The sequence below is a fragment of the Typha angustifolia genome, chromosome 8, assembly GCF_048772165.1.
Source record: "Typha angustifolia cultivar Huaian chromosome 8, ASM4877216v1, whole genome shotgun sequence".
NCBI lineage: Eukaryota > Viridiplantae > Streptophyta > Magnoliopsida > Poales > Typhaceae > Typha > Typha angustifolia.
Genome location: NC_133246.1, coordinates 4,267,411 through 4,383,411, shown reverse-complemented (window position 1 = coordinate 4,383,411; position 116,001 = coordinate 4,267,411). Strand labels below are relative to the sequence as shown.

At 36.2% G+C, this 116,001-nt stretch overlaps 19 protein-coding genes and 1 long non-coding RNA gene across 25 annotated transcripts; 11 read left to right on the top strand and 9 right to left on the bottom strand.

Annotated features, from left to right (window-relative positions):
• Positions 1-2,614: 2,614 nt before the first annotated feature.
• LOC140764489 (GDSL esterase/lipase At3g14820-like) lies at positions 2,615-5,714 on the top strand. The gene is made up of 5 exons (XM_073103073.1): positions 2,615-2,903; positions 4,483-4,613; positions 4,727-4,948; positions 5,088-5,340; positions 5,412-5,714. Exons 1-5 carry the CDS (start codon positions 2,615-2,617, stop codon positions 5,600-5,602), a joined length of 1,086 nt encoding a protein of 361 aa, XP_072959174.1. The 3' UTR covers positions 5,603-5,714.
• A 1,297-nt stretch (positions 5,715-7,011) lies between these two features.
• On the bottom strand, positions 7,012-14,835 carry LOC140764721 (synaptotagmin-2-like). The gene is made up of 12 exons (XM_073103446.1): positions 14,361-14,835; positions 11,203-11,301; positions 11,042-11,092; positions 10,827-10,950; positions 9,557-9,675; positions 9,360-9,461; positions 9,198-9,272; positions 8,872-8,948; positions 8,533-8,779; positions 8,088-8,438; positions 7,869-7,997; positions 7,012-7,510 (listed from the first exon to the last, which is right to left on the bottom strand). Exons 1-12 carry the CDS (start codon positions 14,469-14,471, stop codon positions 7,382-7,384), a joined length of 1,614 nt encoding a protein of 537 aa, XP_072959547.1. The 5' UTR covers positions 14,472-14,835; the 3' UTR covers positions 7,012-7,381.
• Positions 14,836-16,207: 1,372 nt separating this feature from the next.
• On the bottom strand, positions 16,208-20,352 carry LOC140765866 (receptor homology region, transmembrane domain- and RING domain-containing protein 1). The gene is made up of 5 exons (XM_073105157.1): positions 20,105-20,352; positions 19,787-20,020; positions 18,382-18,465; positions 18,070-18,285; positions 16,208-16,700 (listed from the first exon to the last, which is right to left on the bottom strand). The coding sequence occupies exons 1-5, from the start codon at positions 20,229-20,231 to the stop codon at positions 16,612-16,614; spliced, it is 750 nt and encodes a 249-aa protein (XP_072961258.1). The 5' UTR covers positions 20,232-20,352; the 3' UTR covers positions 16,208-16,611.
• Positions 20,353-21,805: 1,453 nt separating this feature from the next.
• Positions 21,806-24,659, bottom strand: LOC140765173 (probable amidase At4g34880). The gene is made up of 5 exons (XM_073104120.1): positions 24,024-24,659; positions 23,722-23,936; positions 23,044-23,283; positions 22,738-22,936; positions 21,806-22,315 (listed from the first exon to the last, which is right to left on the bottom strand). The coding sequence occupies exons 1-5, from the start codon at positions 24,549-24,551 to the stop codon at positions 21,953-21,955; spliced, it is 1,545 nt and encodes a 514-aa protein (XP_072960221.1). The 5' UTR covers positions 24,552-24,659; the 3' UTR covers positions 21,806-21,952.
• A 1,421-nt stretch (positions 24,660-26,080) lies between these two features.
• LOC140765299 (probable amidase At4g34880) lies at positions 26,081-28,337 on the bottom strand. The gene is made up of 5 exons (XM_073104303.1): positions 27,651-28,337; positions 27,351-27,565; positions 27,013-27,240; positions 26,706-26,904; positions 26,081-26,606 (listed from the first exon to the last, which is right to left on the bottom strand). The coding sequence occupies exons 1-5, from the start codon at positions 28,161-28,163 to the stop codon at positions 26,238-26,240; spliced, it is 1,524 nt and encodes a 507-aa protein (XP_072960404.1). The 5' UTR covers positions 28,164-28,337; the 3' UTR covers positions 26,081-26,237.
• Positions 28,338-29,169: 832 nt separating this feature from the next.
• LOC140764374 (putative E3 ubiquitin-protein ligase LIN-1) lies at positions 29,170-42,426 on the top strand. Of its 4 annotated transcripts, none has more exons than XM_073102918.1 (16): positions 29,173-30,288; positions 33,385-33,448; positions 34,193-34,621; positions 34,775-34,860; positions 34,947-36,227; positions 37,064-37,208; positions 37,302-37,553; positions 37,650-37,959; positions 38,041-38,165; positions 38,248-38,367; positions 38,706-38,837; positions 40,596-40,718; positions 40,780-40,890; positions 41,151-41,294; positions 41,775-42,026; positions 42,113-42,426. In XM_073102918.1, the coding sequence occupies exons 1-16, from the start codon at positions 29,333-29,335 to the stop codon at positions 42,128-42,130; spliced, it is 4,548 nt and encodes a 1,515-aa protein (XP_072959019.1). In that variant the 5' UTR covers positions 29,173-29,332; the 3' UTR covers positions 42,131-42,426. The 4 variants fall into 4 exon arrangements, with proteins under 4 accessions (XP_072959021.1, XP_072959020.1, XP_072959019.1 ...); XM_073102917.1 differs by having other exon boundaries at positions 37,302-37,568; XM_073102920.1 differs by lacking the exons at positions 40,780-40,890; positions 41,151-41,294; positions 41,775-42,026; positions 42,113-42,426 and having other exon boundaries at positions 29,170-30,288; positions 37,302-37,568; positions 38,706-38,796; positions 38,896-40,738.
• Positions 42,427-45,286: 2,860 nt separating this feature from the next.
• LOC140765583 (protein DETOXIFICATION 56-like) lies at positions 45,287-47,072 on the top strand. The gene has a single exon (XM_073104737.1). The coding sequence runs from the start codon at positions 45,453-45,455 to the stop codon at positions 46,980-46,982; it is 1,530 nt and encodes a 509-aa protein (XP_072960838.1). The 5' UTR covers positions 45,287-45,452; the 3' UTR covers positions 46,983-47,072.
• Positions 47,073-47,208: 136 nt separating this feature from the next.
• On the top strand, positions 47,209-50,096 carry LOC140765584 (thymidylate kinase-like). Its single transcript, XM_073104738.1, has 6 exons — positions 47,209-47,611; positions 48,117-48,443; positions 48,800-48,911; positions 49,005-49,064; positions 49,300-49,404; positions 49,740-50,096. Exons 1-6 carry the CDS (start codon positions 47,493-47,495, stop codon positions 49,875-49,877), a joined length of 861 nt encoding a protein of 286 aa, XP_072960839.1. The 5' UTR covers positions 47,209-47,492; the 3' UTR covers positions 49,878-50,096.
• A 1,599-nt stretch (positions 50,097-51,695) lies between these two features.
• On the bottom strand, positions 51,696-59,915 carry LOC140764783 (uncharacterized). Its single transcript, XM_073103532.1, has 10 exons — positions 59,563-59,915; positions 59,366-59,471; positions 59,149-59,209; positions 58,763-59,058; positions 58,146-58,285; positions 57,692-57,766; positions 56,535-56,625; positions 55,077-55,280; positions 53,203-53,247; positions 51,696-52,280 (listed from the first exon to the last, which is right to left on the bottom strand). Exons 1-10 carry the CDS (start codon positions 59,809-59,811, stop codon positions 52,195-52,197), a joined length of 1,353 nt encoding a protein of 450 aa, XP_072959633.1. The 5' UTR covers positions 59,812-59,915; the 3' UTR covers positions 51,696-52,194.
• Positions 59,916-60,087: 172 nt separating this feature from the next.
• On the bottom strand, positions 60,088-65,606 carry LOC140764784 (DNA repair protein RAD51 homolog 3). Of its 3 annotated transcripts, none has more exons than XM_073103533.1 (9): positions 65,435-65,606; positions 64,923-65,021; positions 64,133-64,255; positions 63,585-63,618; positions 63,433-63,503; positions 63,132-63,358; positions 62,429-62,560; positions 62,135-62,201; positions 60,088-60,546 (listed from the first exon to the last, which is right to left on the bottom strand). In XM_073103533.1, the coding sequence occupies exons 1-9, from the start codon at positions 65,544-65,546 to the stop codon at positions 60,368-60,370; spliced, it is 1,044 nt and encodes a 347-aa protein (XP_072959634.1). In that variant the 5' UTR covers positions 65,547-65,606; the 3' UTR covers positions 60,088-60,367. The 3 variants fall into 3 exon arrangements, with proteins under 3 accessions (XP_072959634.1, XP_072959635.1, XP_072959636.1); XM_073103534.1 differs by having other exon boundaries at positions 60,088-60,543; XM_073103535.1 differs by lacking the exon at positions 60,088-60,546 and adding an exon at positions 60,674-61,129.
• Positions 65,607-70,108: 4,502 nt separating this feature from the next.
• On the top strand, positions 70,109-73,882 carry LOC140766257 (uncharacterized). The gene is made up of 6 exons (XM_073105751.1): positions 70,109-70,572; positions 70,701-70,860; positions 71,038-71,220; positions 71,299-71,382; positions 73,054-73,135; positions 73,257-73,882. Exons 1-6 carry the CDS (start codon positions 70,319-70,321, stop codon positions 73,694-73,696), a joined length of 1,203 nt encoding a protein of 400 aa, XP_072961852.1. The 5' UTR covers positions 70,109-70,318; the 3' UTR covers positions 73,697-73,882.
• A 482-nt stretch (positions 73,883-74,364) lies between these two features.
• LOC140766256 (pyruvate dehydrogenase E1 component subunit alpha-3, chloroplastic-like) lies at positions 74,365-77,987 on the bottom strand. The gene is made up of 3 exons (XM_073105749.1): positions 77,563-77,987; positions 76,656-77,442; positions 74,365-74,945 (listed from the first exon to the last, which is right to left on the bottom strand). The coding sequence occupies exons 1-3, from the start codon at positions 77,800-77,802 to the stop codon at positions 74,668-74,670; spliced, it is 1,305 nt and encodes a 434-aa protein (XP_072961850.1). The 5' UTR covers positions 77,803-77,987; the 3' UTR covers positions 74,365-74,667.
• A 2,453-nt stretch (positions 77,988-80,440) lies between these two features.
• LOC140765777 (large ribosomal subunit protein uL2-like) lies at positions 80,441-82,105 on the top strand. The gene is made up of 2 exons (XM_073105004.1): positions 80,441-80,919; positions 81,654-82,105. The coding sequence occupies exons 1-2, from the start codon at positions 80,480-80,482 to the stop codon at positions 81,997-81,999; spliced, it is 786 nt and encodes a 261-aa protein (XP_072961105.1). The 5' UTR covers positions 80,441-80,479; the 3' UTR covers positions 82,000-82,105.
• Positions 82,106-82,316: 211 nt separating this feature from the next.
• Positions 82,317-86,572, bottom strand: LOC140765776 (uncharacterized). Its single transcript, XM_073105003.1, has 5 exons — positions 86,149-86,572; positions 85,907-86,009; positions 85,354-85,427; positions 84,466-85,242; positions 82,317-82,797 (listed from the first exon to the last, which is right to left on the bottom strand). The coding sequence occupies exons 1-5, from the start codon at positions 86,368-86,370 to the stop codon at positions 82,669-82,671; spliced, it is 1,305 nt and encodes a 434-aa protein (XP_072961104.1). The 5' UTR covers positions 86,371-86,572; the 3' UTR covers positions 82,317-82,668.
• Positions 86,573-87,855: 1,283 nt separating this feature from the next.
• Positions 87,856-91,125, top strand: LOC140765211 (uncharacterized). The gene is made up of 3 exons (XM_073104173.1): positions 87,856-88,058; positions 88,144-88,209; positions 90,768-91,125. The coding sequence occupies exons 1-3, from the start codon at positions 88,014-88,016 to the stop codon at positions 90,813-90,815; spliced, it is 159 nt and encodes a 52-aa protein (XP_072960274.1). The 5' UTR covers positions 87,856-88,013; the 3' UTR covers positions 90,816-91,125.
• An 801-nt stretch (positions 91,126-91,926) lies between these two features.
• Positions 91,927-96,464, top strand: LOC140765174 (uncharacterized). The gene is made up of 3 exons (XM_073104121.1): positions 91,927-92,154; positions 92,248-92,313; positions 96,162-96,464. Exons 1-3 carry the CDS (start codon positions 91,972-91,974, stop codon positions 96,207-96,209), a joined length of 297 nt encoding a protein of 98 aa, XP_072960222.1. The 5' UTR covers positions 91,927-91,971; the 3' UTR covers positions 96,210-96,464.
• A 744-nt stretch (positions 96,465-97,208) lies between these two features.
• LOC140764488 (uncharacterized) lies at positions 97,209-97,607 on the top strand. The gene has a single exon (XM_073103072.1). The coding sequence runs from the start codon at positions 97,209-97,211 to the stop codon at positions 97,605-97,607; it is 399 nt and encodes a 132-aa protein (XP_072959173.1).
• Positions 97,608-98,469: 862 nt separating this feature from the next.
• Positions 98,470-99,411, bottom strand: LOC140765175 (uncharacterized). Its single transcript, XR_012105148.1, has 2 exons — positions 99,163-99,411; positions 98,470-98,821 (listed from the first exon to the last, which is right to left on the bottom strand). It is a non-coding gene; the product is annotated as an uncharacterized lncRNA (long non-coding RNA).
• Positions 99,412-103,134: 3,723 nt separating this feature from the next.
• LOC140765221 (calcium-dependent protein kinase 18-like) lies at positions 103,135-110,201 on the top strand. Its single transcript, XM_073104194.1, has 12 exons — positions 103,135-103,656; positions 103,933-104,063; positions 105,122-105,163; positions 106,082-106,193; positions 106,272-106,350; positions 106,509-106,678; positions 107,432-107,558; positions 107,936-108,051; positions 108,142-108,249; positions 108,553-108,615; positions 109,377-109,550; positions 109,738-110,201. Exons 1-12 carry the CDS (start codon positions 103,360-103,362, stop codon positions 109,897-109,899), a joined length of 1,581 nt encoding a protein of 526 aa, XP_072960295.1. The 5' UTR covers positions 103,135-103,359; the 3' UTR covers positions 109,900-110,201.
• Positions 110,202-110,758: 557 nt separating this feature from the next.
• On the top strand, positions 110,759-112,917 carry LOC140765712 (WEB family protein At1g75720). Its single transcript, XM_073104919.1, has 2 exons — positions 110,759-111,057; positions 111,756-112,917. Exons 1-2 carry the CDS (start codon positions 110,917-110,919, stop codon positions 112,263-112,265), a joined length of 651 nt encoding a protein of 216 aa, XP_072961020.1. The 5' UTR covers positions 110,759-110,916; the 3' UTR covers positions 112,266-112,917.
• Positions 112,918-116,001: the final 3,084 nt, after the last annotated feature.

The window sequence follows — 116,001 nt, the reverse complement described above, 5'->3', positions numbered from 1 at the left end:
ATAAACCACTACATAATTCAACTGAGTAAACTAGCATAATAAGTAATAGACTTCGCACACAACAACAAATTTTTGGAGTGTACGATGTTAGTGCCACAATTAATTCGTGCACTTTTAATAATTTCAATCATAATAAAAAAAATTTATAAGAGGATATAAAATCTAAGTATAAAATAAATTGGTCTACTCTGAATCTCAACCTATAGAAAATAGACAAGAGAGTTAAGTAAAATGTAAAATTGCCTAGATTGGTCAATAAAAAAAGCCCAACCCAACCTAAGCTCGGCGTGAAACCGCCCGAAGGCTGAGTTATGTTCTAACCTATTCAAACCAAGCCCGGTCCAGCCCATGGTTAATGGGCCAGATCCAACGATGTATAACTAGTTTTGTCCCCACAATCCCACTTGAGCTATTATATCGAACCGACGAAATGAAGTTTTTACACTACTATTTGGATAATTGGATATTATACCCCATCTTCTTATTGCTCAAATTATTCAATTTAATCACTCAAATATGTTCAAAGCCATCCACTTGAGCAAGCTACTCCAGGTTGGGGGAAGCCAACCGATTAAATCAACCATAACCCGAGAAGATATGCTGGCTCTGAGACCTCCTCATTGTAAAGAGACCATTCAAAAGACTTCAAGTTATAACTTCTCAGGTTAAAGGGCCAATTGTGTGTCTCTAATGTGTGTATATAAATATATATATGTGAGAGAGAGAGAGAGAGAGAGAGAGAGAGAGAGAGAGAGAGGATTTTAATATACGAGAACATTTTTGTTACATAATTGCTACTAAATTCCCATTCTTTCTTGAAGTTTAAATTATAAAATATTTATCACAATCTTTTCCTGAAAATAAGATGATTTTATCTTGTATTATGATATGTAACATTAGATAGCTTTCCAGACATTTTGAGCAATTTATACAAAGTTAAAATAGTCTTTTCTTAATCTAAATTCAGTTTCTAAAATTATAATTAGGCTAACAAAATGATATTTCTCAAAAAGCTTAATGATTTTTGGTTGCAATTACGATATGTTGAAGAATATAATGACAATTATATTCTTTGACAAGTTCTTGTTGGCGATTATAAAAGAAGCTATTGCTTTCGTTTCCATTTACGAATGGAGTTTTCATTAAAAAGAAAGACTTGCATGGTATACCACAAAAAACCCATCCTGCTCTTGGTACGACTTGACATATCTCTAGTCAATTAATCTGACCAGATATATCTCAAGTCAATTAATCTGACCAGGATAGCAACTAAAGAAAGCATTCCTCAAGTCAAGAAACCCCTATGACCCGTTCTGCAAGTCAAATCAAAGACAAGCATTCATACCATACGAAACACGCTTAGGCTCCAATTCATCACATATACTGGCACATAGTTTCTTCCCAAATGATCCTTTGTTTCAATCCTTTGAAGCATTACAGTAGGAACTGGGAGAAAATAAAAGGAAAAAGAAAACGCCATTCTAATTCTAATTCTCGTGTTTGGTGTGTCCGCGTAGAAGACAGGCAAAACCACTACGACTTCTACGGCCAAAGTCTCCGGAGGAAACATAAACGGAATACTCGTTGAATCACTTAGCTATATAAATCCGCTTATGCAAAGCCAAGTTATATCATTCCTCCATTTTATCATCCAATATTAACAATCTAAGGAGTATAGATAGAAACTTTGAGGAGATGAGTACGTTGAAGAGAGTGGTGATGGTGGAAGTGATGCTTCTCCTCTTGTTCTTCTCTGGTTCATCTTCTAGGGCTATGGCGAGGCCATTAGAAGAGAGGAGTTGGATTCGTGACGTTGGAGATTTAGCCCTCGAGTCTCTTCCACAAGGAAATTCTCCACCATCGACGCACTCGGGTTGCACCAATGATCCCAACAACCAAAGTGGCACGTGCCCAAGTACTCCGAGTGGATGAAGAGATTAACTTGATTTGATTTAGATTATTATAGCAGAATTATACGCGTATGGGAAATTTGTAAGATTATTTTTTCAGTGTGTTCATGCATGGGATTATAGTTTTCAAATATCGGTTTGTTTCTCAAAAGAGAGAAATGAGTTTTAAATTTGATGTCTGTAGTAATTTTAGTGGCATAAGACAAATGTACAACAAAGAAGAAATTAAGCAATGTTCTATACGATAAGATTTGGATATCCACATCCTTGTTCGTTATATAGTTGAGAATACATACAAGCTAGGACATTAGAAGGTAACAAATTGTTCACGTCCAAGCAAACAAATTATAAATATAACAACTTAATGTGGCGATTATACAAGGTAGGAGTTAAGAAGCCTAATTGAAAAGATAAGGCACATAACGAAACTTTGTTATTTAGTTACTTTGACCAACAATATTCTGAACCCTTTTATAGCAAACGTCTCAAGGACAACCGCAATGACCCAACGAACATTTCACCATGAACCCGTAGATTTCCCATATCTAATATCGTAGATTTCATGGTAATAAACTTAGGTGTATATATGTCTAACAGTTTCACCCACATCATTATCGTTCAACATTCCTTCTTATAAATATGCAACCCCCTTGTAGAGAAAAACCTACCAGGCTACAACAAAGCCAAGAGAGAAATAGTTAGAAATGGCATCCATCTCATCCAAAACGAACAGTTCTCCTCTCGCAGCTCTTCTTCCCATCTTAGTCGTACTTTTGGTCGGTGGATCTTTCATGGCTCAGTCGCTGGCGGCGAACAGCTCCGGCCCAATCGTGCCGGCGGTGCTAGTCTTTGGTGACTCCATCGTCGACACCGGCAACAACAACGAAATAGAGACCATCGTCAAGAGCGACTTTCGGCCGTATGGGAAGGACTTCCCCGGTCATATCGCTACTGGGAGGTTCTCCAATGGAAAGATCGTCTCAGACTTCGTAGGTACGTACGTGACGTGCATGGTAGTACTATAACCTTATTACCTTTTAGTAAAAAATTCCAGTGCTTTATAAAATAATAGTAATACGTGTAATACCCTATTGTTACCGTAGTACCACGTTCCAACATGGCTCTAAAACTAGCTCCAAATTTAAAGCTAGAAATATTGGTGCTTCAAATTTGGAGCCCCACCATGAAAATAAATCCCGGCTCCATTTATCATTTCAATCTTTTAAAAATACCAAAATTATCCAATAATTATTATATTCAATAATTTTAATTCCATTTGTATCATTTATTAAATAATTTAGTTAGTTAAACTGAGTATATAATTAGTTTTACTAATTGGTTTTTAACAAAAATAATACCATTGGAAATGTCTACCTTTAAAATAAGTCTAATATTAAATTATTTTTGAGTTAATATAAATTTAAAATTTTATTATTATTTATAACAATGAGTCTAATATTAAATTACTTTTGAGTTAATTTAAATTTTAAATTTTTTATTATTTATAAAAATGAGTCTAATAAATTGTGTGTCCTAAAATATAATTACTCAAAATTATTCCCAATGTAAATATTAAAAATTAAAATACATTAGATAATTTGGTCAAAAAAGAGAAGGTGGCTATTAGTTAATGATATGTAATGCTTATTTCGATGTTTATTTTGTATAATATAATTTCGATGCGTTTAATTAAAAAATTAGTAATTTAAAATTATTTCTGAAACTATTGAATAGTAGACTTATTTTAAAGATCTCGATGAGAGTTTTCTAACCATATATTTTTATTAAAAAATAATAATACTAAGATGACCTATTAAGTAATTTAAAATAACTAATATAATAATATATATTATATTATATATATTTTTAATATATATGGAGATCCAATGCACCGAGCTCTTGCTCCATTTTTGGCTCCATATATGAAGCTACCGTTAAGATGCTTATACCAAAACTAATTAACTAGCCATTTTTATGAAATTATCATCAAACTATTGCTGAGATCTAAAGCAATTTGAATGGCTATATATACGTTGAGATAGGAATAATTTTTTTGAAGATTTAATACACAAAGTATATAATTTTGAGAGCAAAATCATTACATATTCGCTCATTACAAGCATTGATGAGTGTCATTCAAAAGTATTATAGTACCACCTTAAATAAGACTGAACATTTCTTTCTAGGTTCTTATTTGTTGAAATAAATTTAATCTAATATGATACATATATATATTTTTTTTCTTATGGTATTCCAATAAGATAGGTATTCTGTGCAAATTCTCCTTAAATAAATTATAATTTGTATGATAAATATATATATTACTTTTTCTGAGTCGGTAAGACTTCAGAAAAAGAAATTTAAAAAAAAAAAAGAACCTCAGTAGTTTCTTTTGTAGTGAAGGTAATAGCTATATGAACTATCTAAAATTATAATTTATTAGGTTTTCTACTTGTTTCTTTGTTTCCAATACAGAAATCTTCAATTAGTCTCGGATCAAAGTTATTTAGTTTGAATTTTAATAGAATTATCCTAAGTAGTTGCTCGGTTAATACATCAAGAAATCTTGCAGCTTCAAGCCTTGGTGTGAAGGAGCTATTGCCACCTTATCTTGGAACCAAGCTCCGACCTAATGACCTCCTCACCGGTGTTAGCTTCGCCTCTGCCGGTACCGGATTCGATCCCTGGACATCGTCAACTGCAGTAAGTGCTAGATTATTATTATTATCATCCTAATTCTCACATTAATTTCTACACTCTCTTTAGGTATCAATCAATTAGCTAATAGCTTATATACATATTTATATACATATTAGATGGTTATATCAATGGACAAGGAAGTAGAGATGTTCAAGGAGTACAAGGAGAAGATCAGAACCATAGCAGGCGAGAAGGCGGCGGCGAGAATTATCAACGAGAGCTTGTACATAGTCTGCGCCGGAAGCAACGATGTGAGTCAGTTCTTCTTCAGGCGACTAAACTTGAGTATAGCAGAATACAGTGAATCTTTGGTGCAACTTGCTTCAACCTTTCTTCAGGTGATCCATTTCTAGATCCCTTTATAATCGTTAAGAATCTTACAACTATCTAATATTTAGATAAAGATGTGATCAGATTCTTCTAACTTGATTCGAAGATGACATTCTATCTACATATCATTTATATTTTCCCCTTCAGGAATTAGCGAACCTTGGGGCGCAGAAAGTGGGCGTCTTCGGCGTTCCACCGGTCGGCTGCGTGCCGTTCCAAAGAACAGTGGGTGGATTCCGCCGAGATTGTTTTGATGATCGCGATGAACTCTCACAGACATACAACGCCAAGTTGATCAAGGAATTGGAAACACTCAACACCAAGCTTAATGGAACAAAATTAGTTTACATTGACATCTACTCCCCCCTACTTGACATAATGCTAAATCCCCAGAAATATGGTAAGAATCATCAAAAGGTTAAAACTATTTTGAGTCTTGTTTATTTAACTCGCTATTGGATTGTTTCTCAGGATTTAAGGAGTCAACAAAGGGTTGCTGCGGCACAGGATTGTTGGAAATTTCCATTTTTTGTAACAGATTTAGCCGGGTTTGTAGGAATACCTCAGAGTATGTATTCTGGGATAGCTATCACCCCACACAAAGAGCTTATCAAGTCATTGTGGATGAGCTTGTTGAGAAATACCTACCTTTCTTGACCTGAGAAAGGCATGATACACATTGTTGGTTCGTGACCTAACAGCTCGAGCAAACTTCTGTGCCGGCTATTTATCTAATATAGTATATAACCTAGTTTTGATTCGTAGCATATCTTATTATCTATTATCTGTCCACTGTGATGCCGTTTGTGAGGGTTATATTATTAGAATGAATAGAGATAGATGAAATGCTTTTAAGATGTAAGGCCTTATTCACTTGTGAAATGAAACCAATTCTAGAATATATATTTTAATTTTTAATGCCAAACAAAAGAGCAAATACTACTAGTATAAAATATTCTACTCTTTAATTAAATATTAGTATAAAGAGTAATAATTATTGACATAAAATTAATATTAAAATAATAACGAGTAGTAAATTTATATTCAAAATTTGTGACATTTTAAAGCTAATAACTAAGTTACCCTTGATTGGATATAGTATAATAGTAATTTAGAATTATTATTAATTAATTTTTTTAAAAGTTGTATGGAATAAAAGAAAATAGAATGATGAATTAGCATATCATAAGAAACTAAATTATTATTTATTTACTGCACCAAAATAAGAAAACTTATTATAGAAGAAGACTATTTCATTCCACAAGTAAACAAGGGCTTTAGGAGAGGACAATATAGATCTGTTGAAAATTGAATAAATGTGATATTTACTACCGTTTTTATTTTATTTTATTTATCAACTTTTAATTTTCTCAAAAGAAAAAAAGGTAATTAACTCTGTGGAATAATGTACTTTTTCCGGTACATGTAAAAAATGTAGGAAAATTCAATTAAATTATTTGTTTTTTATTTTATAATTGCTTCGGCTCTTAGACGAGTTGATAAATTAACATAGCATCAGAGAGAGAGGTCTTAAGGTCGAATAACAAATATATATATTATCATCTTAAAACTTTGTATATTAAGAAAATCAATTCTGGCTCCATTAAACAAACCAATTCCACAACATAGCTCTTTAGAAAGCAGTGAGCAAGTTCTAGTCGCTTTTAGGTTATGAACTTGTCTTATTTTGGTTAAACATATAAGAAAAGTATCATAGTGACACGCAGATGGAAGTACTATGATCTTAAAATGAGAGTATGTATACATATTGCTTAGCTTCTGTCAAAATGTAAGATATGAAATTGGCTTTGTTGTTCAAGGATAGTGATATTAATTGAGCAGCATTTGACACAAGCAGAGTAAAGTAATATATCGGTCGTGCTTGAAAGGGATCGATCTTTTGATAGCTGCATTGGCAGACGCATCCAACGATGCACCGAACCAAACCCCAATCCAGTAATGGTCCTGCAAAGAGATATTTGCCATTGACACTATAAAAGAGTAAGGCAAGAGCATGATACATTTGTTAACACTACCACCATTGTTCAAAATCACCAATACTAACACAGAATGGAACTTAAACTCGGCTGCTACATCTTTATCTAATAGCTAAATAGTTCAGTTTCTACAAGAAAATTACCTACAAGGCCACAACCATTAGTTTGAAGCTCTGACAAACATGAATCTGATAGAGATAGGGAGAGCATAATCTGATCTTGTTTAAACTTACAACACCAGTCAGGCAATTTTCACAACCATGTCATGATTCTCAGAGAGATGCAGTAAAGAATAGATGGTAATAAAGGGATATGCACAGAAATGCATCTTAAAATTATTTCTATTTTATATGATGCAGTACATGACAAACTGGAGAACGAAAAATTGTTTTCTTTTCTTTTCTTGCAGACGGAAGAAGATACTTGAGTTGCACAGGCGATGTCTTAAGAATTTCTCCACCACAACTCAATTTGAATCCGGCCATTTTTGGAGTCAATTAGATTATACTTCTCGTTGATCCTCTTGTTGCTTACAACATCTGCAAGGCCAATCTCCACATAACCAAGTGTTTCCTGCAGAAAGAATTTTTTAGGTGACATGTTGAAATCACTAAACAAGATAGTATGTTACTTATTAACTAAGAGATCTTACGAATGACTAATGTATATGAGTGAAACTACCGTGCAAATTGCACAAATGTTGTTCAGCAAGGTCACTGCTTCTTTGACAAGATACATTTGGCAAGCACAACAAATGTAAACCAAATTTCCAAATTAATGTCAACATTACAAGACAAGAGAAAAGATATATCCTATTGTCGGAAGAAGCTGCTGGCCTATTCAATATATAGAGGGGAGGGAGGAGGAAACTGAAACCATCTGTCAAAACAACAGGACACCACAATGTAAAAGAAATGAATAGTTTTAGTACCTTGGAGTGTATTCCAATACTTGGTGGCCTACTAAGGACTTCCACATGCAACTTATCATTTGTAGGTGGTTCCTCGCACATAAACTCAAACTCTTCATCCCAACGTGGATCACGATTTTTCTTTATGTGCTGAGTTAGTTAGAGTGAAGGCCAATTTCATTAAGTATATAAAATCAGGAGTTAATATCAGAAGTCAGGTATGTTTAATTACTAAAATACCTTGGTTTTCCTCTCCTCGCCTTTGAAAAGGATCCTAACATATGGATTTGTGTGATGCTTTCCCTCAACATCTTGAGCTTCATGAACAGTAACAGCAAGCAAACCACCACCTTCTGGTGTACCTTTAGGAGCCTTTTCAACTATATCTGAATCATCACTTACATCGTTCCCAGAATCTCCTTTAAAAGGCTTATATATCAATTGTACGACAACCTGTCCACGCGACTTCTCATTCCGAGCATCGTTAGAATCCATGTTTTTGAGCAAATCAATAGTTAAAGATTTTGGCTCGTCAGGAGTAAGGTCTTTTAATGGAATAACATTCATGCCCATCTGCTCATGTTTCCCAACCTGCACATGAAGAACATTAGTAAATTAATCATAGTGAAAATGTATGCGATCAAGTGTATATAAGAGTTAATCAGGGTGAGAAGGAAAACTATGCCTGTTCCCAGTCATAGACATGAAGCTCCAAAGCTTGAGATTCTGGATCTTTTACTGTAAAGGAAAATTCCTCACCCCATTCAGGATTGAGGTTGCTGTGCTTTATGGTCGTCTTCTTTGATGGAAGTCTATCATCAGTAAGCTTTAATTTCACATATGGATCTGATTTGCCCATAAAATCTTTCTTCTTCAGTTTAAGTGCACGAAGAACATTAACATGTAGTATTCCAACAGATTTCTTCATACCTCTAGAAGTTCAATGATCAATAAAAATATTAATTCTCCGACCCAAGGTGATGTTTCAAAAAACAAAACATAGAATATCATAATGTAGAATTACGCTGTAGGATCCATGAGTGGAACTTGTAGGACTTTAGGCCATAGGTACATATTTGCAACCTGAGTCTTGATAGTCTCCTGTAGAGGACTCCATATTGGTAAATATAAACGATAAAGATAGAGAACAGAAAGTGAAGAATATCTTAATTCTGATAAACTAGTAAGTTGGCCCATTGCAGATATAATGCAGTGGGATTATAGTTTTCATGGTCAGTGGAATTGTAGTTTTTGTGGTCAGTGAAATTATAGTTTTTGTCGCCATATGCATGGGACCAAAACATGAACAAGACGTAGTGAAGCAACAACAGTATATAAAAGGGGAAGTACCTGAACAAATCTGTAAAGACCAGGAATCGACATGACATCTGCTCCAAGAAGTTTTAGTCCAAAGTCAACATGTGGCTGCAGAGATGAACATTATCACTAATAGGCATGTCAGTGTGCCAAAATTTATTATAAAAAAAAAAAGGAGTTCCATTTCTTACATACCTTCTCCATGAGAGAAACAATGATTGTGGCAAAACAAGGAAAGCTATAAACCAGTGGCTTCAATGTAATGCGTGGTAGAGCAAAGACTTGCAAATCTACAACCTATAAATCATAAATGGAGACAAGTTTTAAATTTAAACCACAATTAAGAGGCTCTCTAGCTGTTGTGCTCCATATAGGAAACAACAACGACAAACCTGTGCTGTTGCTTTCAAGCCAAATGCCTTTACTACAACTGTGACATTAGGATTTCCAGCCCATTTTATTGATGGTTCCATGATAAGCTCTTTCTCCTCTGTTATGTAAACCTTCATTCCTGGAAAATGATCAAAAGTGTAAACTATGAGAGCATATTCTTAAGTAAAAGGGATGGAGTCTGAGAATAAAATCAGTCCTATGTTGTACAAGGTAGGATAAGGACAACAAAAGTTAGCATTATGGAAAATCAGAAATGTACCAAAAGGCTCAATCATGAATATTTGCATCAACAGTTGAAAGAAAACCAAAAAGATTATTTGTATATATAAGGAATCAGTGTAATATCCACGAGCTTGTTATTCGAAATTGCATACCGCAGCTCTATACAAAATTTTATCTTTCTTTAAGTTTTAGGATAGCCAACAAGCGATCCAATAAAACCTCCTTTATCCAATCTTGGGACCAGTTTTTGAAAGATATGACATTTAGCGCACACAAGCAGATTTCTAGGATATTAATTCCATAAATATGGACACTATAATATGTTCTGAGTAGTAAGACTTACAGTAAAGAAGTACCTTTAGAAAATAAGTGATCCATATTCAAAGAATTATGGACAGAGGACCTTTGGAGGAAGCAGCAAAACATATCTTCTCTTTTCGTTCTCTCCATAAATAAATGGATGCTTATGTTACGCAAATGGTGAAATATGCACTTTTCAGATGGTAAACATCTCAAAATTAAGTGAATAAGTATTACATGCCTTCTATAAGCAAGAACTCAATTGAGAATCTCATGAATCAGGTAGTTTCAGACCTCAAGATTTCTCTCTAGTTCATAAGAAGAATGAAGCTATTACCTAATCTGTAGGTTTCGATAACACATTAAGTCATGCCTAATCATCATAAGATGCATTAAAATGTTTTCTACAAGTTCCTTGAAATTAAAATTATATCTAACATTTATAACAGTCAAAAGCTGCATATGACTGTCCACATCATATGCATCCTATAAGATGTTGAGCAACAATAAAAGCAAATATATTCAGGTCTTATTTCAAAACAATAATTTCTGATTTACAGGATCATGACATCATACTTGAGGAGACTAAAGGCAAGCTTTCACATCTTTATGGGCAGAAGCAAGTAAAGAATTATGTCATCTGCATTAACTATGGGCAATAGATAGATCTTCAATATAGAAAGTGCAAACCTGCATATAACTGCAAGGAATAACCAAAGTTGGAACTGTAACCAAGAAAAAACTAACCTTGAAAAGTTGGCGGTAGAGAACCTAAGGTCAATGTTTCAAATTCCACTGATTCAATTTTGTATTTTGCAGTATTCTCAGCGATAATTGGTTTAGCAATTTCTTTTGCAGTTTTGCATATTGCCTGCAAAATGGGATATTGTTGCAAGTAGCAAATAATCACTTGAAGCTTTACATAACTGAGAACTTAATAAGAAAATAAATGTCATACAAACCTTATCAAGATAAGGCCACATGAGTTCGATAAACTTGTTTAGCCAATCAATCTTCAACACAAGAGAGAAAGAGAGTTAATAATTAATGTTGACTGTAAACTTGAATAGACTATAACAATAAGAAATTGCTTTAATTCTACAGAGTTACTGCATCTACGCACTCTATCAAAGTCTGGATTTTTCACCCAGTAAGGAATTTCAGGAAGCATGCGCTCCAAGGATTTCACATCTAGTTCGACAAGTGGCCTAACTTTGGGATCCTGATCAAATCATCAATAAAATAATAAGAATAGCTTGTAATCAATGTGGCAAGAAAGGCATCTAAATATTTAAGAACCTAATGTACAGAATTATTAAGTGGAAGAGATGACCCAACAAATGAAGCTTTCATATAGCTAATTTACATTGCAAATAGAAAACCAGAGACTTATAATTTCTCATAATAATTAGAATATTAATAAGGTTAATCTGTCCATTAGGGGTCAACTTTGGTGTAATCACGCAACCACACGAAGGGTACAGCTGGCCTCATGATTTCTTTTTCAGAAAATTTGTTTCATAAAAATTATCCTATGTGTAACCACAAGCAAAATATCCTTCAGAAATAGGAAAGATATAATTAGTGTAAGATGAATACCCAATAACTGTATTCTAGGTGCGCAAAATGTTTACTCGCTCAACTAACATGAAGTCTATGACCATGGCAATGCATAATCATTTCTCATTTAGGCTTCTCTCTGAAGATGTAAAATCATGCAATAATTTAAAAAGGATGTGCTTGGTGGGGACAAAGTTAATAATTCTTTATTCTAAATCATGAAAGTTCACATGTTGCCTTTGTAGGTCTGGGATTGGGACAAGTTCAAGAATGTTTGTTTTGGGAAAAGAAAGAAATAATTCATAGCCTAGGCAATCAGACAGATAGATTGAGAGCACCAACACAGATGCTACTGGAGTTCTTTACTTTTCCTTATACTGTTTCAAGATTGACTTTCTTGTCCTTGTATTCACATAATTGTGTATGTTTCCTGTTCTACAGGTAACACAACCACTGGATCAAGAAAGAATACCACATTGTCGACAAAGAGAGATGTTTGTCTCTTACTAAAATGTACTTATTTTTTTAGAACCCTTTCATTTTAGGAATAACTTTTTTACTTTAGAATACCACCATTTATCAAAATAACAGCTAAACATTATAATAGCATTATTCTAGAATATAAATACTATACATCAAAATTACATCTTATACCACACACTAATCAATTACTAAATACAAATCTCTAAGGGAGGGCTCTTTATTTGGGGCCCAAAGGCTCGAAATATAGAGTCAAGAGCCGGTACACTCAAATACATCAGGCTCTATATTTATTATTTAATTAATATAATATATAATTATATATTATATTTTAAATTACTTAATAAATCCTCTTAATGTTATTATTTTTTAGTAAAAAATATATGGTTAGAAAACTCTCATCGATATCTTTATAATAAGACTAATGTTTAGTAGTTTCAGAAATAATTTTAAATTACTATTTTTTTAATTAAACGTATCAAAATTATATTACACAAAATAAAAATAAAAAATTTAAAATAAATTAAACAATTTAATATTAGACTCATTTTAAAGATCTCAATAAGACTTTTCCAATAGTACTATATATTCTTAAAATTGATTAGCAAAATTAATTATATATTCAATTTAACTAATTAGATTATTTAATAAAAAATATAGACGAAATTTAAATTTTTGGATTGAGCTTTTGTAGGGCAAAAATGGAATTTTTAAAAGTTAAATAGTCTGGAGCTGAGCTCCAAATTTTTAGATGGGGCTCTAAATTTGGAGCTCCATTGTAGCTGGCTTCAAATTTAGAGCCCCATTTGAAGCCCGATTGGAGCTCCACCGGGCTCCAAATTTAGAGTTTTGAAGCTTGGTTGGAGATGCTCTAATTTACCTCTGGTATTTGTTTCATCAATATACATTATATCAAATCAAGAGTATTATCGTAATTGGATAAAAAAATAAAATATTTTTTCCATCTTATCTTTTACTTTATATCATATGAAAGGTAATTATTATATCCTTATTTTAGAATATTAGTGAACCTATTTCTATAATAAATTCCTCGTTTTGGTAATAACAAGTAAAAATTGTTATTCCTATTTCAACCTTATTCCATATGTGAATGAGGCTTTAAGAGTTAATTATATCCAGCTCCCCTAAACTATCACTGTTTTCTAATTATATTTCATGAACCTTTTTTTACCATATAAACTCCCCGATCCAAGAAAATTCTTAGCTCAGAGAGTCCATATAGTTTTTTTTTTTAATTGAGGAGTCTGTGTAGATATTTCTTCTAGTTCAAGAATTTTATGTAGATAATATAAAAATTTCGAGGATGTATGTGAAAAACGATGATAATACAGAAAAGCTAAGTGTCATCAACCCTTTTTTTAACTTAAGATCAGCATATTTTTACTTATGCTGGCTTTGCAAACCTAAATGCCTAGTATATATGGAAACAAATAATTTGCCCTAATAGTTGGATATTCTCCATTCTTTTCGGTCCATTCTGATTATATTAATTACTATTTTTGTTTACTCAATTACAGATACAGATTGAAGCTTTGTAGACAAACAGATGACATCTATTCTGCTCAAAAACAGATATATTTCCTTATTCATTATTACCTATTACTAAATGAGCAGTCAATTGGAATAATTTAACAAGTGCTTAAAGACTTCCTCAAAAGGGTATCAATGGTCCAGTCAGAATCAAGCAGATTTAAAGCATTCCTGAGGCCTTACCCGGTGACTGGATGTAAAAAGATAAAATAATGAACAACTCTAATTAAATGTTCACTAAAAGAATCAACGAAATTTTATGGCAAACAGAAGATATCTGGAATACCCAGGCCCTCAACAATTCAAGGATTGGAGAAAGCAATATCTATGCAATCTTAACCCATTTCCAGAGATACTCTTTCAATGTTTCGGAGACACTCCACAATGGCACATCCCTCTAAGTAGTAAAACTAATACTGATGCAATTTAATGAAATTTACCAACCAAAAGCCTTTTTATCTTCTAAATGCACAAAGAATAGTTCATGATGGTTAATTTTCTTACTAAAGTTCGTTTTTTTTTATCAGTTGATGTTGTTAATAGATGAGAACTCAGTCAATCTTTCACAGCTTGCAATAATACGATGCACCATTAGTCACACTATCCATCTACAGAGCAGAAATTAAAGAAATCGAATGAGAAAATTAACAAGGGTTTGAAACTTTCCAAGAAAAATTGAAGCAGTAGTACCTTAACATCAGTTGGCTGGTAATAGATGAAGAGATAATACCCAATAACAATCCCCGCCGTGACGCCAAACCCAAATCCAAAGAAACCCAACACAGAACTCAGAAAACCCATCTCTCTCTGCCCTCAATCCAAGAGACCCAACAAGAGAAGAAGAAACAAAACTGGAAGAAAAAAAAATCCCCCTTTCCCAAATTTATTTAGACAGAGGAGGCCCAAAAGAAGAATCAGTTGGAGAAAAGGAAAGCGGGCGCCCAAAAAGATCTAAGTTTCTATCAATGGCGTCGAAATCCGCAGCTTTCTCAAGATTGGATCTTGGGCTATTCCCGCGAAGGAAAGAAGCGTAATGATCAATAAAGATAGGCGGATGGGGTGGCGAGTGCCCATTGAGCTGGGCTTGTCGGCAACGCTCGCATTGGAGGTGGGGTTTGGTTGTTGGGGAATGGTGATAGCAACCCTCCCAATTTGCAAACGCTCACTGCTTGGGTTATTCAACTACTGCTATTAATTTATTCGCTCCCCGGATAACCACCGCTGCTTCTGGATTCAAATCAGCAGTAAATAGGAGGTGGTAATAAAGTAGCGAATAAGTTGTTGGGGGTCAAGAGAAAAAGGCCTGATCTTATCCGTTTGCGTTATCTATGCTTGGATTATATTAAATCTGTGGTCATAACTCACAAGGCGTTTCATTATCCCCCAAATAACCTAACGGTCGCACCACCAGAATAAGAGAAAACTTCGGATTAAATATCATGACGGTAAAATTTTGTTTCTAATGGTTGTATCATAACGTAACATAAAAGGTAATAAATAATTCATAGTTAGGTTTGCAACATAATGTAATTCACTTCTAGCGTTATCTTATTCTCTATCCACGTTTCACTTCACTCCTTTGGTTTATACACAGTGACAGAAATATGAGACAAAGAAAATTTAAATAAGTGATAGATAACGACATATTCTTGAATAAGGCTCCAGTATTGCCGACGTTAAATTGGAATAGCGCAACTATATAGTATCAAACTGTTTAGCAATTAAACGTCATAGAATTAGTCGACGCACCTAAAGTTTTCATGCATTTTTTTTACGATATAGCTATGATTAAGAAAATAATTAAGCTGATTGTGGAAGGAAAAAATCTTGGATCACCATCAAGTGCATATCTTTGGTTAATTGCAGCAAAAGCCAAGGCAGCGTATAAATAGAATAATTAGTAATCTTAGTTGGCCCCAGGAACATTAAATGGAATATAGTACGGTTTATATATCTACAAAGCAAGAATAGTGACATGAGACTGTGACTGGGTGACACATTATTGAAGTGCCTGCCCAAAATATATTATATTAAAGGATGCTTAGTTTGTGGTGATCCTGAGTGCTAAAGATTTTGAGAGCAACCTCCCTTATCGTTTTATTAGAGGTTTGCAAGCTGCCATTTTGGCTTAGCTGCTAGTCTTGCCGACATAACGCCAATGCATTGCATCTGTCCAATAATTTAATAGCACATGCATCTTAAAACAATGATCAACATTAAAACTCTCAGGTAGAGGGAAAGAAGGTTTTGAAAGATCTAACTTATCCTAGCAAAGAAATGGAATTGTGACAGGAAATAGCTAGAAAAAAGAAGCTACTTGTCACCTCTCTTATGCTTCTGCAGGGAATGAAGGAGGTGCGTGGGGTTATCTAGAATTCATTAATAAGATCAACAGGAACTTCATAGCGAAAGTGATACAATGAAGCAGGAAATGGAAAGAATGGTGGATGAAGAGGACTACATCAACAGAACTATACAAGAAAGGTATCTCATTGTCAAAATAAAAACATATTTAAGAACAACGGCAGACGTGCAGATGCGGTGCAACTTTTCAGATCTATATAATCAAATTAATATATTCTCTCCACATTCAATAGATGCTTCAATACGAGAAGCATAAAGGAAGCTATTTTCATGAGACAGACATCACATCACACGAGAATTCTTAATGCTGTGAAGAAGGTCAGGCAGCTTAACTGCTTCCTGAGAAGGGGATAATCAACTCCTTTCCATTTTATCCATGTCTTGCGTACTGTGCTTTGCTTCTGCAAGTGCCATGTCTTGAAAGGAATAAGATTGATAGGGAAGGAAGCAGCTCTGAGAAGCCATAGAAAAACCTTTCTGCATATGAGAGATGAGGAAAATCACATCTGGAGTGATCGCCAGTAGTTTATGTTTTCACCAAGCTTGATGAAAATTCTGGCATGCTTAGGAAGATAGCTTAGTCTCCTGAGTTTACTTCTTGCTTGCACACTGGGCAGAATGTGCCCCATTTTGTCAGCCATGAGTCAACACATATTGAATGAAATTCTGCAAAAGAAATTGTCATAGCAAAAAGAAATGGGAAAAAGACACTTTTTCCATTTAAAATTTAAAATATTAAATAAATAGGCTAGTTAAGCTAGCTGACCAATCAAATACAGAATCTATGGATTTCCAGTAATGCACAGAAGTCAAAAGAGACTTTATTCATCTTTTCGGAGGTATTTGTACATGAAGAAGATGCAAGTATCTCACTTGTCATCTGTGCTTTAGGCCTTTTAGCCCAAAGCTCGAAGTTTACTCTCTTTTCACATTTTCTTCTATTTGCATGAAATAGAAGAAACAGTGGCTGGGAATCCAGGACTCCAACCCAATAGATTGAAAAAAAAAACCTTCAATAGTATGGTTGCATCTAGGGGGTGTAACCAAATTGGGTTTTAAATGGATATGTAATTATAATATCCATATCTGATCTATTTCTTATCGGATTATTTTGGACTTGAATCAAATTCAAATTCAAGCGGATAACATAGTGGATTCAAATTCCTCACGAATAACTAGTATACTATGAAATAAAAAATATAACAATCTTATTCTAAAGCAACTTTCGGCATTCAATTATGATAGTTTAATAGTTAAAAATTAGAACATAATATTTTAATCATCTGACAAAAAATGATACAAGCTTAACATATTAAGCAAACATAATAATAGATCGAAAAATTATTTTTTGAGAGACTCAAGATTATTCATACTTTATAAAAGTTAGAGTAATCCAAGACTATTTATATATTTTAAAAATTGGACTACATAACCATTGTCTATGGCCTTAAAAAAAACTATATATCCATCGGAGCTCCGATTAATACTTAGTCAGGATCCGTTCCAAATGCAGATCTGATCGGATCCGAAACTATTCAAACCGAATCCGACCCATCTATTATATGGATCGAAAAATTGAGATTCAACTCCGAGTTAGTCGGATTAGGAGTGGATTCGATAAAGAATAATTTGGATCTGGTTACACTCTAGCTGCATCTACATATAGCTCCATGACTTTTGATAAGCCCTATATATCACTTCCTCTTTTTCCATTACGAGATATGACTCATGTGCAAGTGTCAGTAAACAATGTTTTAAAGCACCAGAATATTTATGCAAACTGCAAAAGTTTAAATTGCTAATCTCACAACTGCATACTTCACGATTTCTATTGAATAACCATATATGAGAATTCTTGAGCATTGTAAAATGACCAAGGACTTTAAAATTTTATTAGAAGGCTGCCAGGTTTAATTTAACGTACTAGGCCCTCACCATCTGTCTCAACAAAAATCCATCAGTTATTTAAGGCAAAGTTCACATTTAATGCATTCAGGAAACTTTTAAAAGTGATAACTCAAAGAGTGCATCTTACCATGTAGACAGGGCAGAACTCTAAGCATTTCCCCATCTTTGTAGTCTTCGAGACAGATAGCACAGGTCTCTGATATTCTCTTGCCAATTAAGCAGGCAGATTTGAAAGTGAAGCTAGGAAGTATTTCCACTGCATGTCTCTTCATACTAGGTGGCCGGTTGTGGATTCCATTCCGAAGAAGCCGACAATTTCGAGCAAATAGAAAAGTTGCAAGAACTGATATGATGACAACAAGAGAAACAAAAGAAATTACCAACACCGTCCCAGCAGTCTCATCAATTGAAGAGTCTATACAGCATTCCCCATCTTCACCTCGAGCAAACTTCTTCAAAGTCTCTCCTGCCATCTTTGAAACAAACACTGCATGTATGTTTATGCCCGCAGAGTTCCCAATCACTAAGAAAAGAAACAAATTTGGTAATGGTAAGGAAAGACGAAAACCAAAACCAGCTAAGCAGTCCTATGATATGAAAAAATATAGAAACTACAACCTTATGCAACAAAGATAGAAGAAATTATTTTTTATTGCACTACCAACTAAGAGAGCACCATCTCTCAACAGATGAGCAGTTTAGTTTAATCCCAAAAAATTCCACAACACACATATGCACATTTAACAAAGAATACTATCCAAGAACTTGCATAAAACAAAGGCAGATAAGTGATCACATAAACTTTAACATTAGTCAGTTGTCTTTGATGAAGTCTTACTACTTTAGCTCATGCAGAAGGAGAAGTAACATCGACTTTCCTTTAAATTCTAAACCTTACTATTTATATAGCAATATAAGATACTTTTATTGAATAAATGGAAGGATCATAAAATATCTTAGGATGACCTCAAGAAATGATCACCTCACAAACTGAAATAGAAAGATTATGCGCAAGGCTCATAATTTACTTTGGCCTCTGGATATTACTGAAAGAGGAAGATAATCTGAAATGTTCATAGTCAACAGTCAACAATATAACAAGATGAACAATTTAATTCAACTTTAGAAGTATGACAAGCAAAGAAGGGAAGATGAGCAGCTGAACAAGTGAGGAATAGAAGGGTGCAAAAGGTTGTTCCAAGACTTCAATGTATCAAGAAGTTTCCTGACATTGCACAAAATATCTGAATCATCCCATCATGACTCCTAGAATAATAATCTTACTCAGTTATTCTCTAAGTGGGCTTAGTGGGCTTAGTGGTCCAAAGTGACCTAGAAGAAGCATTGCATCAACATGCAGGCTGCAGCTACCTTTTCCACTCATCTTAAAGAATACTAGTACTTGCTACAAAGCATAAACATGGACACGGGTCACAGAGATCAAAGAAATCAAAGAATGCTTATTCCTAGTCTCATACGACAACAATGTCTTGCAATATACATCATTTTCTTTATTTATCTGGTTGTTCCTTGTTATAATCAGGTAAAAACACATGTATCGCCGCACATTCATCAACGAAAATAGTACACTTAACAAAATAGTACACTTAACGAAAATAGTACACTTAACACTAGCCCTTACTATGTCACAAGCTCCAATTTTGTTCTCTTTCAAAACCATAAAACCAAACCTAACTGGGGAGATGGAGAAGTAATCACCTCCAATCTCATTGATTCAAGGCTAGACTAAAAGAAGAATCAGAGCTATCATCATGAACATTTTCATTTAAAAAAAAATCAATTTTCCGTTAATTAAACGAAGCAAAATGAAATCCTCTACTCACTGGAGTACAAGCTGCTCTTCTCCTGATCATCATTAATAATCGTCGCATCGAATCCACCGTCCTGTGCAGCCCTAATCTTCTCCTCGAAGCTACAAACCCCCCTTGCGATCAGCACAAACCTTGCGCCGCCGCCTCCCCCGCCACGGCTCCCATTATTCCTCAGCGGAGAGCAAGCATCAACCGGATCGGCGACGTGCAGAGACCCGCAAATACCCGAAGCATCGATCGGAGCGGCTGGAATCAAACAGAAGATAAAGAAATTGATAGGAAAGAAACAATTTGAAATCGCAACAGAGTAGAAGCGAAATGGCGAATTACTGAATCGGGCGGGGGCGTCGAGGAAGGTGAAGGAGAAGGGCTTGGATTTGAGGTGGACGAGGGCGGTGGAAGAGGGGAAGAAGAGAGAGAGGAAGAGGACGGAAAGAGGAAGAGGGCGGTAGTTCATGTCGTTGGGAGATTTCTTCTTCTTATTCTTCCGTTGGGTTTCATCTCTCTTGGATTGGGTCGGCGACGGAGGCCGACACCTGGGATTTGTGGGGGAGGAAATGGGTCGGGTTTGGATCGGTTCGTGAACATAGATATGGATGATACGGTTGGGTTGATTTAAAGATTAATCAGACTCTCTTTGATATATGTATATATATATATATATATATATATATATAATATATATAATTTTATGTTATACATATTTTCACATATTTATGTGTTTTTTAGATTATGAGCGTACCTAATAAAAACAAAAATTCTAGAAAGTGTACACATAGAATATAAATTTAAGACGATAAAAATTAATTTGACCCGATAATTCGATATGATAATTTAATTTTTAAAATGTTTTGAATTTAGTTTAATCAAATTTCTAAACGAATAATTCTTAATTATTTAATGGGTTGTGTTTGTATTTATTATTTCATATGTTTAACTCAATTATAACCCGATCTATAAACTCATTTATAACATGATAATTTATTTATAACACGATAATTTATTTATAAGCCGACTAACATATTTATAACTAAAAAAATATGTTTATAACCTGCAAAAATTTGTTTATAATTTAAATAACTTATATAACTTTTAATAATTTGTATCACTGATAATCGATTTATAGTCCGTATATAACTCTTTTTAATAAATGAGTCATGTTTGCATTTGCAATATCATAATCAGATCCTATTGTGTGGGATGATCAGTTAATTAATTGGGATGGAAATATGTAATTAATGAGGTCTATGTGCGTGTATTAATTTATGATCCCCTTCCCCAAAACTACCAATTTTTTTAAATTTTAGTTCATTTACTTCTATTTTTTAATAGGATGAGAATTGCACTTCTCATCTTTACTGCAGGCTACAGCTAAATGTCATCATTAATTATCATAATTATCTATTTTCAACGAGTTAATTTTACTAAGCACTGTTGAATCAAAAGGCGATCTTAACATATACTTTGATACCTTTCTTCACTCGGCGTTTCATCAACCAAACACATGAAGCTGATAAATCTACTTCCCACTCTACTTTTGTTCTCTAAATCCTCCTATAAATAGGTGGACTTTTAGAAAACTATCATTTTATTTTCCTTTCTTGTGCTCTCCGTTTCTAAGAGTCAGCTTGGATAGCCCAATTCTCATAGTATTATGTGGGAATTTGATTTTTTCTTAAGAAAATTTAGACCATAGGAAAATTTTCTCTTGTGATAATTCTCACTGAATTTTTTTCCCACTCTCACTCCATTCTCATCTCTCCCTCTCCATATCCTATCACCACTCTCTTCTCTCCTCAAATTCCTCATTCCAAACACCACCACCACCACCTCCTCCTCCTCCTCCCACTGCAATCTCCTTTTTTCACCACCATAACCTCAACTACTACCATCACCAAAATTTCTTAAACTATTCAAACATGATAGAGTAAATCAATCCAAAGGGAAAAAAACATCACATAGTTACACTTTCAATTACTACGTGTTGAAATTTCTGAGTTTTTTTTCCCTAATTTACTCAAACAGACCCTCTGAGAGAAGGAAATAATTAAACTATTTTAACTTTAAAAATGAAGCGGTAACCGCCATTACTAGTCATTTTTACAGTGTGTAATATTGCCTAAAAAATTACATGAGAAATAAACAATATTAAAGTTCTTATTAATTGTCTTAGTATTATTACAGTGTTTTGAATAAGGGGGGTTCTCGCACTAATGTAGCTTGTTCGAAAGCATAAGAAATCTCAATCAATTTCGGTTCTGAGCCCTTTAAACCACCAAAGCAGATGACAAAGGGAACTCCATATTGGTCATACCCTGCTGGAACACTGATTCCTGGGTATCCACCAATTGCAAGAATACTGGTAGCAGTTGAATCAGGTATCACTATTATGGCATCCAATTTATTCTTGGTCATCAACCTCTCTATCCCTTCCATGGAGAGCTGAGCCATTCTGGAGATTGCACTTCTCTCAGCAACCCCAATCCCACTAGTGTTTTGAGCCATCAGGAAGATTGTTTGCCCAAATTCTTTCAGCTTTTCCTGCATTTGGACACTACTATTACCAAGACTTGATCAAATGCCAACAATCTGTGATCTTTTTGGATGTCACTGGAAAAAAAACTCTAACCTGTCTGCCTATTCCTCTGAAGTAGATATGCGCACACATACCCCTCAAAACAATTGGATTGTGCATGAAAAACCCTTAAAGATCCTTTAAAGTTTATTAATTTTGTAGTGCCAAAAGTATAAATATTTCTATGCTTTTCTGCATAGAGATATCAGATAAGGGCATCTTTATCTTTTTGTCTGTTAATTACTGAAGATTTTAACTTATACTTGCCAAAAAGTAACACCAAGTTTATCCATGCAAAAACTAAAGTTTTGAAAGTTATAAAACATACGGATTTTAGAAGACTGCACTCAAAAACTTGAAAACAAAAAGAAAAGGAAAACACTCATACCTTGATTTTGTGTTTCTTGTTGAAGGCTATTACATCAGCAAGAGACCTAACAGGAGAGGAGGGCAATTGTTCTAGGTAGATACCCAATGATAGCTTAAACTCAGCTAACAGTGCAACTAGTTCACCACTTTGCATTGCATCAAGGATGATACTCACATTGGCAATCTCGAGATTTTCAATCAAGACAGCACCCCTTTCCCTACCACATGTTTCACCAAAATGCAGGAAATTTTGATGCCATGACATTTGAATAAAAATGGCAATCTGATATTTGGTTGCTTATGCATGCTGAGTATAAACTAATACCTCATTGTGCTGAAATGCTTCTCAAAAACTTTATACTGCACAGACTTCCTCTGGTTTTCAAAGAATCCCTTCAGGATTCCTAGTCTCTTGCCCTTTAAGCCTTCTATGTTCAAGAATTGCTTGTAGCCTCCCTGAGGAATATATTTTGATGCTGCCAAAGTTGCTTCTGCATCTTGTGGGTCATACCCAACAATAGCATCCAAAACATGGACAGCATCAGAAACTGTTCGACAAATGGGACTGGATCACATACATGATACATGCTTCATCAGTAATCATCACCAAAGTAGCTCATCCGAAAATAAGTAAATTACAGTTTAATCTCCCTAGGTTTTAGCCCAATTTCAATTTACCTTTTGTGTTTCAAAATTAAGCACTTAACCCTTCTGTATTAAACACCAAGTTACAACAGTTAGTCAGCTATTAATGGGAGATATGAAAAGATTAACAACCGCACACAAATTCAATGTGATCTGAGGATGTGTAAAAATAGTTTAGTCACTTACTAACTTGTTTATGGCGAAAAATATTAGCGTCGATGAATCATACTGATTTCAGCTTAAATTGTTGAAAAGTTTAACATTTGCAATCTAGTGTACAACATAGAAATTAAGTGCTTAAGTTTGAAATACATCAAACTATTAGTGATCAAAATCAAGATACTAATTTTGAACTTACCCAATTGTGTCCTGCCTTGGAGAGACAGGGATGACCCCAGCACGGCAGGTGAGCCCCACCGTGGGTTTAATCCCCACCACGGAATTCGCGCCGGAGGGGCAGACGATAGACCCATCGGTCTCCGTCCCGACGGTCACCGCCGCCATGTTCGCCGCAGCGGCAATGGCGGAGCCGCTACTCGACCCACATGGGTCCGCCGACAACACGTAGGGGTTCTTTGCATCAATGGAAAATTAAAGGGCTTACGCATGGATCCAGTCAAATTATGCCAAAAGATTGGCTGTAAAGCGCAGAAAACCTACCCGTCCCTGCCCGCTTCGCCCGCACCATCCGTTGGGGATCGCGAAATCCCGGAAGTGGGCCCACTCGCTGAGGCTGGCCATGCCCAGCACCACTGCCCCCGCCCTCCGCAGCCTCCGGACCACGCCCGCGTCACGTGCGGCGGTCGAGCCGAGTAAGGCCAGCGAGCCGGCGGTCGTGTTGAGCTGGTCCCGGGTCGCGATGTTGTCCTTCACGAGAACCGGGATCCCATGGAGGAGCCCTCCTCTGAACTCGCCTCGCCCGCCACCGCTACGTCTCTCCGAGTCGGCCCGGCTCGCCCGGCCCAACGCGGCGGGATTCACCTCGATGACGGCGCGGAGCAAGGGGTTGAGGCTGTTGATCCGGTCCAAGTAGTACTGCACGAGTTGCTTGGAGGTGAGGGTGTTGTTCTTGAAGGCTTGGTGGATGTTCTCGATGGTTGCCTCCTTGAACTCGAATCCATAGATGGTAATGTTGGAAAGTAGGAGTAGGATTAGGATGGAGAAGGAGAAAGGAGGGAGAGGAGCCATGGTGTTCGAACGGCAAAGCTCGGGCTTGAGGTTGGACCGTTGGAGTGGCTGAATTTTGTCGCGGGCTCTTACCGTTTAGAAAAGCTGCTGCCCACGAGATCAGTTGCGAGTAACAATATTTCAGATATTACTTCTTTTTTATCCCTTGCCAGAGGTTTCTTCCCATATAATTAGCGGTGAAAACTGATGGGATATGGATATCATATTCCGATTTATATTTTGGGTTTGAATACTTATTTAGATACGGATATGGGAAGGATCAGAAAATGGATCAAATAATCTTTCGATAGAAAATCATATTTTAATCCGATGTGGATTAAATGTTAAATAAATTATAAAACTTATTATTTGTAGACAATTAAAATAAAATATTAAGAGTTTTAAAAAAAGTTTACATCTCAAATACATATAAATTTATTGAAATTAATCTCTAAAAATAATATAGAATATATTATTACTAATAATATTAATATTTACTATTTGAATAAGTAAACTAAAAACGGTAAGCTAATAAAAAAAGTATAAGGGTAAACACATATCCTATATTTGTATCTATATTCGAAAAATTATATTCGACTCGTATTTATATTTGAGTTTTTTTTATCTATATTTGAATTCGTATTTGGGTTTTTCTTAAAAATCTCATCCGTATTCGAATCCTATACGGGACCCAAAATATTTTATTTAAATTCGATCCGAATCAAATCGGATAGTGGGTTAAGTCATAGTTAATCTACCCAAAAATTTTTATTCCCTCCACTTTCTCTATTCGCCTTGTCTTATATGTCTTTGTTACTTGTCCAATTCCATGAATATCGAACGACCACTCTCCATCTTCAAACCCTTTTTATGTGCACCATCTCACCTCTCCCTCCCTCACCATCATCTTCTCTAACCTCTTATCCTTCATCTCTCTTGCCGCCTTAGCAAACGTCTCCTACTTCCAATGTCACCTTCTATCGCTACCGCCGACTATGGTCTCATGTTTGACCAAGATGGACATAAGATAGGTTGATTAGAAAATATATTTAAAAACACTTAATTCATAAATAAGTATGTTTATACGTGAACCAAACGTAACCTTAGCACTAAATTAGTTTAGTTGTTTATCCAAAAACTTGTTTAGGGTAACCTATTTAAACTCAATTTTCTCTATCTTATCCACTTCCACCCAATGTTTTATATTTACCAACAAAATTTATTTACAATTTTCCTTTAGAAAAATATCACCTTAATCAATTATAATTTAAATTCTAATTTCCCTCCCTCTCTCCTCTTATCCATTATGATGAGTAGTTTAATAATTTAATAAAATATCTCTGAAATTTAATACCTTTTCATGTCTCATTAAATATAACCATGACACCGCTAAACTGATTTACGAACAAACACTCTATTGTCCTAAACCGATTTAAGCTACCCTATTCAAGTTTAAAAATAATTAGCATAGCTAATCAGATTTAGAACGTATACTACATCCAAACACTGCTTATTGCTTAATATTGAAATAGATAATAAGCAAGTGTATATAGAAAAGAGAGAAACCCCAATATAATTAGAGTGATAGTCGCACATCACATGTGTATGATAACCTTAAAATCAAATTTGGGATTCAATTAACAAATTTTTCATACTACTCTCCTCCTGCTGCACTTAATTACTTCCAAACTCAAGCTTCTTCAGTCTTCAACTGTCTTTGTCTTTGAGATTGTGAGGAGGTTTCCGAACTAATGTAGCTTGCTCGAAGGCATAACCTATCTCAATTAGCTTTGGCTCCGAACCCTTTAAACCACCAAAGCAAATGCCAAAGGGAACTCCAGATTGGTCATATCCTGCTGGAATACTTATTCCTGGATATCCACCGATAGCAAGAATACTGCTAGCAGTCGAACCAGGCGTCACTATGGCATCCAGATTATTCCTGGCCATCACCTTCTCTATCCCATTCTTGGAGAGCTGGGCCATTTTGGAGATTGCTCTTCTCTCAGCAGGGCCTATCCCACTAGTATTCTGGGACATCAGGAAGATATCTTGGCCATATTCTTTAATCTTTTCCTGCATTAATTTTCTACAGTACGTCAATAAACGTTTGTAAAAAACAATTCCAATAATTATATATATACATCAATGTGGAAATTAATCTCTTTATCTTGCCTCGATTTGGTGATTGTTGTTGAAGGCTATTACATCTGCAAGAGTCCTGACAGGAGAGTAGGCCAATTGCTGCAAGTAGCTATTCAATGCTAGCTTGAACTCAGCTCCTAAGGCGACTTCTTCACCACTTTCAATTACTCCAAGGATGGTGCTCACATTGGCTATTTCAACACTGTCAATCAATATAGCTCCTCTTTGCCTTTCACATTGCAAGAAAACCACTGTATCATAACACTACTTTCTAGTGCGAGTTGTATGTGTACATGTAATCTACACAAGAGATATATATATATATATGTATGAGTACCTCATGACGTCGAAATGCTTCTGGTAAGCTATTTGTTGGGCAGATCCATTTGGGAAAGCAAAGAAGCCCTTCAGTATCCCTATTCTTTTTCCTTTTAGCCCGTCTGCTCTCAAGAATTGCTTGTACCCACCTCGAGGTATATACTTTGATGCCATTCTCGTCGCTTCTGCATCATATGGATCATAGCCGGCAATAGCTTCCAATACTTGGACGGCATCCGACATTGTTCTAGAAATTGGCCCGTTTTCAGAAGAATTTAAGTCACATCCCTATACTATTTTTATTTCCGACTACAAGCCAAAGCTGCTTTGTCAGATTTTAATTTTGTTTTTCCTTACCCAACTGAGTCTTGCCTAGGAGAGATAGGAATAACCCCAGCCCGGCTGGTCAGCCCCACCGTCGGCTTGATCCCGACGACCGAGTTCGCATCGGACGGGCAGATGATCGACCCATCGGTCTCCGTCCCGAGTGTCACCGCCGCCATGTTCGCCGCGGCCGCTATCGCCGATCCACTGCTTGACCCGCATGGATCCGCGGTCAGATTATACGGATTCTGCGCTAGATAACGAGTTGACTCAAAAGCTTGAGTTGTTAAATGAACGGATCAGTTTATAATAATAGATGTAATGCTCGCTCACCTTTCCCTGGCCGGAGCGCGCGCACCACCCACTGGGCGCGTTGAGGGATCGAAAGTAAGCCCACTCGCTAAGACTGGCCTTGCCGAGTACCACGGCGCCGGCCCGCCTCAGCCGGTAAACCACTCCGGCGTCGCGGCTGACGGCCGAGCCGAGCAGCGCGAACGAGCCGGCCGTGGTGTTGAGGCGGTCCCGGGTGGCGATGTTGTCCTTGAGGAGGATAGGTATGCCGTGGAGCCCGCCGCATGGGGCGCGGCCGAGTTGCCTCTCGCGGTCGGCTCGGTCGGCGAGCCGGAGAGCGTCGGGGTTGACCTCGATGACGGCGCGGAGGATGGGGTTTAAGGATTGGATTTGGGTCAAGTAGTAGGTTACGAGCTGTCTAGAAGTGAGGCTGCCGTTTGTGAAGGCTTTTTGGATTTCATTGATGGTGGCCTCCTCAAACTCGAAAGAATGGCAATTGATGATGGTAGTAGCAAGGAGAAGGATGCCGAATAGAGTGGAGAGGATTTGGAACATTGTTGAGAGAATTCCTTACCACTAATTCGATCGCATGAACTGGTTTGGTAGATAGAAGACGAATTTGTAGCTGAATTATATCTACTTTTGAGAAATTAGAAGCCGTGGGGAACAGATTACCACCGATTCCGAAGTCCTTAACCTTGCTCGGCTGCCACGGCTGCACGAAAAGTTTTCCTGTCAAATGGATTACATATTTACATCGCTCGGGAGCCAATTAGAAAATGCCACGTATATAAAACTTAAAAAGGACTATTGGTTGACCCTGGGTTTGATCCCCTCCGTGGAGTTAGAGGCCATGTTTAAATAGATTTATACTATAGCGTTATACGCATATTAAATTATTTAAGCTTGTTATGGTCCCTTTTTTTAAGGAGGATTAGCCTAAGTGTTAAATCTATATATGGAAGAAATTTAGCTTTTTAGTCAGTATATGGTTAGCTATTAACAATTTAACATACAGAGAGGTAGAGATAAAAATATTGGGTCATCTCTCTCCTTATAAATAAATGAAAGATTTTTATCTCTCTAATATGATGATACAATACAATTAAGATTTGTAGAGGAAAAAAGAGAGATGAAATTAACTCCCTAAAGTTTTTGTGAGGTGATAGAGAAGACTTTCTGTGTTCAAAGGTTAATTAATGATTGACCAAGATATGTCTTTTTTTATTACATATTTATTAGCTAGAACTCTTATTGAATCAAGATCTAAAGATTAAGAATTCTAAAGCATGTTGATGGGATTAATTTTTCCAACTAGTATATAAACAAGTGCAGTTTAGTTTGGGGGGTTGACCTTCTTGATGAACCTGCTGCTATTACTATTACTGAAGAAGAAAATAGTAAAAAGATTGCGAGCCCATTCATAAAGCTTGGTCCAGGTTTGAGCCTAATTTAGGCCCATGAATCATAGGGGGGTAAAGATGTAATTTTGGAAAGAAAACGTTCTCCTCTCCTTGTAAACCAAAATCCGAAAGTCGCAACTTACCGCTCCCTCTACTATCTCTACCGAACCGTCTCTTCGGACCCCTTCAACCGCCGGCCTCTTCACATTCTCAAACTCTCCCTCGCAAAACGCCAAAACCCAAACAAGAAAGCATATCAAGTGATGACCAATTCCATATTCTTCGTCCAGACTCTCCTACTTCCGTCCTCCCTCTCCTCCAATGGCTCCGACCAAGAGCAAACCTCCCATTCCAATGGAGCCCAACGACCTCTCCGCCTTCCTCATCTCCACCGTCGGAAGCTTCCTCCACGACCTCCTCCTTAGCCCCGACCTCCGTAAGCGGCACCGCGAGCAGTGCGCCGAGCGCCTCGCTGCGGCGGCGGCGGCGGCTGACGCCGACGTCGCCAACTCTGATGTCCGCTACTCCGAACAAGCCGTCCTCGCCAACCTCGATTGGGGTATCGACGCCGTCGAGGAAGCGATCTCGCCGGCGAGCCACCCCGAGGCGAGGCTAGCCCGCCTCGACCACGCCGAGCGGATGCTCCGGGTGCCCGCGCTCCTCGACCCCGCCGGATCCACCGCTGGCGTCCCCAACTCCTACCTCTCCGCCTGGGCCCACCTCCACCTCGCGTCGCTTGCCGCGCTACGCGGCGAGGACGATGACGCTGCGAGGAACGCTCTTAATGTGTTCGACGTTAATCCCTTCTTTGCTCGGGTCGACTTCGCGCCCGAGCTGTGGGAGACGCTCTTCTTGCCCCACATGGCGTCTACTTCCGGGTGGTACGCGGAGTCTCGGTATCGGATTGTTATGGCCGTTCCGGACGCGGCCGATCTTTCGATCACGGCGGAGCAGCTGTTAGACGAGTCGGTGGTGAGTTTGGTGACGCCGGAGCAGGTGGAGAAGTTGCAAGATTTGGAGAGGAGGTGTGGGGAGGCTTTGAATCACAGCACTAGATTGTTTGCTAAGTACTACAAGGAGGTGGTGGGCAATGAAACGGTGGCGCTCCCGCCGATCGCAGAGCCGCCAATGACGCCGCAGCATGAGCGGAGCCGCTCGATCCCCAACTACGTCAAGTTTGGTCCAATCTTGCCTACGAGTGCTGGGTTTCTGCCTGCTTGCAGGAACAATCAACATAAGGGCGGAGATACGCGTGTATCTGCACCTAGTGAAGAGAGGTGAGTTTGTCTTATTAATATGATGTCCTCTATTTCTTTGTTAGATTCTGTTTGTTTTTTAATTTCCAGAGCATGGATAAGAAAGTAAACTCTTCTGTGCATCAAATTCAACACGAAAAATTTCATCACTGAACTGCCTCATTGACAGCAGTGGGCTGTAATTATCTCCGACTGTAAAGGAGAATAAATATGAGAAGAAAAGAACAATTATCCTCTATTATTAGAATTAAAATATAAAATGAACTAGAGTAGTGAGTAAGCGAGATTTCTAAAAATAAGGAAGCATGGTTTCTAACTTTCTCTGAGAAAACTAATACCTCGTAAACAGAGTTAATAATTGAATTGAATGGATGTTCTAAAACTTGAGGAGAGATGCAGCACAGTTGAATTAAATCAACATGCAGCTTTTTTTCATGTACTAAGATTTGTTGATCTTCTCAAATTGAGGGATGTAGCTTTAAACCCAAGAAGCTCAATTTGTAGTGTGAAATTAATTTGAAAATGAAGTTGTAGAAGATGTTCAGAGTCAAGGATTATCTCTAAGATGCTTTTCTAGTGAAATAATTAAGTGGAAGATTAGACTCGGTAACTTTCTAGTAGAGCATCAATCACCTCGAGTATGATAATATAATGTGAATCTCAAAGGCATGTTCCCTGTTCTTGTGATCTTAAGGAGATGAGATCTATGTAATTATCCAACTTTGTCCAAATTAAATTACTTCCTAGATGCTACTTAAAGGGAGTCCCTCCAATCAGTGGGTTGTTTCTTGAGGAGATTCCTGGTATATTGGCAACTAAGGCTTTTTTTTACCCAAAATTGATCTTTCTGGACCAATTATTGTTAGATTTATTTCACTCAAGCTTATTATCAACTCAGGTTTTTAAGATTGCAAACGTTAGGCTTACATTGACTATAATCTTAACTGAAAGACAATTACACTGATCAAGGGAGTTGAAGGACAAGAATCAGAAGACGCGTGTCAGAACTAGTGAGCTACTTATAGAGAGGATGCTAATTACATTGAGTTTGCTGATGCCTCAATCATATGGTGAAGCGTGGATGCGAGAAGGTTAGAATGGTTAGTTGTGCCATGATACTTTCATCCTTTATCTTTTATGGTTTTGATCATTTCTAGCAAATGATCAATTGATTTAGATTTAATAGCTATTGTGGATGGCTGAAATGTGAAAGAAGTCATGGCATTATATGTTAAAAATGTTGACCTTTTAATGAGATTGCAACACTACTGCATAAACATATTGATCGAACTAGGATGATGAAGTCAATCTTTTGCGTTTGAAGTAAAGAAAGGGCATTGTATTTTGAAGAATTAGATCTCTATACCATCTACTACCTAATTAACGAACTATGAAACTATATCTCCTATAGTTGTAGGTTGTTTCTTCATCTAACACTTGGTAACCAGAAAGACCCAATTATTAAATATGTGTTATGAACCAGATCTGGAAAGATCTGGACTTAATAAAATTATGATATAGCCTCATGAGTTAGGGTTATAATGGCTTTAACTTTATATGAATCGGAGGTCGGAGTGGAAAGTTAAAATTAAAACAGTGGAAGAATGTCAGAATTGGACAAATTAGTAATTATCCGACTTTGTGGTAGTTGTCGGAGAATAGCAGATGGCCAAAGTTGGTAGTGGACTGCCATAGGATAGGATGACTCGTGGAGGTGATGATGACTATATGTTGGAGGTAAAATTATGTTTTTAAGTTAGATCTACTCCTAAGAAAATAAATAGCTATTATTATTTACTTCTACTCCTAGATTATCTTACTCTTTCTCCTAAAATAAACTCAAAGCTAAAATAAGATTTCAGTGCTTAACTCTTCGATATATAGAGATCGGGTATAATGAGTCCTACTAAGATTAGTCTTAAAAACTTATATCACTCAAATTATGATTTGCCTTAAATATTTACATGACTTAATTGAACTTGCCTTTAGGATTTACTTGACTTTAATTGGACTTGTCTTATGTGCTTATATAACTTAACTAGACTTATCTTAAGGGCTTACATTATAAACTAATTAAAAGATAAATAAATTCGATCTATCGAACCTAACATCCTCATAATGTGATCCGACCTGATCTAGTTTGCATCAATATGTGCTTACTGCTTATAGTTAGTTTGTGAAGGATATATTATAAAATTTGATATGGAAGAATACATATTTCTGGTCTTTTTGTTTCTTATTATTAGTTGCAATGTATATACAAATCTATTGTCCAGCTTAAGTTAATCAACCACCTAATGTTTACAAGCAACACATGTTTGGAAAATAAGTGGTAATTCAAGATATGTCTAATTTGGTTCAATGAATAGGAAACATCACATCAGATGCAGGTCGAAAAATTCCTACTTGGATTTTTGGGTGTTTAGGAGACACATTCACTACTTCTTTATTACGAGATTCACAGTGAAGGTTTTAGAGATGTGTAGATGGTACTAGGGGAAGTTCATGTACCTTTATACTACCTTGCCTTGTTTTATAATATATATAGTCAGCCAACTAAATGAGTTCATATTGTTCATTGGCATCATCTCTGGGCCTCTAACTTCTTCATCTTGTTTGGTAGATGGGATCATAATCATTAGTCTCTTCTTCTATATTCCTGCCATTCACGTCACAATATGGAATGGTATGGGATGAGACCCTTCAACCATATTTATTTTCAGCCTTGATCAACCAAGTGAAAGGCCAACAGTGTTAAGTAAACTTAGAAGGAAAAACAGGGGTAGTTTCCTAGGTATTAGGTATTAACCCTTAGTATTCAATAAGAGAAATACAAATAAATTATATCTCTTTATCAAATTTTCGGGACAGCAAATTTAGTATAGCTTATGTGTTTCTCCTAGTTTTGATATTTTTTTTTGCAAGTATAAATAATGTCTAAGCCTCTAAGGCTCTTATCTAAAAATAGTGAAGTTATGATTCTGTCTCACATTATTTTTCTTTATAGAATTTCTACTTGTTGTATGCAACTATACACTTTTCAACTTTAGTTTGACTAATAGTATTGTCTACTTAAACAAGTCTGACTTTCATATTTACTCGATCACATGTCAACAGATATATCAACGTAAACTTCACCGAGGAATCGGAAATACCAGCTCAGCCTCAGCATCTCATTCATGTAAAGTTTGCATTTCATTCTGAGCCTTTCATCTTATTACAAGCAATTCAATAGTTACACACAACATCTTGTGCCAGCCATGTTGTACTAAGTCAAGAAGAAGCAAACGTGAGCAATTGTACTGGGGGACACTAGATGTGTTAAACCTGTCAAGGTCAACCCTAACTTGATTTGCCAAGGCCTATAATGATATGACCTATTAGAAGTTAGAACCTAACAAGTTCTATAAAGCCATATTTTATAAAACATATAGTTGTATTTGCAACATGAACCAACATGGTTTGGTACTATATTAGTATATTTTGTATGTGTATTTAATGCACATACTAATAAGTGGTTTGTAATTCTATTGTAGTATGCATAAATGTAAAATCAACATAAATCTTCTAGATGTGCATATTACAGCATCTTATGTTCTATATGATAGCAGAATGTTATTTTTTATGACTATTAACATAAGCTACGATTGAAATAAGTCTTAATTAAACAGCTAAGAGTTGTGAAATTTTAGAGGGACTAGAAGAAGAATAACAGAGCTACATATTCATGAATCCTTCTGGTTTTTATTTCTTGTTGTTCTGCTGGATAGTGTAAAAGCAAGTAAGCATACGCTGTCTAGACAACAAGGTGGTACAGTCCACAGGGTTGACATGGTGCAGTAAATTGTCTTAATGCAATGTTCTTGCCTCTTTGAGTTGGCAGATATTTCAAGTTCATATATCTTTCTTTTTTTTCTGTTTTCAGGAGGTGTTGCCTGAAGGAAAGATTTTTGATACTGATTCTAACAGAAGTGATTTGGATCTAGATTCTGTAGCAGTCATTCTTAAGCGAGTAGCAGTTAACAACACCAGGTCAGAAGTAGTCAGTGAAAATGTCCAAAAGGTCCCTTTATCTACAGCGAAGAGTATCTCTACTTCTCTCAGGGATTATTCTTCTGTAGATTCACCAAGAACGCCGTCTCCTAATCTACCAGTTAAGAAATCATTTGTTGCATCTAAGAAGGAACATGAGCTACTCCTGCTATCCTCTAACAGGTTTGTAAATCGATCTCCAAAGATGTTCTCACCCAAGGGTTCTGGGGAGTCTCTTTCCCCAGTGTCTTTGTCTCTGAAACTGGCGAAAAAATCTGATGGCCTTGCCTGTGCCTATTCTGTTTCCTCTACATCTGCCCAGGTACCATGGTATCAATGGTTGATCTCAATATTGTTTATCCTTCAATCTCATGATGAATTTCTGCTGAGTTTATCTTTTTTCTTTTGAGAAGTTTGCATAATAAATTAAAGAAATGAACTTGAGAATTTTGCTTCTGTGCATTTGGACTCTCAGAAAATACAGAATAGGTGCAGATACAACTCTTGTAGTTTGCCAAATCAATCTCACGCAAGTAAACACAGCCAAGTGATAGATGCTAGGTAGCCATCCGACGTGCTTAAAAAAGTACTTAATTTTAAAAGATTTATCATGATTCTTATTAATGGATGATGTTTAAATATTGCAGTTATCATGTTGAAAGTGAAGATGAAGCTTGTGAAAGCAGCAATTCTGTTACTTCATCGGATAATTTGACACTTAGAGCAAAACCACCAAAGGACTTTGTCTGTCCTATCACAGGACAGCTCTTCAGCAATCCTGTTACCCTGGAGACAGGCCAAACATATGAGGGAAAAGCTATTCAAGAGTGGGTAAGGAGAGGAAATGCCACATGCCCAATTACTCGCCAACTTCTCTCATCAACAATCCTACCTAAAACTAACTATGTCTTAAAGAGACTTGTTACATCCTGGTTGGAAGAAAATTCTGATCCTGTCCAAGAGGTTTCTTACTCCGAGACAACAAGATCTACCAGTCCAGTCTTTTCGAAAGAACTTCATGTGGACTCTGCTTCCGTTCCAAAAATTGATCTTCCTCTCCCTCAAAAGAAACTTGATCATGGAAATGATGGGAGCAGAAGAAACATGAGGAAAGCAGTTTCTTCCCGTACAACTAATATGGTACCTCAAGCATCCAGTCAAATACTTCTAAATCAATTAAAGCCATATATTTCATGTCTTTGCACATCTGAGAATTTGCAAGAATGTGAGGAATCCTGCCTTTATATAACAAGGATATTGAAGGAATCGAAGTCTGACCATCAAATTCATGCTTACTTGTCCATGCCAACAGTTGTGAATGGTTTTGTTGAAATACTTTTAGCTTCAGCCAACAGAGATGCTCTTCGAGCATCCATAAATGTTCTTGTGGAGCTAGTTTCAGGTAATGAGGCTGTAGGTGAAACACTTCATAGTGCAGATTCAATTTTTGGTTGCCTATCAACTTTGCTTATTGATGGCTTGGCTGAGGCTGCCATTATCATTTATCTATTGAGGCCAACATACTCTGAGCTCTCCAATCACAATATTGTTCCATCTCTTGTTCAACTAATCATGAATGAAAATGAAAATATGGATACCTTCCGTTTGGGATTGGAGCCCAAGGATGCGGCAATAGAAATACTACTGCAGATCCTCTCTGATGGAGATGATGATTGCAGGTCAGTCAATGCTTTACGGATTATTTCAGAAAATGGTATTCTTGCTTTGCTCAAGTGCTTAGAAATATCAGAGAGGAAACTATCCGTCATATGTATTCTTTCGAGCTGCATGCGTGCTGATAAAAGCTGCAGAAATTTTATTGCAAATAGGATTGAGTTGGCTTCAGTACTTGAATTATTTCATTCTGGAAATGACAGTACAAGAGATAGATGCATTGATTTTATCTCGGAGCTAGTTTGCTCGAACAGGTCTGCTCTATAGCACTTTTAATTTGCCAATCTTTGTCTTCCATTTATCATTTCAGCTCATATTTTCCTGGTTTTCTCAGTTATATGCTTTAGAAACTGAATTCTTGTGATTTTAGTTTGATATCCTGGGATTGAAATAGAAGCACTGTGTTCACCTCATATATGTGTAGAACAATGACTATTCTAAATTGAACCTCATATTACTTGTTCTTGTGCTTTAGTAGATAAAAATTGCTATATTGGAAAGAAATATTATAGTTTCCATATATGAGCATGATTTATTTGATTCAATATCTTTCTCATTTCCTCAATGCAGCATATTTTACTCTCCTCCCTGTTATGCATTATCCAGTACATACAACAATGCAGCTCTGAATGTTGTTCCATATCCTATTCTTTCCTCTGTATCATTCAAAGAGGCATCTTAGTGTAGGCTCCTGTGATTGCAGGTTTTAGAGAGGGGACAAGATGGAAACCCTCTTACTGTATTAATATAGAGGCTTCTGTCACTCAAACCATTCCACAAGACTGCATGTTGTGAAGCCTTACTTTCAACTAAGGTTTCTAATATTTCATCCATCTATATTATGAGAGTACAAAGGGTAGTTGCTTGAATTATATTTATACTGTAAAACCATATTGCATCTCATTTATTGAATGTGATTATGTGTTATGCCGTCCTGTTTTTGACTTTTTTTCAAATTCCATAATATATACCCAAACTCTAGTAGTATGAAATTTAATGACTAATAGTTTTGTAAGGATTAATGATGTTCCTTTTACTCTACTTGACAATTGCTCAACATAGTATGTATTAATTCTTTGTTTTATTTCAGGAGAACATTTAGCAATCAGATTTTGCAGATCATTAAAGATGAGGGAGCATTTAGTACAATGCACACCTTTCTAGTCTACCTTCAGACAGCCCCAATAAAGCAGCAACTTAAAGTTGCCAGTATTCTTCTTCAGCTTGATTTACTGGTTTGTTCCAATACCTTAAAAAAGTGAATTTATTTTATTGACCCTAACAATGGTGCTAGACCATTTTGTAACTGCAACAATCATTTTTAACAGATTGAACCTCGAAAGATGAGCATTTACCGTGAAGAAGCTATTGATGCAATACTGGGAGGCTTAAAATGGAAAGATCTTCCTATTTGTCAGATAGCTCTAGAAACTTTGACTTTTCTCTCTGGAAGGATCACTGTCACAGGGAAATCTTTAACTGAAGCATGGTTACTCAGAATTGCAGGGATTACTAATCCCTATGATACATTAATGGAAGAAAACATGCAAAGAGTAGAAGATGTGGAAGAAGAAATGATGGTTTGCTTTCAGAATGTATTCCTTTTAACTGATATGTTCTGTTATCATAATATTTTGGATGGCATGACCTTGCCTCTGTGACTTATTTGAATGTAGGAAGGCGAAGAGAAAGCTACAAGCACTTGGGAGAGACGAGTAGCATTTGTTCTTTGTAATCATGACAATGGAGTAATTTTTAAGGCACTAGAAGAATGTTTCACGAGCAATTCTCTAGAAGTGGCAAAATCATGCCTTGTCACCTCTACTTGGCTAACTTACATGCTTACCATCCTTCCTGACACCGGTTTAATACCAATTGCCAGTAATTGCTTGCTTGATCAATTCGTTGATGTCCTCCAATCATCAAGGAACCATAACGAGAAAGTCCTTGCCACCTTAGCTTTAAAGACTTTCATTAGTGATCCAGGTGACACAAGATTTTATTAGCTGTTTGTAAACGTTTACTGTCCTCATCTATTCTCATCGACATTTGCTAACATGATTGCAGACTCACTCAAAGGAATTGAGGCATATGCCACACAGATTTTTAAGAAGTTGAGGAAGCTTAAGAGCTACTCACTAGCTGTTGAAGACATGTTGAAATTAATAGTAAATATATCATCTGTTGACACTGTGAGTAAACGGTAGAGTGGTATAGTGATATTAAAATTTCACACCACCAATATTACACTCAGTTAAGTCTTCTGTGTTCCAGGCTGAGTTTTTGTCTTGCACCGAATTATTAGAGATAGACTCTAGTGCTAATGGTCCCGTCCAGTCCTTGGTCCATTCAAAAGAACTGCTTTTTAGTGGCCACTCTGATGGAACTATTAAGGTATCTTCATATTTCAGACCTCTTTGTCCTCTCCTCATCTGTATGCATGTCGTTTTTGTGTCTGTAAGCCTGTTGGTTTGGAGAATTGTCTCCATTTAGCACAACCATTATTGCTCAATCCATGAAAATGCATCAAATGAATCTATTTTCCATGAATAATAACCCCTGTTGCTTTCTCTTGTTACTATAAGTATCTCCATGTCTATGTGTGAAGAAATTTGATGTCATGTTGGCAAATATTTGTTGTATTAGTTAATTAGTGTTTGTCCGCTGGAAGAGAAAGTAAAAGGAAGTTGTAAAATTAATAAACTAAATGATATTCATATTTTTCTTCCTAGGTGTGGAAAACTGAAAAGAGGGCTCTGAAATTGATTCAAGAAGTCCACAGGCACTCTAAGGCAATCATGTGCTTGTATATTCCAACAACAGGTGACAAGCTTTATAGTGGTTCACACGATAAAACAATTCGAGTAAGAGTTTCTTCATGCTTAATTTTAACATGGTTTTATTTTTGGGAAGTTCTTTCAGATATCACTGAGCACAAGTAAATTGACAGATGAATAATCTATCGAAAAGGAAAAAGCAAATCATGGATTGAGTTCTGCAACTTCCTTTTTTGGTTCAGTTCTTGTTGTACGGAAGAGGACAAAACTATAATTGTGTTTAGCAGAATAATTTATTTTCTCATTTCTTGCTGAGCTACATAAAGTGCATTTTATGTCCAAGTTCTGAAATTTGTCGTCTTCTCTTACCTTTACTATTCTATGGAGCCCAGGAAACAAGTTGGCCTTGCAAGCAGCATTTTGATGTCTTGTGGCCTTACTTCCTATTTTATATCTAGTTGTCACTTGATGATATAATCATTGTGGATTATAAAGAGATCTACTGTCCTAGTATTACCTTACATAAATGGATAGGGAAGATACTATGGATAGGGAAGATACTATCATTCTAAATAATTGTACTATCTTTGAGGAGTTTAATATTACCATATCTGCAATATTCTGATGAAGTGCGTACATAGGCATTGAGAATCCAATCCTACTAGCCAGAGAAAAGAAATGCTCATTTACTACTTGCTAGAACAGTAAATCTGTTTTCGCAGCATTACCGCCTTGCTAGATTTTGATCTGATTTTTGACTGTTGTGATCCTATTATCTCTGGACTATTTATGTCCAAAAATCTACTTAATGTGTCATACTTCAACATATAGACTAGGATTGATAATTTGATATATTGCTTTGGTTATAGTCATATACTCATTATTTCTATACTCAAACTTCCTAACAATCTGTAGATGTTGTTTCTTGTGTTCTATCTCTCTATTCTCTAGACATTTTTTCCTTCAGTCACACATCTTTCCATCTCAACACATCTTGGCTTGTCAGATTAAGGCGCTCATTAAAATTTCATAGCACCCGCTTTGTATTTTTGTTTAAGCTATGTGAGTCATTATTTTAGAAAATGATGGCTCTACTGATTAGGCACCTACCTTAGATAAATTGCACCTTTGCCTCCTTAGGTATTCCTAGGTGTCCCCACAGTATATTTTATTGTGTATATCTACGATATTTCTATCACCTTTTGAACAAGTGTTTAACTTCAACCTACAACTTCTTCAATGTGGTTTCTGTGCTATTAGAATCTATTCTCCAATATATTAAACTCTAAGGTTGTACAAGATATTTATGTCTCAATCCATTATGGATAATAGCTTTTGTCATAGGATTGCAATCAAAAGTCACTGTTCCTGCACAGTAGATCTAGAGCTTCCTGCTGAAAAGATTGTATAGCTATGTGGAAATTTCAACAAGAGGAATCTTGCAGTAACAATAAAAACTAAAAATATTAAATAGGTTGGATGATAGCGAAATTTTAACATCATAATAACTAATGCAACATTTCAAATTTCCAATTTCACCTTTGTTTGCTCTATGTGGATGCTTCATGCATGCTAAAGTATCAGAAGATTTTCTTTTTGCATTCTACCTGATCATTCATGCCCTATATTTCACAACTTACAAATCAAGTCCATGATGTTCAAGATGCCATTTGTCTGTCAGAGAGAATTTAACATCGGTCTGGAGAAAACAGAAAAATGGCAGCACTTCAAAATTCTGCAGCAAAATCAAAGTTGCAGTTACTCCCTAAATAGTGATGCCAATATCAAAGTTCTATCAAACCATATCTTCCAGTGATCTCTTCGATCTCATTATTTTTGCTGCAGGTTTGGACAATTGAACAAGAAGAGATTTGTACTTTTCAAGTTTATGACATGAAGGAGCCTGTCAATTGCTTAGCTACTAATACTCACCAGATATGTTATGCATCCCCAGGGAATGGAGTTAAGGTCAGAATTCTTGCTGTATATAGAATAAGTAAAGTAGCTAACCATAGTTTTAGTTTTGCAGGTGTATAAGTCAAGTGGAGTAATAAAACATGTGAATTTCAACAAGAATGTGAAATGCTTAGCCATGACAGAAAAGAGTATATATTGTGGGTGCACAGGATACAGCATCCAGGTTATATTATGGATGATTCTTCTTGTCTTGTGCAATTTATATAACACATTATTTTTGTGTCTCTGTTTCATATACTTGTGCGTAATACTACATTCATGACTAATCATGAGTTTTTATATTAAAAACATATTTAACATGTGAATTTGTAATCTACTAGTTTTCATTCTATATATTCATACAAGTAAGACAATTATTTTTCCAACCAACTTATCTATAAATTATTGTAGCTATACTGAAACAGCAGATAAATGTACCTACAGGAAGTTGACCTCTCTTCGTGCACATCAAATACATTATATTCTGGGACAAAGAAACTGTTAGGCAAGCAGACCATCCAAGCAATCTGCATACACAAGGGAATTCTCTTTGCCGGAGGGTCTTCTGTTGACGGAATTGCTGGCAAGGTGTGGTTGAGGTGTCATTATTGTCTGGTGGTATTCTATTGCTTAATACTTATGCTAATCTTGACTATTATCATGGATATGAAAACCCAGAAAGGGGCATTGCTGTATGGATCTTTATTTCACTTTTTGAGTGTGTATGGGATGTTTACGTGCATTCAGTCAAAACTTGCCGCTTTGAAGTGGAACATGTGAAATAGTTTTCTGCAATAAAGATTAATCAGCTTCATAATCCATCTACATTATGTCGTCCATCCCCATTTCAAAAGGAAAATATTGCAATTGAATAAAGTTGAAAGTATTATTTTCTTGTCGAGCTTGAAAGTTTCTGCCAAAATATTGGTCGGTAGAATTTCTCTTTCAGCATGTGAGGAACAAACTTTTTAGAGCAATGCTTAGCACTCTTGAAGTCTTAACATTTAGTTTGATAGATAGTTTTAGAAATTCATGTCATATACTTACTGTCAGTAATTCTCATTGTAGGCATTTTCATTATCGACAACAACAGCGACAGGATCATTCTCCACAGGTCTTGACATCCATAGCATTTCTGCAAATGATGATTTTGTGTTCACTGGAACCAAGTGCGGGGTCATTGAAGTGTGGTTAAGAGAGAGACTCACGAGAGTTGCCTCACTCAGAATTGGTGGCGGGGCTAGCACAAAAATCACCACATTGGCAGCTGATGCTGATGGAGAATTGCTCTTTGCAGGTTCTACAGATGGAAAGATCCAGGTTTAACTCCTTATAACCATGCTTCCTTTGAGATGGAAAATTTTATGTTAGTCTGCATAAAAAGTACAATTTGTCTTAATTTTCAGGTCTGGTCTCTGGATTGACCAAGCTTCTTGATTGTACTATGTGATATGGTGCCAAAATTCTGTGGAATTTCGGTTAAAACGAATCCAATTGTACGAAAGTAATATTAACACCTCTCAGGTACCAGCTTGTTTATTATTTTAACAATACATTGGAAGGAGTAATCGCTGCTCCTTCCAACCCTTCTTTTAGGGATGTACAGACAATAACTTATTATTTATTCGACTGTACTTCAGTGGTGGAAAATTTTGTATCCTTGCTTATGTACAGAAAGAACAACTACAAATGCAATGGAAGTCCTGTAACAGTACTAATACTGGTGATGTTTGCAGAATCTGCATACCATGTTACTGTTTGTGCTGCTAATTTGAGTTAGATAGAAAGTTATTTTCTTTTGGGATGCTGCTCTTATTTTCCAGTGTTAGCTAGCTCTTTGAGGTTTGCTTTCTTCACGATCTTCTGCTCTTGAACCAAGAAACACGACTTTATCCTTTCTATAATCCCAGATATGACCACCATAAGCACAGTCTCTCCTTTTTGTTAGATACTAATTTGGTTTGCTATCAGTAAAATCCGTATGGGTATTGGAATATTCACGTATACAAGTTGAATGATACTATAAGAATATATATATATCGTTTTTTTGAAAGCATATACCTTTTACGTCCAAAAGGTCGTGTCGAGTAACGGAGTATTCTGAGGCCGGAGTTATTTTTAAGAAAATGGAACTCGATGATTAACGATCGATTTCATTCTCTACTGGGCATCAATTTTTCGAGTAGCACGAATGGAGATACCAAGCTTAATTTCTTATCGATTAATAACTTATGGCATTCGATCGAGAAAGCATGTCCTCACTTTAATTGGCAACCACGTACATTACAGCCTTTATGTCACTCATGGCTAATAAACCTCCACTCCTTTCTCAAAGTGAATCATTGTCCACTAACCCCCAACAGTGGCATATATGGCGAGAAAACAGGAATACCATCTAAAATCTCTATATCTAAATTAAATTAAAGAGGCAGTACTACTATAGTTTTGTTGGAACCAATTGATGCCATGCAGTCCATCCTTTCTCACGCTCGACAAGTGGATCGAAATTGAGAAAGAAATGTTAGAATATAAATCATTATATTATATAACTGCATCTTTCTTTAGTTCTTCGGACTTAGGCATCTTGGTGATGTATTTAAATGAGGACGCACATATTGATTGTTGCAACCTACATGATTGCAAGTTTACAAGAGTTAGGTACGAAGTTTTGGTTTTTAAAGAGATACTTTTGACGTGCATGAAATAATGGTCATCAATGATAGAAGACGTAGACTTCAACACTGAAGAAGATGTGTTTGTCCTCTTCTTGGTATATCTAAATGAAGGTGTAAAGGGGAAAAAAAAGAGAGAAAAAAAGAAAAGAGAAACGCTAGTGTACCATTGAAGCTTTATTTAGTATCTTCAAAATAAGGCTAGATATATAAAGCATCCCACTCATCCAGTTGGTTGAGTGCTTTTAGAAAAGAAATTTGATTCTCCAGTGCTTTTCTTGTATGATCGATACTTTAGAAAGCACATCCATCTTTTACTTGTTCCCTAATATATCTCAAAAAAAATTGCCATCCTTGATTAAGAAAATCACTACAAAACAATCTCGAAAAGTAATAGTAATTAACTTACAAAACTAGGATAAATAAAGCACCCTATATATGTACCCAATTGCTTTGGTTTATTTTCTTGTATGATTGATACTTTGTGTAGATTATCACAAGCAAGTTTAATCGTATACGTATCCAAAGAAAAAAAGCCAACTTTGATTAGACAAAAGTTTGCTTCAGTTAATTATCTTTACGCTTGCCAATATGCCCTCTATTTGATTCTATTTACTTTGGCCATCTGCATGATCCCTATAACCTCTTGATGTGATTATTTTATAGTAATTGTCTATCTATTAGTGCTATATTAAAGAGAGATGGAAAGGACAAGGACAGAGAGATAAGATAGATATGGTTCATCACTCAAAAGCTAGAAGAAGATCAAGTGGAAGCCAGATCCTTATAAATCGACAAAGATAAAAGTAGTAGTTGGTGGACAAGCAGGAAAGGAGCATTTTGCTCAACAAATGGCCCACCCTCTTATCTTCTATTGATCACTAATTTACTACTCATTCATTCAGAGGGAAACGTTTGTTTATTTATGATTATGTGAATCCCTGCTAGAGAAGCCAACTCCCCAAAGTTTAATAATTTGATGTTGAGAGAAATTAATGTGAAACCACTTGATTAATATAAGTCTTTCTTTAAAAGAGATTTTTTTTTTTAATTTTGGATAAGCTCGTACTAGATGATTGAATAATTTGAGGCCACTCGCTTTAATAATAATACCTTAATTGTCGCTAAATTATTTTAACTCTTTCAAAATTACTATTATAATTAGTTTTTGACTAAGTATTTAATTAAAGATTTCTAAGAAATAGTTGTTAAGTTTGACAAATATATTCAAAATGCCCTTTTTTTTATTAAAATTTAAAGCACAAAATATTTATTACTAATTTTTTTCTTCTTACCAAAGAAAATAAAAAGATTTCCTTTCTCCTTTCCTTGTGCTATATATCAATATTATTATACAGCTTTAGAACTATTTAAGCAATTTATACAAGAATGAAATGATATTTTATCTATTTAAGTTCACTTTTAACTATGATTAGTTGTTTGATAATTTGAGCGGCAATTATAGTAATTTGAAGAGTATAACGGTAATTATGATATTTTAAAAATTTTCATGTTAGTGTAAAATATTCTTATGCTTTTTACTCATGCCTTCCACATTAAGGGTTTTGAGAGTATCTCGTCGACGAAGGTATGAAGTGACAACTCAGCTTGAACATCAAGGGGTCGTCCTCTTTGGGTTGGTGGAGCTCCTCCTCTTGCCAGTCCTTCATATTTCCTTAGGGATCATCCTTGATCGGCTTCTCCATAAACATAATGACAGTGGGCTGTTTTACATATTTGTAATTTAGTATGAAGTGTTCTTTTTAATAGAGTTTAATATTTATTAATATTTAAACCTAAAAATTTTGTAATAAGAAAAAAAAAACGAGGAAATAATAATAATAATAATAATAATAATAATAATAATTATTATTATTATTATTATTATTATTATTATTATTATTTTGGCTCTATCTTGCATGAGCCGTTACAAGAACTCTCCTTCCTTTCTGTTACATCCAAAATACAAAAAGCTCACGCAATTATCATGCACACAAGGAGTCGTGTCAACTCGACATATAGCTACGCAAGAAATCAAAGCTAATCCTTTTACCCATCACACACAAACCTAGACATGAAAAGCCCCACCTCTCAACTGAGAAAAGAAGAAGAAGAAGTATCCTCCTCAATCGCACCTCCAAATATTCCTCAAAAATCTCCTCCCCCTGACCACCTCATTCCGAGATGGGCCACCTCCGCCATGGAAGCCATCTCCTCCGAGCTCCGGTCGCAGCGCGGCATTGCCCTTCCCCTGGCAGCGATGAACCTGACATGGTTCGCCAAGACCGCCACGACCACCGCCTTCCTCGGTCGGCTCGGGGAGCTCGAGCTCGCCGGCGGAACGCTCGGGTTCACCTTCGCCAATGTTACCGGCTTCTCCGTCCTAACCGGCCTTTGCGGCGCCATGGAGCCGATTTGCGGCCAAGCCTTCGGTGCCAAGAACTACAAGCTCATGCACAAGACTCTCTTCATGGCCACCATCTTACTACTACTAGCTTCTCTTCCCATTTCCTTCCTATGGCTCAATGTAGATAAGATACTACTTCACTTTGGGCAACAAAGAGACATAGCCAACCTCGCAAAGAGGTACATAAGATATCTCATCCCTGACCTAGTAGTGATCTCATTCTTGTGCCCACTCAAGTCTTATTTGAGCTCACAGGGAGTAACACTTCCAACACTCTTCAGCTCAGCTGTAGCCTTAGCTCTCCATATTCCAATAAACATCTTGCTCTCAAGGAAAAAAGGATTAGTGGGCGTCTCCATGGCCATCTGGCTAACTGACCTTGTTGTGATGATCATGCTAGCAGCTTACGTCTTCATCACTGAGACGAGGAAAAAAGTTACTAGTACTAGTGCCTCCTCGCGGTGGTGGGAGCTGCAAAAGGTGGCGGACTGGGTCCGGTTTCTCCGGCTCTCGGCGCCGTGCTGCCTGACCACATGCCTAGAGTGGTGGTGCTACGAGATACTAGTCCTGCTCACCGGCCGCCTTCCCGACGCGAAGCGGATGGTGGCGGTGATCGCCGTAGTCCTAAACTTCGACTACCTCTTATACTCCGGGATGTTATCTCTGGCCACATGCGCGTCGACCCGTGTATCGAACGAGCTCGGCGCTGGCCACGCCGGCCTGGCTCGGAGGTCGGCCTTCGTGTCGGTCGGGACGAGCTCAATTGCGGGCGTTATTGGTGGGTTGGCGATGGTGGGTGCGAGAAGCCATTGGGGTTTCTTGTTCAGCCACGATCGGGAGGTTGTGGAAGGAGTGAAGAAGATGATGCTGCTGATGGCGTTGATTGAGGTGGTGAACTTTCCATTGGCGGTGTGCGGGGGGATAGTAAGGGGGACGGCAAGGCCCTGGCTGGGGATGTACGCGAGTCTTGGGGGGTTCTACTTGGTGGCGTTGCCGGTGGCGGTGGCGTTGGCGTTTAAGGTTGGGCTTGGGCTTGGTGGGCTCTTGCTGGGTTTCCTTGTGGGCGCGGTTACGAGTGTGGCGGTCCTGATGGTTCTTGTAGCTCGGATGGATTGGGATGCGGAGGCAGACAAGGCGCGGAGGTTGGCCGGCGTCGACGCGAAGGGCGGCGGCTCCGAAATCGAAGAAGTTTTGTAGGCTCTCACGGATTGTGACTGGGAAGTGGAAAGTAGTATTATCCTCTCAACTTGGTCTTGCAGCAATTTGCCCCGGGGCACTTTTAACCAAGTTACGGCTTGATAGGTTTTCCATCTAAATTAACGGCTAGCTGCATTTTTATTTAAAATTAATTTGTCCATTTAAATAAAAATTAGTTCACCTTTGTTATCTAAGCTTTCTCTTTGAATAATTAATTTAACAGAAATCAAGAGTCCAAACTAGGGGGTCAAGTACATTTAACCTCTGTTTTTTTTATATAAAGAAAAAGTTGATAAAAAGTGTAGTTGATTCCATTATTTTCAGCTGCTATTAGAGTAGAGGCATCGAGCTGCATGCCCCCTCGAAGAGATGCATTGTCGACAGACAGTTGTATAGTACCAACGTAATATTTTCCTATATATATATATAGAGAGAGAGAGGGGGGGCCTTCGTCCACAATTGTATAGTACCCACTAAATTTTAAGTAGACCCACTCAATTGGCGCGGCGTATGTTGAAAGCAAATCGCATTAGTTTCGCGCCGCCCCATCGTTCACCTCCTCAAAGCAGCATTTCCTCAAACAGGTTTCGCGCATCTCACTTTGACAGGTGTCCTCCGGCAACCCATTGGTGCGTCTCTCTCTCTCTCTCTCTCTCTCTCTCCCCTTTCGCTCGCTTAATTTTTTTCCGCGTTTGGATCAAATTTTCCCCTTCTTTTCGAATCACAATGTCATTTTGAGTTTCAATAACTAATCTTCAAATCACGCCAGCGCCCTAGCTTTCATAAGACACCTTACTTCCTTTTCTCTTTAGGGTTATTAGGTGTATCCATAGACCATGGTTCAATTAGGTCAATTAGATCTTGCTTTGATTTGGGTTTAATTACTGTTGCGTAATTAACTTCGTAGTAGCAAATAATCTAGATGCAATCGTGATCGCGCATTCAGGTTTTATTTGTAATTTTTATTCTTTATCATTATCCAGAAGTAAAAGGTTATGATTTCCAGTGAAGTTATATTGGGGAAATGAACGATAACAGTACTATCCGAGATATTCTTTATTTCAAATAAATATGGTGGATAGAGCGTCAATCAAAATCTAATCAAATTTGTACCTGAATTTTTTTTCGGGGTAGGAACATCATCGGAACTGTGAAATCCCTAAAGTTATTGCGATTTACACGAAAGAGCTTTTCCGGACAAACTGCAATGGCTTATGCTAATCGTGGTTTTTCAAGAGGTGCGCTGATTGTATTGGAAGGACTAGATCGAAGTGGGAAATCTTCTCAATGCAGCAGACTAGTCTCGTTACTGGAGGCTGACGGACTAGCTGTTGAAGCATGGCGATTTCCAGATAGACAGACTCACATTGGTGGAATGATATCGTCCTATCTAGCTAACAATTCGCAACTGGATGATCGTGCGGTTCATTTGCTTTTTAGTGCAAATCGCTGGGAGAAAAGGTTTCTTTCTTCTTTTTCTGTATCATTTGGTACATTATCCTTAATGAGATTACAGTTATTTTGAGTTTTCTTGTCTAATAATTTCAATTTAATTCAAGTATCTATATCCTGGAATTTTGGTAACTCAACTAGTAAGCATGTGAAATGTAGGTGCTATCTCATAATAATTATGATAGGATATCCAGCAAATTTCCCTATTGCAGCTCTTATATGGACTGCCTATAATCTGTTTAAGCATGGAAGGAGTATAGCTGCTCACAACAGGACAATCATATTTTGAGTTGAAGCTGATTGTTGGACATAGTATGGCAAACAATTTGGGCATAATATTTAGCAATGTGCTGCATTTTCTATAGGTCATTAATGGAAAGTAAGTTAAGAAGTGGTGCCACACTTGTGGTTGACCGTTATTCATACTCAGGAGTGGCTTTCTCAACTGCCAAAGGACTTGACATCGAATGGTGTAAGGTATTGTTATTAGTAAGTAGGTTTCTGACTTTCTGTAAAATGAATTTGTATATTACCTTGTCCAGCACAGTAATATGATTATTTTTCATGTAGACTTCGGAAACAGGCTTGATAGCTCCGGATCTTGTAATTTACCTTGATATACCACCAGAGGTTTGTTCCGCATTCAACAGTATCTTCTTAGCATTTTGGTATATGACCAGAAAATTCGGTATCCTCTTGTATATGAGATGTATCAATATTCTAAATGAGCTTCTTAACTTATGATTAATTTTACAACTATTTTCTTGGATTTTGGATGTCACTCCGATACCAAGCCTGTGTTCTTCTTGTGCCTCATTCTTTCGTACTTCTGTAGAAAAATCTCTTACACGTAAGACCTCTTCAGGAAGCAGCAAAGAGAGGAGGCTACGGTACTGAGAGATATGAGCAGCTTGAGTTTCAAAGAAATGTGGCCGAACAATATAGGAAGCTTTGTGATGCCAGTTGGAAGGTATTATTGTCCATTCTATTTTACTCTTATCCTAATCCATTCCTTGGATTGTATTTTTCTTTGTTAGAGCTATAATTTGTTTTTGTATTTACATGCTTAGTATCTGAGTCTAGTTAGGACACTTTCCTCTGTATAACATCGACGTGGTCACCGATCTCTCGTAAATGATTGATGCTTGTCGAAAGTCAAATCTGTTGTCGGTTATCATGGAAGTAATATTCAACTTTTACTAATTCAAACTTCTTACTGAACAGTCTTAAGCGTGTTCTTTTACTTTGATAATCTATTTTCTACCTTTCTCAGTTACTAACTTTAGCTGACAAAATCTAACATAGGTTGTTGATGCCACACTAGCAGTGGAGGATTTGGAGAAAGTAATAAGGAGTTTAGCACTGGAGTCTATCACAGCATGTCAAAATCTTCCTATCTCCAATCTTTGGCCAAGAACTAGCATCAACCTTGCAGGAAAATAGAGTATTTAAATTCTTTCAGAGAGATCAAAATTTTACTTGTTTAAATATACACTCATTTTGTTCAAATGACAATGTTCCGTTGTCGTAGATGTGCTACTTATCTTTTGCTAGGACTATTTGCTAGGACTATTTTATCACTTGTGAAGTTGTAGAACAAAGTTTTCATTTCTCATGTATTCTTTTGTCTTGAGCAAAAATGGCTGATTATAATTAGTTGCACCCCAAACATTTGTATTCAGTAGAACTGCGGCAACAGAATTTATGCATCACAATCGTTCTCACTTATCTAGATCATGCATCTACTGATTAACTGAAAACTATTCATTCTTGTAATAGAGACTAGAGTTGCTGCCCCTTTAGATGCTACAGGTAGAGGTATGTCATTCACATTCCCTTGTGCTGTTCATGGTTCTCTCCCATGGCTACATATGCATTTTGCATTTGTATTCCTTTTAGCTGTTAAAGTGAATTACTAGATCAGTTGATGAAATAGCTCCTGTTCTACTGCCTATTTACCTGGTTTATCCCCCATCTTCCTAAGCATACATAACCCTAGATTTTTTTTGTAATAAAATTATACATAATGTAATAATTGTCTAAAACTAGATTAGAATAATTCTGTGTGATTATCTCCAAAATGGTCAGATTAGATGAGACACTTGTCATTCTGTTAAGTATCTTTCTCATAACGTGAGGCTGCTATGACTTGTCAGCAGTTTCCAAACAACGATCTATTTTTTCTCTATATGCTTCGTATTTCTAGTGTTCTCTGTAGATTAAATCTTTTTTCTTGAAGGAGACTAAATCCTTTGATAGATCTCAACAAGCATAGATACAGTATTTGCCAGAATTTGATGGTCATATCCACGGTCGACGCTCCTCTCCCAAAGGTTGCTCTTCCAAGTTGGTCTCGCCAACAACCGTTTGGCGATCATTGAGAGATGTCACCCAACTTTTGAAGAGGTTTTTTATTTGTTGTTGTTGTTGTATTGATCAGGTAGGCAAGTTAAACATTTAAAATTCGATAATAAAACTGTTAAGTCTTATAGATTTTTATTTATTTATATATAAATTACTTTTTGATTCAATGATTTCTAAATATAAATGGCTAAATCAGAACACTACTTATACGAAACTTTCTTAAAATTAGCAATTTTCTCAGGCCTTGCTCACTTTTAGAAGTATTTTAACTTCTAAGACTGAAAAAAAAGCTAATACAGTATAAATTATTTTATTATCTAATTGAATACTAATGAGTAATAATTATATTTGATGTGACTGAGATTGATATTAAAATAATAAAGAATACTAAATTTATATTAGGAATTGGTGACATTTTTAATTTAATAACTAAAATACTCTTGATTATCAAGATGTAAAATAACAGTAGTCATTAAGTATTGTCTAATCTAAAAATAAAATATTAACTTTGAGTTATCATTCCATTGATTTTAAAAGTTGTAAGAAATAAGAGAAAAGAAAAAGATGAATTGATACACCAGAATATGCTAAATTATTGTTTAATTACGACGTTAAAATAAACAAACTTATTTCAGAAGAAAGTCTTTTCTATTTCACAAGTAAATGAAGATTTAGTAAATTCTTAAATTTTCATATATAATTCCAATCAACAATTTATATTTAAAAATCGTCATGCTAGTCTGACGCGTAAATAATAGTTTGAGGTATAGTTTGGTCAAAAGTTTGAACCCAAATAATTAAGACCACGAAACTGCAGCACAATGAGATCAGCACCGACATGCAAAATTTCTACAGAAGTAAAATTCTAGCTGATAAAAGAAAAGATGATTAGAAAAGGAGAGAAAATAACTCAATAAACATACAGTAATATAAGATTACCAGATCCATAAACAACAATGAGAAAACCATCAAGCTGCTTCTTCAAAAGGATAAATGTCATCATTTAAGCAGTTCTTCTTTATCTGGTGCATTAACACGTGAAGAACTATCAACCTAAAGAAACCACTCTTATACTTTTCGCAGGCATTGCATTGTAAATAGCACCTCTCCTAGACATAAATTTTAGTACACAAAATTCTGCACAACTCTTTCTAGCATAAAACACATTGTAAAATTGTCTAGACACGACTTGGAATATATATCAATTTCAATTTTCAGAAAGAGTTCAAAGATTCTGATGCTTCCTTTTCATACCAATGTAACAGCTCGGAGTCTGGTCAAAACTGGGAAGTATTAATGGGATGAAATCAAGACAATGCATTTGAACCATTGGGATATCAATCTTCCACAGCAAAACTAGTAAAGTCCTCCCTATAACTCAGCTACGATGCATTACTTATGAAGGATGGACTTCCGGAGCTAACCATAGTTTCACCTTTTTGTCCACACCAGAAGTGGCAAGAACAGTAGCAAGTACACCACCTGTGAAATTTGGAACAGCAGCAATTAATAGAAACCAGCATGTCAGTAAATAGTCAAAAATAGCCATAGATGTTGAAAGATGTAGTTAATGAGGACTCTCTGGAGGCAAATATCAGAAAACAAAAGACCACCTTCTCAAAAGTATTTGTGCAAAGTGAAATTTTTATCAGACCTAGGTTCATTCATTTCTAGGAAATCTGGTAGTGTAACAAAACTCAACACTGAATAACTTGGCTTGAAACTTCAGTTCATTCGCAATGAAATCAGACACTGTACCCATTGCACAGAAAAGGAGAAAAAAAGAGAAAGGAAGAAAAAAAAAACTCAACTTTAAACAACTCTGGAAAATGTAAATCATAGGTTAAAAGGTGGCGGCAAGTAGCCATGTAGCATATGCATTATGTGGTTCAAATGTGGTTGGACTACATATGGGTCCCATATGTGTACCGCATATACAGGTACTGACATATGTGGACTGCTCGCGTGTTGTATATGCATGTACTGACTAGACATAGCGTTCAATAGCTCTAAGTGGTATTAATGGTGATCTTCAACTAATGATATTTTTTGCAAATATTTACTTGCTGGTTTACTTGAGTAATCATATCATTATCATATAATTAAGTTCATGGCTATGATCTGTTGAAGATAATTCTTCATACATTATGTAGTTTTTTTACCTTTATATTAGTTTAGTATTGTTGAAACCATCCATTATGTACTTAGACTATATAAGTAATATTTTAATAATCTATTGTTAGACCTAATGCATACTGTGAACACTTTTCACATCATCAATGTAAACTAAGTGGACTCATTCATCATCATTCAAGAATTTAATGATCCCATCTGTAATGCAAGAAAGATCAGAAAGCATCAGAGCTGAGAATTTATGCTAATTACTGGCGTAGTTAATCCATACCATTAAGAATAGACTGAGGACCCCAAGCAATGCCTGTGATGTCACCTGGAAACATTACGATTTATGAATGATTAAGCAGTCAGGTGCATAAAGTAATAGATTAAAGAGCATCTAGTCATTCATATATTGACACACTTTAGACAAATAACTGTTTGGCAAGCTCTGTTAGCAAAATGCAAATTAAAATTACAATACCACATTAGGTACAGGATACTCTGAAGGAAAAAAATGATAATCAGCAGGTAAATAAGTGATATGGTCCTGAGTAATCCAATTAAAATGAAGAATAGGATTCTTCAGACGTTGGTTGAGTAAATAAAACTAGTAAGCATTTGATGTGTACCTACTCTTGCATAATATAAATAAAGCCCTGGCAAACCTAACTACTTGAAGCAATTGAAGATCCCTCTTAAATGAATCAAAGAGAGTCTATTTGAGATGCATCAAGAAAGAAGTCTATGAAATAGCAAGATGACATCAGATAATAATTTCAAAAAGAAAAATAGAAACTAAACTATGAATCAGAGTTAAACAATAAACTACAGTAATTCCTTAAGCATTTACAGATCCTACTTCAATTCTGGTCAGTAATTTTTTAAACAGAGGACAGGAGAACAGTGTCAAGAAAATAACAAAGTATGAACACATAGAGACCAGCAATATTGCTCAAGTAATGAAAAGAATAGAAAAAAATGGAAATTGTTCACCCATCTAAAAGTTCAGTTTGATGACAGAACAAGTGGCAGTATTAATTAAATAATTTTGTGGTCCAAGTAGGGCTGTAATCAGGTAGAAATAACAGGGTACTCATACAGTCTACCCAACTAGATGATCCATATCTGATCCATCCAACAGAAAGATCTTTTTGATTCACGTCAGGTCAAACTTGAATCGGATGTTACACCAATTATAAATGCTGTAAACCCACCTAATAAAACATGATACTAATTTTGAACCACAAAACTTCTGATATGCAGTCTAGATTGTGATCATGTATATATATGTATATATATATATATATATATTGAAATCATGCATAAATAGAGACAATGTGTTCATGCAACCAATATTCCAATGTGATTCTTTTGTTTAAAAATCTCTCAAATTTTCGTATTTATTTTTGGTTATCTTACTTCACATTGTTTTGTCTGATTTTTTGGTTCTACATATGGGTATATATATAATGTGTATACAAATTTTTGGGTTATATATGGATCTTTTATGTATCTTTTTTCCTTTATATTTATTCAAAGCAAGGTTCTCTGTTAGATAAAGTGCTATTGTATTAGTTTTCCTTACTGCTTCCAAGTTCTAACCACATCAGCTTCATTCTCCTTTCTCTTAAGAGACCTTCTACTTAAATTAAATTACTACTTTATACTGGCACATTATGTGGTCTTCTTTGAATATGTCCAAACTCAAAATTATCACAATGGATTCTCAAATGACTTTAATGATTTGATAGGACTAGATGAAAGATATCTAATTTACATCACATAATGCCAGTAAATCTAACAGATCAAGCAAGAATCCAGTTAAATTCACGTTAAGCCCCAAACAATGCAAATGTTGCTACAAGATAAAAGATATCTAATTTACATTACACCCCAGAAAATTTAACAAGAAATTGATTATCAATAAAAGATTTCTTCTTTCCTATTAATATAATTTACATTACATGCTGGGAAATCTAAGAAGAAATTAGTCATCAGCAAAAGGCTATTTTTTTCCTTTTTGCATAAGCACTTTGATCACTAGTAGCAAGCAAAAGCAGGAAAATCAACCTAATACTAATATGTTTCTTAACCAATGTGTAGATAAGCTTCAAGAAAAGTAAATAATAGATCCTCGTAAGGTGAATAGACACCACAAACCTTCATGTGCCTTGTCAACTGTATCTAAAACTCTCCCAGTTTCTGCGCATAGCCATTGCAATGTTGAACCATTGGTGGTCGCCAGAATTTCCCCATTTGGTGAGATGCTCATATGATCGTAATGACAAACAGAACCTTTTGAATCATGAAGAGGAATTGCAAATACTTTCAATGTCTTTGGATCCTCATCGAGATGATACCGAACTAAAGAGTAGGTAACAATTATTAGATTAAGAAAAATCAATGATATCATAGCATCACACAAACAAGAAAAGATAAGTTCTGATGTTCTAAGCGGGTACTAAGGTACATATACTCAGGTCCATGGAAAGTCAGCAGAGTGAACTACCAAATTTTGTCTCAAACAAGAAATAGAAAAAAGAATGAAGGATCAATATAAAGCAGCAAATTTTTGGTGCAGAAATACCAATACAAGAGTCGATTATGATTTATAAGCCCTGATGAACGAAAGAATCCCTAGGATAAGTCCTGCCTCAGCATTGTGTTTTCATTCAGGTGCTAAATATGCAGCATTAAGCCTGATATTGAAGTGAATTATACTACGCAACTAGCAATAAAGTTGATTAACATTTTCATGTAGCAATTAATGTATAATATGTTGCACAACCCTTGAATATGTAATTATGTATTGAGACATAAATGAGAAAACAATCATCGGAAAAAAAGAATTAGTAACAGTTCTTATACACAAAATTTAGGAGGTTAATCAGAAGCATAATTCAATTTTTCTTGTGAAAATTTAAATATAGTTTAGCTGATAATACAAGAGTCAAGAATTTCATCCATAACTATGTAAAATGGAAACAAGTAACGCATATCTCGAAAATCTGGAAAGTTAAGAGCAAACAGAAATAGGAATGATATCTCTAAATCATTGGAGAAAAAAAGTCAGATGAACTCCAACATGTAGTTGTCAGTCCAAACTGCGGACCATATAATAGCATGAAACTGATCATTATGTTCGCTGTTAAATCTCAACATTCATCAATGAATAAAATCCTTTGAATCTCTTGGATAGATCAATTAAATTGCAAAACATAAAGATGGTTGTATGTTACATGATCCATTTAGCCATCCAGGAAAAAGTACCATAAATCCTTGCGATAGTCAAAATTTTAATACCATAAGAAAATTTAATACATGAAAACTGTATGCAACTTCTGTCTCCTGACATTTATAAATGCACAGCAGCTGACACACATTAGAAAAGAACATAGCTGGAATAATTATGCATGTTTCACAGTTACTCAAAACAATGAAAATATTACTCTGAAACTGTAGATCACTAACAAGACAAGAAACATAACCTTGTGATACAACTGGTTAAGGTTGTTGCAATAGAGGCATGGAAATTTCATTTTCTAAAGAAGCCATCCTTAGATATGACCAATACAATGTAAACAAATACAAAGTACAGGGTTATATTATTGAATATACCATTGATGTTCCATATACGAATGGAACCATCTTTTGATGCAGTAATGATCTGCTCTGAATTTGGAGCAAAACACAAGCTAGTGACAGCACTCTGAACAACAATGCAGAATGTCAAATAAATCCAAGGAAAGAAGATGTACATATATATTAACAAATTCTCGTTATTTCCAACTCACACATGCACATAGTAAGACATATATAAATTAGATGTGATGAGCAATACAAAGAAATGCAAATGTAAAAAGTCATTCTCCTTGGGAACTAAACTATTAGAGGACTGGAATATGAATAAGTTGAGAACTGATGAAAGAAAGGCAATGGAAGGCATACCACACTTAAAACTCAAAATGATAACAAGGAGTCAACAACCAATAGGTTTTAGTCCAAATAAGTGGGAATAGCAACTAATTGGTCAATCTACATATGAAAAAACAAATAGACAGATATCTATTACTAAGCGATATATGTGTACAAATATTCTTCAAAATCTGACACGTGCAAGTTACTGCTATTAAAATTTTGGAAAAGTTTTTAATATCTATTTGAGCCATTGGTTGTCTCAGAATTCTAAATAACCAATCCCAGGGTGGAGAGGAAATATTCAACTTTTTCGCCTCACGATGAGATCAGTTTTCATGCAATGGCAACAAAAGTGTTATATCTAGATAGTTCATTTGTGTGCTGTTAGATCCAGATTCAAGGCCACCAATGGAGAATAATAATTCTTCAACGAAAAATAAAATAATCCTTTGAAGAATAATTTAAACTTTTCATGCCAAACATTCACATGGCAATAACTAATCAAGGCAAATAATTTAAAGGATTAACAAATGAAGAAAAATGTGGAAAACAAAAACCAATAATAGCACTAAAATCACGATGATCAATTAAAATTAAGTCTTCAAAGCACTCAGAATTAGATATTAAAAATGCCATTTGCTCTCTGTGGTTTCCGAAGTTCTCTAATTAACCTGATAGGGAAGATCATAACTTGAATAAGGCTACAATATAGTCAATTTGGGGGGAACGGCTCACTCAATGAGATCCAAATGATTTTTTTTTTTTTGACAAAAGATCCAGTTATGTTTAAAAAATCCTTATCTACCCAAAAGCAACTCATAAATAACTGTGATTTCAGTTTATTTTAGTACTTTTACCTTATGCCCCTTCAGTTGCATAACTCTCTGAATCTCCTTCACTGAACCATCCTTGGAATAAATGACCTCCCATACCTAAATCATGGAGACAACAAAAGAATAAAGTAAATAATTATTGCACACAGCAGCTTGTTCCAGTGCAAACCTACACGGCAGAAGTGTTGCCAAGAATAGCTTTAGATTAATATAATTCATAATAAAAGGCTTATAGAAAAAATTTCAGACAGCCCTGTCAATTGAGCTCGTCGAAACTTCTTTTGGCATTTAGGAGGATGGTAGGCATAGAACATAAAGGATTCTCATGCCTATGGCACAGGACATCCTGCATGAGACACTAGAGATGATCCAAGGAATCAACTTAGAAAGGGCAACCTGCTTTTGAGCTCAGGGGGAAACGTCCCTTTGCTCATGTAATGATGCAGCAAAGAATTGTGTACTTAACAGACAAACCAACCTTAACATCTGCGGTAAAAGCAGCCGCAGCTAGGAAACGTCCATTTGGTGATATAGTAGCCATGTTGTTTTTCAACTGGTTGGTGTCAACCGTTCCCAAGTCTTTTCCACTTTTTCCATGCCAAATTTTAATATCAGTTCCTGTAATATAAGGTGATTAGTCACCACTAAACATTAGCATTAAAAAAATCCATTCAAAACTTTAAAATGAAAACCAGATGTCTGTCAAAAAGCGCTCAGGAACATATAGCATCCTATATGCTTTCTGCATCCAGAAAGTTATGAAATAGATACTGCACTAATTTGCAGGTTAAATAATAGTATTGATCTACAATCTGATCTGATTAGGCCAATGAAGCAAATCAAGAATCTTTTAATATATAGAATGGCTGTATTAATTTCAAAGGTCATGAAGTGATTCTTATATTAATATAATCTGATATCCAGACCAGTCCAACATTTTAATGTAGTAAGAACATCCTATCATAGTATCTTACTCTCCTTCAAAGTTTAAATTCTTATAACGGCACATTAATGATGCACTAGTACCAGCACATTACACTAAGACAAAAACATGCATAATATAAGAGCAACAGGAAGCATCTAAAACATCCAGACCTTCTGAACATGAAATAATGATCGTACTCCCATCGCCGCTCCCATACGTTGCACAAGCAGCGGCAAGGTTCAGCACAGACTTCTCATTGTGGATCTTCTGATGCTCCCACTTGATCTCCGGAACTGGAAGCTTGCCCTGTTGCTTGCCCTCCCCGGCAGGCTTGGTACCTACATCCCCATACATATACAGGGAGGAACCTAACAAATTCTGTGCAGCCACAACCACAGTTGACGCCCCTTCTGAGAAGGCAATGGCTGTTGGGTGTGCCCCGGCAGGCAAGTTAATCTTGAGCAGCCTGCACAGTTCTCACCATCCAAAACATTCAACTCATGGAGGCATCATCAGCACACAAAGCAAAAGAGTAATTAAAAAAAAAAATCCATACTTGAAGCTTTTACTGGAAGCATCATCGATCCTGTACACCCTTACAACTCCATCAGCACAAACTGCAATCAAGATTCTCAGTTACCACTTAGCATCCAAAGTAATTCTACGCTGCAACTAAATAAATAGCTTAATACACATTCAACCCCTAAACTACCTGAAACTAAACAACTTGTAACATCTGATTTAAAATGCAAATAGTAGGACGAAAAGCTCACCGGTGGCAAGATTCTGACCATCCGAAGAGAAGCAAATGGAGGTGACAGCGTCTCCGTGGCCTTTCAAGGTGTTAACGTCAAGAGGGTGGTGCTTCTTGTTCAGATCCTGAAATTTGCGATCAAAATAGGAATCTTGATCGAAGAAGAAAGGGTAGAGTGACGGAAATCTTCGAAGCGGGGAAGGAAATGAAGAAGACCTTGTCGGCGGCGTGGTGGTGGTGTTGAAATTTCTGATGAGGTCTCCTCGCCGCAGCAGAAGGCGGCTTGGAGGGTTTACCGATGTTGGAGGATTGCTGGGGAACAGGATGGACGATGGTGGAGACCTCGGCTCGCTTCCGGCGGAAGTAATCGGCGAAAAAGAGGAGGGCGACGACGGCACCGACGACGACGGAGAGGAAGGGAAGGGAGAGGGAGGAGAGCCATGGAGAGGAAGGAGAAGTCGACATCCTTGCTGATGGATTGTTGCAGAGAAGTGAGAAGGAAAAGAGCGCTCGCTTCTCTTTATTTACTAGGAATGAGGAGAAAGAAAGGCGATGACGACTTCTTCCTCAAACGATGGGTGTCTTCGCCGACTTCCATTTTCCGATCTGGAGGCACTCTCTTTAGAACTTTATTATTCAAGGCAATTATTATTCTTTTATTCTTGTTATTTTAATCAAACACAAAAACAAGGATTAGAATAATTATCACCCCTATACGTAAATAGCATTTCCACAGCACTCTCAACAACAACGCATGACAATATATTCTCTTAAGAAAAAAGGTAATGCAAAACGCAATAGAGAGAAGTACATAGAGAGAGAGATAAGGACATGTTCACAATTAAACCCACAGGGCAAAAATGTTCCACAGAACAAAGGAGAAGCAAAAGTTAAAAAAATATAACAATAACATTGTTTTTCCAACACCTCCCTTGCAACTCCTCCAAACTATATATATGTGGTAGTGGGAAAGAAGAGACATTCAAGACATGCAGATCTATTTCTCATCTGATTGGAGATTTTACATCATTCTGACTCGCTTGCAGTGTGAAGTAGCATTTCTTATACCTTTGCCGGTCACTGAGAAAGGCGCGGATGCTGATGGAAGAGATGGTGACTTATCGATATATGCATACCGGTCGTTACCGTTCCAGTACAAAATAACACGATTTGTGCATGAATGAGACCAGCTATCACCTGCTAAGAATGTATGAGTTCTTGTCAGCAATAATTGATGGAAGGTTGTTCCATTATAATGATTAGCATCTTTACATACAAAAGGATACGTGAATGCATGGGAGCAAACAGTAATGATTCGATAATGGAAGAATTTTAAAATCGATGTATACATAGAGAGGGTTCTCTTGATAAATGAAGATCCATTTGATATCATGGATTAGCTGTAGTGAAATGGAAATATAGACTTACCAAGATACTCAACTTTAAAATTTTGAACATACATTGAGGTATGAATAAAGTTAAATCCACCAGCTAGGTGGTCCAAGAAAAGACAGTAACATGTAATCACAGATGGCTGAAGAAAAAAGAAGATTTCTATTCTCAGTCAATTCTGAAGCCAACATCTACATTGCTCTCCCCTCACTTTCTCCAGTACAATTACAATTTTCTGAAGCTTTTCTTCTTCTGGCCTATTTTCCTACAGACCCTTTTACTCTTTTCTCAATTTTTGGGCTTGGAATCTCCCTTTACGCTGCATTAGCCTGGAACTTGACCTTGCCATTAAAGGTGAAGATCTTCCACTGGCTTGCTATTGATAAAAGTCCTAGCACAAAAAATATTCTTCATTGTAAGCGATTCAGAGAGTCTTCCAAATGTGCTATCATTGATGAGTCAGATGAATTGCGGATCATTTGTTTCTCAAATAAATTTATTTAAGAAGCATCATCAGCCCCAAAGAACACTGAATCTAGCCCCCTTTTATTTTTTTCTTGCCAGAAATTGGAGATACAAAGGGTTGTTAGGGGTTCTCTGGCCTTTCTACGGTGGAAGTCAAGGACAGAGTCTACTCTTCAATGAGTTACTCTCATGGAACTTGGCTTCTTAATGGAATTATCAGCAATCTAGAGGATCCAGGAGTTGCAGTTTTCCAGAAAGCGCCATACTGATTTGCTCTTTCCTTTAATCTATGTAATATTTTTTCGTCCTTTTAAATCTCCTTTTTTGTTTCTTTCTTTATACTTAATTTCATGAGCCCAATAAAATACTAACTGGAATTCTCTAAAAGTTTAACGGAAAGTAAGAGACAGGGGGACATATAAAAGTGTTGGTAGTTTAACAAAAAGTAATGGAGAGAGGAAGATATACCAGAGGAGCCAATAGGAGCGATAAACTATGTTTAAGAAAACCTAATAGAGAGGTGGAAATTAAAAAGAAAAGAAACCAAGAGCATTCTTTCTAATTCCACTGTCATCTTGGAGTTGGTCGAGTCCACTATAGACAATGGCACAATGCTACTTCTAGCTATTATCTTTGTGTCAAAATCTTGAAGCAGTATGCTTTCCACATATCAGTTTTCAAAACAAAAGCATGCAATATATCCTATGAATAGACAAAACAGGTAAAACCTTTGAGAGGAACCAACCGCACACTCCTATTGTGAAAGGTTGTTCTAGGAGCACAATACAGATTCAGGATTGTGAATAATGTTTACAATTATATAAAACAGGAAATAGAAACCCTAAGATTATTAGAATTTAGGAGTAGCAGAATAATGAATAAATGCTCAGAATGTTAGCGAAGAGAAATTAAAACCAAATGAATCATTCACCTAGAGCAAGAGTTAATTGAAATGAGCCTTCTGTAAACTTCGTAGTTACTTGATTCAACAAAACAACCTGCTCAAATGAGAAAAAAAATCAATCAATCTGAGTAGCATGATATATGAATATTATTCTCTATATATACTAGTTGAAGTAAAGTGACGTCATGAATGTTTAACAATTTCCTGCATGGCATCATTGAAATTAATAAAAGAAAAAGAAAAAAAAAAACCAGACTTTATCATTACTTATGGCACAAAAAGGAATTGAATTATATGCCAGAAGAAGATATAACTACTTACTGCCAAGTTATGTGTTTTGGCAAGTTTCATCAGCTTCAACGACATTCCACCAAGAACCCTAGTCCTAAGGGCTAAATCATCAAAATCTTGTCGAAAGTGAAAAGTGACACTATCAATTATAACTATCTTCACCTGTAAAATAATTGTAATGCAGTCAATGAAAAATAAAACTAGCAGTCAAAAAAGAGCTTAAGTAGATATATTATGCAGCTTTAGTATGAATTATGAATATGGCTAACTAGGAGTTATAACACACATAGTGTATGATAATCTCCTTGACAGATAACTTGTTGTAGACAAAGTGAGACCCAGCTCAAAAAGTTTGCCTTCCATAAATCCTGACTCGCCGCAATACAGGTGGGACAGGGTATGATATTGACAGTCAGAATTTAAACATTTCTTATGCAAATCAGTGGATAATTCATGAAAATGGCCTAATTACAAGGCAACACAAAGAATCACCAGCCGAAGACGATTATGATCTTATTAAGAATAATCTAGATACTTTTCTGTGCATCATGCCATATCATATTTTTCAGAGATAAAAGTTCGCATGATATAAAGAACATAAATCACTAGAAACATTCCACCTCAGCTATATCAAGTATTGCATAACAAAATAAGAGGCATATATACGTTGAAAACTGTTGGGGGAAGTTTTATTTGGGTAAAAAGAAACTTCTTCAAAGTAACTATGGCTTACATCTTTCTGCTCTGTGAGGAAGTTCTCCAAGTAGTTTATGACAGCAATTTGCTCAGTATAACTGCACACACGGAAGTAAAAGATGTTAGCTAGGAAACTATTAGGCTGCAATTTATCCTGGCAAGCTGAAAAGTCTCTATTGTGATCCGTGAAGCTATCAAGTATGTCACTGACACATCCTTCAGCAATTTGGTAAGCACGTTCTACCATGAAACTGCCTTCTGTATCTGCTAGAAAGAACCACAGTTAATTCTCCTAAACCTTGAAAAATTAGCATTACCATGAGCAGCTTTTAGACAACCTATGTAAACTGCTTTTCCACCATGACCACCATATGCAACCGGAATCTGGACATTGATAGCAAGCTGGATACTGCAAATGTTCAGTACAAGCTTGAGTTGCTCATTCAAAATCCACTTTACTTAACAACCCAAAACGAAGAGCTTGCCATACCCAAATTGTGTTTTACCAATTCCGGGGACACCACCTGGAAAACTATCAAGTCAATTGTAGCAAGTCAAATTAATGCATATAACTATGAGAACAAAATAAAAGCCAGAGAAGTAAGTGGCAAATGTAGTTCTGCCAACAGTCACTGCTCAACCCGCAGTTTATGGAAGAATCAAAACTGAGGATCATAGAGAGTGAATTTTTGGTGAAATTTCCTGCCAAGCACCCTATGTTCAGGGAATCAAGTCATATATAACCTATACAGTAAGAAGGTAAGGCTCACTTTTGCTGCACTTACTGAGTCCAAATATTGGTGATAACTATGCACTAGGACACCACATTATGTTAAGGATGGTGCCCCCTCACCTACCAACACCAATCAGTTTATCACAGACTAGCAACGACTAAGCACCAAATGAAATTTAAGGTATTGCCTGCTAGAGGACATGAAATCGCTCTAACATGTTATATCAGTAGATCCATGAAGATTTAGTATTATCATCACTTTTCACATATATAAATTGCAATTGGACAGTCATATGCATGCTTACCAACTTCAGTAACTTCTTTGCAATGTATTCCTCCACCTAGTATGGCGTCAAGGTCTTCACAACCTGTTGTTATATGTTTCTGCATTTGCTCCTCTGATAGCATGTCCCAAGCCGTTTGGGCTCCTACAAGTATTTTTAAATTAATCAGAGACTTTTTCTTACAAAGAAAATATTGTTAGAATGGTAAAAACTGTCATTCTCTAAAAACTTACATTTTTAGAGTAGTTAGTAAGTTATCACAATACAAGAGCAAATGTCCCAAATCCTACCAAGCTCATATATCATACAAAAGATAAAACCTCCACCCATTTAAGGCAGATTCACTTCTTAGTCTTATCAAAAAATCTCAAGTCCAGAAATGAGGACGAGTGTTTAGAATAAGAAGATATAACTACCATTCTCTAAAATCTTAAGCTTGAGTAATTGGTAAGTTATCAAATATAACAGTTATTAGAAGCCTCAAGTACTTAATGCACAGAAGTTCTTACATTTGCTAGCCATTTTCTGTGCCTTGGGTATTGTAAAAACTAAAAGCATAATCCCAAGGTGGATAGAGATAAATTTCTTTCACTCATTTTCACCTTGGATGAGTTATTTGAGTCACAAGATGCATTCTATGACTAAAAGAAGTTAAATCTACAAATATTTGAACGTAAATTTTGTAGTCTATCCCCATATATGTGCATATATATTATGCATATACTAAGAGAAGAGATAAAGAATTTTTCAGTGGATTTAGGTTTCAAAGCAGCTTGCAGCTTGAAAATATTAAGAGTCAAAGAATTAGTACCTTTAATAATTCCAGGATTTCCGGCCACATTATTAAATCTACTGGCATCTGACAAGATCTTCAGAATATCCAATGCTTCTTGAAAATCTATATTTAAATCTGTTCCCTAAAACAAATCAGCTGTTAGAGCAACTACTTTGTATACAAAGACTTCTTTACCGAGAGATAACAAGTTATAGATTTACAAAAACCAAGAAAATGAATCAAAATAGAGATAATTTAACAGCACATTCTCATTCTAGAGTCAATTCAATAATTTTATTTAGAGTTGTAAGAAGACAATCTGCAGGAAATTATTTAAAAAAATTGTAAGAGGATCACAAGTACTACCATTATCCCCCTCGAAGTACATTTGTGTACCTTTAGTTTCATCTTATAGCTTTCTGTTATTGATCGTTAACCTTTACATGTTAGAACACATCAATCTAGCAAATTATACTACTTAATTCATAGCCGCTAATTATAATACAGAATCTAATAAAAAATATAAGAAACCCACGAAAGGATTGTACCTCGGGAGAGATGCGAAGGGGAGATAGAGGAGAGAGAGGAGATGGTGGTGTAACCCGCAGCGAGGAGCTTCGCCCGCTGAGACGGCGGAATGGGAAGATTGGCGATCTCCATTTCCCTCTTTCGGTCCTTCTCACTCGCTCGCTCACTGCAAGACCGCTAGTTTCCACTCTCTTTTCCGCCCTTCCGTTCGCTGTATTGACGGGTGAAAACGGGTCGGATTAACTCCGACCCGACTCTGATCGGATTCCGATAAAAAATTTCTATCCGACTCAAATACGATAGAATTTTTAAAAAAAATTCGGATACGGATTCGAATATGGGTCGGATAAATTTTTTGGATTCAGATACGAATATCGGATATCCGTTACTCGCATATTTTTTTAAATGATTTACAGTTTTTAGTTTGCTTATTTAAATAGTAAATATTAATATTATTACTAATAATACATTATATATTATTTATAGAGATTAATTTCTCTAATTTTATATATTTGACCTAAAAAAATTATTTGTTGTAAAACTCTTAATAATTTTATGTTAATTATATTTAAATAAAATATTATAATTATTTTAAATTTAATCAATATTCGTTTAAGATCCGATCCTTTATCTGAAAATTATCCGTATCCGTTTAGTTAGGATATGGTTTTAAATTTTGCTATCCGTCCAATATCCGTATCCGAAACCGTATCCGAACTAAAAATACGGATCTGAATATGGGTTGAGCACTATCCGATTCGTATCCGATCCGTTTTCACCCTTAGATGTATTGTGTTTTGGAAAATTTTCATTTCGCCCTTATAGTTTCACAATTTGAGTCCTATGTTTCTCCTAAAATATATTTAAGTTAACATCTTAAATTTATTTAGCCAAATAAAAACTATCTCATTATATATATATATATATATATATACAGTGTTTACATAATTTATATATGTGATATAAATTTAAATCTATTATTATAGTTAAAAAATTAAATATAATTCAAACTATAGTCAACTAAAAGCCATCAAGAGTTTGGCTAACTCTATTTTTTAATATTATTTTAAATTCGTTAAAAAAGAGCTTTTTTGAGCACAAAGGACAGGGGATATGTATTAATTCCATAAAGCAAGGTATTAAATATAAAGTTTTTCTAATAAATGCAAATTGTGACAAACCCAATGATTAAATTTGACGGATCCAACTACTACGCTCATAATTTTAAGGGCTAACTACTTGCCACGTAGCTAAGACAAAGGCCTTAAGAGGTTCTTGGTAGAGATCAAACCATTAAGACACCGACCACTTATATTGACCTCACATCCTTATCAAGGTTTGAGACCTCCGGAATGGATAGTGAAATAGTGATATTACGAGTAGAGCAGCTCAATGTTAGATAATTTTCCACAATATTATTTCGTATTATTTCTTTATTTCAAAAGAAGTATGACCCAAACGTTATTGTAGTTAAACTATACCGTTAGAACTCAAAGTTGGAACTATTTATACATAGGGCTATCAAAATAAATGAGCAGCTCGGCTCGATATAAAATGGGTGAGAAAAACCTAATCCCCGAATCTCACGTCCCACATCCCCGTCTCCTTCTCCTTTGCCAAGCCACCACCGTAGTGACACCTCCTCCTCCTTCTTTGGCAACGATAAGTCACTATGATGCTGCCTCATTAAGCTACTATGGTGCCGACAAATCTCTAACGATGGATCAGCACCTCCGCCACGAGGTCCCCCAACATCCTCCCATGGGCCCCAATCTTCTTCTCCTTGTGGCTCAGCTTAGGCTCAATTAGGTTTAGTCTAGCTTAACTTGAATGGGACTTGATGATTGATTCATTTCAGGCTCAAACTCGGCTCAAATTGAGTTTAGTTGAGCCTGAGCCCAATTCTAAAAATTAATTTCGATCTGAGCCTAAGCCGTCGCCGGTTCGCTCAAGCTCGGCTTGTTTACACCCCTATTTATACAACATGAACCACTTTAATTATCTAAACACTATATTATATTTGAACAAGTTTGTTAATATTTGTTTATATATATATATAATTTTAGAGCCCTTAGAACTAGTCTTGATTATAAAACTAGCCTTTCTTGATATATAGATATTTAAGCTCATAATATCTCAAATAAATAAGATGGAGACCTAGATTATACCTTTAATAAAAGTAAACAATTAGCCAAACTTACTGCACCCTTTGTATAAACTCTTCTTAATCTCCTTGTGGGCACTAATTTCTTCCGCCATAAAAAGATATTGAAATGATTAAAGTACCCCCTCTATTGTTGACGCTATAAGTTAATATATAGGGACAAAAATGACATTTCATATTTTTATCAATGAGATACTAATAGTTGGGCACTTTTGTTTAATTAAAAAAAAATACAAGAGAGTTATTTACAATTACAATTGGATCAAACCACACAGAGGTAAGATATAATCTCTCAGCAGTCAAGTTATTAAATAGCTGGCCTGCACTTAGTGCTTATCTAAAACTAATCAAATCTAGTCATGCTGCCTAACCATGTATTTAATTATTATAAAGAAGTATTAAATAGTACCCACTGGCCCTAATTATAATTACTGGATCATTATCCTATTCCTCCCAGATTTGCTCCTCTCCCAGCTTGTTTATCTCGTGATGCTGACCTTGTGAAATGAAAGATACTTGTGCTCTAATCTTGATTTGGGGATCACTCTCAAACTCATTAAAGTACACGAAAGCTGTACCCAAATGACCATCACAAGGAACTTGCACTGCAAAGAAGCAAAGCATCCAAAGGTCTCAGACCCAAGTGGTAGGCCCATTGGTTGCTAAAGCTTATATAGCCTTGCTTGGGATAATAATTAATAAGATACCTTCATATTTATCCTCAAAAAGGGATGATTGATTGACTCCAACTTTTAGAGATGGTAAAAAGCCTCGCATTATACGAATTTTAATTTTAATTTTTGAATTCAACCTAACCAACTAACCAACCAAATGTCTCGTTTGCTTTGAGTTCAGGGACTCTCTTTGAATCGATTCAGTAATAAAATATTTTTATTATATTTAATTAAAATTTTAAAAAATTAAGATTAACTAATTAAATTCGAAATTTAGTCTCAAAGTAAACAAAGCCTAATAATTTAAAGTTATTTATCTTTAAAATTAGTTTTCAAAATATAATATCATTTTAGTTGAATTTTACTCTGTATTGGACCTTTTCTTAGGAAGACTATTTTGCTGGAATAAATTTCTATATGGAAAGATAACTTTGATTTATTTTTTTACCGGTCAACATTCTATATATGAAAAATAATCTTCAAAAAGTGATTCATCTCGCTTTTGAGTTCAAGAACTCTCTCCGAACCGATTCAATAACGAAATAATTTTTTATTTAATAAAATTTTTAAAAAAATTAAGACTAACTAATCGAGTTCGAAACTTAATCTCAAACTAAACAAAACCTAATAGTTTAAAGTTATTTATCTTTAAAATTAGTTTTCAAAATATAATATCTGTTTAGTTGAATTTTACTCTATATTGGACCTTTTCCTAGGAAGACTATTTTGTTGGAATAAACTTCTATATGGAAAGATAACTTTGATTTATATTTTTCCCGGTCAACATTCTATATATGAAAAATAATCTTCAAAAAGTGATTCATCTCGAAACAACTAACAAAAACTCATATAAAAATATTTATTAGAAAAAACTAGTTTACTACAAGTTTTCGCTTCTCTATATACAGATTTTAATATTTTTTAGACGTATAGAATATACTTGTCATTTAGCATTTTGATGCATATATATTTTATGTACCAATAGTTACTCAAAATATGCTATATATCTCCATCTCTTATTTTGTTATTATTATTATTAACCACATCTTATTCCTATTGCACCTAAGACTGCCGCCGGTTGTTACACCAGCACCCAATTCCTAAGTATTTTTAAGACTCGCATTCCCAATTCCAAGGTCAAAATTAGGCGACTAATCATAGTCAATTAACGAGCAAAGCGAGGACGGTGCACAAAACTAAGCCATCCTTTTCTCCTACGTTGATCAATTGAGTAGTATGACTAAGAAATTAAGTCTCTTGAATCTCAGTTTTAGAATTTAATAATCACGAATTCATCTTTAATTTCAGTGAATCAAGTATTCCATCTTTTCTTTTAGGGAAATTAAAAAAAAAAAAAAAAAACTAAATCAATCCCTTGGTTTGGAGCTCTACAAATTATGTGATGAATAATGTGAGTTTTATATGTGGAACTTTTAAAAACAATATTTTCTATCCGCTATGGACTTTTTCTGGGGATATAAATTATTTGAAATTATTTGAAATTATTTTGTAATTGTTTAAAAGTTCGATAGGGCGTAGTCGCAAAATAAATATTTTTGGAGGGGTTAAATGATTATGTAAGATTTTCTTTAGGATTTCTAATATCCAGAATAAAAGTCTCTATTTTGATCTTATTTCCATTGATTACTTTGAAAATTGTTAATTTTGGACCTACAGGAATCCGAAGAAGAGGCTTTGCCTCTTCCCAAATCCTTATCCAAAGAGCTTCTGGCCTCTCACGTTGTTCCGTTCCTTTGTCTTCTCTCTCTCTCTCTCTCTCTCTCTCTCTCTCTCTCTCTCTCTCTTCTCAATTCTTTTTTGTTGCTTTGCTTCCATATTAATTATCATTTTATCTCCTTTTCAATATCTTCTCCCTTCGTTTCCTCCACTCCTTCCTTATTCTTCTATCTCCTCCTTTATCTTCCCATTACTAACTCTCCAAGGTCGCGCCTTGGAGGCCAGAACCCTCGAATTCACGCCGCGGAGCTCCATCGCCCGATCAAATCGCGACGGAATCGAGGGTCTCTATCGTTCTTTGCATTGCTTCCCGTCTGGGGTTTTGACCGATGGCGCTAATCTTGGATACCCTGGTGGGGATTCTGCAAAAGCCCACGGTTTTCGACGCGCTGGTGGAGCTCTCTCTATTGGCGGCGCCGCTTTGGATCGCCGTGCTGGTGGGGTTGCTGCTTGGGTGGGCGTGGAGGCCGAGGTGGGCGGCGGGGTTGGTTGGTCAAGAGAAGGTTAGGTTGGGCGCATCATCTTCGTTTAATGAGTCTTTGGAGGAGGCGGTCTTTGCAAAGGAGAAGGAATTCGCAGTGAGGTAGGTGTAAAAGTTGGGTCTTTTTTGTGTGGAACGTTTTCGATTGTTCTGGTGTTGATGGATTGCTTGCATAGTGCGTTTCAGATGTAGGTTCTGATTGGGGGTTCTGGTGTTTGTGGATTTTGCAGTAATCCGGTGGCCCGACCCAATGAATTGGCGGTGACCGGGGAGGATTTAGAGCACTTGTGCCGCCTTGTTGAGGTGAGAGATGGCGGCCCGGCGTGGCTTAAAATGATGGAGAAGTCCTTGCCTAACATGAGATATCAAGCATGGCGACGAGATCCCGAGGTATATTGAGTTAGTTTTCATTTGGAGTGCAGGATTCGTTTCTTTCTGCTATGCTGGCTATTCAGATGCTCTTGGGATAAGAAAAAACTTGTTTAATCAGATTGAGGAACTAGTTTTGTTCCTCTATTATGAGCTTAAACTGTATGCGTCTGGCTTAGTTTCTTAAGTTTGTGCCAGACGGGTCCTCCACAATATCGCAGTAGCACGATCTTCGAGGATGCAGCACCAGAAGTTGTTAGGGATTTCTTCTGGGACGATGAATTCCGGATGAAGAATGGTTGGGATGATATGCTACTCCACCATGAAACTTTGGAAGAGTGTCCAACAACTGGGACAATGGTCGTTCATTGGATTCGGAAGGTGTGAGTTCATTGTTTACATTTTTGTAGCTATCTGTATTATTTTCTTGTTGCCTTATTCATTTAGTTTGCCTTGCAGTTTCCTTTCTTCTGTAGTGATAGGGAGTACATAATTGGGCGTCGCATCTGGCAGACAGGAAGAACATATTACTGCGTGACAAAGGTATTTGATAGGAATTTAATCTTGGACTCCCCTCTCATGTGGTCATATTAGAATAGAACATTGAACCTCCAAGAAGAAAATCTATACTATATTATGTTGATCACATGTGCTTACAAATTTATGCAACTTCTCCTTTTGTTATGAACAACATGAGCGATAATGTGCATATGATACTTGCAAATTGATTATGCAGAGAAATTCCATCAGAAATATTTTCCTTGCTTTTAAATTTTTTTATATGTGGTTCATTCTTTTTCATGTCTTTAGTGTAAGCTTGATGAAATTTTCAGAATCTACAAATTTTATTATTCTACTTGCTTAGAAATTTGTATCTGACATTTGATTCATAATTTGAAATTTAAGCTCAAAAGCAGCTCAATGAGTCCAACTTTTCTTTCTTCGCTCTTTGTTCATATCATTGTAGGAGAACTTTTGACATCAAATTGTTCAATTAAGTAATATATTCCTATTTCAACCAAATTTTTTTTTATCATAGGCATATGGCTTACATTAGACTGGTTTTCTTGTCAAAGAATTCCTTCGTGCATGGTCTTGCAAAAAAGTGAACTACCTGTCTTGGGTGGTAGTTTGTTTCATGAAGGCAGTGAACTAATTATTTGATCATTACTTGGCTGGTTACATAAGCCAAAATTTTCACACTATAAGGCGCTTCGTGAAGGATTCACTTACTCCATTTACTTCTTCAAACTTACTATATGATGGATTATAAATCAAAAGATCAAAATTGATGACAAGTAGTTAAGTGGCAGGAACTTTTTATAAACCTTCAATGTAGGAATCTATCAGAGGGGAGCTGTAAGCTTATAGGGAACAGTTTCGGGATATTTGACTTTTGTTGATGAAATTGTTAGTCTGCATGGATTTGACTTCTTTTTCGTACATCTCCTTCTTAGGGATTTTCTACTTTTTTTAAATTAGGTGTTACAATCAAACAAGTTCATCATAAGATGATTCATTTTGGATTCTGTTGTGAATCTGATACAGTAAACTTGATGATGAATACCCCGTAAATATCCTCTCATTGCTGACACTGAATCACCCTCACTGGACACCTTTCTTTCTATAGTGCTGTAAACATTAAAAATACAAATGTACCATGACACACTGTCTTGATTATTTTCACTTTTCAGTTCCATGTTATCTGTCTTGATGTATCGTATTGCATCAATGAATTAGAAAGACTATATGGCTAATTGAATTTCTATAGTCAGGCTAATGCTCCTCTTTATTTTTTATATACCCATTTGATATTTCAGCAAAATAAGAGTCTCTCACAATCAAATGTTCATCCTTCGATTGATCCTCTTCCTGCATTTCTTTAAATTACTTTCTCTGGAAGTTTATTGTGAATTTGTGATTCTCCTTCTCACGGTGTCCTTTTGAATGTTTCTTTTGTCATTCTTGAGGAGTTATTATGTAATTTCCTTTTTTAAGGGATTGTTTCTCTTGTCCCAAAGTTTTTTGTTGTAGAGTAATAACATGATCCTGTTTGTTTTCTATCAATAGTATGAGGGAAGAATGTCCATTTTACATTATCCTTCTATTGGTCCTGTTTTGGTCATGTTTTATATTAACTTTTTATTAGCTGCATATTTGTTATTCTTTTCTCTATTTAGTTTGACGTATTAATTTGAGGAAAACATGTTACAGGGAGTGCCACGATCCTCGGTTCCAAGACGTAACAAACCTAGGCGTGTTGACTTGTATTATTCCAGCTGGTGCATCCGTGCAGGTTAGAGTCCACTCTATGGCATCCTTTTTCTTCTCTTTTATACACACGCAGATGCCTTATTCTGATTATTTGTGAGTTTGATATCCCCTTTTGATGAACGCTCGTATCTTTGGCTGAACAGTTGAGTCGAGTAGAGGAGACAACCAGATGACCGCATGCGAGGTGCTTTTATTCCATTATGAGGACATGGGCATCCCGTGGGAAATAGCAAAGCTAGGTGTTCGACAGGGAATGTGGGGTTGTGTCAAAAGGATTGAACCTGGCCTCAGAGCGTACCAGATTGCAAGGACCTTGGATGAGCCGGTATCACGCTGTGCCTCCATCGCACAAATCAACACAAAATTCAGCGTCGACGACCTTAGATCCATGGAAACAGATACCAGTTCATCCATGGATGTCGTAGAAGCTGAGAAACCAAAGCATTGGGCAGGGAGCATCCCGAAGTTCCTGGTAGTTGGCGGTGCTGTGGCACTGGCTTGTACCCTAGACCATGGTCTGATAACAAAGGCAGTTATATTTGGAGTTGCAAGAAGGTTTGCGAAATTCGGGAGGAAATTGTAAAGAGAAGATTATGCAAGCCATCCTTCCCTTGTATTCTGCTAGAAATTTGCTTGGTAACTAGGTAATTAGTTATCTAACAGGATTGTAGCAATCAGTTCTGCTGAGATTATAAAAGCATTGCACAGCAGCGAGAAGTGATTGTATCATGTTTGCTTCATCAAAAGAGGAACCTCAGATATAGTGCTATTTTTTGTTGTCGATGATCGATTTCCCTCCTCTTTTCCAATTAATGTGAAAGGTCGAATTGAGATGATTTTTGTATCTTATCCCTGAAAGTTGATAGTGTCTGCGAGAAGCAAAATTGATATATAACTTAAAGCAATGCATATTATCTGAGATTTAGCTCAGGAAGAGGAGGAAGAAAATAAAATTATTTGCATTTTATATTCTTATCCATATGAGCTCACAGCTACCAGCATCTCAAGAGAAGCCAAACTTTTGGAAGATGCAATTAAAATTAAAGTTCCGAAAGCGACATCTTATCTTAAAGATGAGCTCAAACTAGGATAAAAGATGAGGCGGCAAGAAAAATCCTTGATACAGGCGTTTCAGGAGATAGTGAAAAAGACAGGAGACCTCAAAGGATGAGGCAATGGCACTATACATATATAAATAGGATACTATTGCTTGTCGTCCTGTGAATTCTATTCATATAGAACTTGCAAACATATACTGTTAACAACTCCAAAGATAATACAGTTCAAGCTGAATTTTTACACAACTCCACATACATATCCTGATCATCTTCGACGGTAAGAATTATGAGAATGAAGTTCTGCGGAATAGAGCTACCATGAAATAAATGGCGATCATTAGCTACTAATGAGTAAATGTTCAAACACAGAATAGCTCATAAGTTAATAATGAATGAACTTACAGACTGATCAAGGCTAGGAAAGTTTGATAAAATGATCATATAATTCGGAACAGACTATCAAAAAACTGAGGCAAATATATGACTGCTTAAATCATTAGACTTGAGCAGTGCCTTGGGTAAATTTTGGATCCTCACACCTGTACTTCCCATCAGGACCGATACCAAAACCTTTGGGATCTGCAAACACATTTTCCAGTAGCTGACTTCTAGGAGGAGGAGGGCTTGCATCAGCAAATTCCACGGCTTCTTCAATTACCTCATCAATCCTTTTCTCAATAGTCTTCAGCTCAGATTCACTTGCCAGGTTGTGTTGAAGAATGTACTTCTTCAAGGCTGTGATGGGATCTCGTGCAGCATAACGAGCTTTCTCATCTGTCAAAAAAAGAACATGAGCTTAACAAGTCATTTGTTATTTGTTATTTCAATATCAGAACTATCCTAATCAACCATGTGTTTGAAAATCTAAAAACATCAAAGAGAACATTTTGAAAATAAATTGGCCACATCTATAAGAAATGCACAAACATATATGTATATATATTTTCTTTATTTGATGGTCCGAAGAGAACAACAACTTCTATTGTACTAGCTGGTGAGCAATACTTCTGGATACTGACCAATTCTCACTTTCCACAAAGATTTGGATGTCCAAAAAACAAAGCATTTGCAGAACAAAATTCAAGTTAGATAGATCTAAACTACAAGTCACAAGAGACTCCTTTTAGCGAATAAAAATCGCTCAACTAGTGATCGCTTGTTTGCGCCTGCCCAGGCATTAAGATGCTCTAGATCACACTAAAGGACATGACTCATGAATTCAGAATATCTGATCTCATCATATGGTCCACCAAATAGGAAAATCATTCTGATACATAGTCTTTTAAATAAATTTTGCAAGGGCAACTATAAACTAGAGAATTTCTATATGTTTTAAACAAATTCAGAAAAAAAGGGCAACTAATTGTAAACTTAAGTTTCGATTTCAGCTATTCGAATATCAGAATATTCATATGCTGCATATTGTTTGAGAAAGTAGAACTTATTATTATCAGTAAAGTTTTTGCAAATCAGAATGTGTGTGCTACTTAGGCGCCAAATTGCAGTTAATCTATAGCAGGAAATTTGACCATTCCAGCATTTGGAACTCTAGAAAAATGAAGAAAATTGGCATTCCACTGCATTTGGTTTAACAATTAGAATTATCTAAATAATGATTGATATGCCTCAGATACACACCACTCTAACATCAAATTGTATACAATGAGGCATAAGAGAAAAAAAAAACCCAAAAAAGTGAGGATACTAGTTGTTACCATAGATCTATGTTGATAAATACATGCCTACACTAATAAGCAAGCCATTGTATGAATACATACATAAATACATATCCCTGAGAAAGTATAGCTATATTTGAAAGGACAACTTGGTTGATGTCTAGGTTTACAAGCAAGCAACTGTGTGAATGCATACGTAAATACATATCCCAGAGAAAGTATAGGTATATTTGTAAGGAACTTGTTTGATGTCTAGGTTTATATCTGCTCATATATGTGTACATATACTGAATCTTAACACCCAATCATTCTTAAATTGTCGATTCATGTAATTAAGAGGCTAATGTTCTGCAATAATGATTCTTGAAAGAACATGAAATTAGTTTTCAGCTGACTGAGACAAGCATATATCAAATTATCAATCACCTTACTGTTGCAATAAAACATGAAAGAATAGGAAGAAAGTTAATCCTAAAAATTTAATCTCAATGATACAGTGCAGTATGATTTGTGTGCCTCATAATTATCATAAACCCAATGCTATAAGAAAACAAAGCATATTGAATAGTTCTACACTAGGAGAAGGCATCACACAAGATAACCAAAAAGAAGCTTTACAACAAACTAATATGTCCGTGAGCTCCAAAAGATAACAAATCTAAGCACAGACTTATGTAGAGTTATAATAAATTGAGAAAAGAAACTTCACAAGAATGAAAATTTTTATATGAACCGTCAAGCAAAGGAAGATTGATGCAATAAGAGAAATATGAAGTATTTTGTCTACAAGAACTGCACAATTCTTTACCAGGCTTGCGAAGCTCATCAGGATCAGCAAGGGAATGCCCCCTGAACCGGTATGTCTCGCACTCCACAAGCGTCGGTCCTTCCCCTCTCCTCGCCCTCGCAATGGCCTCCTTCGCCACCTCCCTCACCTTGAGCACATCCATCCCATCCACATGAACCCCGGGCATCCCGAACGGGGGCCCCTTCTTCCAGATCTCCGGGTCCGAAGTGGCCCTAAGATGCGACATCCCGATAGCCCACAGATTATTCTCCACAACAAACACAATGGGCAGCTTCCAAAGCTGAGCCATGTTAAGGCACTCAAAGAATTGCCCATTGTTGCAAGTCCCATCGCCGAAGAATGCGAGGGTAACATCAAGGCCATCTGGGCCAGACTCTTTAAGAACCTCGTGGCGGTACTTGGCAGAGAAGGCGGCGCCGGTGGCCACCGGGATTCCCTCGCCGATGAAAGCAAAGCCACCGAGGACGTTATGAGGGGCCGAGAACATGTGCATTGAGCCGCCCTGGCCACGGCAGCAGCCAGTGGCCTTGCCGAAGAGCTCGGCCATAACTTCGCGGGCCGGAACACCTTTGCTCAGGGAATGGACATGGTCGCGGTATGTACTCACAACGGAGTCGGCTGTGGAGAGCAGCTTGATGAATCCAGTGGAAACGGCCTCCTGGCCATTGTAGAGGTGGACGAAGCCGAACATCTTGCCACGGTAGTACATCTGGGCGCACATATCCTCGAAGGCGCGGCCGAGAACCATGTCCTCGTAGAGCTCCAAAGACTCCTCTCTCGTCACCACCTGATCAAAAGCCAAAGAAAAACAGCAGAAATTCGATCAGATCGGCAGATGGGTATTGCGAAAGATGCGATTTTGGGAGGTGGGCAGCGATCAAAGTCGAATTTTGGGAGGTGGGCGTACCGGATTGGAAGGGGAGGAGTTGGAGCTGAGGGGCTTCTTGCTGCTGAGGACGTCAGAAGAAGAGGCGAGAAGAGGGCGGGGAGAACGGAGCGGTTTGGAGGAAGAGGAGGAAGAGGAGAGGGGGAAGGAGAGGGAAGGGGTAGAGAGGAAGGGGGAGGAGGGTTTGATGTTGTCGGAGATGGATCGGGCGGTGATGGTGGGATAGTGTGGGAGTATTTTGATGGCAGAGAAGGTTGCCATCTTTGCTTTTTGAACGGCGAAATGGAGTTCTTGCTTCGAGTTCTGTGAGAAGGAGAGAGGGAGAGATATAATTATAAAGGGGAAGGAAGAGGAGGGCGGAGAGACCGAGAGAAGAAGCGTGACGAGATCCGCCAACGAGGAATTGGCAGCTTTGGTTGATGATGTACTTAGGAAGAGGAGAGAGAGGTGACCTTGGGACAAGTCAGCCAACAATATGTTTGGATTATATTAATGACACGCTGCACACAAGAATTATGTCGTTCGGCCCAACCTGCCAATACCCATTTGGGCCCAGCCTGATCCGAGCCCTTTGTCCCACCAGGCCCGACTTGGAAGTTCGCTCGTCAACCCAACCCAAAACTATAGCTAGGCCACAGACCACAGGTCCACAGGTCCATCAGTCCATTACTATGTTTTAAATCAATGAAAATAAAATAAACTGCATAGTACAGAGGGCTAAAAGGAGAAAATAGAAAAAAAATCGAAGGGAACGCTCACCTTCTTCTTCTTCTTCTTCTTAACAACCACTTCCAGTGGTCTTCTTCTTCTCCCATATGTCCACAATCCTCTTCTTCCCATAGGTTCACAAAAAGAGATAGCTCACCTCCATTCTCAGTTTCTCATCAACAGCAAAGCACCTCCACCTCAATTGCTCTAGAGATCGCTCACTTGCTATGCTACTCCCATCATGGCATCATCCTCTAGTGTTTTATTTCAACAAATTTGATTTTTCTTTCCTTTGTATATAGGCTTCCTAGTTTTGGTTTGATAGAGATTTTGGATTAAAGGGAAGGGTTCTGCCATTGTTCATGGAAGTTTGATTTGGATTTAGTATTCTATAATTGTTGTCATTTCACCTCCTCTCTCTGATGCTTCTCCACCACTATTATTGGCGATGAAGGAGGGGGAGGTGTTGTCATTGGAGTCGCGGGAGGAGGTAGTGGTGCGAAAGAGGAGGTAGAGGAGGAGAAGAGGAGGAGGGTGCGCGGACCACAGCGATCCTCGGGGAGAGTCAGAGGGGTAGGAGTTGACCCTTATAGAAGAGCTCGTCGGGCGAGCAGAGCTAGGAGGATAATCACCACTGTAGTCTTCTAATCCTTAGCTGTTGCCGGTCATCAACCATACCATGTCTGGCGTGGCCTCAGAAATCCTACACGCCCATTAAGACCAGCCCACCGTCTCATTGGCAAATACGCTGTAATGTGTTAGACTATTCTAGTCCGACTTGCGGGTGAGCCGGCAAACACAGTGCCCTATCTCAGTTGGCTCGTCCCAAGCCCAACCCGGCCCGGTAGGATTATATTAATGACACATCTCACACAAAGAAGTGTGCAACGGAGGAAAGAAGAATAATGCGATAGTCGGGATGAAGAATAAAAATAATTAAATTAATTGTACTATTCTTTTCCTACTTTAATAAATAAATATTTATTATTTTTTCTAAATAGGTTTAAAAGTTATAATTATTTTATTTACAACTATTATATTATATTATCATAATTATTTTTAGAATTTTTGGCTAAAAAATAATTTGATTTAATATATCATAATTCACACAATATAACATTATAGATAGTATCACAAATAGTATTACAAATTGATATCCTATATCAAAAATATTTTCATTATAACTCCAATATATTATATTATAGTCACGTTATTATTCAGCAATTCAATAACTATATTATAGTCATATTACGGTTCGGTACTGTATTCTAATATATTATTAGAAGGATAAAATTGGTTACGACAATGGATAAGTGCCACTTATTCCGTTTTCTTATTCTATTTGCTTGTTTTATATTTGACATAGGTTTTCTGAAAGGAAATAAGTTTTATTATGAAAAATCACTTATTCTACTCTACCAAATGGGTTTTACACATTATTTTTTATGAACTGTAGTTCCTATACAGTTATCGTGCATTATTTTCTAAGATAATTTATCGTTCGACTTTTATATCTGACCTAAAATACCTTCCAAGTACCCTAACGTTAGTTTTATTAATTGTCCGTTATCATATAAAAAGATTAAGATAACTAAAGATACAGAATAAGCATGGTAACTTTTAGTAATAATAGGGAATTTTATAAATCATATCCTATATTTTAACTATTTTATGATTCACATCCTATTTTTAAGAATTTTGTAATATGACTTTTTATTTTTTTCTATAATTTTCATTTAATATTTTGATGTTATTTTTACTAACTAATGATAATTAAATTTCTAAAATGCTTTTACTATTCTTTCTTATTTTTTATATCCCTCTATCATCTTCTTCACCATTCTCTTTTATTAATAAGGGTGTTAAATAAGAAAACGAGGAGTCCTGTTATAAAATTCTCAAAGACGGACAGGGTGTGAATGATAAAATAAGTAAAAGTATAGGGTGTGATTTGTAAAAAATTCATAATAATAAAGGCAAAAAAATATAGGATAAAATTTCCAATTTAAGTCCCGCACCAACCAGATTAGATTAAATGTGGGGACTTGTAGGGTTAGGCCCATTATTGATCTATCGGCCCAATATTGGATCGGGGTTGGTCTTTGATAGTATAGCCCGGCCCATTCCCTAACCTAGGGCAACCAATTCACCCCGTGAACTATAAAAACCCCTTTCATATAGAAACCCTAATTCTCCTGTTCCACCTCCGTCTCTTCCTCTACCTCCTCCGATGGGGCGAGTCATCCGGGCTCAGCGTAAGGGAGCTGGCTCCATTTTCCGGTCCCACACCCACCACCGGAAGGGCCCCGCCCGCTTCCGCAGCCTCGATTATGGCGAGCGCAACGGCTACATCAAGGGAGTCGTCACCGACATCATCCACGACCCCGGACGGGGGGCGCCCCTCGCGCGCCTCACCTTCCGCCACCCCTTCCGCTACAAGCACCAGAAGGAGCTTTTCGTCGCAGCCGAGGGCATGTACTCGGGGCAGTTTGTGTACTGCGGTCGGAAGGCTAATCTCATGGTCGGAAACGTGCTTCCTTTGAGATCCGTGCCGGAGGGAGCCGTGGTCTGCAACGTCGAGCACCATGTAGGGGATCGCGGAGTGTTTGCCAGGTCCTCGGGCGATTACGCGATTGTCATCAGCCATAACCCGGATAATGGAACGTCAAGGTGATATAACTTTATCTTTTCTGTGTGTGTGGTTGTTAGCGAATAATTTATTTAGATGATGTTCTCTTTGATGGTATTTGGATATTTTTTAGATTGTAGGATGGATGTAGTTGTTAGCGAATAGCTTGTTTCTTCTTGAGGGCTAGTAAATTAAACCGATTTAAAATGAATGCTATGGAAATTAAAATATGACGTAATATTCTAGAAGTATTGGTGAGAGATCACAACTAGAAATTGTCATATATAGATTATTGATTAAATTCTTTCATTGTATGTTAAAAGAGAAGATTGACAAATGAAATAGAACTTTTTTCCGTTCTCAATTATTGCACAGCTTGTAGGTGTTTTTTACACTTTAGGCTCGTTTTGCAAAAACTTGTCTAAGTTGCAGGATTTGCTGATTGAACCACTTCATTGGCTGGTTTTTACTGTGTTAGTTGCATTTTTAATAACAAAACCTAACGGGCTTGGTGGTCGGTTTATCGGTTTGCAACCACCTGGTCCAGTTCGGTTCTGATAATTATAATTTTTTTAACCAACATCTGTGTCAGCTCTGAGCTTTAGTTATCCTGTTGATGAAAGCCTTTTGTAAATTGTTCTTATAACTGAGATGAATGTTGCCCTTCGGTATATGTGAAATAATTGAGGTGCAGCTTTTGTTTAGTGTTTGAGTTCTTCCTTAAATATGTAGCAGGCATCAGGTGCTTACTCAAATGCTGCTGATGCTTTTACAGGGTCAAACTTCCTTCCGGGGCTAAGAAGATTGTGCCAAGTGGTTGCAGGGCGATGATTGGACAGGTTGCTGGTGGTGGCAGAACTGAGAAACCCCTACTGAAGGCTGGAAATGCTTACCACAAGTTCCGTGTGAAGAGGAACTGCTGGCCGAAGGTTCGTGGTGTGGCTATGAACCCAGTGGAGCATCCTCATGGAGGAGGAAATCATCAGCACATTGGGCATGCATCTACTGTTCGTCGCGATGCTCCTCCTGGACAGAAGGTGGGTCTCATTGCTGCAAGGAGGACAGGTCGTCTCAGGGGACAGGCTGCTGCAACTGCTGCCAAAGCAGAGAAGACCTCTTAGCTTGCTACTTCTGTCTTCTGCTTGAATTTGTTTTGCTATGATTGAGGAACTTCTGGCTAAACTAAACTAGTTTGGTAAATTTATGGTAACATGGAGATTTTGTTTATCTTTTGCTTTTGTTGATTTTGGATTTATGTGGGTTGAGATTAATGAGTACATATCTTGTCATTTGTTGTGGTAGCCAGAGTCTATCTAGTCATTTTTGCCCTTCTCATGGGATCTCTTGGTGTTAGGTATTGCTGATCTTTTTACTCCTTGGGTTGGATGCAGAAACTATATGATTACAATGCCGTTGTAAGGAATGAACTAGTTCCCCTCCGGAACTACTTTGTATCTTAAATCATCAATGACTACTTAGTCTGTAGGCTATTTTATAAAGAAAAACGCCTTCTAATACTGTCAATTCTCTTTTGTGCTCATTAATTCAGAACAAGCAAAAATCCAGTCAAATTTAAGCTACATGAAACAAGCAGTTGGGCTTGCCAGCCATTTGATACACATCAGATGCAGATTCCCCTTTTCTGAAGAAGACACTGATGTTGGATATACATACATAAGAACATTGGATTATATGTAATTTACAGAGAATACATAAATCAAGCGAGGAACTTAGACTGCTAAATACAAATAAAATGTAAGGAAAATACATAATATGTGCCTGTGTCAATATTAGATTAGAGTACGGGTGGGGGAGACTTTCTTCAATTTTGGAACCTTGAAATCAGAAGAAAACAACCTTGGGCTGATTACTGGTGGAGTTCCCTGTCCCCCTAGCCGTCCTGAACATCGCTTAAGTCCCTACACAAGAATTAAGAGTTATAACCATATTGTCGGGAGTTGGTAGAATCCATTTAAGTAGAAACAACAATATTCAAAAGTAAATGGCATTATAATGATAACAAAGTAGCGAGATTGAAATGAAGAAATTATCACAAGAAAAATAAGACAATACAGGTGAGTCTCAGTTAGGCTGCAGTGGAAGTCTCCAAATGAACAAAACATCAGGAACATAGCAAGAAGTTTATTTTCTTTTATGCTAAGATGAAGAGTGGAATAGTAAGAATTACAAAATAAGCAGAGAAACTGTTTATAAGCATGCTCCTACAGAAGAGAAAAATGATATATGCAGTGTCCTTCCTTGCAGAAAGTGATGACTAGAACAAGTGCACTGGAACTACTCTGATGAAGAGAACATAGGAAACCTGAGATGTGATGGATTTGTTGTCTAAATGCTACAGGTAGTTCCTAAGAGCATTCTTCATATTCATTAATATTTAACTGCTAACAGCAAAAGGTTCATTTGTAATCCATATCGTGGGATACTTTCGGAATTCATCATAATGACAAGACAAACTTATTCACATCAGGACATCAAATATAGAATAATACGCAAAGCACTAAACATCTAAGGCCCACTCATCAGAAGCATAGCTTGTTACTGAGCTATAAGGTCAATACATGAACTGGTCCACAAAGTCCCCTTAAGTGGTAAAACCTACTTTGCATCTAGCAGGATTTAAGGGATGATTTGCCTAAAGCTGTTCTCATATAATCTCTTGATACTAATCAGTCATTAGCAACTTTAACCCCTACAAATATATGCTCCTAATGCTCTGATTATATCAATGATTACATAGGAACCACTATGAAATTAAGTAATGTGAAAGGTCCATACTGACTGAGGAAATATAACTTCCATAGCTTTCAAATCATGAAGCTATAACATATTTTATGGTGGAATTAAAGAAATATCACAAAAAAGATATGTCAAAGTTTAGATTTAACTGTACACCAAAAAGAAGTAAGCTGAGAAATAGGGCCAAAACACGCCAAAGGTACTGTTTATGTAAAGGAGGCAATTTTCAATCTAAGATGGAGCACAAATTATCTAGATATGGAATAAAGCACAATCTATGTTGGATGTGAACAATATATCTATATGTTTCAATAATAAAAGCATAGAATGATAAGAAGTTGCCAACTTCCTTGAAATGGATAACTGAACACTGTTTTAGTTCAATAAGTTGAGATACATGTATTTTCTTAAAGTAACATAGGGTATTATATGCAAAACTCATAAACCTAGCTAATACCAGTACAGAGCATAAGGAAATTAATATAAAGTTCTACTGCCTGGCTTAAAGCGCAACTAATGTACACATAATGTCAGCCAAAAACATGTAAATTAGAACAGAAACAACTAAGAGTAACAGAAATATACTCCGGAACAGTGGTTATTTACATAAGCTCATTCCTAAGTGATTAAGTACATATAGATAAAATTAGTGACAGTTTGATTGATAAACTGGTTCAGAGGTTGCATAGAATGAGATCTCAGGATCAGAAAAAAGGAAGATAACTTATCTTACGCATAAATTGCCCGATGGAAAACTTAAGCAGCAGAACAGATGAAAAATAAGGCAAGATCAAGTAATCATTTACTGGTCTGGTTGTTTGTAAACTTACATTAACTGCTGAAGAAGTCCGTGATCCAGAAGACTCTCCATGAACATGTTTGCGCTTTCGACTTGTGCCACCTTTTGTACTTTCCAAGATCTGTTTATCCGAGTATCTTCTTGAGTGGTGCCCTACTGGTTTTGCACTTTCCAAGCTACGATTTGCAGAACTCCTTGTCCTACTCCTAGCTGGTGTGGCTAATGCACTTCTCGAGGGCTTCTGTGAGTTTGAATCCTTAGAAAATCTGGACTTCTTAATGACATCCATCTCAAGCTTAGCCAGGTCAGTTTTCAAATTTAGAATTATGTCATCTTTCTCTTTGGCCAGAGAACTCAATTCTTCCACAGTACACTGAAGCAACTCTATCTTCTCTTTTGCTTGTTCAGCTTCCTGGTTGTAATTCCTCATGTTTGAGTCAAGCCTAGCTCGTTCTGCTTCTAACCTAGCAATGTCAGCATCCTTCTCACAGACTGATGACCGCAGCTCCTCTAAATTAAGTTGAAGTTTCTCAGCAGCTTCATTAGCTTGTGCTGCTTCTAATCTTTTGCTCTTCAGAAGACCAACATAGTCACTTTCCATTTTCTTGAATTGATTCCACACAAAATCCTTTTCTGCTAACAAGGCAGAAATTTCAACTTCCTTCTTGGAGCTAAGAGTCTTGTAAGCCTGCTTTAGTTTTTGTATCTCCCCTCTTAAAGTTGCAGGCTCAAGCCCTTCTTTGTTGGAAGTATCTATAAGCCCCATGTTAGCAAGTGCTTTATCAGCTTCTCTGTCTTTCATTTTTTCCTATGACACAGTGATTTATGCTAAGAAACAAAAAAACTAACCAAAAGGATCCGCAAGGTCTATTGAATTTACCAACAGAGAAAAGACAGCACTCCAAAGTTACAAAAGTACCTTAAACGCTGAGATTTCACCAGTCAAAACCCCCAAACAAGCATGGAAATCCTCCAAATCACTCTCAGCTAGTTCTGCTTAAAACAAGATAAAATGAAGCAAAATAGCAATCAAATAGTCAGCAAAAACATCTTTAAGCAAATAAAATTACAAAAGAAAATTCTAGAAAATAATTCATTTTTCATAATAAGAACAATAAGTTCCCTCTATTTAACAGGAAAATCAATTTTTACAAGACAAAAGCTCGCTCTCCATAAAATCTTCTTAGGATAAAGTACAAACTAAGCATCTGTTCAAATATTGATTCCTATTGTTCAAATAACCCACACAAACATACACCAAACCATAAAGAAAAAAGGGTTCTTTAAAATCATAGAATTCCACGATTTGTTAGCCAAACAAAGGCACTTTCTGTGGTACATCAAGAGAGAAATCCATGATAAAGGCAACGAAAGAACATAAAGTTATAAAGTAAAAGAGGAAAAGGAAAGGAAAAATCGAGACAAGAACCCAAATGCAAGAAAGGCAATTCAAGAACACAAAAAAATCGAACCAGATTGCTTCTTGTAGCACATAGCCTCGCGCTGCTTCATCCCAATTAAGAGCTCCACCTTCGCCGCCTGGAACCGGCGCCCCTTCCTATCCTCCTCCTTCATCTGCCACCACAGCTAAACGAGATCAAAAGAAACTCGAACCACACAAAGAGAGAGGGGAATAGAGATATGACAAGAGTTGGCCTCCAAATTGCTAAAAGGGCCAACGCTTAGGGGTTTAGGGTTTCGAAAGCTGCTTCACCTGGGCGATGCGGGATTCGAGGAGGCGAACCCTGGAAGACCACCGCTCGTGCTGGCCTTGAGCGTAGCGCTCCAAGAACTCGCGGTCGCTGGCTAGGGTTTCGACCTGAGACTGCAGCGACTGCAGCATCTCCACCAAGGACCTAAAAATCCGCTGCCATTGCCGCCGGTCGGAGGTCGACGACGGCGACGAAGACGACGGCGATTTCTTGTGGCCTCCCATAGATACGAGTTTCACACAGAGAAAAGAACAGAGATCTAGAAGACAGTTCGAACTTCGAAGGCAGCAAGAGAGAGAGAGAGAGAGAGAGAGAGATAGAGAAGAGAGAAATGACCGTTGGGGACTAGTTGATTTAAAAAGTTGACGGGGTTTAGCCGTTCGGGCGGTGCGCACTTTAGAATGGACGATGGATCACACCGAAGGTTTTGTCCGGCCGTTGAATTCGCATCAGACGGTAGATATGGGTTGTCTTCATGTTTTAAAATATTATAATTGCAAATTAATTCTTTAAAAATTAAAATAGTATTATTGTCACAGAAACCTTTTGAACCTTTCAGAACTAGTTATTAAGGTTAACAAATGCAAATAAATGAGAAACAGGGAAAGAATACCTTTATTTATTGATGTTTAAAGTGTAAAATATTTATCATAAAAAATGTTCTTGCAAAAAAAATCTTATAATATGATATTATGCAATATTAGGTAGCTTTCTAAACATTTTAAGCAATATAAGTTCAGTTTTTACCATTGCTACTTAAATATTTTTATGGTTACTTAAATTTAGTAGACAGAATGTAAAGAATTAGAATAATTCCCCAGCAAGTAATGATATTTTAAAGAATGGAGTGTCAATTGTAATTTATTTGAAAGTATTTTGTGATAATTATATCAAATTATCTATTGATTAAGCCACAGTCTCTTACAGACATATCACATAAAACTTCCTCTTTACTAGATTTAAAGAGATTTGGTGCAAACTACTATATTTATAAGAGTGATTAAAGAAATTTCTTACAACTGGATTATGTAGGTTAAGTCGATAGTGTGTGAAGATTGATCCCGATAAATCGTCGAATACTTGTAATTTTTTCATTATCTCTATACCTCGATAGTTCATTTATATAGATAAGGTTATTATCAGTATAGTTATTCTAATTTTTTACATTAGTATAATAAAGTATATTTAACTGTATACTAATATAATTCATAATAATTATATTTAATATGGTATAAAGTTAAAATGATAATTTGACGAATGACTAAAATATTATTTATAATAAATAGACAATGAGAAGAGAGAGGCGATGAAGAGAAAAGATAAAAGTGGGGCTAAGCTGTAAATCCCAATGAAACCGGAGATTTGCTAGCTAATTGGAATAGAAATCTAGCTTTGTTTTGTTTGTTGGAGGCTAAGTCTCGAATTCGATTAGTTAATCTTACTTTTTAATTTTTATTTTTTTAAAAAATAGATTTGATTAAATATAAAAAAGATTTTAAAATATATATATATATATATATAATTATAAAACCAGTGACTTTGAGTTCATAGAAATTCTAAAATGAGTCTATATGAGATGAGAGTTCATAAATGATGAGGAGTTATGGTCTCCTGCGTTAGCTCATCTAAGATATACATACTTTTATATATATAAAAAAAAAAACTAAGCTGACCCTTCTACGGTTTTTACTCGATCTCGGCTCACTGTTTTCCAATACGTGAGCACAGAGCACCAACCTCACACTTCTAAAATCCAAAGTGGTCTCGGGTCTCGGGTCTCCTCCGCCCTAGCTATTCTAGGGTTTTGGGCGCTCTCTTCCGCTTCATTCCTCTCTGTTCCAGATCTCTCATCTCTTCCCCCTCTCCAATGGCGATTCCAAGCCCTTACTCCGGCGTCAGCACCCTCGCTTTCGTAAGCCCTCTTCTCCTTCTCCTTATTTTCTCTATCGCACTCTCTCTATGTAGCTAATTCTTTGCATTTGATCCTCAATCGATAGGTGGCTCGTGCTTCAGCCTTCTCCTTTGGCCTCGTCTACGGGAGCATGAAGCTCTCCTATCTCAAGGTACCAACTTTGCATCCATCCCTTTCGATTGCATTGGGATCCGATCTCTTTTGGATCTCAAATGGATTTGGCGTTTACGTTTTCTCTGTGTGGGTATCCGGTTTTTGTTGCATTTTCTGGTGTTTGCTTGCATATAAAGCAGCAAATTTTGCCTCCCAGAGTTGAACAATGGGATGGCTTGCTAATTTTTTTTCTCCTTTTCCTGTTGATATTTGTTCTCATGATTCAAGTTGTATGTTGTTTGAAAGGAGTTTTTTGCAGGAGAATTGATTTCTTATCTTGTTCTAAAGTAGGGTACTTGTAACTAATTATGTTAGGCAATGCCATGATGGATAGATGCGATACAGATGCAATGTGAAAGAGATATTGCTTATAAAGAAAGCATCACCATGAGGATCAAAGGAAAGAAGAGTGCATTACTTTATTCACAGTTAAAATTATTACATTCAGAACATAGATAGAACATTATTAAGTGTATGGGATAGGTGAGAATGTTTTATAGATTTACAATTGTGCAAGTATTCAGACATCAAATTATAAAGTCCCTTATTATCACTCTGAAGAACATATTAGTTATATTTTCCATTGGTGAATAGATACCGGAGATCCTTCATTATACTTCGTTTGGAACTCTTCTCTAGTCAAAATGAAGCGAGACTGTTTCTTGTTATATGGTGGTTGATTCTGGTAAAATTTAGAACAATGAAGATATTCATAAAGTAATGTGTCGAGAAAACACATCGTAAGAGAAAAAAAGTTGTAGGATTTCCCTACATCTTATATTTGATTCGAATTTGGTCTAAACTTGAAATGCAGAATCTCCTATATCACCTCTCATCTGGATTTTTTATTCTTTTCAGATAAAAAATTCTTCTTTTAGCATCTATCCCTTTAAATTGATTAATATTTCTGTTTCCTGCGTTTTCTTTGGATCAGTTTCTGTTGATTTCCTGTTATTCTGGTAGGTGCCATGCTTGTATAATTTAATCCTGGGGTTCGATTGAAGTTTGCTTTCCTTTAACATTTTATGGTTAATATGATTTACATCTTTAAAAGAGCAATATGATGATGCCCTCTTTTGTTAGATCTCCAACTAGTTTTTGGGATGGTTAGATCTGAGGTTCATGACATTTTATAAAATTACAGTCAAATTGGTGGACATTAATACTTTTGAGGCACTTACGAGGCTAAGAGATAAGTTCTAGATTAAATCTTGATCAACAAAATTTTGGCCCAGAAGATATGAGAAGAAGGTATTGAAGAAAGCTGGCAAATGAGTTGAGACGAGCCAAGTACTGGAATGTTCAAACTTGGTTTAATTGTAGATGGCATATACCAGTGATTGATTTTGAAAGTTGGCCATCCTGATTGTCCAAGTTTGCCAGCCCACCTTAAAGCAGCTGTCTTATTCTTGATTTGAGTATATGGAATGCTATATGTTTTGGCCACCATAATGCTGTAGTTCATGGGTTGGTACCATCCTGAACCAAAATTAGTGATGCGAAACGATGTGATTGACGTAGGGTAGAGGAGGAGAATGAAAATGCAATAAGAAAGAAAGGGCAATGAGGTTTCACACCTCCACCCTTAAACGATGGATTTACGCCCATTTCACAAGGCAGAGGAAAGCTCAAAAATTTTCGATAATTCCAAAAGGTAATACATAAGGTCTATACATAGACCTTACAATGACAATAAAGTGGAAAAACACCCCACCCTAAACAAATGAAAAATGCAAAAACAATCCTAAACACTACAAAATAAAAAAATGACATGAAATCTAACTCAAAACCAGATTCTTATAGGAGGTATTATCAACTGTCAATACTTTCTGCGTTGATACACATGCCAAACATGTCCTATCAGTGATGTTCGCATCAGTTAGCCATCGATTAGCTAGTACTATAGTATGTTAGATTGTATCAGTCACCATCAATTATCATACCTGGCAGCTAATGAATTAGTGGGGTTTTCTTTTATAGATTGGTTTTCTCTTATTATGCTAATTTTGTATGTAATAGCATCTTGCGGTAATGTTGTTCTCTAACTTAGAATATGTTTTACTTCATATTGTCATTGTTGTTATGTTTTAGTCATTGTTTGTTTGAAGATCATATGTTGCCTATTAAGATTGTAATGCTTATACTTCCATTTTTTAAGATGCTTGGCAATCTTGGTTTAGTGTATTTTAGAAGTCTGCTTCAAGCTGAGGGTAGTCATCTACCTGCCAAACAGTCGTCACGTTGCTGATAGATCATATTAAAGTAGGCACGATACCACATTGAATTCCCTCTTCTGACCTTGATGTGATTATGTTCATGATCCATCCAACGTATCTCTACTCAGAGAGGTGCTTTGCGTAAATTTCATGTCCTAGTGTGATTTTCAGTTGCTTTTAAGATGAGCTTTTGGAGAATAAATGTCTTAGTGTGATTCTTGTGGTTTCTGATTATAAAAAAAGCTTCACACTGGCAAATTGTTGTGAATCGTGAAGTATATCTAGGATTATGCATCTCTAAATAGCTAATGTCATATTTCTGTTTTTGCTTTTCCTCCAGGCAAAGGCAAAATCTCACCAAAAGGCTGATGCTAAAGGCCATCATTGATGGATGGGAAGCCTGCGATAGAATCTAAACTGTTCTCATATAAATTGCAGTACATCTCTGCAATGAGTGCTAGCTCATGCATAAGGTGTTTTATTTCATTGAAACTGAAGGAAAATAATGTCTTTCTTACACTTCAGCAATAATAATTGCCTTCCAGTTAATAGTTGAAAGCTTGAGTCTTCCAACTTGGACATGTATGTGCTAGTTTTTTCATGTATGAAAACCTGTAGTATACCCTTCTTTCTTGATGTTTAAAGTGTAAAATTTCTATCACAAATTTTGAATCTGGATCTACTTTGTGTTCTGACTCTATTGGATCAAGTCATTTTTCTTACAAACAAAAAAATATTCTATTTCTTAAACTATGATATATTGTAATATTAGATAGCTTTCTAATCATTTTAAGCAATTTATATAAGGAGAGACTGGCTTTTTTGCGTAATCTTAGTTCAGTTTTTACGGTGGTTACTTAGATTTAGTTGACAAAATGTAAAGAGATGATGATTAAACCATAGTGTCATATATATATATATATATTTTAAAGCTTTTAATCTCTATTGATTAACCCATGGTCTCTTACAAACATACTGTGGAAAATATCCCACTCTTTAGTACATCTAACGCGTAGATTTGGTGCAAGGATGAGAGCGGCCATCTGAAAACTCGAAAAGAAATTGAGGCTCTATCCCAAAAATTTCAAAAAGGTCCCTTTTATAATTAAAAAATATTTTCTAATAATCAGTAAAAGTAAATAGCTAAATATTTTGTCTAAACATTATTTTATATATTTCAGAATTAAAATTACTTTTAATTTTTTGTGCTTGAATTTGGTTAAATCCACATCTTTCAGTAAAACTAACTTATAATTGAAGGTAAAATGTTGAATTAATTTTCTCCAAGCCGACCACAAACTTTTAATTTTTTTTTTAATTTATCTCTATATTTCGATAGGCAATTTCATTTAATTTTATTTTAATTTAATTTTATTTATGGTAGTTCATTTGCACCGTCTCCAACCTCTTTTATTGGAATATATTAGAAAAGAGATTGTATATTAAGTTGTTTTCCTTTTCTTTTTTATCTCCTAATCTAAACCATCCATTGAGAACTAAGCTGACGGGCCTTCTGCCTCGATCTCGTCTCTCTTTCCCAATATATGAGCACAGAGCGCCACCTACCTCACACTTCTGAAATCCGAAGTGGTCTCCTTCGCCCAAACTGTTCTAGGGTTTTGGGCGATCTCTTCCGCTTCCTTCCTCTCCGTTCCAGATCTGTCACCTCTCCTCCCTCTTCAATGGCGATTCCAAGCCCTTACTCCGGCGTCAGCACCCTCGCTTTTGTAAGCCCTCTTCTCCTCCTTCTCCTTCTCCTTATTCTCTCTATCGCACTCTCTTATATAGGTAATTCTTTGCGTTTGATCCTCAATCGATAGGTGGCTCGTGCTTCAGCCTTCACCTTTGGCCTCGTCTACGGGAGCATGAAGCTCTCCTATCTCAAGGTACTTCCTTTGCATCCATCCCTTTCAATTGCATTGGGATCCGATCTCTTTTGGATCTCAGATGGATTTGGCATTTTTGTTTCTGTGTGTGGATATCCGGTTTCTGTTCCATTTTCTGGTGTTTGCTGCATATAAAGCAGCAAAATTTTGCCTCCCAGAGTTGAACGATGGGATGACTTGTTGATTCTTTTCTCTTTTTCCTGTTGAGATTTCTTCACATGATTCAATTTGTATGCTGCTCGAGAGGAATATTTTGTAGGTGAGTTGACTTCTTAGATTGTATTAAAGTAGGGTACTTGTAAGTCTATTATGTTAGGTAATGCCATGATGGGTAGATTGCAATACAGACTTAATGTGAAAGAGATATTGCTCATAAAGAAAGCATCACCATGAGGAAAGAAGAGTGCGTTTTTTTTATTCACAGTCAAAATTATTACATTCAGAACATAGTAACATTATTGAAATGTACGGGATAGGTAAGGATGTTTTAAAGATTTACAATTGTGCGAGTATTCAAACATCAACTTATAAAGTCCCTTAGTATCACTTTGAAGAACACATGAATTATATTTTTCATTGCTTAATACTATTGGAGATCCTTCGTTATAAATCTTTTGGAACTCTTCTTGAAACACCGTCTCCAAATATACGTGCCCCTTACGTGGGTGGAACCCATACATGACTTGTTAGTCAATATTTCTACAGTGTAATTGAGAAAAGTCTAAATACCATAGACAATCCTAGTAAAATTTAAACCAAATATATAGTACCTCATGCCTCAATAAGCTTCCAGAAATATATGTCCATATACAAAAAATAAAAATAAAAATAAAACTCATGCAGGGGATATAATCCAACTAGACAATAAAAATAAAGAAAACATAATAAAATCAGCTACTCCTTGATACCTCCATGATCTCCTTTGATGTTATGAATATTTTTACTAAAAGGTGGCAAGTATCAGTACACAACCTAGCAAGTATAATCCAATATAATCTAAAAGTAATTTAAATATATAATGAATAGTATAATGCATACTCTTAAATACAACCATAAAGTAAAACATCGCTAATGAAAATTTAGGTAAATTCTTGTGCAATCAGAACTCATATATTATATGCTGTCATAAATTTAATTCTCATGATATGTTCACACAAAGCTGCACGATCATATATCATTATACACTCTTATAGAGCTCTAAATTAGTTAACTAGATAATGTTGAGGAGGGATAGATATCTAGCGGTATTATGACTCATATATACATGACAACACTATATAAGACTAGTTGTCTATGGCCATCAAAATAAGAACTCTAGCATAACCATACTCCATCTCCATCATTATTGCTTAAATAAAATCATCGCTTACAATAGAATCATTACATACAGCAGGACCATAAGGACACAATAGAGGACGCCCTAACTCTGCGTCGTTGGGCTAGGACTATAACCATGGTTTTCAGTTTCGGTCGATCCTGATCCCTAGACTAGTTTCGATGGGTTATTTGCCGATGGTTGGGGAGCTCCTCCATGGTCGTCGGCCATGGAGAATCTCAATACTACAATCTAGGTCACAAGAGGTCAAAGCAAGAGTAGCAAGAGTTCCCTATGGTGGAAAACTTAATCGGCTAGAGAGACGTGTCCAAGATCGCCTTTGGTGGTTGAATGCGTGCAGGGAAGCCCATGATGGCAGGTGACATGGTGTAACCTCCCATGCACACCATGGGTATCTAAATATGATACCCACGACAAGAGGGCGAATAGGCGGAACTTCTCGGACTAGTGGGAGGTTGACACGAAGTTGCCAAATGGCGAATTTTTCTGATGAAGTCGAGGTATTAAAATTAGAAACTAACTATAATTTGCTTGATGGAAGTCAAATTACTCATAAGGAGGGTTATGGAACTAACCTGCTTTTGAACATAGGGTCATCTTGCAATGGTGATCCACATACTTCGTCGAGCACTTTGTTTGCCAAGGTAGAAAAGAGAGAGAGAGATAGATGGGAAGGAAAAGAGGAGAGAGGACTATTTATTGAGAAAGAGGGAGTAACCACCTAGGGTTTTAAAGGAGACACAGGGAAGACATTTGGGTGGAGTCCTATTTGTGCTCAAAATCCCGGCAGGATTACAGTTGATCCCTATCTCTCTCATGACCATTACAGGTGAGAGGGGAGGGAATGAACAAATTAGCGCACACATGGCCGGCCATGTCTAGTTGTGCCCGATCAAACACGTGCTAGGATTTTTTTTTTCTTTTCTTTTGGGTTGTTACACTTCTCTAGTCAAGATGAAGTGAGGCAATTTACCATTTCTTGTCAATATGGCGGATGATTATGGTAAATATTAGAACAATGAAGATTTTCATAAAGTAATGTGTCGAAAAAGCACATCGTAAGAAATAAAAGTTGTAGGATTGTTCTACATCTGTTCTTCTATTCGAATTTGGTCTAAACTTGAAACATAGAATCTCCTATATCACCTCTCGTCTGGATTCTTTATTCTATGCAGATCAAACATTCTTTTTTTAGCATCTATCCCTTTAAATTAATTCATATTTCTGTTTCCTACATTTTCATTGGATGGATTTCTGTTGATTTGCTGTTATTCTGGTAGATGCCATGATTGTGTGATTTAACCATCGGGATCAATTGAAGTTTGCTTTCCTATAACATTTTATGGTTGATATGATTTACATCTTTAAAAGAGCAACTTAATGTTGCCTTCTTTTGTTATATCTCCAAATTGTTTTAGGGATGATTAGATCTGAAGTTCATGACATTGTATAAAATTTTATTTAATAGTCAAATAGGTGAACATTAATCTTTTGAGACACTTGGGAGGGTAAGAAATAAGTTCTATATTAAATCTTGATCAACTGAATTTAATCCCAGAAGATATGAGAAGGTATCGAAGAAAGCTGGCAAATGAGTTGAGAGCCAAGTACTGAAATGCTCAAATTTGGTTTAGTTGTAGATGGAATATTCCAGTGATTGATTTTGAAAGTTGGCTATCCTGATTGTCCAAGTTTGCCAGCCCACTTCAAAGCATCTGTCTTATTCTTGATTATATAGAATGCTATATGTTTGGGCCATGGTAAATGCTAGTCAATTTAATGGGTTGGTACCATCCTGAGCCAAAATTAGCTAATGCTCTAGTATGTTAGACCGTAGTCAGTCACCATCAGTCCATTATACCTAGCAACTAATGAATTAGTGGGATTTTCTATTATAGATCGGTTTATTCTTCCCATGTTTTCTCTTATTATGCTAATTTTGCATGTAATAGCATCTTGCTGTAAAGTTGTTCTCTAACTTAGACTTTGTTTTGCTTCATATTGTCATTGTTATGTTTTTAGTCATCGTTTCTTTGAAGATCATATGTTGCCTATTGGTTGTAATGATTATACTTCCTTTTTAAAGATGCTTCGCAATCTAGGTTTAATGTATTTTAGAAGCCTGCTTTAAGCTGAGGGCATCCATCCTCCATTGTGTGCCCACAAGCCCTTCTGGTAGTCATCTACCTGCCAAACACTTGTCACATTGCTAATAGATCATATGAAATTATGCATGATACCACATCGAATACCCTCTTCTGAACATGATGTGATTATGTGCATGATCCATCCAACCTCTCTCTCCTCAGAGAGGTGCTTTTTGTGAAGTTCATGTCCTAGTGTAATTATTTCAGCTATTTTTTAGATGAGCTTGTGGAGAGTAAATATCTCTGTGTGATTGTTGTGGTTTCCAATTATAAAAAGAGCCAAATTGTTGTAAATTGTGAAGTCTATATAGGATTATGCATCTCTAAATAGCTAATGTCATATTTCTGTTTTTGCTTTCCACCAGACAAAGGCAAAATCTCACAAAAAGGCTGATGCCAAAGGCCATCATTGATGGATGGGATGAACTTGAAGCCTGTGATAGAATCTAAACTATTCTCATATGAATTGCAGTACATCTCTGCAATGAATGCCAGCTCATGCTTTAGGTGTTTTTTTTTTTCACTGAAACTGAGGGGAAGATAATTGTTTTCTTGCACTTCAGCAATAATAATTGCCTTCCAGTTAACAGTTGAAAGCTTTAACTCTTCCAAATTGGACATGTATGTGGTAGTTTTTTCTTTCATGAAATAGCAATCTTATTATGTTCCGTGGCGGTGTTTGCTGTGTTTAGCTTCTCATTATTGAAGTCCTAGTTTGCAATCCCACTTTCTCCACATGTTTTTCTTCCTGTCATATTAGGGGATGACTGGGTTGTGCAGTTCCAACTTTCTCAGCTTGATTATTTCTAGGATTATAGTATTGGATATCTGATGCAGCTCAGAGTTGATATATTTTTTTTTCCGTTGAGAAAGAGTTGATTATTTATGCAGTTATATCCAATGTATACCAGATGATGTCCTCTTTTTCTCTCGCCATCCAGAAGATTGACTCAAAATTTTCTTCATCTCTAGGGGATATATTCCTACGCATAATATTAAATTTGTGTAATTCTCACGAGTATTATTACACCCACATTGGATCAACTACGTGGGTAGTGCTTAGTGGGTGTTAGGATTTCTCTAGCATCTGAACAATTCTAACTAGGAAAAGCTCTCTCTTCTTTCGGAAGGAAGGGGGCGATCTTATCAAATGCTTCCACCTCAAACACTTTATTAGAGGTTGTAGTAGTTGTCACATAGGTAAAGAAAATTCCTTCTTTGTACTAGAAGGATCCCTCATCTAGCAATTCACTTTTATAAAAACAAATTTTAGCATCTAAGTGCACTTTCAGTGACAGACTTTAGCATCAATTCTCCACTTCTTTTAGCATACTTATTCCCACCACCGTTTATACTCTCTTACGAACTATAACACACATATAGTCTGCTTGCAAAGCAAACTCTACACAAGCATGGCTTGGATATTTTGTGAGAGGAGAGGGCCACAATGGAAGCAAGGTTGGAAGGGCCAGGCTTTGTCCTCTCTCTCCCTTCCTCCTCCCCCTCTCCTCGCCGTCTTTGCCATCGTCATCTTCTTCCTCTCCGTTTCTACTTACATGGACTACAAGACTCAAGTGCAGCGTACCGAGAATGGTCTCCGGTTCCTCCTCATCCTCCTTCCTGTGGTAATCATCTTCATTGCCCTCTTCGTGTTTTCGGGTGGTATGCCAATCTTGCGGTTGCCGTGGCGAGACCGCTCGCCCGGGAGCTCACCATGGGGGGTAGCACTGCTAGTTGTGGTGCTCCTGGTGATGTTGTCATACCAGTCTTCTATCCATTCTAAATGGTTTCGGCCATTGTGGGGGTCTTAGTAACGTATTGGAGTCGTAAGTATATGAGACATAACATGTTTGATGTATGTCACTGAGGCTTGATCTTATGTATCTCTCTTGCCAGTTTGTTGGTTTTGATCTTTTGCATTTACTTGTAAGATAGAATGTAAACAAATAATTGCTTTTCTAATGACAAAATTAGGCTTTTTACCACAAAATTTCATCATCTACCCTTTAGACGAAAGGAAAATGCTTCGACTCTTTTGCAGTGTCCTTTTAAACACTACTGCTGTGTTTAGAATGTCTTGTTTGCCAGTTTGTTTCCACCTGAATTGTTTTATGTTGTAGTACAATTGCTTCCGGGTAGATGAAGACTTCACACCAAGGAAAAGTATCATTTTCTAGTAGTTCCCTCTTTCTTGTGGTAGTAATATCTGAGTACAAATATCACTACAGCAAATTTAGTGGAATTAAATTTGAGAAGAGAGGAGGAAGGAAAAATAAAATAAAAGAACCATTCCTCACAACCTATGCCAACCAACCAAAGGCCTACTAGGCTTGTGAGTGTGGAAGAGAATAAAGAAACTATGAAGGGGGAGCCAAGATTTTCTTGAGAGGGGAAAGTGGATTGTTTAGTGGGTTACCATTTTCACAGGCTTATTAGATAGGACATTTCTATACCTTTTTCATTGTGAAAAAAATCCATAATGCTTAATAATTCAGTAGGCTCAATAACTCGATTCAATTAATAGCTCAATAGTACTTAGAAAAATAGTTTGACAACGTCGTCGAACTGGTAAATTTTAAGTACCTCTGTATCTAAAAAGAGTTTACTCTTTATCCAACCCATATCTAGTTTTCGAGTTTGATAAAAAAAAAATTGAAACATCTTGCCTCAAAATGAAACAAGATACCAAAATACATTTATTCATATAAAAGTGATACAAATACATATCTAATAAACAACAATATCATAAAGTAATCTCTCATTGTTTAACTTTCATAGAATAATCTTCATATTTTCATTAAATATATATAAAATATAATATATTTTTTTTCATCTCTTGATTAAATAATATTAAATTTTTTATATATTTATATATTCCAGACATCATCTAGGACGATAACGATGAAATATATAGTTTTATCTAGTCTAACGACTAGATCATCGTAATTTTTGTTCTAATAACAGTAAGCTTTCCGATGCCTCCCATACCAATGTAAAACTTATCTTCCTCACCATCTTCACCTACCTGTTGATGCTGGTCAAAATTAGAATTATTGGAAAAAAGAGTAACTTAAAAATCACACCTGTTACTAGATCATAAGCATGTCGATGGTAGAATTACTTGAAACGCGAAGTAAAAGGAAAATAGAAAAGATAAGAAAACAAAGGGTTTGTTATTTCTAACCACAGCATCGCATCGTCTCAAAATTAGGGGGGTTTATAACTCTTAACTGACATAGATAGACTCTGCTGGGGGTTTACACTCCTCTCTTAATTTTTTTAACATCCTCTTAAACAAAAAACAAGAAAAATAATCTTCTAAAAACTCCTACAAAAGTAGTCAGGTGAAACAGGAAGAGATTATACCTCCCAGACGCATCTCAGCTCCTCCATCTCTTGGGTCTTCACCATGACTCATGAAGCAGAGATCTCCTCCTATCTCTTCCTCTCAGTCTAAAACTAAAAGAGACTGCTCTAGATCTCAGATCTCAGATCTCAGATCTCTTCTGAGAGGCACTAATAACCACAAAGTGCTTCAGAAAGTCACACGCTATGTCTTCTTGCAGTAAAATATTATTAACCTCTAGGAAGTGGACTATGGACCCCTCTGCCTCATACTTATCCTCTCCTCCTTATTAGGGATAATTACTTACACATAAACTTTATATATGAACAATTGCCGTGATTTCATGTCGACTCCATTATTTATTTTTCTTAAAGATATTTGATTTTATTAACTATAATAAAAACCTATGAAATGAATATTTTATGTTAAACTTATTATTAAAAACATGTGAGTGAAATGTAATAATTTTTAGGCTATATAGGACCAATTTTATTATTATTTTAGAGAAAGGAAACAAAAAAATTGAAGGGACAAGAAGAAGGCGAGAGAGAGATTTCTATAATTTTTATTAAAAAAAATTATAGTCCTACGTGGATTCCTAGAAAGCATGACATCTTGGACCAAATAATATTAGGTTGCTCAAAACATAGGTGACGATAAGTATAGGCTGCTTGCTATTATGAACAGGTCTTCGACCTTCTTTCTATCCAGAGTAGTCGCACCTACTTGGCATGTGATGTCAATGAGCGAGAGAGGAGAAGGAGGTGGAAGGGTGGCATGGTAATTATCAATATTATTATTATTATTATTATTATTATTATTATTATTATTATTTATAGGTTAGAAATATTTTTACTTCACACCCTATGTAATCATTGATTTAGTATGATTCGCATCATATATTCATATGACCAAACGATAGATAATGAGATGTGCATATTAGATATCATGTAAAATAAGATCATACCTTTAACATATTATAACCCTAGTTCTTCATTAACTTAGCAGAGTTTATATTGCTTTGTTGAGAAGTCACTGCTTCTAAAACAAATGCCATAGCAATACTAGTAGAAGAACAATTGCTGTTTGTAATCTCTTAGAAGCTTTCAAGAGTTATCAGATGCTTTGAATCACTCACTCACATCCTTAATTTTTATCGGAACCATAACTTTCAAGTGATTAAGACATTAATCTACATTCATCCAAACGATTATTACGAGTCATGACAATAACTTAATTGTTTAATTAGATCAATTTTGGCATTGAAATATTTGCAAGTAGTCATCAATAATAGCACAAAACAAAACAAAACAAAGGGTTTACCTCGAAGTATATATATATATATATATATTAAGGGTAACAAGCAACATAAACGGTGGTGATTGAATGAAGGGGAGATCGGACGGTGCTCTGGCGTGTACCACAAAGATCATTATAGTGGAGACTCATTCGGATCTTTACCAACTCCCCAACGTTGACCAAGGTTGATCCCACGCAGGATGAATCCAACCTTAATCAAACATTTGTTCACGAAACATTATATATTAATTCCTACAATTTGATTCAGTCTTACAAGAAAATAAAAATTATATATTACTCCTCTTTAAACTATGTGTAATGTTATTAATGTAACGAGGACAAGCCACTTATTCTTATGAAAACTATATTTGTTAGCTAATGTTACTTTTGGAGTACATCTTATTTATTCCTCAAAAATTTAAGCTGTTCCGTGGTGTTTCTTTTTCCTTTTCTTTTTCTTTCATTTCGAAAGGGAAATCGTCTTGGTGAGGAATTTTATTAATGATAGTCAAATAATTATAACTTTGATAGACAAAGAAAAAAAGGGCGAATTAGGGTGATGCCCATTGGACAAGTCTCATAACTTGGTGAACGTCGAGAACACAATATTGCGATAAAATATACATTGTATCAAGCACAACGGGTGTAGAAATTTTTTAACAACAACAAAGATGCAAATGACCTACCAATATAAAGAAGAGATGAAAACTTGGATAAGTAGCAAGCACGGAGACATGCTGAAGATAAACAACGACAATTGACCTAGAAGGGCACAAAAAACCTCTACCCACTAGATCTAAAGAAAAATTGAATTAAACAATAAAAAATGCACAAAAAACTCTAAATCTATCTCAAACCACAAGGACTTCTCATAGTCGCTCTTCTTTAGACCGAAACCAACGAAGAGTGCAGTGCTCTCCTTACAAGAAAGGAGGAGCTCCACCCACCACTCACCGGCCAAATCTTGCTAGACTATAATGATAATGTGTGAATTAGTTAGAGATAGCGAAAGAGAAAAGTAAATAATAAATAAAAGATCTAAAGAAAAAGAGAATATCTCACACGGAAAAAAGAATGCCTCTCCCCTTCTAGCCAAGGAGGCTAGAGGAGACGAAGTAGGTCAGTAGTTGGCGGTGACAGTGGGAGGGGCACTCACAAAAAAGAAAAAGAAAAAAAAGGAGCAATCCATATTAGACTTGTGAAGCATATGCTTTTTCTATGTAATAGTTATTTTAAAATTTAAAATTGGTGGTCATATTGTTGGAGTTGTTTATTATTTATTGATTAGATCGGATCATATCCTATTAAATTAATTTTATATTTAAATTTTACAGGATATATGTCTTCTTTGTCTTTATATTTAAATTTGTATATTAAAATAGTGATATAAAAAGACTAAGTTTTATACTTTATATTAATCTTAATATACCTTTTTATATATTCGTCAATTATGTTATATATGTCAGTAATACAGTAAGTTCTTATGGATTGAAAAAAAAATATGGATGTATTCAATATTCTATCTATATTCATATTTGTACTTAGTGGACATAATAATAAAAATATAAATAATTAACGATATGATATCCACATCCCAGCACTATTTGTCTCATCCTAAAGTCGCTTTTCAAAATCAATTAAAACGATATTAAGCTTTAGGCGCTGTATGCGATAAACGTGGATCAAGAACTCTCTCTCTTCAACTTTTTTTTTGGAACACATTGCCTAACAAAATGTGATAATTGTGCATAATAAACTTAAGATTAGTTGGAATTTTTTATATCGCTCCTTAGATTCTTAGAGAAAATATCAATTATTGACTCTATCGATATTGATGAGTGATTTATAGCAATTTTTTCTTTTAGTTTTTTAATTAGTAGAAATAGACTCTCCCGGTATAAAATTATAATTTTGGATATTTTTTTATTGATTTAGTCCTAATAAATCTCTAAAAAGATTATCGCGCGCTACAAAAACATCACGTATTACTTATTTAATTTATATGCATCATCTATACAAAATATACGTTATAATTTTTAATCATATACGTATCGAGATTTAAACAAAAGTTACACATCAACTATGTAATTTACACGCATCGCTAATGCAAAAAGTACGTTCTATCATAAGTATCGCATATATAAAATTTGCGCCGCAATTTTCAACAATGTGAGTATTGAGATTTAAAAAAAGAACGACATGCATCACTTATGTAATTTATACGCATCGCTTATGTAAAAGGTATGCTCTAATTTTTAACAATGTGCCCATCGAGATTAAACGTTTGAGGTGGATTAGGTTAGAGAAAAGATAAATTAGTTTGAATCGGTAAAAGGAAGGTCTGAATTTGTAATTCAATAATAGGGGGTCTATTTCTGTCGATTAAAAAACCGATGATACTTTTACTGCAAACGGCAGCTCTATTGAAATAATAAGGAAAAAAAAAAAAACAATTCTAAAAATTTTGAGTTAATTTTTGGTTGTGCTCTCGATCCAATCTTTAATCCAATCCAACCGTAGGTGGGAAAGTAGAATAAATGGAAAATAAAAATGGCGCGAGAAAAGTCCAACTAACTTTGAGAGCAATCCGAAAACCATTACGCACAAGAAACGAATTTGTCATGCGCTCCTCCTTCCGCCATCTCCATCATTCAACTCTCCGATTAAAATAAGAATTTCGTACATTATTTTAATTCTTCCGAAAGGGCATTGCAATTGCCTACCAAGTCTTCCCCGTTGACCTCGCCTCCCCCACTATCACAAATCCCTTTCCCCTTGTCAATCTTCAAAGCCTTGTGCCTCTTTTTACCCCAATTATTGCGCGGAATTCGACTAGGGCTCGGTTCTTGCTCCGGTTCGTGATACATTGATGGTAATCTCCTCGACTGGAATCCCGAGAGGAGGTGGAGGAGGAGGAGATGGGCAATTGCTATTCGAGCTCAACCAAGGCCAACGGCTCCAGACATGGCGGCGCCGCCAATGCCGGGAGAGGCAAGAGGCAGCAGAATAAGAAGCAGGAAGAGAACCAGCAGCAGAAGAAGGCGACTGGGGTGGTGCCGTGCGGGAAAAGGACGGATTTTGGGTACGATAAGGATTTCGGGAGCCGGTATTTGATCGGGAAGTTGTTGGGGCATGGCCAGTTTGGATACACCTTCGTCGCCACCGACAAGTCCAATGGGGATAAGGTGGCGGTGAAGAGGATCGACAAGAATAAGGTAATCTGGGATTTGAGATTTTGTTTGTTTGGTAGAAAAATAGGATCTTGATGCGTTTTGCTTTCAATTTGTAACTTAGTACGACCTTGTTATTTGCGTTGGTTTACTTGAATTGACTTCAGAGTCAGCAATTTGTTGAAGTCTAAGAGAGCATCTCTTTTCTTTTCTCAGTTGATGAAGAATTTTGGATTTAGCAATTCCATCGATTGAACTCCTTCTACTATCCTCATAAAGTTATAAATCAGTGATCTGACTGCGGCCTCTGTTTCCTTGCAGATGGTTCTTCCTATTGCTGTTGAGGATGTTAAGCGGGAAGTGAAAATATTGAGGATGTTAAAGGGGCATGAAAATGTTGTTCATTTTTACAATGCGTTTGAGGATGACTCCTATGTGTATATAGTTATGGAGTAAGTTTCCCTACTACTGCAACATTCATTACACAAATGCAAGTCATGAATGCATTCATCTGCATAAATACTAATATATGAAATTCAATAGGTGACAAGACTGCTAGAGTAATCGACCTTTTTGTTGCAATTCTTTTCCATGTGACGTAGAATGCCTTGCCTTTCTAATAGTCCTCTAGACATCAAAATCATCTAGATGAGGGAGAAAAATGATATTTTTAATTTTTTTCTTCACCTCTAGTTTAAAGTGACGAATGAAATGAAGTCACATATAGAGGAAGGCATATTAATAACTATATTGTAGCTAAGATGAGGTTTCTGAGAAGGATTACTTTCGTTATGAAGAAAGATGCGACATTAATAACTAGATTATTGGTAAGTTGTGATGACTTGAGGTAGAAGTAACACTTATTGAAAATGAGGAAACATCTATCAAGAATTCAAGATGCTTCCAGTGTGTCCAAAACTCCAAATGAGGGAATATCTATCAAGTGAGACTGATATGATCCTATACACAGTTGAGTGACAGGAAAGAGTTTTGTGGCCAACTAAAAGAGAGTGCAAACTTGGGGACCTGCTCTGTGCCATATCATACACTTTTTATGTCTCTACCGAGATCTTGTTCAGATTTCAGTTTGTGCCACTATTGCTATTAGGCACCTAATAATGTATTGTATACAACATTGGTCTGGTTGAACTACTTCTTACAATATTGGCAAATAGTATGCTATTCATGTAGAGATACCTGAAAATGCCAGTCCATTTTTAATTTTTTAAAGTATCCCAGATGTCCAGCCATCTTGTGAATGAACTATTGCTTAAGTGCTGGAACAGATATAAAGTTGTCACTTTGTATATCATGGAAATTCACTGATATATTTTTACAGTCTTGTCTTTTTATTCTATCTGTTGATTGTATGTTCAAATTGCTTAAATAACTTTGGGAATACTTCGCTAGTTTGCATACTCTTTCTTTCTCTCTACCCTCCCCTTTATGAACATGACAATTCTCTGAACATGATAATGACAAGTTTTTCTTATTTGATTTTTTTTTCCAGATTATGTGAAGGTGGAGAATTACTTGATCGAATATTAGCCAAGTAAGTCTTCTCAACTTTTTCTGAAATTTCTGAAATTATTGATCTTCATGTCATGCTTGAAGGACTTGCATATGAATCCCCTGTCTTAGGTCAAGTTGATGACTTGGCTTTATGAAGATTGCTATATGCTTAAAAGGGCAATCGTGCGAGGTTTAGTAGATACCCAACTCAGATACTCATTTACATAATCCCTAAGTTTTAAAATGAGAAAGGAGTCTTATTGTACATCTCAATATTTCTAGAACAATCTTGTCATAAAAAGGTGATAGTATTCACTGGAAAAGCAAATCACAGTGATTATATGCCAAATTAAAGGAGGGGCGCCTTTGACAGTTTCATTTTCACTTCACACTTTTCTATGGGAGTAAGAAGGGTCTTATTTAATAGAACTGGGGTTCTCATTTTGTTTTGGATATTTAGTGTTGAGTATCATGAGTCCATTTGTGCTATTTTAAAAGTTACCTTTTATGTTTTAAGTGATGCTCAACTCTTGGATTTTATTGTTCAAATTTTTTTTGAAAGAATTCAGTAGTTACTTTATGGTTCAAGAAGTCATTTTATCTTATGAATTTCCAAATACCAAGTGTTCTGTATTTTTTTTTTCTTTTATTTGCTTGAATTATCAGCATCAGCATGGAATTATAACTCATAATGATTTAACAAATACAAATCCACAATTCCAAGAATTATTTAGAGCACTTGTGTTAGTGTTGTATTTGTTTAGATGGAAGAGATGCAGATTTATGAGCACATATGTCTGACCCATCACTAATTCATCGGATCAAAAGATATTTACATTTAAATTTATTAATATTATTTAGTTGTTCATTATAAGGTTCTTCTACTTTCTCAATATTCAATGTTGATGCTTCGTCTTCACGAAACTTTTCTTAAAAGGGAAATTTTCCATGTTGGCAGAAGAGACAGCCGCTATTCTGAAAAAGATGCTGCAGTAATAGTTCGGCAGATGCTTAAAGTTGCAGCTGAGTGCCATTTACGTGGTTTGGTTCATCGGGACATGAAACCGGAGGTAGAGTGTAGGAAGAACAGGAATAATAGAATCTATTGTGGGAATTCCAAAATAAGCTTTTCTATTTGCTATTTGCAGAACTTCCTTTTCAAATCTACAAAAGAGGACTCTCCTCTCAAGGCTACAGATTTTGGTCTTTCAGATTTTATAAAGCCCGGTTGGTACAGGAAATAACTCAAATCTTTATAATTTGTCAGTTCTAGCTGAGTTGATCATTTTTTTCTTTTATATGTTCATTTTTAATTTATTATCTTTGATTAAGTTTGTCATCAATTAATTTAAGTGTTATAAAGGTTAACTGAACTAATGTTACAGGTAAGAATTTCCGGGACATTGTTGGCAGTGCCTATTATGTTGCACCAGAAGTACTGAAGCGTAAGTCTGGGCCTGAGTCAGATGCTTGGAGCATAGGTGTGATAACCTACATTTTGCTTTGTGGAAGGCGTCCCTTTTGGGATAAAACTGAAGATGGAATATTCAAGGAGGTAACTTCATCCAGATATATGTGGTAATTTTTATCTATTAATTGACTACTAAACAACCCAATTTGCATCTTTCACATGTCATGTCAGGTTCACAAAACGCTTCACTTGAATGGGTTAATTTTGTAAAGTTTTTGTTCTATTTCCCAGTTTGTTTAAGAGTTATGATGTGGCACTTAAAGGTCATGATGTATTTACTCTTTAGGACTTCTAGTGACTAATTGTGCTAGATAAAACTCTATCAAGCCTTAATATTGTGCAGATGATGCCTATTCATACCTGCTAAAAGATTGGCAGCCTAGCTCCTAAGCTTTTTTGTTAGATGTGATCTGCAGGTGACATTTTATCTAACCTTGTCATCTGCCACAGTTGGCTTTCTAATAATAATGCGACTTTGTTATGGAAGACATCTCTAAATAACTGATTTTGCTATTTACCCACAATATATTTTGTTCACATTTGGAATCTTCATGATAACTTATTGAGTGGATGTTTGTCAAGTTAATTCCACTTAATGAACCACTACTTATGCTGCTTGAAAACAAAGGTCACTTTAATTTTCCAGTATCAATGAATACGGCGTCGCCATTAATAAAGAAACTCTTGATAAAAATGAAAATCACGTGCATTCCATTAATTTCACGTAATCTGTCCTTATGTTACTGTAGGTGATCATGAACATTGAGCCTTGCCATAACTATTAACATTTATATCACTATAGGTGCTAAATACTATATTCATTTTGCTCATTTTCAGGTGTTGAAAAACAAGCCAGATTTTCGTCGTAAACCTTGGTCAAGCATAAGCGATAGTGCCAAAGATTTTGTACAGAAGTTACTAGTGAAGGATCCTCGTGCAAGATTGACTGCAGCTCAGGCTCTGTGTATGTAGTAGACTGGGTCTGAGTCAAAAGAATTTTCTTAGGTTTAATGATTACTATCAAGAAAAGCTTACCTGTTTTCTAGGAATATGCATTAATTGGATTTTCTTAATTATATCTGCAGACACATTTTCTCAAGCTCTCTTGATTTTGTATTGCAAATTTTCTGTTGCCCCATGTTGTCACTGCATTTTTTGACTTTTCATGTCCTGATTCATTTGTTTATTTTGTGTTATGGTTAACATACTCTAGCTCTGTAAAGGGTGATATTGTATGGTCTGTTTTGTTTTATTTTATTGTAGTTTCTTGCCACATTATATCTTTGGCTTTTCAATTTGAGTTATCTGTTGATTTCTCTCTTGTCATTGTTTTCTTTCCAGCACATCCCTGGGTAAGAGAAGGTGGAAGTGCATCAGAAATACCATTAGATATATCAGTGTTATCCAACATGCGGCAGTTTGTGAAGTATAGCCGTTTTAAGCAGTTTGCGTTAAGGGTAAATGAATGTACTGATAGTATGATAGTTAACATGGATACTTTTTATCTTGCATTCTTAAATTGGATTTTCTTATATGCATTTTTTCAGGCATTAGCAACTACTATAAATGAGGATGAGTTATCTGATCTGCGAGACCAGTTTAATGCAATTGATGTGGATAAAAATGGTACAATAAGTCTGGAGGAAATGAAACTTGTAAGTTTTTATTAGCATTCCCAGTAGGAAAATTGCAACTTTCATAAGCAAGATGATGAATTCAAATGGTTTCATCGCACTTCATGGGCAGACTTAGTTTTCTACTTTTCTTTAATTTCAGAAATTATACATCTTAGTATTCATTTACCTATGAACACATTTTTATTTTCATGCATGGCCATGCATACGTTAGCTAAATATATCTTATATCCTCAATAATGATATTTTACTGTTCATTTTATTGCTCTCATGTTTCATAGAATGATTTTTTTAACATAAGTATCATAATATCTACATATGCAGGCTCTCCACAAAGATATTCCATGGAGAACGAAGGAGCCTTGTGTGCTAGAGATTCTTCAGGCGGTAGGCTACTCTCTTTAAAAAACTCTTGTCTTGCTGTTACACAGTTTACTTGACCTAGATGAAATTATAGGTGCAGTTTTACTTATCTATTTGAAATATACTTGATTTCTTTAATGATAATATTTGAATTAGATTACTAATAAACTCTTTGTCTGAAACAAGAAATCTAGCAAGTTTCATTAGGAAACTATTCTCCTTTTTATTTAGAAGAAAGGTTGTATCTCCTGCTGGCACGCCTATTGGCAATACTGACTATTTTTGGATGACCTATGTGCCTTGTGTATAGCTAGGCTGCCCTCGGTACCTTGCTGGCATGATACATGTCAAGTAACATGGATTGCGCTGGCCCACACATGAATCCATGTTTGGAAGTATTAATTTACTAGAATGTTATATTTCCTGTGATAGTTAGCTAGACATATATGATCTTTGTTCTGTTTCTATTTCCAATCTTATTCTGGCATAGGTCTATTACGTGGTACTCCAAACTATCATATTTGTTTACTAGGAATATGATAAGAAACCCTCATAATGAAATCATATCTAAACTGAACTCATGGAACTATTCATGAGCCTTTCCCTGCTTCTCATTCCACAGAAACGCAATAAAAGCAAAAATCATAACCATTCTACCTCGACCTCCTGCTTATAATTTGACAGAATATATTAACAGGATAAATTTGATGGTTTGTTGCTATGAGAACTTTTCCCTTTCTAGCGGAGTTGGGAAGTTAACAATTTAAATGCGCACTTTGGAGCAGATTGACAGCAACACAGATGGCCTGGTAGATTTCGATGAATTTGTTGCCGCAACTTTACATGTGCATCAATTGGTGGAACTTGACACTGTGAAGTGGCAGTCACTTTCTCAAGCTGCTTTTGATAAGTTTGATGTGGATGGAGATGGATATATCACTCCCGAGGAACTGCGAATGGTACTTTTCTTGAATTTGAAATATCTTTGATATAACACTTCAGCATTGCTTCATTTTCTGCGTCAACTATATCAAAAATGTGCTGCACACGTTTCTGTTCTCCTATGATCATATATGGATTACAGCAAGAAATAGCCGTTTAGAGATAGACTACGACTTATCATTTCTATTTCTTCATTGTTTATAGCATGCGGGATTGAAGGGGTCGATTGATCCGCTACTAGAGGAGGCTGACATCGACAAGGATGGGAAGATAAGCTTGGATGAATTCCGAAGACTGTTGAAAACCGCAAGCATGAGCTCACGAAATGTACCTACTCCTGGCTTTCGGAATACCCTAAAGTCGTAGCTCCTGAAGATATATCTCCAGCGAATCAATCGTTTCATGTTCTTCTGTTAAATGAACAAAGTCAAGTACAGAGTTTGAGTTCATAGTTCATACGAAGTTGCACATTATAGAGGGAGAGCAGCTGCAGCATGAAGGCTACGTCAGGAATAAACTTGCTGGACACTCTCACTTAATAGAGTTGTTTTGTGCCTCAACTCTGGTGTTGTACATTTTGTTTCCTTTGTTAAGTGGGGATTCTGTCATCTTTTGCCTCTACTGTAATGTGTGACTATGAACTTATAAATGCAAACTTTCTTTTAGTATTTCTCTCATTTGGTTATATACCAAATTTTACATTAGAAGTACTAAGGTATTCCAATCCAAGTTCCTTACTTATTTTCTGTTTTCTTTTTTATATCTTTCAAGTTCATCGGTTCTACTGAGTCCATTTATAATTCTGAACAGGGATGTAGTTTTTCTACAACAAGGTTAAAACATAAGATGGTTATTTGCAAAAGGAATCCCTAACATTGCCTTGTATTTCACACCAGTTGTAGTGTACCTTTGCAGCTTAAGCTACATATGATCTCCTTTTGCTACCTCCATTCGGTGATCCATCCCTCTCTCTCTCTCTCTCTCTCTCTCTCTCTCTCTCTCTCTCTCTCTCTCTCTCTCTCTTCTCCTACATCCAATCCATCCATCCAAATGGACTGTGATCTCTTTGATCATCCAATCTAGACCGTTCACCCCACAAAGGAGACCTTTCCCACCAAAATTAAAACAGAATACCAGTGAAGTGGACGCGAAGTAACGAAGCACTATCATTTTATTATCCCCTTAAGCAAATCCAACCTCCCCTTCTTCCCTTCTCCTCTCTAACTACATTCCCACTTTGATCTCTTCCTACCATCCCATCCCACCTCTCTCTCTCTCTCTCTCTCTCTCTCTCTTTCTCTATATCTTGATACTGCCTACCTGTAATCTGTATCTACTTGTCCATTTCGTTTTGTTAGCAGAGAGGCTGAAGGTTGGCAAGCCATGGAATGTGAAGAGAATGGCATTGCAATCAGAAGAGCCGAGATCGACACGAGTGCACCGTTCCGGTCAGTGAAGGAGGCGGTTGCGCTTTTCGGTGAAAGAGTCTTGGCCGGAGAGGTCTATGCCAACAGGCTTGATGAGGTATGGCATCAATTGGACTACGATAGTGCCAGTTTTGTTGGTTCCAATAGTTTTGTAGTGTTTACAACAATTGCAATCTTTTTATAGTTTGCTGATAAGTTACATACTATCAATTAAAGTCTAGGGAGTGGCTGCATAATCTGTAATTTGTCAACTATGTTAAGACAAGATATATATTGTGGGTCGACAGCAATAAGTAGTACTCCTAAATGGTCATATGTTTGCAGTTTGCTCACAATTTTAATAAACAAAAATACAATTGTTTGTTTGTAATGCTTTTTATTTGAACCTACAAATGCTCTAGTACATCATAAGAATGCATTTTTTAGTTTCCACTAGGCTTCTGGGCTAAAATGAGGTAGATTTGAATTTTGATTCCAGTTCTGATCTTTGTTTCAGAATCCAAATTAAGCGTCGCTACTTTCATACATATTAGAATTATTGAAGGGGTAAGTCGATTCTTTATTGCATGAAGCAAAAATCTAGTTGCAATAAAGTTAGATAGTTCAAATTGTTCAAATAATCAATTAAATACTTCAATGAATGTGACTGCAGCACAAAGCATACCAAATAGGATCCTACCACACCATGACATTAGATTCTTCAATGAAAAATAGATACCTGATGATCCTTAAGAAGATGGTCTATAACTTATATACAAATCAATGATGCATGAGTATTCTTCTTCTCTTCCTTAGATTCGCGCTGCAGCTAATAGAAACGAGAATGCCGTCTCACGCCTAGCGTCGCTAATGTCAGAGCTAGAAGAAACTCAGCACTGTCTTCAGAAGGAACGCGAGGAAAATATAAAGATGGCAGATTGTCTCACTGCACTAAGAGAAGAACTAAGCAAGGCCAAGATGGAGCTCAAACGATTGAGGAATAGAGAACCAGAGAAGAAAATTATAGATGTAGACATTGAGGACATAAAGTTCATCGAGAATGATACTACAATTGAGATAGAGAGATCAAGTATTAATCAAGGGACAGAGTTTCAGAAGAAGAGGTACGTCACCTTTGCGAATCCTCCATCGCTGACTCGAGTCGTTAACACAGAGGATAGAGTGCTAGAAAGGCAATCTTCGATGGAGAAGGAGGCGACGACCGGTAGAAAGAAAAAGAAGTCATTGATTCCATCTATAGGGGCACTTTTTATCAAGAAAAAAGGCTATCAGGATGGTAATTCATCCAAGTATAACACCTACTAGGATATCATAAGAGAGAGTGACTCGACATCGATGCTTGCACACAAATAATCAGAGAGGATAGTTTCTCGTTTTGCTACTTTCATTTCACCTCCTTGTATTTTCTAATATACTTTTGTCGATTTGTACACTGTAAAATTGCAATTGCTTGAATATATTGTGACTCAGACATATATGAACATAGAATGTCAACATTATACGATATGCCAATCATTCAAATCTAAGCAGGCATTCCAGCAGCAAACATATGATTCTCTGTACATAACATAGTAAAGCAAAATGGAGAAAGTTCATACAAAGTCTTCACACGTCTGGCTACTTATTGTAGTATCCTTAGAAGAAGAACTATTCAAGAACTCGATGCAGTCTGCAATGGCCTCATCGTAGTGCGAGTTGAGTGGATTCAGATACGAACTGTATGATACTTTCGGAATCTCCAACTGTTCGTCAGCCATCCGAAGGGAGACTGTCTGTGATCTGGAAGGAAGGGAGAAGAATCCTATCAATATCTTCCTAAATCCATTCATGACCCTCACTGGCCACATGCTCAACTTGGGTGTCATCCTAGTCCTCCTGCTTTGCACTTTCTGGCTTGCTTTCACCTTAAAGCTCTTTGCTTGCAGCTTAGACATTCTGCACACCAAAACTGATGCCTTCTTTGTTGTTGTTATAGATGCAGTGCATTGGTTGGTTGTGTTAGGGAATTTATGCAATGGAAATTATAAAGGCATTGTTAAGGGAGTGAAGGAAGTCATTAAAGCTCTCCTTTTGAGTAGGGTAAAGCTTAAGGGCATAAGTTCATGTGATCATATCATTGATGGTGTCCTTCCTTGTGCTTAGCAAACAAATACACTAGAATTCTTTGCTTTCCAAAGTCGGTGGTCATTACCCCCCCACATAGCCCACTTATCACATTATAAAACTTGATTACATGGTTAGTGAACAACCCTAGGCTTTTGCTGCAATCAAATGCATTAATATCACTTTAGGCTAGACTTTTGGAAGAATGAGAGTAAAAAAAAGGCTATCATTCCCAAATTCTATAATGGATCATCATAGCAAACAATGTTAAAAGACAGACGTAGTGTATACATTATTGGTCTGTTACATACTTACATGTCAACTTTTGGGTTCACAGGTGGTTTGCTGGGCCAAGTTAAAGTTGTGTAGCTTGGTTATGGGCCTCTTGCCCAAGTTCAAACTCACTTCGACCCATTTATAATAAATTTCAAGAGTGATGTTTTGTATCTTTATATTGGCATTTCTCATAGCTATCTAATACTTTATATTTTTGATGAATATAAGGATACAAATTATATTTTATAAATCTTTGGTGTAATTATGATAGACATTTGAATCTCTCAAGTATTAATGTGATCTTTTGAAAGCATGCTGAAATTAATCATTAATAATCAACAACAAATTATTAGTTTTGCTTCCTATGGTAAAGTTATCATTCAGAGATTTTTTGAGTAGATTATTTGTATGAATATAAGCTTAAAGCCTAACTATATAAATATTAGTGCCTATTTTGCTATCTTTTCGATTACTAATAGTGCATTTTTTCTTGTTGATTGCTTTCTTAGGGTGAATAATTTATTTGGAGGTAGGCTAAGATAATGATTTGATAGATAAGTAGTCTATGTTTCTAATTAAATGTAACAAGAAATCCATAGTTTGGCAATTCTTTGAGCACATTATTGACTTTTGTTAACATCTACTAGCTAGGATTGCAAAGTGGCCAAGTAGTGAGCTATCTTTCTCTTTTGTCATTATCATTTCCCTTCAACATGGTGTTATACTTTTAAGAGACAACTAGGGAAAACAGTTGTAATGCTTAGCAAAGGCTTGACCTTCTTCAACTTGGGGTTATCCCTGACATGGATGTGATCTTCTTTAAGTTCATGCTGATCCCTAGGTTGACTTTTAGGAGATCCCTCTTTTGTTGGTCTCTTCTTTTCAAACATTCTACCATCATTTGTATTGACTAAATAGTAGGTGTGGATCTTGTCTCCCCCAATGTATTATTTATGTAAATAGTGAAAGAGGATCCATATATAGGCCACCTATATGAGATGCTTCACTCTTATCTTCTTTGAAAGGTGGCTCTTTTGTGAAGATATTCCTAGATGGTGGAGTTTCTTTTTATTAAAGTAGGTCATCTTTTTTTTTTCAAAAGGTTTTTTCATTTTATGCCGACACCCTTAAAAGTCATTTATTTGCGTGTATATATATATATATTCAAATTGATATTCAAATTGTTATATCTATATATTGCATGTATACCCTTTCGACTGATTTTTAATAAATATTAGGTTAAGTATAAATAATTTAATAGAGAAAAGATAAAAACAACCTTAAGTTAAGATGAATGTATGAAAAGTAAAATAAAAATATCTTTATCCTTTTATATCTAACTTTGCAAAGATAAATTTTTTAAAGAGTATACATATAAAAAAAAACTATGTATTTTTGGAGGTACACATACAATATCAACATTGGAATAGTATACATATATATATATATATATATATATATATAAGATTTTTTAAAGGTATATATACAACAAATTTTATAAAAAAAAAGGCTACAAATTTTAAAAGAGGCCACCCCTCCAAACTTATTGCCCATTTAAGCCTCTTTTGGACACATTACCTTCTAACTCATGGGCCCAAAGAAAGATCTCTAACATAGTTAGCATTTGCATTAGACATAAAACATTAGACCATTAGTGCATATATTAAGCACTAATATTCACCGATTAGTTAAAAGGATACGTACATTAAAGAGACTCATATTGTACGAGAGATCTGAATCCTTAGCAATGAAACCCGACTAAAATCTCATACACCTTGACCACTTGTGACATAAAATAACAATCTCTGGTGTGGTCTCAGACCTGTCTCAATAAATTAGATTCCCTCATTTCTCAACCATTGTGGCTTCTACCTAAAGAAAAACAGACATGGTGCATTCCTACCTAGTTGTCATGTGGAACTACTTATGGGGCTACAAATAGTGGTCCTGTTGCCTTTCAATACAAAACACCAAAAGCTAACATATATAAGTCCATTAAAAGCTAGCCTGCCATTTTACAACTTGGAAGAGAACACACAGTGCAAGATGGTATTGCAGAGATGAGTGCCTTTCACTCCCATTTGAACCCTGGCAACCCTTACTTGCTTGCAGAGAGAGAGAGAGAATGGAAGAGCTAGAGGCTGACTACTACCATGTGAGGAGGTTAGGATTTAGTGCAGAGAACAATTTTATTCATTTAATGAGCCCGTTCTTTGTCTATATAATCAATAATGTCTCGGTCCGCAGTGTTAGTGCTGTGCTAAATGCCAAATGAGTGGAAGGTAGCAGAAGCAATCTCAATACCTGTAAATAAATCCAATAGGAATAATAATAGATTATGGTAAACTAAATATTAACAAAACTAATATTACCAAATGAAAAATCCATAATCAAGATGCTAAGTGTAGAGATCTTCTAATACCTAAGCTAATCGCAAATAAGAACTCCAAATAAATACAAATCATAGAAAAGAAAAAGAGAAACAAGATTTACGTGATTTAGCGATGTGCTTACATCCACGTGCGGTGTAAAACTTAAATCCACTAATTTAAATCCAAATAGAAATGCAAATATAAAGAGTTTTTCCCTCTCCAATTCTCTCAATACAATAGGTGCTTTCCCTCTTAGGTTTTCTCTCTTATAAAATACAACATTCAAAACC

Coding starts and splice junctions, on each gene's coding strand:
- LOC140764489 (XM_073103073.1), top strand. CDS start 2,615: ATGGCATCCATCTCATCCAAAACGAACAGTTCTCCTCTCGCAGCTCTT. Junction 4,949..5,087: donor TTGCTTCAACCTTTCTTCAG/GTGATCCATTTC, acceptor TTTCCCCTTCAG/GAATTAGCGAACCTTGGGGC. Junction 5,341..5,411: donor GCTAAATCCCCAGAAATATG/GTAAGAATCATC, acceptor ATTGTTTCTCAG/GATTTAAGGAGTCAACAAAG.
- LOC140764721 (XM_073103446.1), bottom strand. CDS start 14,471: ATGGGTTTTCTGAGTTCTGTGTTGGGTTTCTTTGGATTTGGGTTTGGC. Junction 8,780..8,871: donor CCACTCATGGATCCTACAGC/GTAATTCTACAT, acceptor TTGAACTTCTAG/AGGTATGAAGAAATCTGTTG. Junction 7,998..8,087: donor GCGAGGAGAGGAAAACCAAG/GTATTTTAGTAA, acceptor TAACTAACTCAG/CACATAAAGAAAAATCGTGA.
- LOC140765866 (XM_073105157.1), bottom strand. CDS start 20,231: ATGAACTACCGCCCTCTTCCTCTTTCCGTCCTCTTCCTCTCTCTCTTC. Junction 20,021..20,104: donor CGACGCCCCCGCCCGATTCA/GTAATTCGCCAT, acceptor GTTTGATTCCAG/CCGCTCCGATCGATGCTTCG. Junction 18,286..18,381: donor TTTGAAGAAGTTTGCTCGAG/GTGAAGATGGGG, acceptor TCATCATATCAG/TTCTTGCAACTTTTCTATTT.
- LOC140765173 (XM_073104120.1), bottom strand. CDS start 24,551: ATGGCTCCTCTCCCTCCTTTCTCCTTCTCCATCCTAATCCTACTCCTA. Junction 23,937..24,023: donor GGCGAAGCGGGCAGGGACGG/GTAGGTTTTCTG, acceptor ATTGATGCAAAG/AACCCCTACGTGTTGTCGGC. Junction 22,937..23,043: donor AAGCATTTCAGCACAATGAG/GTATTAGTTTAT, acceptor AACATGTGGTAG/GGAAAGGGGTGCTGTCTTGA.
- LOC140765299 (XM_073104303.1), bottom strand. CDS start 28,163: ATGTTCCAAATCCTCTCCACTCTATTCGGCATCCTTCTCCTTGCTACT. Junction 27,241..27,350: donor CCTAGGCAAGACTCAGTTGG/GTAAGGAAAAAC, acceptor GCCAATTTCTAG/AACAATGTCGGATGCCGTCC. Junction 26,905..27,012: donor AAGCATTTCGACGTCATGAG/GTACTCATACAT, acceptor GCAATGTGAAAG/GCAAAGAGGAGCTATATTGA.
- LOC140764374 (XM_073102917.1), top strand. CDS start 29,333: ATGGCTCCGACCAAGAGCAAACCTCCCATTCCAATGGAGCCCAACGAC. Junction 37,209..37,301: donor TTCTTCAGCTTGATTTACTG/GTTTGTTCCAAT, acceptor CATTTTTAACAG/ATTGAACCTCGAAAGATGAG. Junction 38,838..40,595: donor CACACGATAAAACAATTCGA/GTAAGAGTTTCT, acceptor TTTTTGCTGCAG/GTTTGGACAATTGAACAAGA.
- LOC140765583 (XM_073104737.1), top strand. CDS start 45,453: ATGAAAAGCCCCACCTCTCAACTGAGAAAAGAAGAAGAAGAAGTATCC.
- LOC140765584 (XM_073104738.1), top strand. CDS start 47,493: ATGTTGAAAGCAAATCGCATTAGTTTCGCGCCGCCCCATCGTTCACCT. Junction 48,912..49,004: donor TTGACATCGAATGGTGTAAG/GTATTGTTATTA, acceptor TTTTTCATGTAG/ACTTCGGAAACAGGCTTGAT. Junction 49,405..49,739: donor TTTGTGATGCCAGTTGGAAG/GTATTATTGTCC, acceptor AATCTAACATAG/GTTGTTGATGCCACACTAGC.
- LOC140764783 (XM_073103532.1), bottom strand. CDS start 59,811: ATGTCGACTTCTCCTTCCTCTCCATGGCTCTCCTCCCTCTCCCTTCCC. Junction 59,059..59,148: donor GCTTCCAGTAAAAGCTTCAA/GTATGGATTTTT, acceptor AGAACTGTGCAG/GCTGCTCAAGATTAACTTGC. Junction 55,281..56,534: donor TCGTATATGGAACATCAATG/GTATATTCAATA, acceptor CCTACTCTTTAG/TTCGGTATCATCTCGATGAG.
- LOC140764784 (XM_073103533.1), bottom strand. CDS start 65,546: ATGGAGATCGCCAATCTTCCCATTCCGCCGTCTCAGCGGGCGAAGCTC. Junction 62,561..63,131: donor TCCTCACAGAGCAGAAAGAT/GTAAGCCATAGT, acceptor ATTATTTTACAG/GTGAAGATAGTTATAATTGA. Junction 62,202..62,428: donor CCAAAACACATAACTTGGCA/GTAAGTAGTTAT, acceptor TCATTTGAGCAG/GTTGTTTTGTTGAATCAAGT.
- LOC140766257 (XM_073105751.1), top strand. CDS start 70,319: ATGGCGCTAATCTTGGATACCCTGGTGGGGATTCTGCAAAAGCCCACG. Junction 70,573..70,700: donor GAGAAGGAATTCGCAGTGAG/GTAGGTGTAAAA, acceptor TGGATTTTGCAG/TAATCCGGTGGCCCGACCCA. Junction 73,136..73,256: donor CAGCTGGTGCATCCGTGCAG/GTTAGAGTCCAC, acceptor TTGGCTGAACAG/TTGAGTCGAGTAGAGGAGAC.
- LOC140766256 (XM_073105749.1), bottom strand. CDS start 77,802: ATGGCAACCTTCTCTGCCATCAAAATACTCCCACACTATCCCACCATC. Junction 77,443..77,562: donor ACTCCTCCCCTTCCAATCCG/GTACGCCCACCT, acceptor GCTTTTGATCAG/GTGGTGACGAGAGAGGAGTC. Junction 74,946..76,655: donor TGATGAGCTTCGCAAGCCTG/GTAAAGAATTGT, acceptor TTTTTTTGACAG/ATGAGAAAGCTCGTTATGCT.
- LOC140765777 (XM_073105004.1), top strand. CDS start 80,480: ATGGGGCGAGTCATCCGGGCTCAGCGTAAGGGAGCTGGCTCCATTTTC. Junction 80,920..81,653: donor CCGGATAATGGAACGTCAAG/GTGATATAACTT, acceptor ATGCTTTTACAG/GGTCAAACTTCCTTCCGGGG.
- LOC140765776 (XM_073105003.1), bottom strand. CDS start 86,370: ATGGGAGGCCACAAGAAATCGCCGTCGTCTTCGTCGCCGTCGTCGACC. Junction 86,010..86,148: donor TCGAATCCCGCATCGCCCAG/GTGAAGCAGCTT, acceptor CTGTGGTGGCAG/ATGAAGGAGGAGGATAGGAA. Junction 85,243..85,353: donor GTGAAATCTCAGCGTTTAAG/GTACTTTTGTAA, acceptor ACTGTGTCATAG/GAAAAAATGAAAGACAGAGA.
- LOC140765211 (XM_073104173.1), top strand. CDS start 88,014: ATGGCGATTCCAAGCCCTTACTCCGGCGTCAGCACCCTCGCTTTC. Junction 88,059..88,143: donor GCGTCAGCACCCTCGCTTTC/GTAAGCCCTCTT, acceptor CTCAATCGATAG/GTGGCTCGTGCTTCAGCCTT. Junction 88,210..90,767: donor TGAAGCTCTCCTATCTCAAG/GTACCAACTTTG, acceptor CTTTTCCTCCAG/GCAAAGGCAAAATCTCACCA.
- LOC140765174 (XM_073104121.1), top strand. CDS start 91,972: ATGAGCACAGAGCGCCACCTACCTCACACTTCTGAAATCCGAAGTGGT. Junction 92,155..92,247: donor GCGTCAGCACCCTCGCTTTT/GTAAGCCCTCTT, acceptor CTCAATCGATAG/GTGGCTCGTGCTTCAGCCTT. Junction 92,314..96,161: donor TGAAGCTCTCCTATCTCAAG/GTACTTCCTTTG, acceptor GCTTTCCACCAG/ACAAAGGCAAAATCTCACAA.
- LOC140764488 (XM_073103072.1), top strand. CDS start 97,209: ATGGCTTGGATATTTTGTGAGAGGAGAGGGCCACAATGGAAGCAAGGT.
- LOC140765221 (XM_073104194.1), top strand. CDS start 103,360: ATGGGCAATTGCTATTCGAGCTCAACCAAGGCCAACGGCTCCAGACAT. Junction 103,657..103,932: donor AGAGGATCGACAAGAATAAG/GTAATCTGGGAT, acceptor GTTTCCTTGCAG/ATGGTTCTTCCTATTGCTGT. Junction 109,551..109,737: donor CTCCCGAGGAACTGCGAATG/GTACTTTTCTTG, acceptor CATTGTTTATAG/CATGCGGGATTGAAGGGGTC.
- LOC140765712 (XM_073104919.1), top strand. CDS start 110,917: ATGGAATGTGAAGAGAATGGCATTGCAATCAGAAGAGCCGAGATCGAC. Junction 111,058..111,755: donor ATGCCAACAGGCTTGATGAG/GTATGGCATCAA, acceptor TCTCTTCCTTAG/ATTCGCGCTGCAGCTAATAG.